This window comes from Schistocerca americana, chromosome 2, assembly GCF_021461395.2.
Source record: "Schistocerca americana isolate TAMUIC-IGC-003095 chromosome 2, iqSchAmer2.1, whole genome shotgun sequence".
Classification (NCBI taxonomy): domain Eukaryota; kingdom Metazoa; phylum Arthropoda; class Insecta; order Orthoptera; family Acrididae; genus Schistocerca; species Schistocerca americana.
In genome coordinates, this window is record NC_060120.1 from 506,253,731 (window position 1) to 506,375,626 (window position 121,896).

The 121,896-nt window shown below is 42.7% G+C and overlaps 1 protein-coding gene across 1 annotated transcript; it reads left to right on the plus strand.

The window, feature by feature from the left end:
• The first annotated feature begins 39,648 nt into the window (after nt 1-39,648).
• LOC124595627 (juvenile hormone esterase-like) lies at nt 39,649-120,943 on the plus strand. The gene is made up of 10 exons (XM_047134450.1): nt 39,649-39,806; nt 69,939-70,076; nt 76,463-76,622; nt 82,113-82,298; nt 82,979-83,175; nt 93,274-93,442; nt 101,518-101,690; nt 106,627-106,780; nt 115,153-115,288; nt 120,676-120,943. The coding sequence occupies exons 1-10, from the start codon at nt 39,657-39,659 to the stop codon at nt 120,902-120,904; spliced, it is 1,692 nt and encodes a 563-aa protein (XP_046990406.1). The 5' UTR covers nt 39,649-39,656; the 3' UTR covers nt 120,905-120,943.
• Nucleotides 120,944-121,896: the final 953 nt, after the last annotated feature.

Genomic DNA, 121,896 nt, shown 5'->3' on the forward strand with positions numbered 1-121,896 from the left:
GCGCCTCCTTCTCGACACGGTCACCAGGCGAAACGGGCTCTTGATGTGCGCCAGCTAATGCTTCCCGTCCGCGACACCGTGTCAGAAACTATCATAGCAAGTCGAGCGCAATTACATGCTGCCAAACCCCCGGGAGCGTCACACAACAAACCCACTCCACTCGCTACTCCTGGCAGACTCTCCCTCTGCCCGCGCTCCACGCGACCGAGTTAACACTACCAAAGGTCCTAACCACTTTGGTTCTCCACACGACCTATCGATGTATTCGTTCTATAGCATAGTTTTCACTAGGCCAGACCCAGAGTATAAATACAAATAATATTCTCAAAACAAACCAACATAAATGCATAAATAAATATATACAAACAGGAAAACAATTACAATATATAAAGACACAGAAATGTCATATCTTCGGGTAACAAAAAATGAAAAATCTATAGTGCAGCAGATGGAAATGGGAGGAAATGCATTTCCGGCGTTACAATGTGACGTCGCAAGCAGGAGACGAAGACAGAAAGAAAGTATATGAGGATATGGGAAGTGTAACACACTACGCAAAGGAATTTGATAATCTAGTAGTCATGGGGAACAGGAATTCAGTTGTAAGGGAAGGGGTGGAAGAAAACGTTACAGGCGAGTATGGGCTTGGGGCATGGAATAAGAGTGGAAAAAGATTAATTAAGTCCTGTAATAAATTTCAGCTAGTAATAGCGAATATTCTGTTCAAGAACGAATATGCTGTTCAATAATCACAAGTGGAGAAGGTATACTTGGAAAAGGCTGGATGATACGGGAAATTTTCTGTGGGGTCACCGCCAGACACCACACTTGCTAGGTGGTAGCCTTTAAATCGGCCGCGGTCCGTTAGTATACGTCGGACCCGCGTGTCGCCACTATCAGTGATTGCAGACCGAGCGCCGCCACACGGCAGGTCTAGAGAGACTTCCTAGCACTCGCCCCAGTTGTACAGCCGACTTTGCTAGCGATGGTTCACCGACAAAATACGCTATCATTTGCCGAGACGATAGTTAGCATAGCCTTCAGCTACGTCATTTGCTGCGACCTAGCAAGGCGCCATTATCAGTTACTATTGATGCTGTAAAACATGTACCGTCAAGAGCGATGTTCACTAATTATGGATTAAAGTTAAGTATTCCACAGATACGTCCTTTTTTTGCTAGTCTCACTTCCTCGTCCTGTTCCAGACCTCACGCCATTTGCGTGAGCTAAAACGCGTGCCTTTCGGCTTCCTCTCATAGTGGGTTGGCTCTCTTGCCAATCCACAACATTTGGCGACGAGGCCAATTCGCGTTCGTAACTATACTGCCCTGATTTACTTGTGTAATGGCTCCGCCACGATCTCCAGATGTACTGTCCGAATTTTATCGCTTACAGAACCAGCAGACGCAGGCCTTGCTGGATGAACTTGGACAGCTCGTCAAGGGTCAACGTGCAACGCAAAACGATGCGGCGGCCGCCGCTCCACCGCTCATGCAGCCACCACATGCAGTTGCACCAACTTTTCGTCCTTTTGATGCCGCACTGGAAAGCTGGACGGAGTGGTCACGCCAATTTGGATTCCATCTCGCTGCCTACAGAATTCAAGGTAATGAGCGACAGCCTTTTCTCCTTGCCTCCGTAGGCGTCCAAATGTACCACGTGATAGTGAAATTATTTCCCCGACGCGATGTAGCAACTCTGTCCTACGACGAAATTTTGTCTGCATTAGATGCATTTTTCAAAGAATCAGTCAATGTAGTTTCAAAAAGGTATACCTTCTTTCGTACAAAATGTACGGCCGGTCGAAGTAATCGGGAGTGGGTTGCAACCTTGCAAGGCCTTACTAGGGATTGTGCTTTTGAGTGTCAAAGTGAACTCCCTTATTCAGATACTATGGTATGTGATGCAATTGCACAGAACGTTTCTGATGTTCGTATAAGGGAACAGATTTTGAAACTAGTCAATCCCTCCCTTCAACAAGTGATGGACATTTTGGATCGACAGGACACACTTGACTTTGCTCAGGATTCATTTGAATCTTCACCAGCTGTGTGTCACATTAACCAGCCCACCGGGCGCGCTGCCGCTGCACGGAACAGTAAACAGCCCTTGCGCCCGTCCGCGCAGCTCCCACCAGGCTCTCAGCCACGTGTGCTGCGCAGGCAAGGAAATGCAGTGCTAAAATCATGCCCGCGGTGTGCTACTAGACATTCGCTTGAGAACTGCCCTTCACGCCAGGCTATTTGCTTTTTCTGTAATAAAAAAGGACATGTTCAGAGTGTTTGCCAGAAAAAGCTCAGATCGGACACTCACAACCATTCCAGGCCCTTTGCTTCACGCCGGAATCGGAATCGAACCAAGGATACTCCGGCTCGTGAAACTTTGCCCATGGAAATTCATGTAGTTCATTCCACTCCGCCCAGTGCCACTCTCTCTAGCAGTGACTGTGTTCGTCCCACAAATAGTGTGCATCGACATCGACGGAAATCCCGTCATGTCACAAGTGATTTTGTACCAGTGTCAGTTAACGTTGCACGAGACAGTCGCTCTTGTCGTCAGCAGGACAATAAACTTTTTGTAGACTTGGACATTAACGGCAAAATGATACCATTCCAGCTCGATACCGGAGCTGCAGTTTCACTGATCAATCAAGACACGTACAAACAGCTGGGTACACCTATGTTGCGTGCTGCAAATATTAAGTAGTTATTCAGGACAAGCGATCCCTGTGTTAGGACAGTGCAGACTTCTTGCAACATACAAGGGACAAACAAAACTTGTGTCATTGTACGTCCTTCGTTCTTCTTCTGCAGTGAACTTGTTTGGTTTCGATTTGTTTCAGTTGTTTAACTTGTCAATAGTCAATCAGGTCCTATCAGTGAACCAGACTGTGCCTTCAAGCAGTGTTTCTCGTCTATGTGAAGAGTTTGCAGACATTTTTGCACCGGGCCTCGGTTGCGCTAAGAACTATAAAGCACATTTGGAACTGAAAGTAAACGCGCAACCGAAATTTTTCAGAGCACGCAATGTTCCCCACCATTGCATGATGAGGTCGCAAAAACATTACACGATTTGGAATCACAAGGTGTAATTGAACGTGTGCAGGCTTCTCTCTGGGCATCACCCTTAGTAATATTGCAAAAACCTTCCGGAAAATTGAGACTTTGCGTGGACTTCAAGGCAACAGTGAATCCACAACTAGTGACTGCAACTTTTCCTTTACCCCGCCTGGAAGATCTTTTTGACAAACTGTGCCCAGGTAAATATTTTTCGAAGTTGGACCTAGCAGATGCGTACTTGCAAATACCAGTGGACGAAGAATCCCAGCGCGTTTTGGTGGTTAACACGCATCTTGGTTTGTATCGATTCAAACGTCTGCCATTTGGTTGTGCATCCACCCCTGCATTGTTTCAGCAATATCTACAAACTGTTTGTGCGTCGGTCCCTACTGCAACAAACTATCTGGACGATATTGTGATCTCCGGAAAGGCGGAAGAAGAACATTTAGCCAATCTCAGAACATTATTTCAGGTCTTGTGACAAAATGGTCTCCGCTTGCGGAAGGACAAATGTGTGTTTTTTGCTCGTGACTTACCCTACCTGGGACATGTACTCAATGCCCAAGGCATACATCCTAGTCCCGAGCACCCCGTGCCATACAAGACTTGCCTTCGCCGCAGAATTTGAAGCAGCTACAGAGTGTGCTGGGAAAAATTAATTATTATAACAAATATGTGCCGCATGCCTCTTCCATTTCAGCTCCTCTTCATCGCTTACGCCATAAAGGTGTTCCGTTCGTCTGGACGATGGAATGCGAATGCGCCTTTCGCCAGTTGAAATCGGCGTTGCTTTCCAATACTTGTCTTACGCCATTCGATCCCCGGAAGCCCCTTTTGTTGATGGCGGATGCATCGGATTTCGGGATCGGTGCTGCGCTTGTGCACTGCTTTTGCGTCCAAATTGCTCTCGTCTGTGCAAAGACATTATTCACAGATCGAGAAAGTAGCATTGGCTCTCGTATTTGGTGTTACAAAGTTTCATGATTTCTTGTATGGTCGTCACTTTACCATCATCACAGACCACAAACCTTTGACATCGCTTTTTCATCCGAACAAGCCTGTACCTCCACGTACAGCGCAGAAATTCATTCGCTGGTCTATTTTCCTCTCGCAGTACCGCTACGATATCATGTATCGGTCCACTGCTAAGCACGGCAACGCCGATGCGTTGTCCCGTTTGCCTGTTGCTGAGGACAGAGCATTCGATTCTTCCGAACTTGCTTGCATGTTCATTTATGCGGAAACCGATGACGTGGTCGAATCGTTTCCGATTGATTTTCGTCGTGTAGCTACAGCCACAGCTGCCGACCCTGTCCTTGCTACCGTTCTGCGTTTTGTTGCTACGCAATGGCCCTTGTCATAGTCACGTATCGGGGATCCGTTGGTTCGCCGAATTTTTGCTCACAAGGAGAGACTTTTTGTACGACGTGGTGTTTTGCTGTTGCGTTCTGATAATGGTCAGTCCAGGGTCGTGGTCCCACGTTCGTTACAGTCCTCTGTCTTACAGCATCTCCACCAAGCACATTGGGGTATAGTGAGAACGAAACAACTTGCTCGTCAGCACTGTACTTGGTTCGGAATCGATGCCGCGATTGCATGGTGTGTGCCGAACAACAATCAGCACCACCGCGGAAATTCTTTGCATGGCCAGAAGCCACTTCCCCTTGGCAACGCTTACACATCGATTTTGCCGGTCCATTCTGGAATGCTCGATGGTTGGTTGTGGTAGATTCATTCAGTAATTTTCCTTTCGTTGTCCGGATGTCTTCCACGACGTCATCTGCCACCATCCAAGCGTTATCCGCTATCTTTTGCTTTGAAGGTCTTCCGCAGGCTATTGTTTCCGACAATGGCCCACAATTCATGTCCGCAGAATTTCAGTCTTCAGCAAGGCCAATGGTATTCAACATCTGACGTCCGCGCCGTTTTCGCCACAGTCAAACGGTGCCACTGAACGATTGGTCAGGACTTTCAAGTCACAGATGTTGAAGTTGAAAGAGTCGCATTCTCGGGAGGACGCATTATTGCTCTTTTTGTCCTCGTATCGCTCTCAGCCCCGAGACGGTCGCTCGCCGGATGAGTTGCTCCACAGTCGCCCTCATCGAACCTTGATGTCTTTGCTACATCCGCCGCATCAGGTTCCTGTGCAGCGGCAGACACCTGCATTTGCTCCAGGCGACGTTGTCTACTATCGCAACCATCGAGGTTCACGGCGTTGACTCGAAGGGCGCATTCTTCGCTGCCTCGGCCGCGCTATGTATCTGGTTTTGGGGGCCTCTGGTGAGGTGCGTCGGCATCTCAATCAGCTGCGCCTCTGTCGTAGCACGGGATCTGCCGCTCCCCGTCTGCTTTCAGCGACGGTGCCGTCCGGTCAGCGCCCTGGGGACCCATCTACTGGCTGGCCTCAGCCCCAGGTGTTACCGACGCTGCCTTCCATTTTGCCCCATGGCGACGCGCCGCCACCGCCGCCTGTTCTCCCGCTAGCGACGCCCGCCGTGGACGCGTCGCTGCAACCGCCGGGCGCCTCCTTGGGTCACGCGCCGCCGATCGCTTCCCGTGACCAGTTGTCCTCCGTCACGGAACTCTTGCCCGCTCCGGACCATATGCCGTCTTCGCCCGTCGGGTGCCCCGGCCCGATGGAGGTCGACCCTTCGGCCCCTCCTGTCTCGCTACGAGCGCATACACCGCATGTTGGCGTGCACCCTGGAGCAAGTTTCCAGGCGTTTCCTAGCTGCCCTCGGTGCAAATGGCAGGGTGCGGGTGGCACAGCCTCGCCTGTTATTAGGCTCCCCACCTCGTCGCATACGTCAACATGGGGTCCTCCCCACGGCGGGCGGAAGCCTTATAACACAACCGTACGCCGATTTGCGGGGGAGGAATGTGGTGTCACCGCCAGACACCACATTTTCAGTTAGATTACACCGTCGTGAGACAGAGATTCCGAAATCAGGTAGTGGATTGTAAGGCGTACCCAGGAGCAGATCTAGACTTAGGTCACAATATAGTAGTGATGAAGAGTAGGCTGAAGTTTAAGGGATTGTCAGGAAGGAAGTGGGATACGGAAGCAGTAAGGAATGACGAGACACGCTTGAAGTTTTCTTTAAGCTGTAGATCGACAAAGAATAGTCCACTAGGCAGTATGGTTGAAGAGGAAAGGACATCTCTAAGAAGGGCAATCGCAGAAGCTGGAAACACAAACATAGGTACAAATAAGGTAACTACAAAGAAACCATAGGTAACAGAAGAAATACACCAGTTGGTCGATGAAAGAAGGAAGTAAAAAATCATTCAAAGAAGTTCAGAAATATAGAAACACAAGTGCCTGGGGGATGAAACAAAGAGGAAGTGCTGGGAAGCTAAGACGAAATGGTTGCATGAATAATGTGAAGCAAGCGGAAAAGCAATGATAGTCGGAAGGGCTGACTCAGCATATAGGAGAGACAAATTAACCGTCGGTAGTGGTAACATTAAGAGTGCAATGGGAGCTCCATTGTTAAATGGAGCGGAGAGAGAAGAAATTTGGAAAGAGTGCAATGAAGACTCTATGAGGGGGAAGATCTGTCTGATTTGATAGAACAAGAAACAAGGGTAGATTTAGAAGAAATATGGGATCCAGTATTAGAATCAGAATTTAAGAGAAATTTGCAGGACTTAAGATGAAATAAGGCAGAAGGGATAGATAACATTCCATCAGATTTTCTGAAGTCACTGGGGGAAGTGGCAACAGAATGACTAGTCACGTTGATGTGTAGAATGTATATGTCTGGCGACATACCATCCGATTTTCGTAAAAATATCATCTATACAATTCTAAGACTGCAAGAGCTCACAAGTGCGAGACTTATCGCAAAATTAGCTTAACAGCTCATGCATCCATGGTGCTGACACGACCAGTATACATAAAAATGGAAAAGAAAATTGAGGATTAGTTAGATGAAAATGAGTTCAATTTTAGGAAAGGTAAAGGCATGAGAGAGGCAATTCTGACGTTGCGGTTGATAATAGAAAAAAGATTTAAAATAATGTTCATAGGATTTGTCGACCTGGAGAAAGTGGCTGAAATTGTAACATGGTAAAAGATGTTCGAAATTCTGAGAAAAATAGGTGCACGCTATAGAGAGAGGGGGGGGGGGGGCGGGTAATATACAATACGTGTAAGTGCATGAGCCTAGTAGGTATAATAAGAGTGGGCGACGAAGTACGAAGTGCTCAGTTTAAAAAGTGTTGAAGACGCTGATGTAGTCTTTCAAACCTACTGCTCAATCTGTATATAGAAGAAGCAGTGATCGAAATAAAAGAAAGTTTTAAGAGTGGAATTAAAATTCAAGGTTAAAGGATATCATTGATACGATTCGCTGATGACATTGCTATCTTGAATGAAAGTGAAGATGAATCACATGATCCTTTGAATTCAAGAACTATCTAATATGGAATACGAATTGTGAGTAGATCGAAGAAAGACGAAAGTAATAAGAAGTAGCAGAAATGAGAACAGCGAGAACCGTAACGTCAGGATTGACTGACACGAAGTAGAAGTTGAGGAATATTACTACCTAGACAGCGAAATTACCCATGACGACCCGACCGAGCGAGGTGGCGCAGTGGTTAGACACTGGACTCGCATTCGGGAGGACGACGGTTTAATCCCGCGTCCGGCCATCCTGATTTAGGTTTTCCGTGATTTTCCTAAATCGCTCCAGGCATATGCCGGGATGGTTCCTTTGAAAGGGCACGGTCGACTTCCTTCCCCATCCTTCTCTAATCCGATGAGACCGATGACCTCGCTGTCTGGTCTCCTTCCCCAAAGCAACCCCCCCCCCCATGACGACCGGATCAAAGAGGGCACAAAAAGCAGTCTAGCACTTTCAAAAAGGGCCTTACTGGTCGAAAGAATCAACTCGTACCAAATGTAGGCCTTAATTTGAGGAAGGAGAATGTACGTTTGGAGCACAGGATTGTATGGTAGTAAAACATGGACCGTGGGAAAACCGGAACAGAAGGGAATCGAATCACTTGAGATGTGGTGCTACAGACGAGTGTTGAAAATTAGGTCGATTGAAAGGGTAAGGAATGAGGTGGTTCTGTGCAGAACTGGAGAGGAAAAGAAAATGTGGAAAACACTGACAAGGAGAGGGGACAGGATGCGACGACATCTGTTGAGTCATCAGGGAATAACTTCCATTGTACTAGAGGGAGCTGTAGAGGGCAAAAACTGTAGAGGAAGACAGAGACTGAAATATATTCAACAAATAGTTAATGGCGTAGATTACGAGCGCTTCTCTGAGACGAAGAGGTTGGCACCGGAGATTAATTCATGGCTGGCCGCATTCAACCAGTAGCCAGATGAGAGAAAAAAAGGAAAAAATTTAGTGGCTGCTGTTGCCTTCCACGTCATCATGCCGTTGATGAATGCTGATTTTTCCACCTTTTAGGCCCAGTTTCCCTTTGGAAGAATAGGAGAGTGCCGTGAACCTCTGTCCGCTTCTCCACCGTTTCTGACGAGTGTATTGGAAGAGTTATGGTAACTTCTTATAGCGAAAGCCACTCCTGATGATTTTTATTCAAAATTTAAGGAATTCCTGGAATAGGATTCGGGACACACTGCTTCAATTTTAAATGGATATCACTAGCAATGGCAGCCGAACGCTTCTGGCTTACGATATCACCTTCGTTCTGGCAACGGTCTTCATAATAGCTGCGAAGGAGCAGACAGAGATTCAGGGCACTCTCTTCCTTGGGTAGGGAAACTGCCCCTAAATCTGGAAGAATCAGCACTGAACAACGACATGAGGATTCAGAAGGGACTTAATGCGTATCCACAGGACACGTTACCTGTAATTCAGATAGTGTCATGACGATCTCTGCTTGGTAAAAGATTCTGGAGTAGTCCTCCTTTCGAATTTTCGGATGGGGCTTGCCAATGGGGAGGGAGGTGACTGAGAAACATCGAATAATCAGTGACGGGATAACATTATAAGAGTAGGAGATTGGAATATCAGAGGTTTAACGTAGTAGGAAAGCTAGAAAATGCAAAGGCTCAATATAAATGCTGCGTGCGTCATTGAAGTGAAATGGAACAAAGATGAGACATGAGGATTCCTGGTGAGACGAATGTAGGGTAATATTAACAGCAACAAAAAATAGTTTAACTGGAGTAGGATTCGTTATGAACAAGAAAAATGCGCAGAGCGTGAACCATTGTGAACAGTGGTAGGATTAAGTGGGACACTGAAGTATTGAGGAATGATGAGACGCGGTTGAAGTGCCCTAAGGATGTGGTTACTTCTATAAGGAATGCGAAGTATACATTTCAGTTCAAAAGGAATGGACATCTCTAAAAATAGTAATCACAGACGTCAGGAGGCCTGATTCAGCGTATAGAAAAGTCAAAACAATCGTCGGTGACACTATAAGCAATGAGAATTCCAATGGTAGTCGTGAGAATTCCAATGGTAATCGCAGAGGAGAGAGCCGATAGGTGGAAAGGGCAAATTGAAGGCCTCTATGAGGCGAGGAGCTATCTGATGACGTAGAAGACGAAGAAATTGTAACTGTTATGGAAGAGTTAGCGCGGTAAAAACATAATAATCAGAATAATTCGCGGATATGGCTTATGCTGCAAGAGTGGTTAGTGGATTAAAGAATACAGAGAAATATGAATACCAGTGAGATTGCCAGAGTGCACACGAGAACCAACTAGAAGGTGGTGAAACGTTAAAACGGTTCAGTTAGCTCCTGAACGGAGTTAACTTACATTGTTTCCCTACCGAATCGATGTATGCAGCGCTGGGCCATTCCTAACCACATCATGGAGGAAGTGGGCAGCAGTGACTCCTGGAGCATCTGAGTCCAGTTCGGCCTCTGCACTCAGTACTGAAACGGAGACAACCTTCTATTCGACACCAACTCTCATCTGGCAGCAAGTGTTTACACTTGACTCGTCGGATCGATCCCCTAGTAGCAACTGTTCTGTGTGTCAATGCCCTCAAACTTGGCTGTTTCTGCCAGAGTAGGAATCTAGCCAGCTAAGAGTAGCAGATAAACTCCAGTGGATTTTGCTATGATTAACCAGTAGGGGTGTGGCATGCGGAGGAAGCCATAAAACCCCTGCCACACCACGATACGCTTCTGAGAGTGAAATGTAGAAGGCTTGCAGGCAGACACCATGAGAAATTGACGGTCTAGAGAAACAACGAACCAATGAGAAGGACTGAACCAAAGTTCTTCCATGGCGTGGCTACAAGGCAAACTGTTTCTCATGTTCTACCATCTCTTTAAGTCTGCACTTGGCTTACATTTTTATCTTTTCTAGAAGTATTCGTCTCCATGTCTGTCTTTTTTGGCACGAAACTGGACTCCTGTACTGCCCGGAATGCTGAATTGGGCGAAGCGAATTCCATCTTCGACTGCCTGCGCTGAACTGTGAACACCTTTGTGACTTCTCCTGGTTCTTTAAGTAAGCTTGAATGTCGACCTGTCCAGCATGGAAGATTTCATCACTATAAAAACGTCAAATCCCTCACTGTAATAAAAGAAGTGAAAAGAAGAAGTAATTAGCTGGGCAGCTATAGATAGTACCGAATACTGTCTGCAGTTATGGTACCGCTTAAGAGATCGACTACTTACGGAGACGGGATGAGCATACAATACCACGAAATACGTTGCATGACGGTTTTGGAGAAAAGCTGCCACGTAACACAACCAAACGAATATACGTGTTGATTTGTAGAATCTACGAGGCTAGAGGCACACAATACGACCTTTGGAAAAATACCGTCTACACAGTTCCAAAGACAGTATAGGCCGATAAGTACGAGTACTGTCGCACAATGAGCTTAACAGCTGATCTGACGTTGCATCTGATAACTGATGGAAGAGAGAAGAAAAACAAAGACTTGTTCATGGGATTTGTCGGAATGTAAAATCATGCAAGATGTTACTATTTCTGAGAAAAATGGGAGTAAGCTACAGGGAAAGAAGGGGTGTTTGTTTCAACTTGAAGCAAGTAAATATCTCCAAAATGGTGCACTGTACGGAAGGAAAGTCCGAGGTTAAAAGTTAAAATCAGTAAAGGGGACATCTATCTGTGCTACAACTAACCGCCTCCTGACAACCCCACCTGCTTGGGGGTGGGGGTCAGATTCATATTATTTTCAAATGAGAACCCCGCCTTTTATTGCACACTCGGATTCTACGCAAAAAATACATTTAGTTTATTGAGACTATAGTTTTCCATTCGTGGTAGAGGGCGCTGCACACGCCAAATATCAAGTGCACCTATCTGTGCAATTAAGAACCGACGCACATGATTCTACAATTCACTTGCGAGCTAAATGTAAGCTATTGTGGTATAACGGTTGATACTGATGTTCAACATTACTTGAGTTTTGTAGGCATGAATGTACAGTACGAATAATACGGATGAGTATTGACATTTCTGGAAAATAAGCTACTTGTATGGTAATGTAGTTCTCTGTTTCTTAGGGACTGATTGTAGTGAGTCTGCACACCATCGGTGGTGGTCCTCGACCGCCGCCGTCAGGGTGACTCAATTCGGTGTGTGTTTCCGTACCAACCGCCGAAACTCCCGGGCAGAGTGCAGCGCGGCTACCGGCGGAATACAAACCACAAACATGTCGATTAAGTAATAGTAACAGGTGCACCTGCCGTGGATACAGAGCGAAATCAAGCTCCCCAATGGTGAGAGGCCAAGGGGACGCACCGAAATCAAGCATCCCGAAGGGAACAGAAATCTATTACATCCACATCGTTGTTCGTTGATCACGATAAATGTAGTTTCAAACCAGACATTGAAACGGCTCAACATATTGTACTGGACAGTCATACTTGTAACACTAAAGTAAATTTCGAGCACAAGTATTTTGATCGTAAATGAAATGTAAAATCAAATGCGTCGAGTCTTAATGGCGAAAATCGGTGCACTTGATATTTGTCGATTACAGGCAATATACCACAAAAGAAGAACAATTGTTTGAGTAAATTTTACGTATTTTTTGGCTTAGATTGGAATATGGAATAAAAATTGGGGCAGGCGAGCGGCTTGTCCTCACCCACGCAGCAACGGTGCTTTGGCGATGACTAGTTGTAGCACAGACACTGTCCTCTTTGCTACTATAAACTTTTCACCTAAAACATTTTCTTCGTACGATGCATCGTTTTCGAGATACTTAGTTGTTTCAAGTTAAAACACGATGTATAATATGTACAGGAACCAAGAGGGAACAATAGCACCAGAGTATAGAAGTTGTAAGACAGAGATCGAGTATTTCGATCCTATTGTTCAATATCTACGTCGAAGAAGTAATGATGGAATAAAAGAACGATTGAAGAGTAGGATTACAGTTCAGGGATAAAGAATATCAGTGGTGAGATATGCTGATAACATTGCTGTCTGCAGTGAAACTGAAGAGGAATTATATTATTTGTCGAATGGAATAAACAGTCTAATGAATGCAGTATATAGCCTGAGAGTATACTGGAAAAAATGACAAAAGTAATGAGATTTAGCATAAATGAGAATAGCAAGAACATCAAAACTGCTGATCAGGTAGTAGACGAAGTTAAGGAATTCTGATACCTTGGAAACAAAATCATCCATGTCGGAATAGGAAGGACATGAAAAACAGGTAAGCACAGGCAAAGCGGGCATTTCAGGCCCAGAGACGTTTACTGGTATCGCACACAGGCCTTAATTCGAGGATTAAATTTCTGAAAATGTACGTTTGAAGGACACATAGTGAAATATGGACCGTGGGAAAACCGGTACAGACGAGAGTCGAAACGTTTGAGATGTGGTGTTACAAAAGACTATTGAAAATCAGGTGGATTGATAAGGTAAAGAATGAGCAGGTTCTAAGCAGAATCGGCGAACGGAGGAACATGTGGAAAACACTGACAAGAAGAAGGGACAGGATGATGGGATATGTGGGCGCATGGTACTAGAGGAAACTGTAGAGGGTAATAACTGTAGTTGAAGGCTGAGATTTGGATACAACCAACAAATAGTTGAGGATGTAGGGTGTATGTACTACTTTGAGATGAAGATGTTAACGCAGGGGAGGTATTACTGGTTGGCTTTGTCAAACGATGGTATGAAATGTTGGTGAAGAAAGAGATTAAGATATATCAAATAAATAATTGAGAACATAGGATGTAAATGCTACGTTGAAAAAAAAAATCAAATGTGTGTGAAATCTTATGGGACTTAACCGCTAAGGTCATCAGTCCCTGTCCTTACACATTACTTAACTTAAATTATCCTAAGGACAAACACACCCACCCACGCCTGAGGGAGGACTCGAATCTCCACCGGGACCAGCCGCACAGTGCTACGTTGAGATGAAGAGGTTGACATAGAAGAGTAATTCATGGCAGAACGCATCAAACCAGTCAGACGACTGACGACTGAAAAAAAATTTTTTTATGGTATTCTAGAACCAAAGTTGAGAATGGGGAAATATGTTTCTTTGTTTTGTTGGTTTCATTGGATTAGTGTGCTTTCAAAGGCTTTGTGGAAGTGACATTCGTTAGTTGCGTGCAACAGAGAACAAAGTTTATCGAGCATTAGAACGATTTATGGGTATAAAATGATATCAAGTAAGCAGCACTTGTTCTCTAGAACTTTGAAAGGAGTGCGCCTTTAGTTCGTGAGGGGCATTTTCTTCATGTTCTCCATCCAACAATGCCCAAGCGTTAGCGTTCACCCAGCAGTGTGCGACTGGTGAGTCGTTGTTTAGGGTTTCGCGAGAGAAGATCGCACGTAGTTATGCAGTACGTATGTTGTGTCATAACTTATGAGTCTGAAAGTATTACGTCAGTTTTTAGGGTAGTAATGGTTCGGTTAATTCGCAGAAGGTCAGCCTAATTACATATGAAATCACCGGACGAATCTGTGTTGCCAATATTCGTCCTAAGGTTCCAATGGCAGAATATGTTATTTCAACAGTTTTAAAGAAGAACTACCGTGGACAAATATAAAGTGAAAGATTAATTTGACAAAGGAAAACAGCACTGGCAAACTTCAACGTGAAAGTACAATGAATGAAATTGTTAATGCTAGCATTGTTTGGCGTAGACATTGTTCGAGTGAATGTTACGATCAAAAAATCAATAAACGAAGTAAAATCATCTGTACTATCATTCTGTCAAAACAACATTTTTGTCTCTTACATTCTGAATACTTTGGAAAGCGGATAGATATGTTTTCTTATTGGGCAACTAAGTGTAAACTGTCTGTTAATCTCTCGTACCTTATGTCTGATTGCTGCAAAGTATAGGGGAAGAGAGGTTGCAGTGAGAAGGACTTAGTGGATTTTTATTTATTTATAGATCATCTGATCAAATGTATCCAGACACATCGGACTTTAACTCGGCTGGGGACATTTTCAGTAAGGTGTCTAAATGTCTGTGAAGGAATGGCAACCCTTACAAACCAGGGAAGTAGGACACAAGGCTCTGGAGTGAAGTCGAAGCTCTAACTCATCCTGAAGGTTTTCGATTGCGTTCAGGTCGGGACTATGTAAAGGTCAGTCAAGTTCGTTAACGGTAATGTACACAAATCAATACCTCACAGATGTTGCTTTACGACGGAGTGCATTGTCAAATTGATACGATCTTCGTTGATGAACTGTGAATCTACTGTACTGACTACATAATGCTTTATAAAGTACTCGTATACTTCCACAGTAAGGGGAGTGCATCCCCATACCGAAACACCACCTCCTCGGTACTTCACTGTTGGCACTACATGTGGTGGCAGGTATCTTTCCCCATGCATTCGACAAACACAAACCATTCAACTGGATTGCCACATGGCACAGTGTATTTCTCTACTCGAGTCACTCGTTTTCAGGGGTCTACTGTCCACTCGTGTCGATCTCTACACCACTCTAAGCGTGGCTTATCACTGACTGCAGAAATATGTGCTTTATGATGAGCTGGTCGACCATTGTACACCATTATTTGTAATTCCGTACGCGCGGTCATTGTGCTACATCGATTGCTTGTAGCACTTTGGTACTCAAGTGAAACCTTCCGCTGATTTCATGCGGAATTTTAAACAACCCTCCGCAATGCTCAACCGTGCCTGTCCGTCAGTACGTGTGTTCTGCGCTGTCTTGTTCTGGCTGCCGTTGGCCCTTCGCGTTTCCATTTCACAATCTCATCACCAGCAGTCCACTTCGGCAGCCTTGGAAGGGTGAGAATGCCCACGACGCATCTGCTACTCAGGCGCCATCCAATGACTACTCTACTTTGAATCCACTCAGCTCACCTGACGGACTCTTTCCGCTGTTACTGCTTCTCTACTGACAACATAGTACTCCCGGCCTCCTTTGTATTCTGTCGGGTCAGCCTCTCGTGAGGTCTAGTGGACGTTTCCGCATCACATGGAGTTGTCGGATATTCTTGATCAGATATGTATACAATGGTCGGCGAATAAGGTAGTGTTGTATTCTGAGGAAATTTTCGGATTCGTTAAAATGATGGTGTGTCATGGAATAGGGATCAAGCTGAGAGTTTTCTATCACGCAGGTATTCGTGCGATCTCTTTTAAATGTTGTTAGTGTGCTTACCCGATTTAGTAAGATGCAAATTCGTAATAGATAGTTGGTAGCGGTGGGTGCTTACATTCGTACGTTTATGGGCATATGATCCTTGCAGTAGGCAAATCGAAATTTAGCCCTAAGAGCAATGGTAAAAATCTTCTAGTAAATAAATTAAAATAAATGTTATGGCGTAGCTGGTAGCAGTGTACGGGTTGATACATGTTGGAGGGGCTTGAACCTGAAAATCGTTGGAATGATTTCCAGTAATGTTTGAAATTTATTCGTATTCTGATCAGTACAAGAAATGTGCAAGTCTCCGCATCTACAGATATTAATGTGCACGTTGGTAGAGAGGTTTCTTTTCGTATGAAAGAGTCCTGATTACAACTACAGTTTTAAGGATCTACACGAGTGGAGGCGAAGAATTTTTCGATAGCATGATGAGGGAGAATGGTGGTCACACTTATTGCGTCGAACAGAGAAGCATTGAGCGTTGAATGTCTTACCAATTAGTCCTCTACATTACCTAACGCATTTAAGATTTCTTACGCCGTCTGAGCTAACATTCGATCCGTTGCATTGTGCTGCGTAAACAGAAGTATCATTTGAGTGAAGGTGATTCCAAGCTAAGTCGTCAGATGGAGTACATGTTATCGATTACAGTTGCGCCATCTTTTGTGACAGCCTCGAACTACTTGCCAGAGTTACAAGTAAGATAACGTTTAATCGAATGATTAGATTTCGCAATAACGACAGTGATACGATTTTTCTTGAAACATGGTCGAAGAGTCGTGACTGGGATATTGTGATAGCCGGCTGACTGCCATTTTTGAAATATATTTCGTAGGAATCAACCATCGTAAGACTCATGTTTTTCTCTAAATGTTTTAAATCTATCCCTATATTTTTAAAACTCTTTTATCTGAATGGACGCGACAGCGACGAGAGACTACATCATTTCTACTTCACATTCAGTTACAAATGCAGTTTTGCTGCTGTCCTATTACCAATATATCTCACTAACCCGATTCAAATACAGCTTAAAAAATCCTCTCATAACGCAACTTCAGCAACCCCTACCTCCAGGAGAATGATACCTATCCTTACAATTAATTCTTATTATGAGATTTAATCCATTTCTCTCTATCATTTAACACATAGGGAATTCCTGATTCGTTCCCTTCCTATCATTTTCCTCCCTCCATGACCAACCTAGTGACAGCTGCTCCAAACCCCTTGTCTCCTGTCATCCACTCACCCTCGCTACACATCCCCACATCTCAACTAAGATCCAATTGCCTCAGAGTTATGCAGCTAAATGCTTCATTCCCGTTTTAACCACGTCAGTTAAAATTTGCTTGAGATTAAATGCATTTTAACATCACAAGGTACAACCTCCTACTTGAAAATTTTTAATTCATATTTGTAAATGGGAGTTGGAGATGATGGAATGTTTCATAAGCACTATGTACCGTTAAAGTGACATTTGTAAACCATACTTTAAGCAATAAAACATTCCTAAGGGCAGGGTTCCACTAAGACCGTAATTTATTTCAAAGAAGAAAACAGCAACCAGCCATTATTAATGATGCTATTTTATGACAAAAATGTCGTTCTTCCTGGTTTCGAAACGACAAGGTCATCCTCAAACGGCCGTTTACGTTTGGATCAGATTTGTTGTTGTTTACCTCAGTTGTCGACTGTTTATCCCCACTTGCAGCTAAAGTTCCTTGGGATGATGATGCCCTGTAGCAATAAACAATGTGAGAAATGGGCTATTTGCCTGATCTGTACCTAATAACAAATGAAAACAATGTAAACAAATATCTAAGGCAGAACTGTCACACTATTAGATTACACGATTTAACAGAAATACAGATCTCACCCTCAATTGGTCATTGTATTAAATTCAGTGGCCATAAGTGAAGATTTGAACCAGATTGGGAATCGTACCGGGCTTCCCCACTTTAAGCAAGCGGTTGCTTTCATCACATCGGCTATCCGGACTTGCTTTCCTTCCGAAACAAATTCTCACCTTGTCACTAACGTGTACCGTCCATTATCCCCACTGCCCGCAGCCGTATCTAATTTACACAAGAGTTCGGACATAGTGTCCATCCGCACTGAAGTTATCATTACTTTCAACGCACAAATATATTATTAAATTTGTGGTGCCTGTTGGGTCGGAACAGACACCATTTTTGAGGCAGCGACACACTGCACACGTGATGTTCACTGTGAATTATCCTCATTGCTCGCAACATTACCTGATTCCCACAGGAATTCGGATGCAGTTTGCATCTTCACTGAAGCTTTCATTACTGTCAAGACGCACATACATTATTATATGTGACACTATCTGTTCTGTTGGACATGTCTGTACACCATGTATGTGTCTGTCTCTTCGAGTAGATTCATGTCCGCCTGCTTAGCTGAGCGGTAATGTGGTTGCCTACCAAGCACCGGGCCCGGGTTCGATTCCCCGTCGGGTTGGGGATTTTCTCCGCTCGTGGACTGGGTGTTGTGTTGCCCTTATCCTCATAGACACGCAGCTTCGCCCAATGTGCTGTCACATGAAATAAGATTTGCAACATGGCGGGCAAACTTCCCCGGACGGGGCCTCCCGGCTAACAATGCCGTACTATCACTTCGTTTAATGTGACTATCATTCTCGGCATCGTCTAATATCTGGATATGACTTTCGATGCTTTTTTACGCCAAGTCTGTAAACAGTTATGTGCTTTTGTAATGTGGATTTTGATACGTTGTTCAAGCTTATGGCAGCTGCGTGCTCTTGGAACTGGTTTTCGAAACTTCTTCGAGTTCGAAACTTCCTGGCAGATTGAAACTGTGTGCTCGACCGAAATTCGAACTCAGAACATTTGCCTTTCGCAGGATGGTGCTCTACCAGTAGAACTACCCAAGCGCGAATCACGATCAGTCCTCGCATCTTCAATTTCGCCAGTACCTCCTCTCCCATCTTCGTTCTCTCAGCTTGACCCCAACAGTCGGAGGGCTACTGAGGTATCTCACATTGTATATATGCCTGACCTTTAGGAAGACGAGGTTATTTTTCCGTAAGTTATGAATACCTAGCTGCTGAAGTAAGTCATCAGTGAGGAGGATCACTTTTGAGCTGGTTTCGTAAAACTGACTGCTTATTTTGCAGGAAATGCTCTCTAAAAAGAGAGATGCAACTTTTTTTTCCTCTGCTTTCCACTTCCTTTGGAGTTAGCTGCATGGATATCAGGTACGAAGATTTATTCTCTGATGTTCTGACTTTTTGTCATAGTATATCTATCGTTCTTTGAAGCTAGGATTCCAAAAATATTGATATTTTTCGTTGTTCAACTAATTCAAGTAGAATTTTATGTTGGTGATTCCGCGTGGACCTGAAATATGCCACCTTGCGCTGGACTTAACGGCAAGAGTAAGCTGTAGATGGAGGCATTTTTGGCTACTGGTTTTCTGTAGATATGAAATCGAAGTTTACGGTTTTTGTTAGAGAAAATGTTTGTTCTAAGTGGTTCATAGAAACATCTGCTAGGTGAGTATTTACTATTCCCTTCACGATATTCCAAACTTACCCGTTACCAGAAAATAATGTCTTGAAATTACTGCATCCTTTAGATAGACAATTAAACAATTATAATGAGTGGAGGTTGGTTTCACGGAAACGTTATGACATTCAATCATGAAATGAGCGAGTAACTTATTGAAAATATAGTTTTTGTATTGTGTCTATACTACCAGAACGTTGCATTTCTGGCTGGAATAGTTAAGAAGGCAAGCTATTGCCTCATAAATATCAGTCACCTATATGATATATCACTGTCACGTCTCACTCTGCCCCTATTGCTTTTAAAACTTCAAGTAGCTTTAATAACAATATCACAAATTACACTACTTAAAAATGAAGGTGTTCTTTACTTCCACCCACATTCATTTAATACAAAAATTTTCTGTACTTCATTGATTCTGTGTAGGTCACTACATTTATACATCTTACCAATTTCTTCTAAGTTATATCAACAAGCCAAACATTAACGTATAATCATAAGTTTCAATTACCACCTTTATAAGCAGGCGTAAACTCAAACGTAATTGTAGCACAGGAAACTGTAGTGAGAAACCGCCTTTAGGCAATGTATTTGCATTTTTCACTGCTATTTTTGGCAGTGGTAACGTCTTTGATCAGTAATCAAAACGTCCTCCGTCCTTGGTTCAAAACGCTACCACTTAAATTTCGATTAATAATCAGCACTGACGACCGAAGACTTCCGGAATAAGAAGACACCCGCATTTTTCCAAAGGACTTGTCGAAGAGGGCGGAGGAACAGACAGAGGTTCAGTGCACTCTCTTGTCCTTGGTGTGGTATACTGACCCCAAAGGCGGCAGAATCAGCAGCGATCAACGCAAAGACACAGAATGCAATGTAAACCACTACATAAAAGACGCATAACGTGTATCCACAGGACATGTGGCCTGTAACTAAGAAAGTGTCAAGTCGATCTCTCCATTGGCGAAAGATTCAGGAATAGTCCCCCATCCGGATCTCCGGCGAGGGACTGGTAAGGTGGAGGTGACCATGAAAAAAAGATTGAATAACCATCGGAAGGATAATGTTCTGCGAGTCGGGGCGTGGAATGACAGAAGCTTGAACTTGGAGGGAAGCTAGAAAATCTGAAAAGGGAAATGCAACATGGCTACAGCAGGGGTCAGTGAAGTGAAATAGAAAGAATACAATGATTTCTGGTCAGATGAGTGTAGAGTCATATCAAAAGCAGCAGAAAATATTATAACCGAAGTAGGATTCATTATGAATAGGAAAGTAGGGCGGAGAGTGTGTTACTGTGCACAGTTCAGTGGTAGGGTTGTTCATATCAGAATCCACAGCAAACCAACAACAGCAGTAGTTAAGGTATGCATGCTTACGTCGCAAGCTGAAGATGAAGAGAAAGAGACAGTATATGAGGATGCTGAAAGGGTAACACAGACTGTAAAAGGAAACGAAAATTTGATAGTCACGGGCGGACTGGAATGCTGTTTGGGGAAAGGAGTAAAAGAAATAGTTACAAGTGAGTGTGAGCCTTGGACAAAGAATGAGAGAGGAGAAAGACTAATTACATTCGGTAACAAATTTCAGCTAGTAACAGCGAATACTCTGTTCAAAAATCACAAGCGGAGGAGGTATACTTGGATGAGGCCGGGTGATACGGGTATATTTCAGTTAGATTACACCATGGCAAGACAGAGCTTCCGAAGTCAAATACTGGATTGTAAGGCATACCCAGTAGCAGATACAGACTCAGATCACAATGTAGTACTGGTGAAGAGTAGGCTGAATATAAGAGATTTCTCAGGTAGAATCAATATTCAAAGAAGTGGGATACGGAAGTACGAAGGAATGGCAAGATACGCTTGAAGTTCTCTAAGGCTGTAGATACAGCAATGAGGAATAGCTCAGTAGCAAGTACAGCTGAAGAAAAATGAACATCTCTAAGAAGGGAAATCACAGAAGTTGGAAAGAAAAACGAAGGTACAAAGAAGGAAACTGCGAAAAAACCATAGATAATAGAAGAAAGACTTCTGGTCAGGGAAATTCAGGAATACAGAAATGCAAGTCACTGAGGAATAATATAAACAGGAAATGCAGGGAAGCTAAGACGAATGGGTGCAATAAAAATATGAAGAAATCGAAAAAAAGAAATGTTTATCAGAAGAATTGATGCAGCATAGAGGAAAATCAAAATAACCTTTGGCGAAATGAAAAGCAAGGGTGGTAACATTGAGAGTGCAACGGGAATTTGCTGTTAATCAGAAAGGAGAGAGCGGATAGGTGGAAAGAGTACAGACCTCCAAGCAGGGGAAGATTTGTCTGATGTGATAGAAGAAGAAACAGGATTCGATTCGGACGGGATAGGGTATCCAGTATTAGGATCATAATTGAAATGAGCTACCAGTTTCGATGCTTTAACGCGCCAGCTTTAGGCCGTAGTTGATGCTGAAGAGCCTGTCACCATCCATATAAATGCAACATCAGTGGCCAACATAACTGGATTACGCAGGTTAGCTGTAACAGTGATGCAACCCCTTCAGCAACAACCACGGCCCGAAGATGGCGCATTGAAGTATCGAAACTGGTAGCTACACGATAACGAAGTTCATAAGGGCGGCTATAAGCGTTTCATTTTCTGGCAATAGTGAACGGCCGTGGTCCCCAAGACCTCCAGTCAAAAGGATGGACATACAGAAACTTAACGTCATGATTGATGATCACAAAGTGGATGAACTTAAGGTAGTCTACTATCTTGGCAGCAAAAGAACCAATGATGGACGGAGCAAGGAAGCTTAGAGCAGCAGGTAATAGAGATTCTCATGAAAGTACAGTGAAAACCAATGTTAGTATGTTACAAGATTCTCATAAAAGCAAAAAATTCAGAAATTGAAGGTGGAATAGATGTACTACGTCACTCTGAACATCATATAGTCACAGATATGGATAATGTAAATGTAGGCAGATATAAAATATCAGCGCATGTAAGTAGACACGCTATGGAGAGAGAAGGAGTTGCTATACATGTCAAAATATTTTACAGTGAAAAAAATTTATAAACTAAAATATTTTGTGTAGAGCAACGTATAGACACATGTATGTGAGAGCTAAAAACTAAATAATGGTACTTTTATAATTGTATCTATTTCCAGATCCCAATTGAGAAATATTCAGCTGTTTTGAAAAACTTCGATTCTTTGTTGTGCTATCTGTCAGACAGAGGAATCAAATTATTGTTTCTGAGGATTTCAATGTAGATTTTCTGAAAGAGTTCGATAGGAAGTTTGATATTGAAATATTACTTGGTTCTTTCAATTTGACGTCAGTTACTGATTTTCCTACTCGGAGAGCAGCACATTGTTAGATAATGCTTTTATAGACCAAGATAAATTTAATCAAATAAAACCTTTTCATGTTAAGAATGGTCTGTCTGATAACGATGCACAGCTGGTTACAGCATATGGCATTGCTCCATACAGTAATGCAAAACAGTCCTCTAAAATAGTGAAGTTATGTTACTGAAAGTTTGTAAGTATGTGCATTGTGTCTGAGATTAGCACATCCGATAACAAAATTAAAACAATTAGGAATATTGTTAAAAGAGGAACAGGGCAACCGGGAGCACGTGGAGAATGTATTTCTATCACATCCAATGAAAAATCTGTTAACAAAAAGTCAGAAGCAAAAAAAAATTAATAAAGATTTTTTTAAGTGTTGTAGATAAAATAGGATCCAGCCATTCATTAGAAAAGCAAGGTAGTCTATGGAAGAGGCAACACCTATACAATTTAATAAAACTGCAATTCAATCCACTTGTCCTACTGAAATAAGAAAAAAATCATACAAAAGTAAAAGCCCACAAGGAATTTATGGCATTTACAGCAGAGTACTAAAAGCTTGTTCCTAACAGATAAGTAGGATTCTCAGTCACATATGTTATAGCTCACTGAAAAAGGGCTTTCTTCCACATATATTTAAATATACTGTTGTTAAACCATTGCATAAAAAAAGGGATAGCTCTGATGATAACAATTACTGTTCAATCTCACTTCTGATAACTTCATCCAAAATTCTTGATAAAATAATGTATTCAAGAGTAGCGTCACGTATTTGTAAAAATGAAGTACTAACAAAATGTCAGTTTGGTTTTCAAAAACGCTTTTAAGCAGTAAATCCTATATATGCTTTAACTTATCAAATATTAAATGCTTTTAATAACCGAAAATCACCCACTGGGATATTTTGTGATCTCTCAAACGCTTTTTACTGTGTGAATCATGAAATTGTTTTAGATAAGCTTAAGTACTGTGGTATGAGTGGGACAATGTACTAAAGAACTAATTCATATTTAACTAGACGAATGCAGAAGGTTGAATTTAACAGTATAATTCTCTGCAAAAATCAGCAGAGTCCTCCAACTGGGGAAGTATCAAGAATGATGTCCCACAGGTTTCAGTCTTGGGTCCATTATTGTTCTTAATATATACTAATGACTTGCCACTCTATATTCATGAAGATGCAAATCTAGTTCTTCTTGCCGATGAGTATAGTAATAACACAAAACAAACAAGAATCAGCTGAAATAATTGTAAATAATGTCTTTCAGAAAATTATTAAGTGGTTCTCTGCTAATGGACTCTCACTAATGTTTGAGAAAATACAGTATATATAATTCTGTACAGCAAATGGCGTAACACCATTGATAAAATACACTTAGAACAAAATTGTGTTGTAGAGGCAGAATATTCAAAATTTCTGCATGTGAGCACTGATGTGAAACTGAATTGGAAGAGCCGCATTGATGATCTGTTGAAATGGTTAGGTTCAGCTACTTATGCTATTAGGGTTATTGCGAATTTTGGTGATAAACATCTCAGTAAATTAGCCTACTTGGCCTATTTTGATTCACTGCTTCCATATGGTGTAATATTTTGGGGTATTTCATCATTAAGAGAAAAAGTATTCATCGCACAAAAGCGTGTAATCAGAATAATACCTAGAGCCCACACAAAACCACCTTGCAGACATTTATTTAAGGAACTCGGGTTATTCGCATTACCATCGCAGTACATATATTCAGTTATGAAATTTGTTACTAATAACCCATCCAAATTAAAAAATGATAGCGATGTCCATTGCTGCAAGACTAGAAGAAAGGATGACCTCCACTATTCTGAGTTAAACCTGGGTCTGTCACAGAAAGCGGTGAATTACGCTGCCACAAAAATCTTTGGTCATTTGTCAAATAGCATAAAAAGTCTGGCAGATAGCCAACCAACATTTAAAAACACATTAAAAGAATTTCTGAATGACAGGTTCTTCTAGTCAATAGATGAATTTTTAGATATGAAGAATAAATACGAAGAAATAACTGTAAAAAATAATTATTTTGTGTATAGAAAACTTATGTTAAACTGAAACGTTTCACATTATTATGAAATATCGTATTCATGATCTATGCATCAAGTATTAAGGTAACATAACGTACAAGCAGGCTAGTAGCGGCAAAGGGCATTTCTGGCCAAGTCAGATCTACTAGCTTCAAAAGTAGGCCTTAATCTAAGAAATTTTTGAGAATGTACGTTTGGAGCACAGCATTGTACGGTAGTGAGACATGAACTGTTGGAAACCAGAACAGAAGAGAATCGATGCATTTGAGATGTAGTGCTACAGACGAATGTTGATAATTAGGTGGACTGATAAGGTAAGGAATGAGGAGGATCTGTGGAGGATCACAAGGAATGGAATATGTGGAAAACACTGGCTAGAAGACGGGACAGAATGATAGGACATATGTTACGGCATCAGAGAATGACTGCCGTTGTTTTACAGGGAGCTGTAGAGGGTAAAAACTGTAGAGGAAGACAGACATTGGAATACATCCAACGAATAACGACGTAAGTTGCAATTTCTACTCTGAGAAGGAAAGGCTAACACAGAAGACAAATTCATGGCGGGCAGCATCAAAATAGTCTGAAGACAAATGACTCAAAAAAAAATCGTTCTATCCCTACTTCAACACACGGTCTCACTCGCTAGTGTCAACAGTATGACTGGAAAGACATATGGGGAGTGACTGTGGTTCTCCGTTTCGAGGTCCAGCAAGCGTCAACTGACAGGGAAAGGTTCCGCTGCATGTTGCCTCATTGTGATGATATCACCTCCCCTCCCCTTACTGCCGTTATCCACTCCAGTCCCTCCTCTGTATCTATGTTTCTCAATTGTGGGCTAAGTTCACAAACCTCAGAATTTTGGCCTCAAATTGCTTTGCCCACACCCTGGTTCCTTTTACCGACTGTAGGTCCGTCACTGGCACCATATATAGCCTCATCGACGTTTTTCCTCAAATTTCTGCACTGTCCCGTTATGACTGACTGAATATTATAACTTCATGGTCTGAGACACATCTTTTACTTTGTCTCCAGACTTCTATTAGTACGTACAAGCAATTCTCCACCTTTTTCGGAGCTCTTGGATGCTCAGTCTTTGCTTCCTACCAATAACCCCACCAGTACGACCATCCAAAAACACAATGCTATTCTGACCTTCAGCGTGTCTCAGTTCAGAATGTAGCACAAGCATGACATACCATCATTTCTTCACATCAGTTTACTCTGTCGCTCTATGCTGCTCATTCTCTGTTTCCTTTGGCATACTGCAAAACATTTACAGCTTATTCCGTATTATCTGACACCAAATACTCGTCCCTTTAAAAAGAGAAAAAGAAAAAAAAAGCTCGTCTTCATCTGCATTTAGTAACGTTACGTCGGTTCCAAGTTACATTTCCTTAAAGTGAGACATCATTCAACTTCAGTAACTTAAACCGCACGAACAATATTCAAGCATTAATATCTGTGACCGTTGCCTGCAATATTCCGCTTCCGCTTTAAATCCCGAGCGTTGGTAGGGGTAGAGCGATTGGCTGAGTCTGAATTACATTAACTTTCTTAAAACATGTTATTGTGGACCAAATGTGCATAAAACTTCGGTCGCTGATGATCGCACTTTATGTCCTTTTAGACTGGCACACAATTATTATAACTGTATTACACATTAAAACTTTAAACAATTACTTTCAAAAGTGAATATTAGAAAACGATACTTTAGTTTTGAAATAAAACATTTGAAAGGAACCAATAACCTTTGCATTCAAAACTCTACAATTTAATAAAGCAACTTAAACTTTATCCTACAGTAAGTTTCAACGATTTTTGCTTTAAGCACACCGTAAAAGACTACCTGCGTCACATTAACTTACGAAGACCACAAAACATAGCAGGTGATACCAACACAAGTCTGTAATCAATGGACAGTTTCACACTTTAGAAAAGAACAATAGCACTAAATTTTAATGACCATTCAGGAGTACATAATCTGAGATAGAACATAGCTCCTTTTTTAATTAAACAGTCTTGATTGCAACTTGTTCTTTTATTTATTAACATCGCATTTCGCCTTTCTGTGGCATCTTCAGGATATCTTCAAAATTTCCGTTTACAAACTGCTAAAAAACAATAAAACGAATGAGTTCCCGACTGAAGTACACGTCAAATCAGATGGACTTCCCGAGACGTTCCCTTATCTAACACTTAAAAAATCAAATATGGCTCGTGCTGTATTCAACCTTTTGGCTCATCTGATTTGATACGCACTTCAATCTAGCATAGACCCGTTTTATAGTTTTGTTAAATGTTGGAGAAAGGAAGTTTTGAGATAACCTGAAAATTTCCCGCGAATGGGAAACGTGTTGTTAATAAAAGAACAAGTTGCAACCAAGATTTTAATTCAAATATTCTTCATACACTTGGTGTGCCAGACTTCGTAATGGAATGGAACAAACTGTACAAACGTAACTTCCTTTTTTTTTATAAACAGCTGGTGGTGTCCTGGTCTCTGCTTCATCGTTACCAAGTCCACTGGAATTTGCGTCAGTCTATGTAAGCCCACAGAAATACGTTAGGATATTGGTTCTTCCGCCCTAAGCAGCTCAGTATTAGACATTTGCATAAAGAGTCTCCTTGATCCGACAACCACAGTTATTGTTTCAACTTCATTCATTCTATCCACTGCCGTGGTCTAAGACAAGCGTATTAATAACTCTTTCAACAAATGGACCTGAACTACTTGCTTATATCGTACGATCCTCATTACACAATAGGCTCTGGCTCTGAGCACTATGGGACTTAATATCTGAGGTCATCAGGCCCCTAGACTTAGAGCTACTTAAACCTAACTAACCTAAGGACGACACACACATCCATGCCCGAGGCAGGATTCGAACCTGCGACCATAGCAGCAGCGCGGTTCCCGACTGAAGCGCCTAGAACCGCTCGGCTGCAAAGGCCGGCATTACACAATAGCACTTAGCAATAATGTTCTCTCTCAAAAATAACGTCGAACGACAGTAATATTGTCGAAAGACAGTACCTACAGCAATTACTCCATCAACACAACAGCTACATTTTACTACACCTGTCTGTCCTCCAGAAACAAGTTACGTGAAGGCTGCGTGTTGGAAGCCACTATCTCTCTCACGCACACCGTGCGAGCCGTAACCGCTCTGTCCAGGGTAGGCTTTAGATAACAAGCAACTGCGCTGGAAACCTGCATTGTGCTTACGGCAACCAACGTACGTCCCGCAGTGCCCGTCGGCATAACTTTTACATACCCTGCCACGCCAGCCGGAGTGACCGAGCGGTTCTAGGCGCTACAGTCTGGTACCACGTGACTGCTATGGTCCCATGGTGCTCAGAGCCATTTGAGCCACTATGGGACTTAACATCTGAGGTCATCAGTTCCCTAGAACTTCGAACTACTTAAACCTAACTAACCGAAGGACATCACACACATCCATGCCCGAGGCAGGATTCGAACCTGCGACCGTAGAGGTTGTGCGGTTCTAGACTGAAGCGCCTAGAACCGCTCGGCCACACCGTATGTCCCATAGTGCTCAGAGCCATTTGAACCATCTTACAGAGAAGGTGATGCTGAGCTTTGTGTAGGTCACTTCGTTGTAGAGACAGCAGTCTCTGGACTCTCACATCTCTAATGGCTGACTCATTTGTGAAAGCTATGACTTGCAGCTGTTAGTTGTCAAACATCAGCATGACCGCTGTGCGCCCACAGGAGTGATACAGCGTTATTCTCCCTGATGTCACACCTTTTCACCGTAAGGGAGCTACTGTCACTTCTCGCAAGATACTCAAGTCAGCTGTACTTGGTGGTCCACCTGAAAAAAATTGTGGTGGCAGCAATGTGACGTGAGCCACAATGTGTGCTGTTGCTGTCTCCGATTCTCTAAATAAAAATTTTGAATGCTTCCCTTATGCTCCAGCTCACACACAAGATTCTATTACTTAAAACATTAACGATGAACCAGGAGCGATACGTGACCCAACTCGCGTTGGCTCCTGTGGCCTGCATGCCAAAGGCATGGTGCATGAGGTACTATGACCTTCAGTCAGCATCAGATTCTTAAATAAAGAGTCCCTCCCTCCATGTAGCCTACTAATAACAAGACAGCGGTAATTGTTTGAACATCATAATCGTTAAACAGGTTCAAGTCACGCACAAATGATAGGACCGAGTGACGAGGTAGCTACACTCCTGGAAATTGAAATAAGAACACCGTGAATTCATTGTCCCAGGAAGAGGAAACTTTATTGACACATTCCTGGGGTCAGATACATCACATGATCACACTGACAGAACCACAGGCACATAGACACAGGCAAAGGAGCATGCACAATGTCGGCACTAGTACAGCGTATATCCACCTCTCGCAGCAATGCAGGCTGCTATTCTCCCATGGAGACGATCGTAGAGATGCTGGATGTAGTCCTGTGGAACGGATTGCCATGCCATTTCCACCTGGCGCCTCAGTTGGACCAGCGTTCGTGCTGGACGTGCAGACCGCGTGAGACGACGCTTCATCCAGTCCCAAACATGCTCAATGGGGGACAGATCCGGAGATCTTGCTGGCCAGGGTAGTTGACTTACACCTTCTAGAGCACGTTGGGTGGCACGGGATACATGCGGACGTGCATTGTCCTGTTGGAACAGCAAGTTCCCTTGCCGGTCTAGGAATGGTAGAACGATGGGTTCGATGACGGTTTGGATGTACCGTGCACTATTCAGTGTCCCCTCGACGATCACCAGTGGTGTACGGCCAGTGTAGGAGATCGCTCCCCACACCATGATGCCGGGTGTTGGCCCTGTGTGCCTCGGTCGTATGCAGTCCTGATTGTAGCGCTCACCTGCACGGCGCCAAACACGCATACGACCATCATTGGCACCAAGGCAGAAGCGACTCTCATCGCTGAAGACGACACGTCTCCATTCGTCCCTCCATTCACGCCTGTCGCGACACCACTGGAGGCGGGCTGCACGATGTTGGGGCGTGAGCGGAAGACGGCCTAACGGTGTGCGGGACCGTAGCCCAGCTTCATTTAGACGGTTGCGAATGGTCCTCGCCGATACCCCAGGAGCAACAGTGTCCCTAATTTGCTGGGAAGTGGCGGTGCGGTCCCCTACGGCACTGCGTAGGATCCTACGGTCTTGGCGTGCATCCGTGCGTCGCTGCGGTCCGGTCCCAGGTCGACGGGCACGTGCACCTTCCGCCGACCACTGGCGACAACATCGATGTACTGTGGAGACCTCACGCCCCACGTGTTGAGCAATTCGGCGGTACGTCCACCCGGCCTCCCGCATGCCCACTATACGCCCTCGCTTAAAGTCCGTCAACTGCACATACGGTTCACGTCCACTCTGTCGCGGCATGCTACCAGTGTTAAAGACTGCGTTGGAGCTCCTTATGCCACGGCAAACTGGCTGACACTGACGGCGGCGGTGCACAAATGCTGCGCAGCTAGCGCCATTCGACGGCCAACACCGCGGTTCCTGGTGTGTCCGCTGTGCCGTGCGTGTGATCATTGCTTGTACAGCCCTCTCGCAGTGTCCGGAGCAAGTATGGTGGGTCTGACACACCGGTGTCAATGTGTTCTTTTTTCCATTTCCAGGAGTGTATTTAAACATTCAGCATTGTATATCAATTAAACAATAAACATGTGATACATTTTTCAACATAGCACGTGTACATTAATTCCACCGTTTCGGGTTATGGTGTCAGATTAGTGGATGAACACGGTGGAAGTCTTCCCTGAGGCAGGCAACCAGAAACTGCCCATGCGAAGAATGGGAATTCCCCTCTAACTCTTGTTGACAGAAGCACATATTAGTACAATGATGACCTATGAAACTGATAGTAGGAAGGGAAGCAGTTAACGGTATCTTTATCGTTGTGCATATACAGAATAACAGAAAGTAAATGTGATTGTTTGTAGATAATATGAGGATATGAAGGTTGCGAAATATGGTACAAAGCGGTATCACCTCTGGCAGTAACAGTGGCTTTTTCTCGACTGAACAACTAGAGAAACTCAATTCGGAGGTCGTCATTCCATTGTGCTTCAACTCTGAGCCGTAGTTTATCAATCGGAATGTCTTGCTACTCGTGGCGTATCTCTCTCTTGGCAATGCAGGACGAGGTACAAACAGTGAATGAGAAGAACGGAGAACATGCTGATCAGGTCAACTATTGAATGTCCCCTGTATTGAGACGCGTCAGTACAGCAAGGGCACATTCTGACACAATATTATTGAAAGGTAGTATCATGGAGACTTGGATTATAGGGCACAGTCAAAAATGTAACTGCTGCTTTCCTAATTACTGGCCGTAGGTACTAGATGGATCTTGTTGTATACCCAATGTCACCCCACATCATTGTACTAGATGGTGGGTCCGTCTGACAATGCAGAATGCGATCAGCTGATGTTCTTTCTTCTCATATCCTTTACATGTGGTATGCCTAACCTGGGGACGAGGAGAACCTAGTGGTGACATGAAGTAGTGGCTGCGTCGGTTGTGTTTATCCGGTAGCTGTATTATCTAGGCTAGGAGGTCACTACTGTTCCTTCGGTGGTAGCGTGCTTTATGGGCTAACGAAGGGGTTTCCTTTGATGGTTGTACAATACCAAAACTATAAATGATTCTAACAGAATACCTGAATACTCTGCGGTGTTGGCCTTCAGAACCACCTCATTCTAAGGCGACGGCGAGATTCTAGAAAGATAAGCGAAGACAGACAAAAAAGCTAACCAGTGGATCTACCTCATCGTTCAGAACTGTTTCAGTGACATCCTTGCAGATAAGATGAGATGTGGGGAGATGCAAGTAAAAACCGCTCTACCTTATGGCGGCGGTTTCAGATATCTTCCTATAAAATGATGCTGGACAACTGGTGTTATTGACAAAGAATGATGATTCCATAAAGTGTTGCATTCTTCAAAGACATTCATAAATCGGAGAAAAATTGTAATGCTGGCTGCTTCCTTGTAGACAACCAAAGACTCTCCTGGAAGGAGCGAAGAACGCTTTCCTAGAACTCATGCATCAAAACAGCCTGTGGCTTTGATGTAGATGGCAACAGACTCTCCCTGGCCGGGTGCAGTATGCCGAGAAAGGCACTCCTGGAACTCTTGTCTACCTCGTTGTCAGACTCCTTCTATGAAGAGTCTAAAAGTCTGCAGTGACAATCTGTGTGGTAACTCGCTGTGAAACACAACAATTTATGTCGAAGAAGATGTATGCTCACAAAACGTCACCTATTAGAAGTCGGCGGGACTCTGTCTGTCAAGGACAAAGGGGAACGACAGCAAGTTCCTGCCTGCAGGACAAAGACCTACAATGTGTCTGTGGTCCAGTATTCATCCGCAGACTTGCTCCAACTTGTTGATCGCCGTTCATGCATTCTTACTGGCTTCCATTAAAATAAACGACGGTGCTTGGTTCTATAGCTGGTCTTGACACAGCAAGCCTCATTCCGCCTTAGTATGAAATTGCATTTTGGAAGCGTTATCATTATTATTATTATAATCTTGTCTGTGACTTGAGCTTTCACTTATTGGAATTTATTTGTGATGCAGGGAATTTGTTAAGACTGCTTGGGCTCTGGCATCAGTGCTGCTTACCAATCGTTGTTAGAACCATTCATTCTGGAGACAGTTGGCTTCCACAGCTGCCTGTTTGTATGATTATCTGCGCAAGCATTACAGTCCTATTTCTACGAAGCGCAGCCGTGGCCTCTAATATGTTGATCCGTCATGGACTGGGGACATCGGCTGGTTATGTAATTGTCAATATCAATGAAATTCTAACAGCCGTGTAACTGAGATGATATTTTACTTTATTTTGGCGTCTAATAGTTTCGGCATTCCACAGTGCCATCATCATGACCCATATGCATCTCTCCAAATAAACGACAGTGTCACATAGAGCCATATATCTCTCGATGTTGTGATTTGAACCGTTTCACTAGTGCTTCATTCGAAGACCTGATAGCAACTCAGCACATCTGCAGTCCAAGAACTTGGTCATTTTTTTTTTTTTCCTGTACAGATTTTACCCTCTCCGCCTTCCTCTAGAAGCATGTAAGTCATTCCCTGATGTCTTAAAAGATGTCCTATCATTCTGCCTCTTCTCCTTCTCAGAATGTTTCACACACTCCTTTCCACTCCGATTCTATGCAGAAATTTTTCAGTTCTTACCTTATCAGTGCACCTAATTTTCAAATTTCGTTATAGCACGTCTCAAATGTTTCGATTCCCTTCTGCCCCGGTTTTCCCACAGTCGGTGTTTCACTGCCGTACAATGATGTGCTCCATACTTACATTTTCATAAGTCTCTTCCTCATATTAAGGCCTATGTTTGATACTAGCAGCATTCTCTTTGGCAGCAATGCCGTGTTGGCCACTGCTATTCTGCTTTTCACGTCCTAATTTCTTCATCCGTCACGGGTTATTTTGTTGCCTAAGTAGAAGAATTCCTTAAATTCTTCTACTTTGTGACCATCAATCCCGTCGATAAGTTTCTCACTGTTCTCATTTCTCTACTTCTCATTACTTCTGTCTTTCTTAGATTTACTCTCAATTCATATTCTATACTCATTAGACTTTGCATTCTATTCAGTAGATCACGTAATTCTCCTTAACTTTCACTCAGGATAGCAATGGCATCAACAAATCGTATCATTGATACACTTTCACCTTGTATTTTCATTCCATTGCTGAAACTTTCCTTTATTTCTACCAGTGCTTCGTCGATGTACAGATAGAACAGTAGGAGCGAAAGACTATACCTCTGTCTTACACCCTTTCTGATCTGAGCACTCCGTTATTGGTCGACCACTAAGATTATTCCCTCTTGGCACATGGACATATTGCACATTACCCGTCTCTTCTTACAGCTTACCCCAATTTTTGTCAGGATTTAGAACGTCTTGCAACATTTTATATTGTCGAACGCTTTTTCGAGGTTGACAAAATCTATGAGTGTGTCTTGATTTTTCTTGAGTTTGGCCTTCATCAATAACCGCAAAGTCCGAATTGCCGCGCTGGTGCTTCTATCCAGGGTTTTTCACATAATCATCTTCCCTTTGTCAGTCTCTTCTCGGAGTCAGAATGGAAGTTATTCCAGAATCTTTCGTCAATGGAGAGATCATTATAACATGTTTTCAATTACAGGTCACATGTCCTATGGATACAAGTTATGCGTCTTTAATGTAGTGGTTTCCTGTGCCTTCTGCATTCTTGGCAAAGATTGAGGCTGACTTCTTATGCCGGAAGTCTTCGGCCGCCAATGATGATTATTAGTCAAAATTTATACGGTGGCGGGTTTCGAATCCGTGACCGAGAGCTTTTGATTATTAATCAGTTTTCTTAATCTCATTTGGTTCACTTTTGTTCGTTGCATATGCTCTGGTATGGACGTTCGCAAGACACGTCGTTGACCCTTTAAGTGTGTTTCTTTTCTTTTATTACAGCCCCTAGACGACAGGTGCATTTGGAGAGTAAGTATCCACCGCTCATTGTCTCTGCTTATTGTCGTGTGAGTCAAATGCCATCTTTGTGCAGGTATTATCGCTTGTTGTTCTTCAATGGATGTGACGTCCTCAAACCTGTCAAGGTGTACTGCAGCGACGTGACCCAACCCATCAGGACTCGCAGCAGTGGCAGCGCCCTGGCATCCAGACGCGCTCCTGGTCAGCTTATTGGAGCAGGACAGTGAGATCTTATTGTCGGCTGAAAACATCCAATTTTATGAGTTACGAAAATAACAGCAAATAGTTAGCTCTCTACTCACACACAGATTTTCATCACAGGGATTATATTACAAATTGGCAATATAACTAGGTGGAAAAATCCGACATGACTTACGATGAATTGTGTGCGAGGTCAGCTTTCAGTTTACGACTCACTGTGCAGTGTAGAGCGAATATTTCAGTCTGTAAGTCTATGAATGGAGAAACTTTGCCACCATTTTACTTCTAAAATTACAAGTAAAAACTAAACACTTGTTCTCATGTGCCATTGAATCATACTTTAGTCAATTTCCACCTCCAAACACTTCACGCAGACCTTCCTGGAACACTCCAAACAAATCGGAACACCACGCAGTTGACATGGATACTTGTTTTACTCTTCAGACGAGGAGGGCAAAAGGTGCACGTTTGTCGATTTTCGAATTCTTCTTTCGGTGTCTGAGGCTCATCTCGCAAGTGAAGACATCTGTCTCACGTAACACACGTTGTACAGAAGGCCCATCTTTCCCCGCCACGGAGAAACAGTAGCATGCAGTAAAAACGCGGCACGCAAACACATTGGTACGTCTGCGAGATCTCTTAGGGCTAATAGTAACGAAACAAAGAGCAGCAACAATGCAAAAACGCTGGCACGTGTCGCTTGACACCCAAAAGGAAGGTGCATGGAAGAGTCCATTTGGCTTTGCAGGGGTGTGAGAAATATCTCGACACAAAAATTAGTAGCGGTCTGAGAGGCGGTCGATAGTAGTTAAAGGTTAAGTAAAAAACTAACTCCAAAACCATATTGATTTTTAACTTTCAGAAAGCAAAAATAGAACTTACGTGCTTCTCACACACTTGGTACAATACATTTCCCTCTGTTCTTAGAGTAGGATTGCCATCAATCCACTGTCGTAGTAAATAAGCTTTACTGTTCTTCTCCTTCGGCACTGTGGTAATATGGTCTCCTCCTGCGCACACTTCAGAAATCACGAAGAACTGTACACTAGTTACTGAATTATAGGTAGCTGACAATGGAACTTTTTCATTCTTGGAAATGTCATTGTTGCCGCCAGCGGCTTCGTTTGTTACACAATGCAAACCGTACAGACTTTTATGACGTGATGGTCGACCGCATGATTGTTGATCGTTATTTAGTTTTTCTTAAGCTGCCGAGAGAAATATTTTTATAGTACACGAACCGCTCATTGCTGATTGCTATATTCGCCTCATTTTTAGGCGCCCTTTTATGGATTTGTAAATAAGACCGAAAAGTAATTTCTACACAAACAGAGCAATAAAAGAGAAATTTGATCAGGTCTTACTCTTCTTCTTAAACTATTGTGGTGAAATACTCGTATTTCAAGAATCATTGCTGCAAAAGTAAAATATATCCATAAATTCGCAAAAGTTATTTATAAATGCAATAACCCCTTAAACATTCATTTATATGCACTATCATGTTAATATGCAAAAATCCTAGCTCTAACGATGATTCTGCTCTCTGTGTGAAATCTGGTGACCCATCCATTCATCTACAGCACTCCACCATTATAAACTTGTTCGCTGTACAGATGGCGCTATCCACTGTGTTGGACAGACTGAACAGATGGCTGTCTTGTGTTACAGCTGTCTATAGGGACATTGCAGGGTATCTCCATAAGAAAAATGTACACGTAGACGATTCCGAACTATGGATCAGTATGGTGACAACGGAAACTAATCTACTGCCAATAAGTTTGAGAGAAATACATGCTGAATACTATGCTTACAGGAAGGCTTTATTTTCTAAATTTTGTACTGGTTTAACATAAAGGAAAAACCTGTCATGTGCATCCTGTGTATGATTACTGAATAAAAGTAAACCAGAATGTGTTTAATTTCATACCTTTCATTATATTGCATGTCCTAAATCTACTGTTACCAGTATTTTCCCTGCAACCATACAACAGCAAATAATTAAGTCGTTTAACTAAATGATCTGTAGATGCCCCATTGCACGCCAGTTCAAAATGATCCAAATGGCTCTGAGCACTCTGGGACTTAACATCTGTAGTCGTCCCCTAGAACTTAGAACTACTTAAACCTAACTAATCTAAGGACATCACACACATCCATGCCCAAGGCAGGATTCGAACCTGCGACCGTAGCGGTCACGCGGTTCCAGATTGAAGCGCCTAGAACCGCACGGCCCCACCGGCCGGCTGCATGCCAGTACCTGACATAGCATCATGGCAGGGGCATATTTTTCACTACATTCTTTAAAAACCCATTGCACGCCAATACCTGACTTAGTAGGTATCATGTCAAGGTGGATGAAGCCTCTAGTCTTTGTTTTAAGTGACTGGTGGCTGGCTCTGAGCACTATGCGACTTAACTTCTGAGGTCATTAGTCGCCTAGAACTTAGAACTAATTAAACCTAACTAACCTAAGGACATCACACACATCCATGCCCGAGGCAGGATTCGAACCTGTGACCGTAGTGGTCGCTCGGCTCCAGACTGTAGCGCCTAGAACCGCACGGCCACTCCGGCCGGCAGTGGCTGGTGCTGTGACACCATGCAAGAAGACTGGAAGGACAGTGACATGATCCTTCGCGACAACATACGTGCAATAATTGTAGATCTATCCAACTGCAGCAAGGAAAATGATCTCAGGTCGCTTCTAACACATCCAGATGGAGTCCGCTTTGAGCATATACACCACGTGATCAAAAGTATCCTGACACCAGACTGTAAATGACTTACAAGTTCGTGGCGCCTCCATCGGTAATGCTGGAATTCAATATGGTGTTGGCCCACCCTTTGCCTTGATGACAGTTTCCACTCTCTCAGGCATACGTTCAGTTAGATGCTGGAAGGTTTCTTTGGGAATGGGAGCCCATTCTTCACGGAGTGCTGCACTGAGGAGAGGTATCGGTGTCGGTCGGTGGAGCCTGGCACGAAGTCGTCGTTCCAAAATATCCCAGAGGTGTTCTATAGGATTCAGGTCAAGGACTCTGTGCAGGCCAGTTCATTACAGGAACATTATTGTCGTCTAACTACTCCGCCACAGGCCTTGTATTATGAACTGCTGTCCATCGTGTTGAAAGATGGAGTCGCCATCCCCGGATTGCTCTTCAACGGTGGGAAGCAAGAAGGTGCTTAAAGCATCAGTGTAGGCCCGTGCTGTGATAGTGCCACGCAAAACAACAAGGAGTGCAAGCCCCCTCCATGAAACATGACTACTGAGGTCGCTGGTATGGAGTACCTGGCAGTAGATGCCAGCACAATTCACCTAATATGAAATACGTATTTTTTTTGGAGGTGTCCGGATAATTTTGATCACATAGTGTATGTGTATTTTCAAAACACTCTTTCAGCCCAAATACCAGCTGTTACAGCCCACGTTTCAGGATTATATGTTTTGACATACACGACATTCAGTGAGAGCAGTGATATCCCTCCACCAGAAAAATAATGCCAAACAATGCGTTCATATCTGACGACGTTGCTGTGGAAAACCAAGATCAAATTCGACGATATTTCTGTTTTGGTAGCCATATGGTTGTTGAGTCGAGGGACATGAAAGGGAAGCAGTGGTTGGGAAGGGAGTAAGACAGGGTTGTAGCCTCTCCCCGATGTTGTTCAATCTGTATATTGAGCAAGCAGTAAAGGAAACAAAAGAAAAATTTGGAGTAGGTATTAAAATTCATGGAGAAGAAATAAAAACTTTGAGGTTCACCGATGACATTGTAATTCTGTCAGAGACAGCAAAGGACTTGGACGAGCAGTTGAATGGAATGGACAGTGTCTTGAAAGGAGGATATAAGATGAACATCAACAAAAGCAAAACAAGGATAATGGAATGTAATCTAATTAAATCGGGTGATGCTGAGGGAATTAGATTAGGAAATGAGACACTTAAAGTAGTAAAGGAGTTTTGCTATTTGGGGAGCAAAATAACTGATGATGGTCGAAGTAGAGAGGATATAAAATGTAGACTGGCAATGGCAAGGAAAGCGTTTCTGAAGAAGAGAAATTTGTTAACATCGAGTATAGATTTAAGTGTCAGGAACTCATTTCTGAAAGTATTTGTATGGAGTGTAGCCATGTATGGAAGTGAAACATGGACGATAAATAGTTTGGACAAGAAGAAAATAGAAGCTTTCGAAATGTGGTGCTACAGAAGAATGCTGAAGATTAGATGGGTAGATCACATAACTAATGAGGAAGTATTGAATAGGATTGGGGAGAAGAGAAGTTTGTGGCACAACTTGACCAGAAGAAGGGATCGGTTGGTAGGACATGTTCTGAGGCATCAAGGGATCACCAATTTAGTATTGGAGGGCAGCGTGGAGGGCAAAAATCGTAGAGGGAGACCAAGAGATGAATACACTAAGCAGATTCAGAAGGATGTAGGTTGCAGTAGGTACTGGGAGATGAAAAAGCTTGCACAGGATAGAGTAGCATGGAGAGCTGCATCAAACCAGTCACAGGACTGAAGACCACAACAACAACAATGGCTGTTGATGTAATTTACCTGAGTCAGACTATTCTACACTCCCTAACTAGCTGGTGAGGGATAATGCAAACCTAATTATAGGATTCAAAACAGGACAGTCTGATACTTTTACCATGCTCATGTAGGAAACGATATGTCGTTCAATCCTCGGATATTTCATACCCCGACTCCGAGCACATTATCTTGTAATTACAGTAGATGTCTCCAGAAATGTCGTATGTTATGTTAGGTGTTTGATTATTACTAGACTATAAATATAAAGTAAAATCACACTGCACAACTACAAGGGACAGTCCTTCACTCACGACAGAACTGGAATCCAGCAATGACATATGTCAAATATCGTGACATCACCGCAGAAGAACCTTCTAAGACGCTCCCTATGAATCATCGTCACCAGGAAAGGGAGGAATGTCCTGATTTCATTGGCTCAGTAATCTGACAGTCACATCACCCGTAATTTATTCTAGTAACTCGAAACATCACTTGTAACAACCGAAAAGCGGATCTGGATTATATCTCCACCTATTATTCCATGGAACGTGAACATTAACGTGCACCTTTCTGATCGTGATCACAGTTTACCTTGATGTTAACTAGTAGCTGCGATGTTCTAACCCTTTATTCAAATGTACAAGTGTACTTCAACTTCAGTGATGTACATGCTGCATAGGGCCGATGTGCGCAAAGGCGACACACAAGGGCAACGAGTATACCACATCCAGTTCGGTTTGTTATCAGCAGTCTCGTACAACCCGCCAGCAGGTAGCCACTATCAGCCGCTCGGCGCGACGCCGCTAGCTCTGCCAGTCTCCTGCGCGACACGGAGCGACATGGCGACACCAGCAAACGGAGCCATCACCATCAGCTTCCCTCAGGGGGCGCTGAGGGGGCGCAAGCTGAGGACACCTTCCGGCCGCCCCTACTGCAGCTTCCAGGGCATTCCCTACGCCAAGCCACCTGTTGGCCCTCTGAGGTTTATGGTAAGGTGAAACTACATTTATATCTGCATGACTACTGTGCAATTCACACTTAACTGCCTGGCAGTGCCATCTTCGACACACGTTCAGACTATTCCTCCACCGTTCCTCTCCCTAACAGTTCATGGGAAGAGTGAACACTTAAATCTTTGTACACAAGCTTTGATTTCTCTTATTTTGTCATGATGATCTTTCTCCTTCTGCAGGCGGGCGGCAGCAAAATGTTTTCGCATTCGGAGTAGAAAGTTGGACACTGAAATTTCGTGAAAAGAAAACTTACACCAACGAAGAGCGCCTTGGTTCTAACGATTGCCACCCCGACTCGTGTATCGTACGTGCGGTAGTCTTCTCCCTATGTAGCAGTAATACAAAACGAGCCGCCCTCCTTTGAACTTTTTCGATGTCCTCCGTCAAGCCTATCTATTAAGAGACCCAAACAGAAAATCCGTACTCAAGCAGAGGACGAACAAGCGTAGTGTAGGAAATCTCTGTAGTAATAACGTGGCATCTTCTAAGTATTCTGCCAATAGAATGTGGTCTTTGGGTTGCCTTCCGCACCATCAATGTGACCGTTCCAACCTACGTTTTAATTGCAATTCTCAGGTGTTTAGTTGAACTGACAGCCATTAAATTGGTATGATTTATTGTGTAATTGAAATTTAACGGATATCTTTTGGTACTCGTGTGGATGACCTCACACTTTTCCTTACTGAGGAACTATTGCCACTTTTCGCACCATGCAGATACCATGTCCAAATCATTTTGCAATTGGTTCCGACGTTCGGATGACTCTGTTAGGCTGTTAGTGACACCCTTACCCGCCGTGTCGGAGTGGTTCTAGGTGCTTTATTCCGGAACCGCGCTGCTGCTAAGGTCGCAGGTTCGAATCCTGCCTCGGTCATGGATGTGTGTGATGTCTTTAGGTTAGTTAGGTTCAAGTAGTTCTAAGTCTAAGGGACTGATGGCCTCAGATGTTAAGTCCCATAGTGTTTGGAGCCATTTGAATTCGACCACCCTCATCTTTAAACAATCTAAGAAGGCTGCTGACATTGTCTCGTAATCCGATTGTGTACATTAGGCACAGCAGAGGGCTTATAACACTTCCCTGGGGGACGCCGGATGTCACTTCTGTTTTACTCGATGATAACGGCTCCGTTATGTACAGGGTGCCACTTAATTACCGTTACGGACTTCGAGGATGGGTTTCTTACATCAAAAGGAGAAAAGGTTTCCAGTCAACATGGGCTCTAAAAAGCATCCCGTAAGAGCCATAAACATCAGTTCATCTTCGACACAGTCAACTACATCTCTTCAACGGCAAGCTCTTTGCTTTCCATATTTTTGGAGGTGACCAAAACAAGAAAAAGTGGCCAGTAAGCATGAATTCTAAAATGCACATCTTAAGAAATATGAGAGTCCATGTAGCAGAGATGTGTATCACAGCAGTGATGATGAGCAGAGCTCTTATAGAACGTATGTTCGTCTGACAGTTTTTCTTGTTTTGGTCTACCGAGCACCTCCCAAAACATGGAAAGCTAGTAATTTGCAGTAGAATAGATGTGCATCTCAGCAATGGAGGTGGACAATCGCTAGTAGCTCTTAAGGTATGCCCTTTATAGTCCACGTTGAAAGGGATTTCTTTTCTTGTTCTGATATAAGGAAACTGCCCATACAGTCTATAAAGGGAATTTAGTTACTGCCCATATAGAAAGCTTTTCGCAACTGAACAACAGTTTAAATTGACTGTGCTAAGAATTCAATTTATCGTAGTCCTCAGCTTAAGTGGCAGCATTAAGGCTTATATTACTCAACAATGCGTCGCTTATAGCGGGAACATATTTTCAATGTCTCATTACTATCTCGCAATGTGGTTATGAAAAGTGATCGCGTAAAATGTATTTTTGTAGAGATGTAACTGATTCTTAATAACGACGTAAAATTGATTAACGCTCAAAAACAATAGAGTTATACGGAAAAACTGAGAGTCCAGCAAAGAGTACTAAAAAAGTAAATTAAACAAAGGTTGGGTGGCGGTCAAGCTTCGGAATGAGGGGGACGTTACCCACGGGAGCGGAATTCGAATAGAAGTAGGCGAAGTGTACTCGTAGTAATTACACCGCCAGCGTTCGTCATAAATGAACCATTAGGCAACGATTTCCACACCAATAAAAAGAATAATAATAATTCGGTGTGGTTCAACGGCCTGCTGCAAGTCTTTTAGTTGAACGACGCCTCGGTGGCTTGCGAGGCTCTAGCCCGTCCTTTGCACCGTACCCGCTGAAAGGAGCGCTGCTCCACAACGTAAAATTCGAGCCACGTGTCCATAACTGAGACGTGAAGGTTAAGTTAAATACAGGCAGAAAATTCTGGGATGCGATGGGAATTCTATTTCGCGACCTTGTTTTTTCAAGGCACTCCGTTTAATAGACCATTAGGCTCGGGTTACAGGGAATAAAACGATATACTTCCTCTGCAAAAACATAGCAGCGTGTTTTGGACACAGTAGATCCCAAAGTCAGCAACGCGTCGCCAATAATGTGTATCCTATATAGGAAATTCAGTTTTAAAAGATGCCACAGTACACGATGGAGATGTTTGAAAAACCAAACAAGAAGAGAAGGTCAACTATGGTGATTCAAACGACCTACGGATTAAACAGAAGAGACGTTGATTCCAAATTTTAACTAAGAATACCTGCAGGCTAAATGATAGTGTGCGATAGATATTTTTGCATGCAATTATTTGACCTCTAGCTTGCATAATGTTTAGGCCCCACAGCTTAAGGTCGTGTACTAACACAGTATTTTAAAATTTCTTCTCCGTGATACATGCAATACAGAAGCGCACTAAGCGCATATTAACGTAGCCTGAAATTCTGTGTGAAGCAAAAGAACAGCTGGAAATAATATTACAGTTGGGAGTGCTACATAAGATATTCGAGAAGATAAGTTACTTACCGAGAGTAGGAATTTAAACAGAGACTAAGGAAAGTAGTTTCGCGACGTTTTCAGACTTAAATGTCATTTACCAGAAATTTCAACATATTTAAAATAATTCTTCTACATTAGTAGCGAAGAACTAAACTGGTAAAAATTTAACAAAGATGCTTATTTTACTCATTCGTGCGCACTTATTTTTGAATATTGTTCGTACTGTACCCCATTCAAAACCAATTTCCTGTCTTCTTTTCCACAATCGTAACAGTCAGAAGATGCTATTTATAGAATAATTTCATTACAAAGGTTGTTTCAAAGTCATTGTTCTTCCTCTCTAAACATATGTATTGTTTCCACCTAAAGCGTCCATGTTTTTAAATAACAATCATTGCGTAAGTGATTTTAATAGTGAAAAACATTTTGCAAATAATTTATATATTTTTCATATATCACAAACTCTTCAAACTATATAGAAATACTCATGTACAACTACTTATTAGTAATCAGATTATACTACTTTATTGAATACGTTTCTACAAATTCTTTGTTAAGAGTAAGGAAGTGAGATGAAGCGCAACGAAAGTATGGTAGAAAAAGTTGGCCTCGAGTTGTTAGTAACAAATATTCGATCTCCCTTCAGAACTAGCCACGAAATCGTCACCGACCTCTGTGACCGAGCGGTTCTAGGCGCTTCAGTCTGGAACCTCGCTGCTCCTACGGTCGCAGGTTCGAATCCTTTCTCGGGCGTGGATGTGTGTGATGTCCTTAGGCTGTTAGGTTTACGTAGTTCTAAGTCTAGGGGACTTTGAACCTCAGATGTTAAGTCCCATGGTGCTCAGAGCCACTTAAACCATTTAAACGAAATCGTCGGCAAGTGACGCAATTAGAATTCTCGCTTCACAGCATTGTTAGAACTCAACTCAGTTGTCAGTTTACCACTCAGACATCCTCGATCGATTTATGAGTAAGTTAACCAATAAGCTGTTCTATCCCACTTTGACTCCACATACGTAACAGCCTCCATTAAAGAAACGAAATTAAAAGTGCTGGAGCGTTTTTGGCAATAATACCACAGTGACACCTGTCTACAATTTAGCCTCTTCATTAGCTTTGATCGAATGGTTCAATAACGACTTCTCGTAACACCTGCGTGAAGGACGGGGAACGATTCGTAAATCTTTGACAGATGATTGATAGTCGAAATAAGTTACGTAATGATACATCCGTTTTGTTCAAACAGCTCTAAAGGCACACAGCGTGAGATGGCGAGTTGGTTAAGACATTGGACTCGCACACGAAAGGGCCGGGTTTCAAATCTCCGTCCGGCCACACACATTTAGTTATTCTATGGGTCGCTACATCCCTTAGGGAAAATTTATGAAAGGCTCTTTGGAAAAATTGCGACGGGTTTATCTCACTTGTATGCTTGAATCCTACACCTTTAAGCCTATCTTCTAACAAATGAATGGATAAAATGTGTGGGGTTATACTGTGTCTGTATCTTCACGTTACAGTGTCCTTCCAGCATGTAACCACGCCTCGATGGGCTAAAATGGCGATAAAATATCCGTCTCTGCCTGTGCAGGAGTCACGAAATGTGCGTGCCACTGGTTGTGGACTCCGTGACATATCGACGCTTGGATCTGTTCTGGCGGCCAAAGCGGCTAACAACCGCTCGCGACAAGTGAGAAATTCGAGTTTTACTTCCGATCTGGCACAAATTTTCATGTGTCACAAATAGCTCACGCCAGTCTGGAATAGCGATATGCGAATCCATTTCGTACTACCTTGACACAACATACATGTGAGCGGTCACTGTGATCCTATCTGCGTCATCCAACGCATTCTCATATGCGACGAAGCTTAGTTCACGGAGTGCGTTTCCGGACCCCTTATAATATATGTTACTCGTTATAAAACGGTTTAGGGACTGTTCTAAGCCATAATGAAATCAGTCTGTGTTGACTTCTACCTTACCCACTCTACCTAACCACTTGAAAGTGATAATTTGAAAACGAATATTCATGGGTGAACTACATCAGTGAAGCCCGGTTTCTGTGTAGTGTGGAAGTCTGAGATGACAGATTTAGCAGTGCAGTACTTGATCGAAAACTTTTGGAATTTGAAACACTACTGGACACCAGACTACATTCTATTATCTAGTCTCACCGTAAATCCTTTGGTTTTTGTTTACCTATTTTGTTGCAATAGTTGTTTTACTGTTGCACATTTATCGCATCCCTTTCTACGACACTACATTATTATCAAATGCAAGGTCTAGTGCCATCTTCAGTGTTTCACATTTCAAGTATTTCAAGAGTAAAAGTGTGAACCTGGGAAGCCAAGCATGACGGAAGCGGTGGCTCAGTATGCGATCATCACCGAAAGGAGATCTTTCACACGTGCAGCAATATGGGGTGGAGTGCCATCCTGTATAAAAATAGTACCTTCCAGCAGGTGTTATAGAACTTCCTGATCATTTTCTTAACAACAAATTTTTCATAAGACCTTCACTCGTTTTAATTCTTTTCTTATGGCGATAGGACCGTATAGGTACCGTGACGGATTCTCCATTCTGATAGCGAAGATTCACTAACAATGACAAAGTTGACAAGACGCGATTGCTGGCGCATCTAATTCCCTTTCTCACTACAGCTCATTTTATAAATGATGCTCATGCGGCGTTACTGACATGTTGCTGTCCAGCGCCATCTGTCAGTCGGTTTTCGTACTCATTTTTTGTTTCAATAAAACTCAATGTCATTTCTCTTCCTACAGTATTCCGTGAATTATTACGTTTTCAGTTTGGGTCATTATGCATACAAGGCTCAACCGTTGGTTACCTTCAGGCACCGGTCAACCTTAATGGCTGAAAGCCCTATAGATTAAGGAATTTTGTAGTGCGGTTTGTAGCTCGCAAAATCGATGGTCCTTCCTGCCCTCGTGGGCCTTAGTATTCTCGAACCCTTTGGGACGAAGACGGTGGTTGGGAGAACTCAAGCAAGATTGTAAGTGCGAAAGAGCGAGATAATTCCAAGTACCTTCCCGGGCTCGGACATGGAATTCTACTCAGGCACATTCCTGTTTTTCGCGACCAGTTTTCTGGACTACTGAACGTGGAATAGCTCGTCAAAGGGCGAGACTGGAGAGTAGAGGACGGATCCATTAGCTGGCTAGAGATGGTGTTTTAATTAAGGAGAAGGACATGGCGAGGTTTAACAAAAACATACAATTTCCATTCGTTTTCTTGGAAACTTGAGTGTTCTGGTTTTGTGAGACCCTGTCCTTTATTTTATTTATTTCACCTGATGTCATTATGGCTATCTGCCCCTCTCTTACATCGGACAAGGGTTTCAAAGAAACAGTACCACTTTTACTTCACAGTTACCTAATGAATAACAGTTATAATTTGCAAGTAGTATTAAAATTGTTTGAGTCTCTGTAGTAACAATATAAGTATACAAAATTGGAAGTACTTCTGCTACTGCTGCTGCAGCTATCATTAATATTGATAGTAGTAATAGTAGTAATAATGACAATAATAATAATAATAACAAAATAACAGTAATGACAGCGCAGATATAAAAAGAATCTATGGTGTAAAAACGGTTGTTTTATGTTATAGTGAGTTCTAAGGAAAATAAAGGTGACTGCGCAAGCTAAGAATACTGGGAAACGAGGAAGATCGTGCTGGAAAGAAGGGTGTTCAAGGATAACGAGAGCGTACAGGGAAGTGGTAATCATTACTACTGATTTGCTAGATATATCATTAACTGTTATCTGAAGCTGGGGATGTTATTCAGTTCTGTAACATAATGAGGGAGATTATTCCACAGTCGGGTTTCCGCTACTAAGAATGACTTCCAGGAAGTGGCTGAAGGGTGGAGTGGAACAGAAAGGATCTTGCTCTGGTGGGAACGGATGTGTCTGCCATATTGTTCAGATAAAAACGTTAAGGTAGAGGAGAAATGTCAGGGTACTGTTCGTTGATGAGACAGTAGGGAAGCCAGAGGGCATGGAAATGTCTGCGATTGTCTGCACGCAGCCAAGGTACCTCTGCATATGATGGTCAAATATGATTAAAAAATGTCGAACGTCACACATATAATGAACACACGCATTCTTAACCAGTTCCACGCTCCATGAGCTTTCCTGAGAAAGGCCTTGCAGAATAACATCGCTGTGGTTAATAATTGGAAGTATAAGCATTTGTACAAGTTTCTGTTTTAGGTAAAATGCGGAGAGTTTTTCTATTTTAGGAGGGCATGGGCAGATGGTCATGTCTTCTTGCACATTGAAGTTACGTACCCAGTCCGATTCAGACTTTCATCTATTATTACTCCTATATACTTTGCTAAAGGAGAAAAGTTGATATTTGTCCCATTTAGGTTTAAAGATGGTTCGGATTAAGTAAATTTTATCCATAGTGGATGCTGTCGAACTCCGTGACTGTTCCTTTATAGGGTGTAGAAAAATATCCGCTACCAGTCACAATAAAGGTTATTTATATAAATAGCCGGCTGATGTGGCCGTGCGGTTCTAGGCTTCAGTCTGGAACCGCGTGACCGCTACGGTGGCAAGTTCGAATCCTGCCTCGGGCATGGATGTGTGTGATGTCCTTAGGTTAGTTAGGTTTAAGTAGTTCTATGTTCTAGGGGACTGACGACCATAGATGTTAAGTCCCATAGTGCTCAGAGCCATTTGAACCATTTATATAAATAACCTTTATTGTGAGTGGTAGCGGATATTTTTCTACTACCCTATGGTTGGGATTTCCAATAATTACCATTAATGAGGCTAGAATGATCAACCAGAATCGCTTTGGTTTTGTATGGGTTTACCTTTGATGTTATATCTTGCTCCCATTTTAGTAGTGCACACAGATCGGAACTGAGATTCCCGATTGCTGTCTTCACGTTTATTGATTTTGTACTTAATACAACTTTACGTAATCAGAGTACTACTGGTATTTGCAGTAGGATAAAACTGATAACGCATGATTGACGTATAGTGAAAACAGTACAGGACCTAATATCGAACCCTGGGAGACGCTTGATACTACTTGCCTTCATTGTGGCATTATGTTGCTGACGAAACGCCAGGAATGAGCGAAACCAGTGCACTGAACTTAGCGAGAAAATTTGGCTGCTATGTTTGGCAAGTAAAATATTAAAGTAGACAGTTTCAGAAGCTTTTCTGAAGTCTAAGAAGCACATGGTAGTCGCCTGTTGTGCGTCCATGCCAAAGTTTAGGTCATCTGTTACCTTCCATTAGGCAATTGTGCTGCGATACTTATGGAAACCTGATTGGTATTCATCTAGTAGGTTGTTTGTGGCTAGGTAATTTGTTGGCTGGTAGTGTTAGTGTAAATAGGTCGGTTACCAAAGGACGCTGTCGCAATGTCCTTTAGTTGTAGTGGATTGGGTAGCTCCTATCTCTAGGTCTCAGGGAAAGCACCTGTGATTAAGGAGTTGTTGGAGGTATCTGTAATAGTGGGCAGCACAGGGTGAATAACAAGCGTCACCATTTTGTCTATCATGCGATCGTGTCCAGTAGATGCTGATCTGATACGCATTATGGCTTTTTTGACAGTTCAATTTTTCTTGGCTACAATCGTTTATCTCCATGAAATAATCAGTGAATCTCTGTTTCATTTGCGGTTTAGTTGTTGTTGTAGGTAATGTGAAGTACCGGTTCAGTTCTTCACCAGGGATAATGTATGGACACTGAATTGTCTTATTATTTTGTTGTGTGGAGATCATTGACTGGAGGTATCACGAGGCACCTGGAGGCACTGTATGACCTGCAAGCGATAAAAACGTTCCAGTCCAGTCGCCTTACCCCGTAATATTTACAGAAAGGTCTTTTGGTAATTGACACTGATGTGAAAAGTTTAATTCTATCTCGCGGGTCAAAGCCAGATTGGTGATTAGTTAAATTCATTTCAGATAGTTGGAAGTGCAGAGAAGTAATCCAAGTCCGCTAATAAAAGTTTCTGATTAAATCTGTGGCGCACTGCGTCACTTAATTGCTCTTGCATGTGGCACGTTAATCAGGGTGCATGGATTCAGGCGACGAGCGCGACGCCATGGAAGCTCCGAGAAACGGAAGGAAGGGCCGTCTCACCTTGTCTGTCTTGCACTGCACCTTCTGAAGGCAAAGAAGTGTTAAAAGTTGTAGCTACAATCTGTAGGGGCAGAGAGGTTAACATCTCTGCACTCTACCACCTCTACCTATGTTTCAGCCACCCGTTGTCACCGAGCGAGGTGGCGCAGTGGTTAGCACACTGGACTCGCATTCGGGAGGACGACGGTTCAATCCCGTCTCCGGCCATCCTGATTTAGGTTTTCCGTGATTTCCCTAATTCGTTTCAGGCAAATGCCGGGATGGTTCCTTTGAAAGGTCACGGCCGATTTCCTTCCCAATCCTTCCATAACCCGAGCTTGCGCTCCGTCTCTAATGACCTCGTTGTCGACGGGACGTTAAACACTAACCACCACCACCACCACCCGTTGTCTAGCAACAGTCCTTCCCGTACTCCATCCAGTAAACGAAGCATCTCAGAAAGTCAATTAATTTGACGCTATGTGAAACTCAATGTTTTTGACATGCAGAGCTCCTACGCGGCTGTGGCTGTCGAGCTAAAGTTTCGGATATCCGGGAGGTTGTGACATGTGTCTGGAAGAAGTGGAACAAGTTTCACATCGTTTCTGCCTGAACTACAGGTGCCTGCACGTTTACAAAATTCAGACTGAAGGTTTCGTGTGTTAATGTGGTTGATATAGTCTCATCTAAAACTTCCTGGCAGATTAAAACTGTGTGCCCGACCGAGACTCGAACTCGGGACCTTTGCCTTTCGCGGGCAAGTGCTCTACCATCTGAGCTACCGAAGCACGACTCACGCCCGGTACTCACAGCTTTACTTCTGCCAGTATCTCGTCTCCTACCTTCCAAACTTTACAGAAGCTCTCCTGCGAACCTTGCAGAACCAGCACTCCTGAAAGAAAGGATATAGCGGAGACATGGCTTAGCCACAGCCTGGGGGATGTTTCCAGAATGAGATTTTCACTCTGCAGCGGAGTGTGCGCTGATATGAAACTTCCTGGCAGATTAAAACTGTGTGCCCGACCGAGACTCGAACTCGGGACCTTTGCCTTTCGCGGGCAAGTGCTCTACCATCTGAGCTACCGAAGCACGACTCACGCCCGGTACTCACAGCTTTACTTCTGCCAGTATCTCGTCTCCTACCTTCCAAACTTTACAGAAGCTCTCCTGCGAACCTTGCAGAACGCAGGAGAGCTTCTGTAAAGTTTGGAAGGTAGGAGACGAGATACTGGCAGAAGTAAAGCTGTGAGTACCGGGCGTGAGTCGTGCTTCGGTAGCTCAGATGGTAGAGCACTTGCCCGCGAAAGGCAAAGGTCCCGAGTTCGAGTCTCGGTCGGGCACACAGTTTTAATCTGCCAGGAAGTTTCATATCAGCGCACACTCCGCTGCAGAGTGAAAATCTCATAGTCTCATCTAACTTCACTGTATTCAGTGTTCTGAGAAATCAGGTAAGCTGGTAGTTCATCTCAACAATATCAGCTACAAAATGTGACTTTTGGCAATTTCAGTTGGTTTTTCATTTGGGGTTACAGGCCGTTTTTATGAACAATTAGAAGTTAGGTGCCCAACCATGTTCCAGTAGTCTCTTTTTATTCTACGACATTTAGATGAAGTGCCATCATTTAGTACTAGGAGGCTACGTGTATCGCCGAAGCAAAACAAAACGTTCCAGAAAAATGCACAAAACGAATAGCCAACCGCCAAAGAAAGGGGAGGCAAATGAGGCGGGAGAATGAGTCGCCTGACAGTGAAAACTATTTGATTGAAGGTGACATCACATACGCTCAACGTAAGCACAGCAACCAGCCTTTCGGGGTTCGTCACTTGTATGATGATATCAATGACATAAATGTTGAAGATAACAGATTTTCTTGCGTTGTTTATCCCATCCACCAATCATTGCATCTGAACCAGCTACTACAAACAATGGCGGGTGTGAAATACCTGATGCCACGCAAGAGAATTGTCTCTAAGTAGTTCTGACATACTGTGGAAAACTTTGCCATGGGCTCATGCTTTGCGCTCCCGACGGGACAGGGGGAGGTACCTGTGTCAGCCACAACAAAGCAAGGAAATTCTGGACGTGGTCCAGTCCTCCTTAGTCACACCAGGTGTATTTGTTGCCTACCTGAAGCAGTGAGTTTCCATGTTCAGTTCCCCTTCTATGCGTGTGCGAGGGGGGGGGGTTCTATCTTTACAAAAAGAGTTTTATTTGTTTATACGTTTTATATCCAAAAATTTAGTTTGAAATGTTGAGGGTTAAAACTGACAATTTGTAGCAAGTATAATGTGTGGATGCCAATTAAGTTACTACAACAATAAAATAAGTCCATTATGATGAGTTTTCTATGTAAAATGAGGAGTGTCACATAACTGGGCAACTTGCGCCCCCAACAATGTGTCACACAAAAGAAATTCCCCATACCCTCCTGTACGAGACAGATTTTTTAAAAAGACGGAATCGAAAAGTCAGTTGCGTTGCTATGTCTAGTATAATCCTCAGGCTTCCAGATGAAATACTAAGGCAGTTCGTTTGAAAAAACCTGAAAAATTGTACAAAGTTAGGGAGTTCTGCGGTATTTACTTGACGTGTATACGTGCCACAAATAGAGCGCATTGATTCTTTTTTGTAACACAGCTCTAGAAATAATGAACTTTTCATATTAATTCCTGTATATTTTCTGAAGGTACTGTAGCTTAGTAATGATTTTCGCTATGTAACGCTACAAAATTTCTGTCTATGGAATGGTGCTACTTTAGCCTACACTGGAACGGCAAAGTGTCACGATCCCTATGCAAAGTATGGAGGACCGAACATGCAGTGCAGACATGTGTCTAGGGTGCGTGATCTAATGTGAGCCTATGTCATTTGTTAACGAAATATCAGGAACGAATGTACATAGTGAACAGTAGCATTTTGACGTAGGCAGGTTGCTCAGGTCTGTATAATCGCAGCTCGTTGCTATGGGTAATGAAATTTTCTGTTCGTTGCTAGTGCTTAAGAGACAAATATTGAATGATAACGAGTAGCCACTCCAGTTGCTATAATATTCTGGCGTTTTCAAGTGTTTCTGGAAATGGGGTGGATGTATACTTAAATGCAGAACATAATAACAACTGGAGTCACCATTCATTAATTGAGTACACAACCAACAGCGGACCAAAAACACAGGCTGAACTGGAAAGAATTTATATAGGAGGTGCGGCTAGAAAAAAACCGGACTGATGCTGGAAAAAACATTTATTTACAATAATTTACAATTTCATGTTATCTCCTTCAATGTACTCTCCTCCTCGGTCTCTACACCGCTCCATACGAATTTTCCACTGTTCATAGCAATGCTGCAGATCATTTTCGGTAAGTCCATACATTACTTCCGTCGCTTTTTCTTTTACTGCTTCAACAGTCTCAAATCTAGTTCCTTTCAAAGCTGACTTGACTTTAGGGAAAAGAAAAAAGTCACAGGGGGCCAAATCAGGTGAGTAGGGTGGATGATCTAAGATGGGAATGTTGTGATTTGCCAAAAACGTCTTCACTAACAACGCACTGTGAGCTGGGGCATTGTCTTGGTGAAGGATCCATGACTTTTTTCTCCACAAATCGTTCCGTTTTCTCCGTACTCGCTCACGTAGGGTAGCCAGGACGCTAATGTAGTAATACTGATTCACTGTTTGTCCCTCTGGTACCCAATCAATGTGTACAGTCCCTTTGATGTCAAAAAAACAATCATCATTGCCTCGAATTTCGATTTTGACATTCGTGCTTTTTTTGTCGTGGAGGACCAGGAGTTTTCCAATGCATCGATTGGCGTTTAGTTTCGGGATCGTAAGTAAAAAACCACGATTCATCGCAAGTAATAACATTTTGTAAGAAGGTGGGATCACTTTCAGTGTTTTCGAGGATGTCAGAACAAATCATTCTTCGGCGTTCCTTCTGTTCAATTGTGAGACACTTTGGAACCATTTTTGAACACACTTCCTTCATGTTGAAACTTTCATGAAGAATCTGCCTAACACTTTCCTTGTCAACTCCAGTCAACTCAGACACTGCTCTGATTGTTAAACGGCGATCTTGTCGAACAAGTTTACCGATTTTTTCAATGTTTGCATCAGTTTTTGCTGACAATGGTCTGCCAGTGCGAGTGTCATCACTGGTGTCTTCGCGGCCATCTTTAAATCGTTTAAGCCACTCAAACACTTGTGTTCGCGTTAAACAATCATCGCCGTACACTTGTTGTAACATTACAAACGTTTCACTTGCAGATTTTCCTAGTTTGAAACAAAATTTGATGTTAACACGCTGTTCTTTCTGTACACTCAACATTTTCCGACGCACAGACAAAACGTCAACTACTTAAAACAGACGCCACGGGCAGGCTGAGTGCAGGAGGCAGATGAATCTCGAGCAGTAGGCGGAGCGAGAGTCACGTGACAGGCCACGCGACTTTCAGCCTTATTGCATTCGTTTTATTGTTTCACCAGTACTAGTCCGGTTTTTTTCTAGCCACACCTCGTATACTGAATAGTATCAGCCAAGTATAGTAAAGTTGTTGACGCACTCATCATACAGAGCTCTCTTAATATGCCTGTCTAATAGGCATTACCTGTTAGCTGTTTTCATAATCCTCTAACGTAGATTGATAGAATCTTAATATGCCTGTCTAATAGGAATTATCTGCTAGCTGTCTTCATAATCCTCTAATGTAGATTGATAGCTTGATGATGACATAACTGCTACGAACAATACCTTCATCCGCAAGTTAATAACGTCGTTAACGTCAAAAATGAATGATTAGCTCTTATTAATATTATAATACAATTTGTCAATGAGATAACGGATGCAGCGCTATTCCTCTAATAGTAAGTTCTAAAACGTGCATCTCCACCAATGCTTCATTTTCCTTCTAATTTGAGGAAGATTACTGTTGAACGTCCCGTAAACGAGGCTGATACGGAGCGCAGTCTCTCACTGAATGAAGATGGGAAAATAATTGAGCTATGTTCTTATAATAGGAGGCGTTTTGGCTTTCGGCGTTACAGATTTAGGGAAACTATGAAAATTTTAAATCTGAAGATCTGGATCCCGGGAACTGAGTTTGAACCACGCTCCTAAATATGGTTTAAAAAGTGATATTCTACATCTCAGTTAACACGCCTCTATAGTAAAATGTTTCTGTGCTGTCCATCTGTCAACTTTGAGACTACCTATCACTTTCCATTTTTGTAACATTAATTTATTTTATTTTATTTAACTCATTTATCTGGTCCGTGGGACAATGCGAGCCAGAGGTACTTGGTGATGCAACGGGTCAGTACACAGTTTACAAAATGTTGATTAAAAAGTTAATATACAAAAGAAGCTAAAAGATTAAGAAAGCATTTAAAGGAAATGAAAGAGTGTAGGAATGAATAGCACATTAGAGAGGAAAGTTATTAAGTGCTAACAAGGGAACCGCACTTACTAGTCACCACACGTTTCTTCCAAATTGATGGTATACGCAGGCCTTGGCAGAAATCAAAGTGAAAGGAGTGGGAGCTCTAGGTGGGCAAGCGTTTAGAAAATTTATATTTTCAGTCGGCTGGCCACGCAGAGCATGAGCCATTTATGTTAGCAGAATTTTCTGGCAGCTGTTAGTGCACCGATAGCACTACAGAAAGTGATTCAAAGGTCGTGGGGTCAAGTTACTCTTTCTTTATTTTCTACTTTTACGTTACTTACACATCACATAAACCTAAGTAATGTTCAAAATGATAAACTTATTAATTGTTTAATAATTGAAGGCATTGAAAGAAAAAGCAAAGGGAAATTAGGGATTGCAAATAAATTACCTAGAAAAATTTCCACCGCCCACGAGGGATAACTTCCGAAGAAGAGATTCTAACTGAATCGTATTACGTTAGTTTAGTTTTGACAGTCGTATCATCTTTGGCAGCTACTCGAGAACAATTGGTTGCCGGTGAAGATGGGAAGGAAATTACTCAAAAATGGTTCAAATGGCTCTGAGCACTATGGGACTTAACTTCTAAGATCATCAGTCCCCTAGAACTTAGAACTACTTAAACCTAACTAACCTAACGACATCACACACATCCATGCCCGAGGCAGGATTCGAACCTGCGACCGTAGCGGTCGCGCGGTTCCAGACTGTAGCGCCTAGAACCGCTCGGCCACACCAGCCGGCAGGGAAATTACTGCTCCCCCTGTTTTTACGGTGAATGTTACCCACCAGAAAGTGAAAATAATCAACTCTGAAATAATAAAAGTAAGTAATTTTATACACGAAGTTCTCGGGTACGCCTTACAAACCCTTCCTGGAAAGGTATTTGCAATCCCATATTTTCCTTTCCATGCCTGATACGAAAATATTAATAAACACAATATGTTGAGCATTATTTCGATTTATTTGCAGTATAAATAAAATTAGAGTTGAAAATAAAAAGATTTTCCTCGTAGGGACTCGACCGCATTGGCCCTCGGATAGCCGTCCTCTATGCCTTCCGCTGCGATAACCGCTGCCAAACTGTACCGCAACAAACGGCCCCCTCGCTCACCCGACTCACATCTAAATGCCTTTTTTCTAAACATTCGGCCATCTGGAACTCCTACTTCTGTCACTTTCATTTCTGGCCATTCCTGCACCATCCTTGTACCCAAGAATAATGTGCTTCAAGGAAACCTTTCAACCTAGATTTGAGGAGTTGTGGTTTATCACTCTATTATTTTTATTTTCTGTCCTGCTGGAACAAAATTAAAAGTGAAACCCGGTGAATATCCTGTACGATGCGTAAGGGAGCGTAACCCATGTGCAAATTATCTACTTTTCACTAGATGAATGTTGCAGTTCCTTCTGACTGAATCGCTAATGTCAAGAACAAATCCCGTGATCGAGCATATACCATGTGATCAAGTATCCGGACACCTGGCTAAAAATGATTTACAAGTTCATGGCGCCCTCCATCATTAATGCTGTAATTCAATGTGGTGTTGGCCCACCCTTAGCGTTCATGACAGCTTCAACTCTCGCAGGCATTCGTACAATCAGGTGCTGAAAGGTTTCTTGGGGAATGGCAGCCCATTCTTCACGGAGTGCTACATTGAGGAGAGGTATCGATGTCGGTCGGTGAGACCTGTCACGAAATCGGCGTTCCAAAACATCACAGAGGTGTTCTGTAAGATTCAGGTCAGGACTCTGTGCAGGCCAGTCCATTACAGGGATGCTACTGTCGTGTAACCACTCTGCTACATGCCGTGCTTTATGAACATGTGCTCGATCGTGTTGAAAGATGGAATCTCCATGCCCGGATTGCTCTTCAATATCGTTAAGCAAGAAGGCGCTTAAAACATCAATGTATACCTGTGCTGTGATAGTGCCACGTAAAACAAAAAGGGGTGTAAGCCCCCTCCATGAAAAACACGACCACACCATAACAAAACCACCTCCGAATTTTGCTGTTGGCACTACACACGCTGGCAGACGACGTTCACCGGGAATTCGCCATACCCACACCATACCATCGTACCGCCACATTGTGTTCCGTGATTCGTCACTCCACACAACGTTTTTCCACTTTTCAAACGTCCAATGTTTGCGCTCCTTACACCAAACGAGGCGTCGTTTGGCATTAACAGGCGTGATGTGTGGCTTATGAGAAGCTGCTCGACCATGAAATCCAAGTTTTGTCACCTCCCCTAACTGTCATAGTAACTGCAGTGGATCCTGATGCAGTCTGGAATACCTGTATGATAGTCTGGATAGACTCTCTTCACCTTTCGGCGGTCTCTGTCAGTCAACAGACGAGATCGGCCTGTACGCTTTTGTTCTGTAGGTGTCCCTTCTTCACGTTTCCACTTCACCATCACATCGGAAATAGCAGACCTAAGGGATGTTTCGGAGTGTGGAAATCTCACGTACAGAGGTATGACACAAGTGACATGCATTCACCTGACTACGTTCGATGTCCGTGGGTTCAAAGGAACGCACTATTCTGCTCTGTCAGGATGTTGCTGATATGTAGTACCTGGCAGTAGGTGGCAACACAATGCACCTAATATGAAAAACCTACCTTTTTGGGGTGTCCAGATACTTTTGATCACACAGTGTATGTACAGGGATGGCAGAGCTGGACTTCGGAGATATCTAAACAATGGTCTACACCAGGGGTAACCAACCTTTCTTCATCTACCGCCCACTTTTTTATCTCTGTTAGTAAAATTTTATGACTGACCACCAGTTTAACAGTAATGGTGATTTATGAAGTATAGAAGTATCTTTACTTTAGAAAATTTATAAAATGGAGTTACAGCAAATTAAAGCATGTAACCATAAGTACGTACGAAATGCTTTGCCGAAAGTTTATCAAAAAGTAATGAAACTGTTCTTACAACCCATACGGCCTGTCGGCCACCATGAATGCTACAAAGCTCACTAGTGGGAGGCAGTGACGTCATTGACTTCCACAGGTCAGCACAACATCTACGAACGGACACCACAGATTCTATGGCCCGTCTCACTAATTTCCACTTTGGGTGAGCCTTTTTCGTCACTCTCTTTGTACAGTCATACAATATTGCATGATTTGTAAGTGATCAGAAGGTCTGACTTCTATAGGAGAACGTGCGCTCGATTCCCAGTACTGACAGGTATTTTCCTTAGGGGGGGGGGGAGAGGGGGGGGGGGGGGAGATCGAACTGGAATTGGGTCCGTTCTGCCTCGTGACGCCAAATGAGTTGCTACACGACTGAAAATTTGCATTTCCGAGTTCTGAGAAACTGAAAACTGTCGGGAGAGCTGTGAGCTGTGCTCTTGCCACTCCCTACTGGGTGAGCGACGGGCCGCTTGTGGCGGTAGAGTTTGGGCAGCAGTTGGCACAGCGGCAGAGATGTACAAAACTGTATTTTCACGATATTACAAGTCGTTTTCAGTGTGAAACATTTTAAACCAAGGTGCTATAAACAAGGAAACTTCGCACTCTGCGCACCAGTATGAAGTCTCTTTGCGAAGGCCTTTTCTCGTGCACACTGCACAAATCCTTGTAGGCCTTTTCGTCGTTGTGGGCGGCAGAACGTCTGGAAAATGCCTGGCTGCAAGACGAGTTGCTTTCGGTGATCGAGGTGGGCGTCCTACTGATGTCCCTTTTTGTGATGAAGATATGGCCAACTGTTCGCCAAGACTAATCATGAAGCCCATTCTACTTTGTTCGCCACCATGCTTCTTGTACAGAACGTAGGCATTGAAACATTCAGTATCCTACAAGTGGCGGAAACGCTTCTGATAATACTTTTTCAGCCTGCTTCTGGCCATCTGGTAGCTTTGTAACTGAGATTCGCTCCAATTCACGCCCCACATATGATTGTTGTAGTCAACGGCAACATGTAACTTTTGAAAGATTCCCTTCTTCGAGTTTACATTTAAAAATGTATCGTCATGGAAGGTGCTGACCATAACAACGTCTCTTTTATCCTTCTATTTCATTACCATCTGCTTGCCTATGTGCCTTGTTATTTACTTCCCTTTCTACAGTTTTTCCTTTTTCATGAAGTCAGTGAACCCCTTCCTGTCTTGCCTCATCGTGCCGACAACGTCGGTGGTATTAATGGTTAAAAAATGGTTCAAATGGCTCTGAGCGCTATGGGACTTAACTTCTGAGGTCATCAGTCCCCCTAATAACCTAAGGACATCACACACATCCATGCCCGAGGCAGGATTCGAACCGGCGACCTTAGCAGGCACGCGGTTCCGGACTGAAGCACCTAGAACCGCTCGGCCACTCCGGCCGGCTATTAATGGTTAGTTTGTCCACCAAATCTGGACTGTTGTACCAGTTGTCAAGATAAATGCAGTGGTCTTTCCCGAGTATATCGCGTGCAAGCTCCAAAACAATTGGAGAGGTTATGTTTTCGTCTGGATAGTGACTACCATTGTTAGTGTTCTTTACAGGATAAGCAGTAAACTCCCATACATACCCGGAGCTGCTTTGACAGAGTTCGTACAATTTGATACAAAATCTGCTACGCTTTGATGGAATATATTGCCTCCAATCAAGCCGTCATTTCCGGAACAACAACGATTCGTCAACGGTGATGTTCCTTTCTGGCACGTATACCGATCTGAATTTATGCCGCAGACGCTCCATAATGGGGTTATTTTGAATAGTTTTCTGCTGATAGCGCCTAGTTGGTCATACGAAGTGTCAGCAAAGTGAAGGAATTTCAATTAATGATGAAACCGCTTTTCACTCATCAGTTTCCTGAAGAAAGGTGTGCCAACTGATTCTCTCTTTGAAAAGTGCATCTTGTGTTCTGGTTTGCGAAGAATTCCTTGAAGTATTAGCATTCCAATAAGTGTTTTTACCTCGTCACGTGTAGTATCCTGCCAATTGTGAACACTGGAGCGTGATGCTAAACTGGGATAAGAAGCTATTAACTGTTCTGCATATAAGTTCGTCTGTTTAGCTATTATTATTCACAAAGCATCATCCACAAAACGCATGAAACAACTCATCACATCACATTGTTTTAGAGGCACAACTGTACCACTACGACCACGGAACAAATATTGATTACGAACTGAACTAGCACGCACAAATGCACTAGATACCATCTGCTGCAGCAGTGTCTCGTCGTCAGATGTTTCTGAATCGAAGTCACTTTCACTAGCCTCGGCATACATATCGTGAAAACTTTCCGAACTGTCACTGAAATTACTGTCACTTTTAAAATCTGATAAACAACTTCTTTTCGCAATTGCCAACGATCACTCACTAACGCGGCGGTAACACAGACGAAAAAGGCGCGCTTTTGCGGCAGCTTCACTGGGCGCATACTGTCAACGCGCGCTCGAGTGGACAATGTTATAACTATCCTAGAACACGCTGTGTTACCTCACGAGAGCTGTTATCTAGTGGAGGAAGCTGAGCTAATACCACAGTGTCAACGGCAGGCCGATAACTCGTCATTCCCACTAGCTACTAGCCACAGAACGCGGTGGACGGATATATCCGTGGAGCCCACTGTGAATTAGCAAAGCGTGGGCGGACATAACCGTCATGCCCACTTAAAGGGTTAATGACGCCATCGGCTGAGGATAAAACGGCGACCGCTCGATACTGAATGGAGCAACAGGGCCCGCGGACGCGCCTTTAGCTTTTTATAACTTTACGTGAATTCCGTGGTGTTAACATTGGCACATGCGAGGTTCGTCGGCTGCGGAGTCCCATCATTAAGAGTGTTCGGCGCACTGTGTGCTCAGACACCTTTGCACTCTGCCCAGCACTAAAATCTGACGTTAGTTACGCCACAACTCGCCACCTGTCCTGTTCTAAACGTCTGTTCAGCAACTACGTTCATGAATATACACTGATCAGCTACAACATTATGACCACCTACCTAATTGCCGGTGCGTCCAGCTTTGGCATGGATAACAGCAATGACGACTTGGTAGGTTGCTGTAGAGAGTTAGCACCAGAAATGCACACACAGGTCACCTAATTGCTGGAAATTCCAGGGCACATGGCGATGAGCTCTAGCGTCACGTACAGCCACATCCTACATGTCTTCGATAGAGTGCAGATCTGGTGAGCTGGGGTGCCAATACATCCGTTGGAATTCACCACTGTGAACCTCTAATCATTCCATCACTCTTCTGGCCTTGCGACATGGCCCATAATGTTGTTAAAAAATACCATTGCCGTCGGAAAACTTGATAGAAATGCACACACAGGTCACCTAATTGCTGGAAATTCCAGGGCACATGGCGATGAGCTCTAGCGTCACGTACAGCCACATCCTACATGTCTTCGATAGAGTGCAGATATGGTGAGCTGGGGTGCCAATACATCCGTTGGAATTCACCACTGTGAACCTCTAATCATTCCATCACTCTTCTGGCCTTGCGACATGGCCCATAATGTTGTTAAAAAATACCATTGCCGTCGGAAAACTTGATAGAAATGAAGGGGTGTACATGATCGGCAACCAGTGTACGATACTGGTTGCAGTATCGCCTTGCACGAGCTCCACTGGACCCATAGATGCCCACCGCATGTTCCCCAGAGCATAATGGAGCTGCCGACAGCTGCTCTCCGTCCCGCAGTAAAAGTGTCAAGAAACTGTTCCCCTGGAAGATGACGGATTCGCTTCCTCCCATCGGCATGATGCAGAAGTATCCCGATTCTTCAGACCTTTCAACGCTTTGCCACTGCACCAACGTGCAGTGCCTGTGGCCCCGTGCCCATTGCAGTCGTAGTTGCCGATGTAGTGGTGTTAACATTGGCACATGCGCGGTTCGTCGGCTGCGGAGTCCCATCATTAAGAATGTTCGGCGCACTGTGTGCTCAGACACACTTGCACTCTACCCAGCTCTAAAATCTGACGTTAGTTACGCCACAACTCGCCACCTGTCCTCTTTTAAACGTCTGGCCATCCTACGACATCCGATATCTGCAATGAAGAGTGGCCGCCCGACACTACAACGTCTGGGAGTGAATGCCGCATTGGTTGCACCACGTGTTGAAGACAACCACCACAGCACTCCTCGAAACCCAAACAAGATGTGCAGTTTCCGAAATGCTCGCGTCGAGTATCTGGACGATCACAATCTACCCTCGATCAAGTTCAGATAAATCGTGTGCTTTCCCCATTCCACACACGGACAGCACGCTCACTGATACTACAGGCATCGTACATGCGTTGACTAGCAGTCATTCCTCGCCAGATGGCGCACTATCGCCTAGACGGGTTAATATCGATAGTAGGTCGGTGATCATAATGTTCTTATTGATCAGTGTAAATCACTTGTGTGGTGTTTATTTATGGCTCTATATCAACTCCTGTGAGACAATCCAAGCTTAACAGCAGTTTATGACCAAGTACTTCTATACCAGATGAAATGTTGATCTACGGCAGTACTCGTGGTCTAGCGGCGCCGACATGGTAGCTCAGCGTGTTCGGTCACAGAGTTATCTGCCCTCTGTAATAAAAAACTGAGTGAATGAATCGACCATTAACTCGAGTAAATTTCATGGGTCGTCCGTCCGAACAAATGCAACGAACAATAACGAGGAAAATGAGATCAACCAAAAGGAAAAAAGAAAAGGGGAAAGTCTTCGACAAGTAATAAAAATGTCCTCAGTCCTGGGTTCAAAACCCGAGACCGTTTAAATTTTGATTAATAATCAGTATTGGCGGTCGGAAGCTTCCGGCGAAACCGCCTTGTAGAAGAGGGCGGAAGAGCGGGCAGAGGTTCAGGGCACTCTCTTGTCCGTAGGGTGGGAGATTACACGTAAAAGTGGAAGAATCAGCAATGATCAACGGCATGAGGATGCAGAAGGCAATGGAAACCGATACATTAAAGACAAGTAATGTGTATCAACAGGACATAAGGCCTATAACTAAAAAAAGTGTCATGATTATCTCTCTACTGGCAAAAATTGCTGGAATAGTGGTGGAGAAGCTAGAAAATCTGAGAAGGAAAAGGTAAAGATTCAACCTAGATATAGTAGGTGTCACTGAAGTGAAACGGAAAAAGGACAATATCTCTGCTCAGATTAGGGTAACTTCCACAGCAGCAGAAAATGATATAAGGAGAGTAGGATTCGTTATGAATAGGAAAGTAGGGAAAAGAGTGTCTTACTGTGAACAGCAAACCAACACCAACAGCGATAGCTCAGGAATGCATACCAACACCACAAGCTAAAGATGAAGAGACAGAGGAAATATATGAGGATATTGAAAGGGTAATACGGTGCATAAAGTGAGATGAAAGTCTAATAGGCATGGGAAAACTAGAATTCAGTTGTAAGGGAAAGAGTAGAACAAAAGGAGAGCAGGAATCGATTTAGAAGAAATAGGGGATCAGTACTAGAAACTGAATTTAAAAGAGCTTTGGAAGACTTAAGATCAAATAAGGCAGAAGAGGTAGATACCATACCATCAGAATTTCTAAAATCGTTGGGGGGAGTGGCAACAAATCGAGTATTCACTATGGTGTGTAGAATGTATCAGTCGGGCGACATACGTTCTGACTTTTAGAAGAATATCATCCACACAATTCCGAAGAATGCAAGAACTGACAAGCGCGAGAATTATCGTACAATCAGCTGAACAGCTCATGCATCCAATTTGCTGACAAGAATAATTTACTGAAGAATGAAAATGATAACTGAGGACGTGTTAGATGACTATCAATTTAGCTTTAGGAAAGGTAAAGGCACCAGAGAAGCAATTCTGACGTTGCGGTTGACAATATCAGGAAGACTAAAAAAAATCAAGACTCGTTCATAGGATTTGTCGACCTGGAAAAAGCGTCGGCAATGTGAAATGGTGCGAGACGTTCGAAACACTGAGAAAAATAGGAGTAAGTTATAGGAAGAGACGGGTACTATACAATGTGTACTAGAGCCAAGAGGGAATAATAAGAGTGGACGACCAACAACAAAGTGCTCCGATTACAAAGGGTGTAAGACAAGGATGTGTTTCGCCCCCACTGTTCAATCTGTACATCGAAGAAGCACATAACTGAAATAAAAGAAAGATTCAGGAGTGGAACAAAATTGAAGGTGAAAGGATATCAATGATACGACTCGGTGATGACATTGCTATCCTCAGTGAATGTGAAGAAGAATAACGCGATCTGCTGAATGGAATGAACAGTCTAATGAGTACAAAATATGGACTGAGAGTAAATCTAAGAAAGACGAAAGTAATGAGAAATAGCAGAAATGAAAACAACGAGAAATTTAATGTTGGTCAAGAAGGAGATACAGTTCAGGAATTCTGCAACGTAGGCAGAAAGTAACCAATGACGGATCATCAAAAGCAGGCTAACACTGGCCAAAAGGGCGATCCCGGTGAAGAGAAGTCTACAGGTATCAAACATAGGGCTTAATTTGAGAAAGTAATTTCTGGGAATGTAAGTATGGAGCACAGCATTGTATGGCAGCGGAACATGGACTGTGGGAAAAACGGAACAGAAGAGAATCGAAGCAGATTAATGTTGAAAATTAGTTGGACTGGTAAGGAATGAGGAGGTTCTGCGCAGAATCGGAGTGGAAGGGAATATGTGGAAAACATGACAAGGAGAAGGGATAAAATTAACAGACAGCTGTTAAAACATCGGGGAATGACTTCAATGAAACTAGAGGGAGCTGTAAGGGCAAAAACTGTAGTGGACGACAGAGTCTGGAATACATCCAGCAAGTAATTGGGGACGTCGGTTGCAAGTGCTACTCTGAGATGAAGAGGTTGTCACAAGAGAGGAATTCGTGGAGGGCTGCAACAAGCCAGTCCCCAGGGATGTAGCGCTCTGAGCAGTATATAGTCAGGTTAAGGATTGTCTTCATCAAGCGACATTAAGAGCATATCTATAATAACTGTGACGGTAACTAATTTATCTTAGATTTCAAAAATAAATAAAGTAAGAATTCAATGAAATGTCAAATTTATGCTATTTACAATAAATTGTCTGCAACAATTTCGATGAAAAGCTCTGCACACAGTCATCGGTGTAGTGTAGCAAGTGTCTGTCAAGTCTTGAAGTTTCCCACCAAAATTTTAGTCATCGTCGTTCTCTCTGCATACAATCATCGGTGTAATGTAACAAGTGTCTGTCAAGTCTTGAGGTTTCCCACCAAACTTTTAGTCAGCGTCGTTCTGGAAAATACATTTTGGTAACTGTGCTCTTCCCTTATGAGTTACTTTAATGTATACTATAGGAAACTAGATGGAAGGGAGTGAAACTGTGCCAAAACGTGGCAACGGCATTTTGATTGACGCTGTTCTTGTTTAAATAAAAAAAATTGAAGCTATAATAAATTTACATACACACATCAAAAAACATTTTGCATCACCCCGTTTCCCAGAACTCCGATGATAGACGTTGACTGTGGACATTGTATCACAGACACAGCCCCTTTGACTGTTCAGAAATGTCACTAAACCCACCCAAAGATGTAAACAACCATGCATGAGCAGCGCCTATTAGACGTAGGGGGTCTGACAGCCGATCAATTCCAGTCATTCCACCACGAAGGAGGTACACGGCTCGTCTTGTCTGTAGTTCAGTCATGCCTAGACGGTCAATACCGCTGTTCGATCGCGACCGCATTGTTACTTTGTGCCAGGAAGGGCTTTCAACAAGGGAAGTGTCCGGACGTCTCGGAGTGAACCAAAGCGATGTTGTTCGTACATGGAGGAGATACAGAGAGACAGGAATTGTCGATGACAAGCCTCGCTCAGGCCGCCCAAGGTGTACTACTGCAATGGATGACCCTACCTAAGGATCACGGCTAGGAGCAACCCTGACAGCAAACCTACCATGTTGAATAATGCTCTTTGTGCAGCCACAACACGTCGTGTTACGACTCAGACTGTGCTCAGTACGCTGCATGATGCGCAACTTAATTCCCGACGTCCACGGCGAGGCCCATCTTTGCCGCCACGACGCCATGCAGCGCGGTACAGATGGGCCCATCAACGTGCCAAATGGACCGCTCAGGACTGGCATCACGTTCTCTTCATCGATAAGTGTCGCATATGACTTCAACCAGACAATCGTCGGAAACGTGTTTGGAGGAACCCGGTCAGGCTGAATACCTTAGACACACTGTCCAGCGGATGCATTAAGGTGGAGGTTCTCTGCTGTTTTGGGGTGGCGTTATGTGGGGCCGACGTTCGCCGATGGTAGTGATGGAAGGCGCCGTAACGGCTGTAAAATACGTGAATGCCATCCTCCAACAGCTAGTGCAACCATATCGGCAGCATGTTTGCGAGGCATTTGTCTTCATGGACCACAGTTCGCGTCCCCATCGTGAACATCTTGTTAATGACTTCCTTCAGGGTAACGACATCGCTCGACTAGAGTGACCAGCATGTTCTCCAAACATGAAACCTATCGAACATGCCTGGGGCAGATTGAAAAGGGATGTTTGTTGACGACGTGGCCCGCCAACCACTCTGAGGGGTCTACACGCAATTGCTGTTGAGGAGTGGTAAATCTGGACCACCTGTGCTTTGATCAACTCGTGGATAATATGCCACGATGAATACAGGCATGCATCTATGCAAGAGGACGTGCTGCTTGGTATTAGAAGGTACCGGTGTATACAGCAATCTAGACCACCCCCTCTGAAGGTCTCGCTGTATGGTAGTACAATATGCAATGTGTTGTTTCCATGACAAATAAAATAGGGTGGAAATGATGTTTATGTTATTCTTTATTTCAATTTTCCGTACAGGTTCGTAAACTCTTGGAACCGAGGTGATACAGAACTTTTTTTGATGTGTGTACATTCTAACAACTTACAGGAATCTAGCCGCATGTATTTTGAGCATCGCAAATCCAGTAATTTCCAAGGCAGAAACGCTGAGAATTATGAGGCCGAATAGCTGAAATATCTATGAGAAAACGAGCAGGTTTCAATGCAGCCGACACCAGGGCAACTACATCTGTCTGTCCATAAAACTGGTCATTCAGTGGCAGTGAACACATGCTGATGCAGATACGTTAATTCAGCACCAACATTAATTAACCGTAAGGAATCAGACAAAGAAAGGCCAGTCAAGACAGAGGCCACTTCAAAACTTATTAAAATATCAACTATTCAAAAGTAATCCCTCTATCGACGTAAGAAATCCACTAAGTTGTGAATGTGCTCCACACACAGCTTTATCACTGTGCTCTACAGAGTAGCGAGGTGTTTCGCTACACAGTATGTCGGAGCACTAATGTTACTGATAGTGACCCCAAGTGGTACTCCCTCTTTGTGGACCTTCGAGCGGCCATATAATCTACGTTTACAAATAAGAATGAAGGCTCCTGATTGTGTATTGTGACGAGGAGCTTTTCATCAGAAGACTGAAAATATTCCACTCAATACTTTGCGTCGGGTGAGCACTGTACGCCGGATCAGATATACGATAATGGAGATCCACAACCTGCTGTTGGATTAGTATTATTAACGGCGCGATTGAGATTAAATTGTCCACTGAACCTGCAGATAGAAATGGTTCTTTTTTGTGAAGTTCTGCTTGGTATCCTGCTCTCCCTCACTATACAACAGAAAGACTGACCAATGCTACCTCACCTGTTGACAGTTAACTCTCATTATCGATGACGCTGACGTTGATCGTTTATTTTTTCTGTGATGGTCCTAGTGTTTACTGTGTGTGTGCATTGTCTTTCAGCCTGTGCATTGCATATCGAGGTTTGAAGTTCCATTGCACCGCACTCTGTTGTTGCATTTATGCCTCGAGAATTACAGTGTGTCCACCAGTCGAAATATCGCCTGCATTCCCGTAAGTTATTTGTACGTCTTATACACCACCGGAAGAAACTCAAGTTTCAGTCTGTGTATAATTTTCACCTCAATTGTTTTAAAGAAGTTACTGCTATAATATTAAATTTGATACTATTTGTGGCTAGTAAGATGGAATGACTTGGGGAAAAAATGTAGTGATTACTCAGTGAGCATCGTACAGGAAAACAATTTGTACTGTAATAAACGTTGAATAACCATAATACAGGAAGTTGTGAATTGATTTCTGGGTTCCATTTGCAGCCAACACGCTGTCAGCTGAAATGTACAACGAGAATTGTCAGTCCTAGCGTTCCAACTCTATAGCTTATTCATTTCATTCTGTATAACATAAAAAGAATACAGAAAGAGAGTCAGTCTGCGTCTGGGTCAACATTCATCAATGACCGTCTTGTCTAGTACTTGACATTAGTTTAAATGTATATTAATATCGTTTGGCAGGAGAGAAATTTCCGTGATGTTCGAATACAGAATTGATAGTATGGAGCTTGACTCAATCACGTCCACTAAAACGCTGGGTGCAGCAATGCGAAACAACATAAAATGAAATGAGCGCATAAGGTCTGTTTTAATCAAGGACACTGCCCAACCTCGGGTTACTAAGAGACTTCTGGAAAGATACAGCTGAGTTTTGGAGCAGACAGCGAACAAAACGATGGTGTAACTGTTTATTGAATCAAGTTTGATTCCAGTGGGAAGTAGCTGTGCCCAGCAACTGTATTTATTTCAAGTAGTAAAGAATAGAGCTTTCAGTATGATAATGTTCACTGCATACCTAAATTTCGGTGACTGTGTAGCCGTCTTCAATGCAGTAACCGTAAGTAGAAACATTAAACCCACATACACGCACATAGACCCAACTAGGCTGCTCCTGTGGAATGCTGAATTTACACTCTGTTGCAAACGCTGTTCCTCCAAACTTCTTCAAAAGTGTTTCGTAAAAATACTGCCTTCTTAGTTCCAAAGTTTTCCGTATGAGTTCAACATTTGATGCTAGTAGCCACATTGGGAATATGTGCATATATATGGTTTTAATGTTTTAACGTACATTTACTACATTGAAGATGGCTACAGAGTGACCCAAATCAAGATATCTAATAAATATTATTTGCGACTGAATATTGTACCCTTTACTACTTGAGATTGTTGAATACGGCCGTGTGGAGTGTCTGGGATTTTCTCACATCTATCGCCCCTCCCAGCGATTGGATTTAACACGTACACGCCTGCGCCGAAAACTTTGTCTCTCGCTGTGGGGCGACGAGCGTATTCTTGTTTACTTTCATGTTTACTTTCCTGCTTTTCGAGGTGGGATAGCGGTCGCAGTGAAACGCTCTGAGCTACTCTTTCAGTGTATTTCCCTTCTATTTTTAAAATCCATTCTCTTAAAATAAGGACAGTATTTATAAAATAATTATACATTACATTGATCATGAATATGTGAGACTAATTTGTTCAGAAAGATCTCTTGTTGAAAGGTCATTCAAAATTGTATTCACAGTTTTTTTATGTTTAAAATATATCTGTTTGAAATAAGTTTGACTCCTTTCTGGTCTTCTTTTCTCCGGCAATGAATTGTCACAGACATGTCAGATACATTATATCATTTCAAAATGTACTTAACACTGGTTATAAAGCCAAAATCGTGATAGTGTAAAACAAACGATCTTTTTTCAGTCAAATGGTGGTAATTTCTTTCAAAACATTCTATATGACTGCCGTCCTCCGCGAAGCAAAACCGTATTCGCAGCTGTTAGTTGCGCCTGGATTATAGGTAATACGCTATGCGTTAGTGTATTGCTGGTACCATAATTCGCAGAGTCGGGCCTGAATGGGTTAAGAAGGTTCAAATGGCTCTGAGCACTATGGGACTTAGCAGCTGTGGTCATCAGTCCCCTAGAACTTAGAACTACTTAAACCTAACTAACCTAAGGACATCACACACATCCATGCCCGAGGCAGGATTCGAACTTGCGACCGTAGCAGTCGCACGGTTCCGGACTGCGCGCCTAGAACCGCGAGACCATTGCGCCCGGCGGTTAAGAAGACATCCAAGCCATTCAGAGGCATGTTATCGAATTTCGGAGCGAGAACGTAAGGAAACCGCTCCATGACTTCAGATAGAAAACTGTGGAGTTCAGAAGACAGTATTTTTGCGAAACGCTGTTGAGGAAGAATGGAGAAACAGTCTTTGCGACAGACTGCAAAACAAGCCTACTGTCACCTACATTCATCTCGCACAAGGACAATAACGGTAAAATAAGAAAAATTAGGGCTCATACAAAAGTATACATTCAATTAATATATCTTTATTACATTTCTTAGTGGAACAGGAAAAGACACAAATGGTACGAAGTACTCGCCGACCTTCACTGCTCAGTGTCTCGCGGAGTACGTATTTCGGTGTATAATTACATTTTTGTGTTATTCGGTTTCCGCTGCTATGTGTCCATTTCCTCTGTATTTAAATCGCTGGAACTGCTTACAGCCGTTAATGCACATTATTCCATAGCAATTTTTTTCTTTCATACGGGCACAAGAACTCATCTTTTTGAGTGCCCTATGTTATGTTGTGAGGCTGTTGGTGCTAATAACAGTCGTATCTTTCTCTAGTCTCTTTACCACAAAACGGAGCTGCCAAACGGAGAATTGTTTAGGAACTACTCACCTGACATACTTATCAAAATGGAGCTACGAAACTTAGAGTTGTGCGTCACCCAGTCATCAGCTTTTCAATTGTACTATTTTTTTCATTGGTATTGAGCCTGTCCTTTTTTTTCAGGCTCCAGAACCAGCAGAGCAATGGTCTGGCATTCTTAATGCAATGAAAGAAGGTCACATAGCTCCGCAACGTGACTTCATCACGAAGCAGTATGCGGGAGATGAAGATTGTTTATATGTAAATGTATACACCCCAAAGGTAAGTCTTGTGTTTCTCACACGCCAATGTTCTAAATTAGACTATGCTAGGCAGAACTGTACGTTGTGTGATGTTACCAATTTCTTTTCCCTTAAATGAGAGAATCTACGTTGATTAAAAGTACATTTGGGACATAGATGCATCCAAATCACTATAGTGAATAGAGAAACTGGAAGTGATCAGGACGTTATTACCGAGAATAAGTCGCCAGAAGGTGTATTCTGATATGTCGTCTCGGATTCTCTGATCGTACTCGTAAGATGTTAACTCAGTTTCAGCTGGAGACAACTAACGCCATAAGTCACTCGTAGAACTTTTCTTCAAAGCTTACATCCCCGTTCGGCAATGTAGATTTCAGGTTTCCGCTTTTTACGGAAATCGCTAAAATGTTCTTGTAAAATCAAGGCCAATTCCCTTCCCCATTTTCCCGCAGTTCGAAATTGTGTTCCGTCTGTAGCGACTGTGTCGTAAGTAGGACGCCAAATCGTTTTCCATCTTTTCCCTCTCCCTCCAGTAGTGGAGCATTGCTATCATGGAATTTTCCTCAATCATGTGCTGTTAGATGGAAGCTAACTGCTTGACTATATTCTGAATGTAGCGGTTACCTCTGAACAGCTACTTCAGTTCCACTGGAGGTTTAGAACTTTGCCTCGCAAATACATCGGAAAAGTCCCATTGATACAGGGATCTAGTACCGGTTTTGATGATACCTGAGGTCCGTGGTTAGGTAGACCTGCGTCACACTCGAGTGGTTCTGTCGATCTGCGTCACACTCGAAAAAACTATCATTTTGTATCAGCTGAAGTCTTCATGTATCGGAACACTCTTTCTCATGTCACTCACATTCCAGTTAAAATGTTTGTCCATTCAAAGGACGCACTGGTTCCTGGGGTAACAGAATTTTCTAAGTTCGACTATCTCTTGTCTTACTGGCACACAGTTAACTTGAAAACTTTGAGCAACACGACAGCCATAATGTGCGCGTGAAATTAATACATCTTTATGCGAACTGGAAAGCTCTCTCTTTGCTCTCTATGTCAGTTATGTGACACTGAGGAGAATGCCGATGAGTGGACCGTTGTGTTTTTCGTTTATAATGCCACAAAAATGTAAACTTCCTCAAGCGTATCTGTCTAATATCTTCTACTGCATCTGACTAAGACTGAATATTGTATCTCAGACTGAATATTGTAATTAAGAATGAAATGTTTCAAAGCGACGGAAAAAATGTAGCCATCAAAATATATATCAATGAGGCACCCTAAAATGCACAAAAATCAATAACATGAATCGCTACCGAAATACCTTACTATTCCTTAATCAAAAGCGTAAACCCTATAAATGATTCTGTCTGCATAGAAACAACACATACAATCAGTCCCAATATTTTGGATCTAGCTTCAATTGAAAGTTCTATAAGCAGTACGGGTAATAAGAGGGCAATTTGCTGGTTACCATTAATCTTGCTCCTAGGCTGAAGGAATACAAATGCTGTGATGTAGCCTGAAACAAGTGATCGTGAGATGGACTAGCTTGAACCTAGCCCCGTGGATTCAAAGATTCAGCCCGAAGATTCTCTGTATTATGAACTTCCAGCGCGAGCATCTAAATACAATTTCGGATTTTCCTGTGGAAATAGTGACTTAATTTTGAAGCAGTGTGCCCGCACTGGTACAGCATGTGATAAACAATTGCTTGACATATTGAATTTACTAGTGATTACTAGATCGAAGAAACGTAACAACGACGGTTTTGTTTTTACAGTCCAGGCTAAAATCAAATTACGCTTAGATCAGTGGACACATTTTTGTCACACATCGCATGTACTGCACATCAGCGTAAAATCATTTGTGAAAAAAGGTCATTTCTTACGAAACAAAACTCATAAAGTCTATTTTCGTTTCATGAAGTATATACATTAAAAAATTATTTAACTGACGTAAAATGCAAGTAACGATTTAATCAGAGAACTCTTTCTATTAAACAAGTGAGAAAAGATTTCACTTTCTTAGCGTTAATCAACTGAAATCATATGAAACTCCCTCAAGGAATTAGAAATTCGTATGCAGTATGAAAGAGCAACCCTTTCCCTAAATACTAGACCTCATTAACTACAACTCGGTGAAACGGACTACTTAGTGATTACTATGTGCCACACGGCACGTAAAACATCAGATTTACAGTGATAAATTACTCTAAAAAATGTTCGAGTACATCAAATATTTCAGTGATACGATCTTTTAATCATTTGCGAGCTATATGGTCGTGTTACGGCCAACTGATGGCACTGGAAATCACATTAAGATAACAATGTAAGTAGGTCCAGTCGTTTGGTTGAAACGCTAGTTCACTAAATGTGACGAAATCACCAGTAATGAAATAATGCAGTGCAAAGCATTTATATAATGAATAAGAAAGGTAACAAAATAATTAACTAGATAGCTGATGGCTACATGGCTGAGAACTTGAAGACTCTAGTTATTAATTTTATGAATCGGTTAACATAACGTGATTTAAATAACTTTTCTGAGAAGAGGTCTGTAATGGTAAAAGTAGTGAGAAGTTAATTCACCTCTGTCGCGCAGATTTAGCTGAGCGTAGCGAATATCATCTAGTTACTGCGGAATAGTGACAGTGCGGACATCCAAGGCCGCGGGTCCTTCAGAAGTGTCCGAACTGAAAACTCCTTTGTTCGCTACTAACGATTAGAATTTCTGTGCCTGAGGAGGCAAAGATAACTTACTTATCCTGTAGTAGCAGACTTTGTTCAGTTCGACGATTTCTCTTTTTTTATGACATAGAGTTAATGTAACATCTTCGACCAACACAACAACCGTAATGCTGATACTGAACTGGAGAGTACTCCGCTCGTGATGTCGTTTAGCCATGTGATATTGTATACAATTATGAAAATAGACGGAGTTAATAACTATAAAAAATTCTGATTATATGCTGTTATTGATTCAGTCCCTCAAGGCAGAAAACTTTCAAAACGGCAGATTTGCACAAAACAAACAAGTGTCAAGCTGAAAGATATAATAACGTCCTTTCTATTTACGAACATCCGAAAAGATGCAAGGACGACATGATTATTTGGATGTTTTTATCAACTGGTGATTCATCCGTGGAAACTGCAAATCAGTAAGTTTATTTATCTAATTTCTCTCTTTGACTTTGATCAACCAGATCCTTATTTTGCATCAGGCTAACTATGAACCATATCAAGGTAGCTATTTATTTCCCTTTTCTTTCATCCTCCTCCTAAAATCTTACATTTTCTCACAACTAGCTTACTCTCTCCAGATCATTTGACTCTGCCAGTTTTTGTGTTAGTTTTATCTTCCCCAAAACCCTTACATTTCTTGACTCGCAGTCTGAATATGCCTCTATTGAGTACGTTTTCCTGTCCAATCTTCATTTCTTCTAAGTCTTCTTTTGTCCTTTTTTGTCTGTTGTCCTACTTGGGAGTGTGAGTTGATAAAAAATTTCGTGGCAGTTTAAATCTGTGTGCCAGACCAGCAATCGAAAATGGACCTTCACCATTCGCGGACAGTTGTTCCAATTGAACCACCCAAGCTCGACTTACGATCCATTCAAGCCTTTTTAGTTCTTCCCGTACATCAACTCCTAAATTATAAACTTCGTAGATGTCTTACGGGACTGGCACTGCTGGAAGAACGGATACTGTGGAGACATGAGTAAACCGCAGTCTAAAGGTCTCTTTCTAGAACGAATTTTCACTCTGCCGCGGGGTGTTCGTTGATTAAAACGGTGGCAGATCAAACCCGTGTGCAGGTCAGGAATCGAACCTGTGATCCTGGCCTTTCGCAGGCAAACGCTTTGCCAAGTGAGCTACTCAAGCACGACCCATGCCCCTTCATCACAGCTCTACTTCCATCTAGTTCTGTCGGCTGCCTACTTGCCAGCAAAAGGCAAACGTCCACAGTACTGTTCCTCGCCCACCACAAAGGTTTAATTTGCCACGAAGTTTCATATGTAAGTGTTCTTTGTTAATTTGTCGTCCTTCCTTCTCCATAGATGTTCAAAGAATATAACACAGCCATTTCTTGATCTCAGCAGTTTAGCAGGAGCAGAATGTGTACATTTCAATATTTGGTGTCAAAACCCAAATGCCCTCTACGTTCTTGATTGGACCTAACCTTTATTCACGGTTCATTTTCTTTTTAGTATCTCGTAACGCCATTTGTATCTAGATGGTAGTAGTGCTTCCGACCCATAGACGACTTCAGATTTTACAATTATGTTACAGTGGTTACATTTAACAAATTTAGAAAAACATTTTCATTGTAACGATTTCTCACGTTCGTGTATGCTCTTTTCATTTTTTCACTTCTGGTTTTAACAGTGGTTTTTTTTCATTTTTTTTACCTATGTTTATACCTAGATACTTAAAGTTTTATACTTCATTGTTGTTACCATACAACGTTTTTAAAATTCTTGGTGTTACTTTCATTGGTCAGATGCCCAGTCTTTTCAAAAGATATTTGTATACCTGCCGTTTCACCTCCCTTCTTCAAGAGTTCTAGCCTTTTGTTTGCACTCTGTAAGTTTCCATCTATTATTAAGAGATCGGTTGCGAAGTCAAAAGCATTTTTTGCTTCTTGCGATCCATCCAGTTTTACGTTGATATTAATTTTTCATTTTTCTTCATGTTTTCCATTCTCTTAAGACATTCAATTGAAAAAAGGTTTCGGAGACCGTCTTCTCGTCTAACGCCTGACACAATCTGAAAGGCACTAGAAGTTGCGCCCCCATCTCGTGGTCGTGCGGTAGCGTTCTCGCTTCCCACGCCCGGGTTCCCGGGTTCGATTCCCGGCGGGGTCAGGGATTTTCTCTGCCTCCTGATGGCTGGGTGTTGTGTGATGTCCTTAGGTTAGATAGGTTTAAGTAGTTCTAAGTTCTAGGGGACTGATGACCATAGATGTTAAGTCCCATAGTGCTCAGAGCCATTTGAACCATTTGAACTAGAAGTTGCCCCAAGAAATTTAGCTACGGTTTCTGTAAAAGATCTTTCGTAGCTTTAAAAATGGAGGCCGTCTATCGATTCGCAAACCTTTTTAAAAATCAACAGATGTTTAGCACTGTCTTCTATTTGAAAATTAAGGTGTAGGATTTACTCCGAAGGGAATCTGACACTACTAAATCCAGGATTATGCACTTCAATTTGTTTAACTAATTTAGAATTAATTTTATGACAGAACAGTTTACCATGAGATTTTGAATTCTAAATGTAGTAATGAAATACCACGTTAATTATCTCCACTGGCTTCTACATTTCTGCTATGAGATCATCTTCATCTGGGGCTATGTTGTCCTTTAATTGTTTAATGTCATATTAATCATGTAGCTGTTGCTTGGTGGTTTCTGTTTATCTTAACAGTTCTGAGACATCCACTGACTGTTGTTTTAAAAGTCTGAAGAACTTCTTTCTCTTTCTCTCTCTCTCTCTCTCTCTCTCTCTCTCTCTCTCTCTCTCTCTCTCTCTCTCTCTCTCTCTCTCTTCAGCGGTATGTATATTATTATGGCAGTTTATCTGGCAGACTAACCCATATTTCTTGATAGATCATTAGAGATAACTAAAACTATAAAATGGAATATTTTTCGTTAAGGAACAAACTAAAATTATATTGCAAGAGAAAAGTAACACCTATTCGTATTCGTAAGATAAGTGCAGTGATCTAGTAACTGGGGAAGAATGGCTCCAAATGTTCAAAATACTATTAACAACACGGAGTGTCGTTTGGAAAAAATAAACGTTCGCTGACTTACTGTAGCGCTCGGAATTTATTACTCGAAGTTAATTATAATATCACATAAATTTTTATTAAAGTCACGAGGGTATAGCTGCCGAGATTTTTCCTTCCCTTTCGTAAAATTTCAAACAGTCTAAGATATCACAGAGGACTGAAGTTGTGAAAAAAGGGCTGTTACAGATTAACGATGTCCTCAGAGTAAGAGCATACACGCTAATTCGGGAGGGAAGGACACAGTTCCCCTTAAGCGATTAGGAAAAGTCAGAAAACGAAAATCATTTTGGCAAACAGCTGTCATTCCGAATGAGGGCCCATTGACTTAACACGGTGCCATGATGCTCGGTATGAGGCTACGAGGAGAAGCCAGTGTACATATTCTTTTTTATATGCCTATGTGGTAAACTATCTTCTTGTTTTCAGGAAATTGTATTTGCAGCCAATTTCACTCATTAAAATTTAAATTAATGTATTATTCACGGGAATGATTTTGGAATACATAGCGTCCGCTAGAACAAGAAACGTTTATAGGTCGTGTTCTTTGGGAATAATTCGCAGTTTCAGTATTCTTGTGTCTGATATAAAAAGGTACTATATTCTGGCGCTTTCTTTCAGATTCCTACAAATGTCGATAAACAACTGGTTCCTGTTATGGTGTGGATTCACGGGGGAGGATATTCTGTGGGCAGTGGAAACTCTGATCTCCACGGACCTGAGCACTTGCTTGAGAATGATGTCGTAATTGTCACTTTCAATTACCGCCTTGGTGTCCTAGGTAAGTGGTACAGTGCCGAGGACATGTACAACGTACCATTCGATTCATGCGTTCAGCTGAAAATTACTTTAGCGGAATATTTATTTACAGTAACATTGACGATAACATAGAGCTTTTTTGATAAAATCTATTTTATTTATTTCTCAACTAAATATTTCTGTTGGTGTTGCACTGACACTCAGTAAGTCACAAAACATAGGTCTTACCGAACGAAAGCGACACACAATAACGAAACGTGGAACAATTACATGTTAGAATGATATGTAGCTCCCAAGCAGTATTAACAATGACAAGAATAGTGCACACGAATTTTACAAATGTCGATAATGGTAAAGTGTTGCCCATGGTTGGTAGTTTGGAAAAGTTATATCATTAGCTTACAATTATATAAGAAACCGAGGAAATCGCAATTCTGGCTGACAATTTTTTTAATTTATCTTTCTTTACTTCAGTCACATTTAACTTACGTTTCCACTGCCGTGACATTTACAATGACACATCTTAGTGATTGTAATACGTCAGACAAATAACATAAGGAGTATGGCACCTAAAACGGACAAATGAGGCAATTATAAGAAAATCAGACGTAGCAGGAGATTGGCTTGTGTATCTAGACTGCACTTTAAATATGATGACTAAACAATATAAGGGAGAATGACTAGTATGAGCACGAGCCAGTTCTTATATTTAACGAATACACGATACAGGGAGATGAGCCTCGAAGTTTTAAGTTCTGAGGCTCCCCACCCGCCTAAGGTACTGGTTACAGAAAACGTTATTCACCGAAATATACAAAGTTACAATACACATACATCACACACAACTGTGTCAAGATATAGCAACACAAATAGTGCAAGGGATTTTCCCTACGTAAGTTCGTACAAGATGTAATAATTAGTACCATTTCATAGACAGTAGAATTAAAAACACACAGACTCACTCATGATGTATGCTGTTCAGCCGGAATATTATGACCACCGACCTACTATCGCTATAAGCCCGTCCAGGCGACAGCAGCGTCATCTGGCGAAGAATGACTGCTAGCCAGACACACGCACGGTGCAGTGGGAGTGCTGCCCGCATATAGAACGAGGAATGCGTGAGATCTGAGTTTCACCGAGGCTCGGCAAGAGCGTTTCATAAACTGCACCATTTGTCGGGTGTTCGACGAGTGCTGTGGTGAGCGTTTTAAACATGTGGTGAAACCACGTCCAGACGTCATGGGGTTGGGCGGCCGCCTTGGACACAGCAGTCGGAGACTGGTAAAACAGGGCAGGTGGCGAACTTTAACGGAACTAAGAAGATCAGACTGTAATGATGGGCAGACTATAAGCGTGTCTGGACACACGTTAGGCGGAGCACATCTAGCGATGTGCCTACGCAGCCGACGAGCTTTGCGTGTGCCAATATTATCACCACGCCATTGGCAACTACGACTGAAATGGGCACGTGACAATCATCACTGTACGTTGGCTCAGTGACAGAGCGTTGTATGGTGTAATGAATCCCGATACCTTCTTCATCATACCAGCGGGAGGGCGCCAATCCGTCTTCTTCCAGAGGAACAGCTCCTTGACACCTCTATTGCGGGACAAGGACAAGCTGGCTGCATTTTGCTCCGGAGAACATTCTCGTACGTACCCATGAGCCCAGCGGAGCTCATGCAAGTGTCCGCGACGGCCAAGGAGAATCGTACACTGGTTGCAGACCACATACACCATATCATGACGATGATGTTTCCAGACGGTAGTGGGTTGGGGTTGTTTGGGGGAGAAGACCAGACAGCGAGGTCATCGGTCTCATCGGATTAGGAAACGACGGGGAAGGAAGTCGGCCATCCCCTTTCAAAGGAACCATCCCGGCATTTGCCTGGAGCGTTTTAGGGAAATCACGGAAAATCTAAATCAGGATGGCTGGACGCAGGATTGAACCTTCGTCCTCCCGACGGTAGTGGCATTTTTCAAAAAGATAATGAGCGATCAGTGTGATGGAGTGGTTCGAGGAACATAGTGGTGAGATCCAATTGATGTGGTGGCCACCCAACCAGCCAGATCTGAACCGATCGAACACACTGGGATGTGACTGAAAGCGGCGACGGAGCTCATAGTCCCCCCGTTCCCCCTCCCCTCCCTCACCACGACCAACACTCCATGGAATCTACGGGAATGACGTGACTTCTGCGTGCTTATGTGTTGACAAACCTCCAACGACCTACCAAGGCCTCATTGATTCCATGCTAGGACGCGTCACCGCTTTTATACCTGCGAAAGGCTATTAGGTTGGTGATCATAAAGTTCTGGCTGATGAGTGTATTTCCTTTAGTAGTACAAGAACACAGAATTTTGTGTGCTACTTCAGGTAATACAGGCTCGATTTTCCTACCGAGCTCCTCGCACCTGGAGAATCGACAATATGAACCATAATTTATATTTTATACTTTGTTTTAACAGTAGAAGAAAGTTTGTATAAGGTCTCTAGATAATACTTTTTATTTTTTTTCTATATTACTAACATATAGTATTTTATGGCCATTTTCTGCACATAATTTCATTTTCTTTGTCATTCGTAATTATTACCCATGTTTTAGACCTCAAAAGAAATTTTGTTGGTTATGTGGACTATAACTTCATCACAAATGTTTATTCGGGTAAATACAACGGATAACACCAAAGTCTATTGATTCGTCATCTCGTTCAGGGAGTACTGCTGTCAGTACAAACTGTGGAGGGGCTTCACGTTCTGCAACTTACGCTGTGTGTATTTTGAAGAAGCAGTGAATCATGGACGTCACAAAGAAATTTGGCAAAACGAAAGCTCACCATGCTTTGGAAATATACAAAAGTGTCTGATTACTATATAATATTCGATTATGTAATCACAATCTTGAAATTTTAAATGAAATATTTCACGTCTACTTTGGTAGGTAACACCCAATGAGATAGGTCGAAACCAACGGTAGGATTGCCATTACCTATGTCTATTTATAATACTGAAGAACTAGTACATTCTGTGATAAATATTTACCGAGAACCTTTTTAATAGTCATCTATAACTGGAAAAGAATGCCAATTACTCTCGATGATAGAAATGGTAATAGACGGCTGCATACAGTTCCAAAATGAATTTCAGACATTTTCTTCAAGGATCGTACCGCGTACCCCAAGGTCTTTCATTATGACATTCTTTGAAGATCTTAAGAGTGTCTCATAGATCCAAAAGTTTCAAAAAACGCTACCCATGTGAAACACAGCTTGCTTTTTCATAGAAGGCTACCGATTATAAGTTCCAGCTTGGATGTGGAAGTGATTTGGTCCATACCTCTTCCTAGATATTTGAAAGGCATTTAACAATTTACCATGCTACGGGTTTGCAAACGAGCTACAAAACTACAAAAATGTTTCAAATGGTTGTGAGCACTATGGGACTTAACATCTTAGGTCAGCAGTCTCCTAGAAATTAGAACTAATTAAACCTAACTAACCTAAGGACATCACACACATCCATGCCCGAGGTAGGATTCGAACCTGCGACCGTAACAGTCCCGCGGTTCTGGACTGCAGCGCCTAGAACCGCACGACCACCGCGGCCGGCCAAAACTACAAAATGTAGTTTAAATACCTAATACATTAGAATAATTTTTTATTCATAGAACGCTGTAAGCCGTACTGCAGAGTAAATGTTAAAGGGAAACGGCGTTACAGTCGTGTGGATCCAAATGAGACGGAGTAGGTTCTTTACGTAAACAAACAGGTTATCAGACTGCTTGAGGGATAATAACAGGTCTAATGAACCTGATGGGAATACCGAATGATTAAACGAGCTGTTATGGTGGTACGAGGGCACTACTCCGTACACAGAGATTTGTCCGAGGTGCACTAGCAACTTAAACAAACATGGAAGAAAGACTGTTTTATCCCGCGAAACACTGCTGTAACAATTTGAACACTCGACGTCCGAGAGATACATTCATCAACAAATCTACTACCTCCACCGTAAGTCTCGCGCTGAAAACCTAAAAATAAGATAAGAGAGACTAGCTTCTCAATTTCGAGTTTTCTGGTTTTGATTTCCGACCCATATTTTCTAGGGAAAGCTCTGTCGTCAGTGTTTCCAAGATTCCGATCAGGCTTTCCGTCATTAACTAGTGTAGCAATCGTACCTGAGGGGACATTGTTATATAATCATAAATATTATGATCGTTAATAGAAACAAATTACAGCGCTATAAGATACCTTCATATTTCGAGAATATGTTTCACTTTTTGTCCATGACGAAATTCCTTTAAGTTATTTTTGTTTTCATTACATTTACCGCCAAATAGCATTATTATGAAATCGCTGAAAATAAAAATCATGTATGGGCAAATACGAGTACATTCGCTTAAGGTAGTTCCACTTCATAGATAGGATACATTGGGAAAAAACTAGACTGTTGTTAAGGTCTATAACTTTCTTACTGCTACGAGAAATAAGCCAGAATATAAAAAGTACGGAGTAGTTGTACAAACTTTTTGTGACGAGTTGAGTCTTGAAGGAAGACATGAAGATTGTATGAAACAAGAGCAATGAGTGCGATACTTTTAAGGCGAAGTTTTTTCAAAATATTGAGATCTCCGGTGTACTCGTTATCCTTCGGTTACGCTATGTGTGTAATTTTGTTGCGTAATACTGAGAATGAAAATTTCTAAATATTCTAGGACATACATTTTTCAGCTTAGCTTTTAGTGTCTTTAAGTCGTTTTCAAAACTGTAGAAAGTGTGTACAGTTTCGAAGAAATGAGCAGCTACTGCTGGTTTATTTCGTTGTTGGAGACGAAATGCCGCAATACGTTCGTTAAAAGTCGCTCTCGACTTGTTATCATTTGATGTTGGTGGCAGTTCTGCAATTCATCAGGTGTGGCTGCATCACCATGCTTGAAATGGAAAGCCTCTAGTGAACTTTGGAAACACTGACCATAAAGCTTTCACTCCGAAATAAAAGCATGAAAAAACCAGACATAGCAAGTTGACGGACAGTTATTCGTAAAATGTCTCTCTAGGTGAGAGTCACGGGGCCGTTAGAGCGCCATACTTGAATGGAATTTTCCCCCATGAATTGTTCAGTGGCTTGCAAGTATTTCTGATTTATTTTATTCATCAACTGCAATAAAATATTTCAATAATGCACCTGGTGACAGAACGTGTCGAAGGACGTAACACCTATAGAATTTAGGAATGAAGATTTTTGGGAGGTTCCCCCGTGCCGTGAACAGACCAAAATTAAAAGATCTTACATATGCAATAGAATCTGTGAACAGCGTTATGAATATTCTTTACACTCATAGGAAAATGATGGTTTACATACATCGTTCTGCTTGTCCCTTAACAATCTAAGTGTAGAGGAAATTTGGAGCAAGCTGTTTTTTCATTTCTTACAAATAACTCTAGACACTAGACGTGTATGAGGAGAATTTACTGAAATAAGTATGTTTACGAATAAATTGTGCCACAGGCTTCTTGTCGACTGGAGACGAGGTGATTCCCGGAAACGCAGGCCTTAAGGACCAAGTGATGGCGCTTAGGTGGGTCAGGAGCAACATATCCCACTTCGGAGGCGATCCTGAGAATGTGACGATATTTGGTGAGAGTGCCGGTGCTTTTTCTTGCCACCTGCTCATCTTGTCTCCAGCAACCAAAGGTAAGAAACTGTTTACCTATATCAACTCACCTAAACGCTTTACGACCATACGAAAGATGACCCCGCCTTTTCAAGTGATTGTGAAATACACAGCTCAGCGCAGTTGTGTATATGGGCCTTGAGTCGCACATTGATTGCACAAAGTCTCTCAATTATCAGCGAATGGGAAAGGTACAGGTAAGAATTAGAGTCCGGTGCCCACTTTCACGTGCCAGAAAGTTGCATAAAAGCGCATGCTGCACTGCAGGGTCGAAGATTCATAATGAAAAAAATGACCCTCAAGCTTTGGTTAAGCTATTTCTCTGCTATATCTCAGCTTCCACTAATGATTTATGGGAGTCCGAATCCCAGACAGTGAAGAGACAAAATTTCGCTCGAGAAGGGTGATATTACAAGCAATAGGAATCAGAATTAACGAGGACCCACCTGCACGCCCGAGAACTAATGAAACTGTCAATGGACCGAAGAATTATAAGATTCTGATTGAGGTGTTCCCTGAGATTTGGTACTAATTAGAGCATGTCACGAACCCTTGAGTTGGTTTTTAACGAATATTGTATGAGAAATGTTTCAACAGTTCATGACACGTGTCTCTTCGGGCCTGTAAGCATAGTGTTAGGTTTTAGTGTGGTCAGTTTTGGGTGACAGTTGCGACACTAATGACGGATTCCTTTCCACAGGTCTGTTCCACAGGGCCATCCTGCAGAGCGGAGCTACGTCTCGAGAGTCTGTGTGTTCGTCGCTGAGAGACAGGACCTTCCGGCTCGCCAAGTTCCTTGGCTTTACTGGAGACAGTTCTGAGGATCTCCTAGCATTCATGAGGGATCAGCCACCCAAGAAGCTTGTAGAGAACATGGAGGAGGCTTTTACACAACAGGTAAGGAGAAGGAGGAAACGTGACGAATCATACAGAGGTATGGGAATGTAGAAGCAGTATACTGCGTGTTAACGTAAAGGAGGAAAGTATTTCTGTGACATTCTGATGCTACTCTCGTCTAACAGTATGAACAAAAGGTTGATTATTGCAAGTCCACGAATACACGAAAAACAAACCGTCTCCGAACCGTCCGTTGGAAAGTTGGGGCTATTGTCATGTTTCTCATTGAAAACATCTGTATTTCCGTATCCTTTAGGAATGGGATTTTAAGTCTATGTCCAGGTATTCTTCGGCGCTCCCAATAGCTCCTATCACAAATAACCACACAGCAGCACATGAGGATAAAGTGTAACATTGAAAGTGGTACTGCTGCGTTGAAATACCATTCCTCGCAGCTAAATGGTACTTAATTTTCAAAAGCCCGTTTTCATTTCTGACGGCTGTTACAAAAATTCAGAACAATTTCACAAACACTTGGAGGAAGAACACGACCAATGCTAAGAGCAGTGACTTGCAATCACCAGGACGAACTACGAGTTGAGACACACACCCCCAACCCATAAACGATCGGCAAGCAAATACACGTCGTCCGGAAAGACGAGCACCAACGATCAACCAAAACCTTCCCCACTCAAGCCGTATGTACCGGCAATGGTGGGGCGTCCGCCCCAGTAGCTGAGTGGTCAGCGTGACGGATTGCCGTCCTCTGGGCCCGGGTTCGATTCCCGGCTGGGTCGGAGATTTTCTCCGCTCAGGGACTGGGTGTTGTGTTGTGTTCATCATCATTTCATCCCCATCCGGCGTGCAGGTCGCCCAATGTGGCGCCGAATGTGATAAGACCTGCGATATGGCGGCCGGACCTGCCCCGCGAGGGGCCTCCCGGCCATTGACGCCAAACGCTCATTTCCATTTCCATGGTGGGGCGAGTCACAGCTGTCCGAACCTCACCGCCGCTCCAACGCGACCGAACTTCTTCCACCTTGCAACTGTCCGACTGCCAGGTCCGAACTCCACTGCTGGCACGTTCCAACTCATTGCACGACCGGGAAGTAACAGCAGTGCATCAAAGATGATACGGGAGGGCCTATATCGATGAGCGCTGCTGCTGCCGCTCACGGACAGGCAAGGCAGCAACTGAGTGACACCAGTAGTTGAAGTTGGCATAACGAGGTGACAGTACGGTAAAAAGAGAATGTTAAATAAGAGATGGCACGAACACGAGCCAGGCAAGTCTCACAGGGAATGGCACGAAAACATTCCACAGGCCACAACATTACCCCCCCCCCCCCCCAATTCCTCCGGCCTGGAACTTACCAGAAGGTGTAAATACACAAATACGTTCGACCTCCTGTGGGAATCTCGAAGTAGCGAAGTGGAGTATAACTGACAGTGACTGCGGATAGGTGGCGGTCGATGGGAGTGTGGATCCGCCGTGAGGCGTACCGAAATAGTCTGTGCAGCTGCGATAACGTTTTGTCGCGAATGACGCAGCGGTTACCACACTTGCTAGTAAGCACACGATCTCGGGTTCGAATCCCAGTCCGGTACACATTTTCGCTCGTCGGCGCTAATCCCGCTTAATGTCCCGCTGCAATGGACAGCAGTGACCCTCCTTCAATTTACATGCACTTGCCACGATTGTTGCACAGTGTTTGCACGTTTCACGCCACCGAGCGTAAAACGTGATTGACAACGCCACCTGTCGCCGCTCAGTGGACGTCCAGTGGCCGTACTGGCGTGCAAATTGCAGCCTCCGGTAGCCATGCACAGCACTCAGTGTGGGTGCAAGAACCTGGTGCCTTCTGTAGAGGCCCATACGCAGCAAAGTTCACTGAACGGTCGTTGCAGAGATACTGTTGGTAGCACCTTGATTCATCCGGGCGATCAGTTGGTCAGCAGTTGCACGTTAACTCGCACGTACTCACCTACGCAGCCGTCGTCCAACCCTGTCATCCATGGCACACGATGCACCACAACTGCCTCGGCGCCGGTTTTGTATAGCGTCATTCTGCCTTGTATACTTCAACCACGGCTGCTTGTGAACATTTTACAAACTTTGCCTTTTCGGAAATGATCCAACCCTTGGCCCGAAATCCCATGATCATGCCTTTTTAGACGTCAGACAAATCTCTCCGTTTCCGCATTACGACAGCGACCACACGGTTTCCAGCCTCCTCCGACAAACTTTCTATATCCTCCACTGCTAGTGCTGCCACCTGCTATTTGTGAGTGGTTATTGCACGTTAACCGTGCTGAAAAGTCCGACATTTCTGTTTTAACTCTCTTTCCCCCCCTCGCCAAAATTACTGTGGCGTTTACAATTTTGTATTGGCTTCCTGTTTTTTGACTAGCCTCATGGTTTTTTATTTCACGGATTCCACACCATAAGCTACATTCCTCTACTGCCGGAATCGAAACGTTAGTGAATTGTTTTATCCATAAATCGCCGTTTGTCACTTCGGCAGAAAAAAAATCCAGCTGAGAAAGACTAAGTTATCTTCAATATTCGTCTTGATCTTCTTAAGCTTAAGATGTTTCATACATCTTTAATTAACGGTCGTCTAAAATGTTCTCAGTTTTGCCGTCTTAAGTTGCAGTTTTGTGCTGTCTTCTTGTGGATGACCTTCAAGAAAAATGCATACAGATTTGCAATTAGCGTCTCATTTCTTAAAGATAGAATATAGAAGAGCAGGTGCCTTATAAACGTTCGCTACCCTTTTACGAATTTGTAGTGGTGATGAAGCATAACAAAGATTCTTTTTGATGGCGCTGTCTAAATACGAACGAACCAAATAAAACATTTTGAGAATGGTAGATACATAAAACTTCCGCACGCCAAATGGGCACGTTTTGTACGTTACTGTATATAAAATCAAATTTACTGAAGTTAAAGTTTTATAGCTGCCAGCCCGAGACTTTTTATCTGATTCTTATAACGTAATAGCCGTCTTACTGGACTTGCATGGGTTAATTAATACAGTTTTCTGCCGTATTTTTCGAAATTAGGTGTTACCATCATCATGATCATGAATGGACCAGTTGCGATTTCATAACTCCACACTGTAACTTTCTTTCGTTCTTTCTTGGGGCCTGGGTCCGGCTTCAATGCGGGGTCGGCCGTGTTATTATGGATTTGGCAGTGTTAGCTGCAGAGGGTGGCTGGATGCCCTTCCTGCCAACACCTCGAACCCCCTGGGACGGAATTAGTGTACCCCAGCTGTCTGCGTGTAGTGTAAGCTACGGAATACTGCGAACGTTTTCAAATGTCTGCGAGTTGTGCAACTGAGGCAGAACGCGGGGACGGTATTCACCAAGCGGGATGTGGTAAACCGCCTAAAAACCACATCCAAGCTGGCCGGCTTACCGGCCCTTCGTCCGCAGAGCGGATTCGAACCAGTGCCGGCGCGCCTACCCGAGTCCAGGGAGCAGCGCACTAGCGCTCGCGGCTACCCTAGCGGGTCACACTGCAACTTTCTAAAAGGAATACAATGTAAGTTGATGTAAGTGTATGACTTTCTACAGTTACCTACTCTTATTTAATTTCAATATTTCTCTCCCAAGGAGCGGATAACATACTTTATTATTGGTCAGTTTTGGAACAGTTTGTATCTGTATGTATCATGTTTTTCTCTTCTGTAGTCTTTCCGTATATTGTACAACACTTACATGTGAAACTACATCGGAGAAATCTGATTTTCGATCGAATGAATTCCTACCTTCGGAATGTGTTTTTGTTGCAATTATATCTTCAATAAAATTTGTTTAGTGGTTAAAAGGACATACTAAAGGGAGCTTTAAAGGGAAAAAACTGTAGAGGAAGACAGAGACAGATACACCCAGCAAACTGAGATGAATAGGTTGGCAGGGTAGAGGAATTTTTGGTGGGCTGCATCAAACCAGTCAGAAGACTGACGACTCAAATAAAAAAAAGTTGGTTACCGCCAGTTCATTACCTGCTTGCCCGTGCATGAAGTTATTCCCTGATGGCCTGTCGACAATCGGTCTGACGCACTTGTAGATCACAGTATTTGCTATCTTAGAGCCTTGAAGTGACTACTGCTGGGACTGGTTGTGTGTCGGCTAGTCACTTTACTTGACTTATCACGGAACGGAAATGGGAACCCCTGGAGGGAAGGCGACGTTCTTTACGACGATCACTATAAGGAAATTTTAGAGAACTGGCTATTCTACAGCCGCAAACACACATTTTGCCAAAGAACCACGAAGAAAAGGTTCGAGAAATTAGGACTCATCCTGAGGCATATAGATAGTCGTTTTTCTTCCGCTCCGTTTCCGAGTGGAGCAAATAAGAGCAAACACCATGCACCCTACGTTGGCGTGCGGATTATGTACGTAGATGTAGATGTAGCTATTCTGTAGGACGCACCTACGAGTACACCGTAAACGAATTTGCGAACTTTGTTGGCATATCAGTGCATCAGTGCAGTGTATGTAATGTGTCTAGCAAGATGGAGTACCACATGCAGCCATGTAACAGGGCTTAAGAACAGTAGAGGTAAAAAGATCTAACCAGCCGGCATTCTGAACCGAATGTCACGATTGTCAGTGGTAATCGGTTTCAAACTCAACAGGCACTGTTGCTGGCAGTCAAAACCAGTTTCTGAGCAAATATTTCAAAGACGACTACGTGGATCGACATCTAAAACTGGGTATTATCTCGCAAAAAGGCAACTTCTCACAGTGGCACATAAAGCTATAGTTCAGTCCGCCTATTTGTGAATATGTCACTTTCCAAATGGTCCAAGGCGCCGTGAGCACTGAAGATCCAATGAAGTGCTCACACTGTATTTTGTTGAAGGTGTAGTTGAGACTGCAGGTGGTTCAGTGATGTTTTCTGACCCATGACTTGGTTCCATTCATTGCAGTTACATGAACCAGGGCGGTAATTCCATCATTTTTGTACTCAAGTGTTGCCTTTCTATGTAATGAATATAGTACCGTAACTGCCTCGTTCACGGGACTCCCGGATTGTTGAACACTCGAACACTCTATCGCTTCTCGACCATCCCATTTTAATAACGTAGCAAGAGGTTGGCACTAGCTAGAACAGCGACTGAAATATGACAATCAATATGAGTGAAGTGAGTGGCATATGGCGTCGGGGATCCTCAACTATCTGACGCTGTTACCAAGGTCAGAAGCGGTGTTACACGGTATTACAGTTATGCTCGCAAGGGTAGTTTTTTGTGAAGTAGGATTAGATACCTGTTATAAAGAGACTTTACTCATGAAGATGTAAACCATTTATACAGGATGAAAAGTATTTAAACCGACAAACTCTGGGAGGTTGTAGGGGACATCAAAACAAATATTTCTCCCTAATGTCATTTTTTCCTATGAGGACTATTGATACCGGTGGAGGCCGTATTACGCTCTTCAGTTGTAGGCAACTGCTGTCCACCAGTGTAGTAGTGCATTGTCTCTGTTTACTAATGTAGCGATACATCTGGAGTGAGTACACTGATATGGTTGGTGCGTACTACGTAGCGCACCACAACGGACGAGCTGCAAAGCGAGTTTATCAACAACAATATCCTAATTGCCGAATCCCGCATCTTACGACCTTTGCTGCTGTGCTGTGTACCAATGTCTGCGTGAGACCGAGTCATTTAGCAGATTGCCTGGACAAGGACACGGTAAGAACGGTGCAATTTGAGGAAGCTGTCTTGCAGCATGTGGAGGAGGATCCTTCAATCAGCACTCGTGCAATTGCATGTGACATGGGGATCAATCAGATGAATTTAAGAACAGTCCTTCGAGAGCAGTTGTTACGTCCGTTTCACTTACAGCGTGTCCGCAACCTGGAACCAGTTGATTATCCACCCTGATCACAGTTTTGGTTCAAATGGCCCTAAGCACTAAGGGACTTAACATCTGTGGTCATCAGTCCCCTGGGCTTAGAACTACTTAAACCTAACTAACCTAAGGACATCACACACATCCATGCCCGAGGAAGGATTCGAACCTGCGACCGCAGCAGCCGCGTGGTTCCGGACTGAAGCTTCTAGAACCGCTCGGCCACCGCGGCCCGCCATCGCAATTTTCGCAGTGGTATCTGGAACAGTGTGAAATGCATCCTACATTTCCATCCTCTGTGTTTTTTACCGATGACGCAACGTTCGGGCGTGATGGAGTCTTCAACATGCACAATTCGTATGTTTGGAGTGAGGATAACCCACATGCCACAGTTACTAGCGCTCATCAAGTGCGGATCTTCGTTAATGTGTGGGACGGTGTTGTTGGGGACTGTTTAATTGGGCCGTATCTGCTACCTAGGCCATTAAATGGTAGGCGCTATTACAAATTTCTCGCCAGAGCATTTCCAGTATTGCTGGAAGACGTGCCGCTCCCTAGAAGACAACACATGTTTTTCCAATATGACGGGGCGACGGCACATTTCAGTCGTTGTGTGCGTCGATTTCTGGACCGACGGTTTCCAGAAACGTGGACTGGCAGAAGTGGTCCTGTACCATGGCCTGCTCGATCCTCAGATATGTACCCTCTGGACTTTTTTGTGTGGGGAGAGATGCGCAACCTTGTTTACACAACTCTTGTTGCATCAGAAGAGGATCTGGTTTCCCGAATAGTAGCAGCAGCAGGAACAATTCAGGATACTCCTGGGGTTTCTGCCCGTGTCAGACAGAACATGATCCGACGGTGTAACCTTTGTTTACGTGTCAATGGAGGCATTTTTGAGAATCTACTGTAACTGAAATTGGGTTATGTTAATGTGATGTGTCTTGGTCATAAAAAAATGGAAAAGTGTTTGTTGGTTTAATTAATTTGCCGCAAGAGAAATCTTCCTCTACCGGTTTAAATACTCCTCATAGGGAAAAATGACATTAGGGAAAAATATTTGTTTTCATGTCCCCTACAACCTCCCAGAGTTTGTCGGTTTAAATACTTTTCACCCTGTATGAGCCTTCGTCGATAGGGAAAATTTGGGTGTATCAGGACAATGGTGAAGACACATACCTTGTTCAATTCTTTTTTGTTAGAGAGATACAGGATATATGAATGCTTCGTAGTACCGCACACGTAGTTATTGTACGTTGTCTTTGCGGCTTATGTTTTTTATAGTAGAATAATAACTGAAACAATTTTTGATGTTGCTGAGCAATAGTCATAGAGTAATTTTTGAATGAACACACCTCCCTTTGTTTATTTACCTCTGTGTTATTTACCCTTCGCTTATGGGTCACACGGTGGATCACTTCACAAATGCTGTTAACAGGTAACGCAGAGCGAAGTTGGAAGCGGACGATGCGAAGTATGAATTAAATGAACAAAAATAAACTCAAATGGCGGTGTGTTCATTTAAAAATAACTGAAATAGCTGTATAAGAAACAGTATTCTCTCTATCTCAGTAAGACGGCCGAAAAATAATTTCCTTCCGATCCTTTAAGTCATTTTACTCTTCATGAAGTCTGTTAAGTTAGTGTAGTTTTGTGTATTTCTGTAATATCTTGTAATTCGTTTTTCTTTTAATTCCCTTACTCCTCTCATTATTAACAGAGACAGTTTTCTAGCTTTGTCAATTTTACATTGTGTAGCATACTACCTGTTTGTATCCTGTGTTGTTGTTTTGTCTTATCTACTCGTTTCAATACACTGTGATTATAGAACTTGTTTTATTTCAGCCACAGTCCGTTGTTATGCGTACGTAACTTCGACCACCATAATAGTTAAACTAATGTCTACAATCTATCGACGTCACAAAGTGGAATCTGTAATCTGTAACCTACAGTCCTATGAAAATTACTTGCTAGTTGACGTCTGTCACTTGCCCCTAGAGTGTTGCCACATCGGACGCAGGTTACCGCTCGGTTACAGGTCACACGGCGTGTCACTTCATAAATGCTGTTAATGTGCTACGCAAAGCAGTGTTGTGAGCGGACGCCGAGAAGTATGCGAGATGCTCTGTTCACAGGTGATTTTAAGTGAAAAATGACTTAATTGTAGCCCTAAATTTAAACTCATGCCATAACCTAACCACTGTCCCCTCAATCATGATCGCTTTGTTCACAGCGATTAAAGGTGACCTCTAAGAGCTATCATTGGTTACCAGAAACTGTCCTCACAATGGCTACACAGAACTGCCGCTTTGTCAACTGCTGAGTAGTCCCGGTTGGTACCTGGTTGTAGATTATAGGCCATACTGACAGATTCAAAACGAAAAAAAAAGAATGATAGGAACAAAAATAATGGGCAAATAAAAAAGTCAATACAATACTGAAAATGACATGGTAAAGAACTAAAAATTAAAAAAAAAATTGAATAAATTAATCGAAACTCAATGACAATAATAACGAAAGTCTTTTGATAAGATTTAAAAATTAAAAGCACTGTGCTCTCCATCACGAGTTTCGAAACTGCAATCTTCTACACGAGAGGTTAATGCGCTACGTCACTGCAATACATACGGTTCTTATGACTATGACTCTGGTATTCCATGTAGCAAAGAAGAATTGCAGCTTTCAAAAATTTCACTTCACGTAATGTCGCGTGAAACTTTTCTAATGTAATCCGACCTCTCTGATTACAATAGATGTGCATGTGACCCTGATTCGCGTCTAGTGCGGAAGGACGGAGCAGTGTCTGATTAGTGCTGCGGAAGAAACGCGTGTATATCGTTAGCATCGTGTGTGTGTGTGTGTGTGTGTGTGTGTGTGTGTGTGTTTAGTGGTTATCATGCGCCGATGAAACACGAAATTAAAATGCCGGATTCAGGAGTCGAGATCCAAACACAACAAGAAAGAGGGCGAGACATGGTGAACACCAATGGTGTTGGCAGTTTGGCAATGGTGAAAGGTTCGGGCGTGACGATGAGCGCTCTGATTGGAGGAAACGGGTTCCAGCGAATTATAACGTTTCCAGTGTTGAGACAGCTATATGGGCACCTTCCGGAAGTCAATAAATTAAAACAATATTCCATCTACAGCTATCTAACAAATATGTGACCAGGAGAACTGAGGAACATATTAATAGACTAAACATTCTCTTCACTTCCCAGAAATTTCTTTTTTAAGACACGACAAGTTTCGAAGCCTACAGCTTCTTTTTCAGTTGCCATCAAATAATTATGGAAGCATAAAGTCAGGCGCTCAGTCCGGAACCGCGCGACTACTACGGTCGCCGGTTCGAATCCTGCCTCGGGCATGGATGTGTGTGATGTCCTTAGGTTAGTTAGGTTTAAGTAGTTCTAAGTTCTAGGGGACTGATGACCACAGATGTTAAGTCCCATAGTGCTCAGAGCCATTTGAACCATTTTGAAGCATAGAGCTGTGGCAGTCACTCCAGTTAGCCTTCCGGGGTCACACAGGCCTCAAACAAACGCATCGGAGCGTTGGACCGGCAACCGCGGCGCCCACCTGTGCAGCTGACATGGAAGGGAATTACTTTTCACTCTTTATGTGAACGTTAGGTTTTTAAATTAAATTAAGTAGTATAAGCGGTAGCGCAAGAACAGACAATATTAATTTTTTTACACATTATGACTTTCTGCACAGTCAGCTATATTTCTGGAGCATCATACCTTTTGTGACCATTATGTCATACACACTGTAAAGAATCTAGCCACACCAGAAGAAAAATTGCTGGAAAGATGACAATAAAATTTTAAGAAAAAAGTGCTACCTATCCTTCTACATCAAATTCTCTGAAAAACTTATGAATAACAACCTATTTTATTCATTCTGAACAAGGTATTAAACCATTTGTGCCAACATTTGGCTCCGAATTTATAAAGTTATTTTTTTCATACATCGGCTAGTGTAGCTGAAACTCAATATATTGGATGTGACAGTTCTTCCCATCAGGCATCCCTAGCGATTTTTTAAATCTGAAGTAGTTATATAAAATTAGAATAAAAGCAAATTTGGAAAGGTGGACAAAACTATGTGATGAAAGTGAAAGAAGGACGAAGTCAGCTTCTCTGACATAGAGATTTTCTTTTAAATGCTTTGTACATTATTCGCAGCAAAAACCTAGTTTTCGCACAAAACTAATCAGTGAAATGGCTTGTAGAATTTTTTTGTAAATGCTAGCTGTATTAATCTGATTCCTTAAAATCACAGGACAAGCTGAAACTGGACCTCTTCGCGTTCTTGCCCACCATCGAGCCGGAGAGTACACCAGGCGCTGTCCTTACTGAGGATCCACTGGAGCTTCTCAAGAGCGGGAAGTTCCACAGAATTCCGATAATTTTTGGTATCAACTCACGCGAGGGAATCTTGTTTCTGCTAGGTATGTATAGGAAACCGCTACTGGTCTGTAAACTGTAGTGCCAAAGTTAATAACGAAATATAAGTCCCATTAGAAGAGTAACCAATAGCGAGAGGATAAATCATTTCCTTGCTTGTCCTTAAGTTTTTTTCTCTGCAACAAATTGTGATGGTCTCCCTGGGGAGCAAACACACATGGATCTACTGTAAAAATTGGACAGATAGCTCAACAACTAACACAGAAGGAAAGAAAAAAGAAATCATTCTAGAAATTACCACTGTGTTAATATACTTGATTCAAATTATAAGAAATACAGCAAGGTAAGAAAGCGATTCCAAGAGAAAAGAAACGTCTCTGGAGATACAAGCGCTTATAGGAAATGACGGGAAAGGACACTGTAGCTTATCATATCGTTAATCTTGAGAAAATGAGAAAGGAACACAGAGATTTCAGTAGAAAGACCTTTGTAGATTAAAGAAGAAATTAGGACTGTTAACACCAATTCCTACCGAATGCTTTGAAGATTGTCAGTTAATCTCATGATCTCATCAGAGCAGAACATACTCCGAACAGCACCACAGTTATGAGAGTAAACATCTACTCATATGAACTTCTTTTCCTGTCTACTGATAAAAAGATCGAGAAGCTGCTCCAACAACTGCCGTCAAGTAAAGACGTATTATAACCCATTATTCTCCACTGAAAAGATGATCAACCACAACTATAAAACTGGACTGACTAAGTGATGTATATATTACATGAATTGTAATGCAAATACGTACTGATAGAATATAGAAGAAAATCTTGACTGTCAATGGGAAAGAACTAGTTTCACATAAAAACAGAAGAAGCGACCACATACTTCTTCGTAAATATCACGAATGTGATATCAGTTATCAAGGTGAAAATGCATTAAGGCTCAAATTTAATATGTCCAGCACAACTCATAATTATATGAAAAAAGCACTCTAAGAGACTAGCATTAAACTTTACAAGGAAATGTCATTGCCTGCTGTATGCAGCGGAATTGAGACCTGGACTTTCTCAGCAAACGATTAGTCCAGCATCCAATCCCAGATGTGATTTCTGAAAAATACTTTATGGGAGTCCAGAATGAAGACCTATCGGCGGAAATTAAATATATTTTTAATAAATGAGAAGTTCTCGATGTCTGGAGATTAATGGAAACACACATTCGCCCCAGTGGAGGATAAAAAAAGTGTTCTTAAAAGTGACCACGATAAGAAAGGTCAGAGATGTCCAAGGAAACGATGGAGTGATCAGTAACTGTTATACCAGATGGCGGCGGAGCTATCGTATGGCAAAGGGAGAATCAGCTGTCATTTACAGATAATATGCTAACGAACAAATTGTTACAGTTGTAGAGGTACATGTTTTTATTCCCTAAGACTTGTAGCTTATGGATGGCCACTAAAATTCTTGATGTCTCTGTTCCGTAATAGATTATACTGCTTGTAACATTACCTGCAATCGTATGTCTGACATCAGTTAAAATCTGAGTCACCATGAATTAAATTATCAGAAATCCATATAACGGATGAGTTATTTTTACTGTAGAACATTCCAGGTGATTGCAGTTCCTTTGATAAATGTCCTATGTTAGATGTATTAATAAACAAGTAGACACATTAGTTCAGAATACGTGGTTTATTCCCAGAAACAGTTAACAGAAATCACAATCACAGGAGCCACAATAACAAATATCAGCCATGTTATTCCAGTGTTGTCAACTTAATTTTGGCAGACAGTCACAAAACATACGCTAGCTGCTGATCACACAACCTGCTCCAATGTTCTCGATCGGGATAGCGCAGTGGTTACCACGCTGGAGTCGCGTTCGGGAAGATGACGGTTCAAATCCACATCAAGCTATCCTGATTTAGGTTTTCCGTGATTTCCCTAAATCGTTTAAGGCAAATGCTGAGATGGTACCTTCTAAAGGGCGAGACTGCTTTCCTTTTCCATTCTCCCCCAGTCCGAGTGCTCCGTCTCTGGCGACCCAGTGTCGATTGGACATTAAACTCTAATCTCCTCTTCCTCCTCCTGCCCTGAGGTCATCTCACCTTGAAGTGCCCGTAGGATCTCCTAAAAATCTACAATTTACCTTGTAATAGAACTAGGCTGCCTCATGGCAAGCAATATCTTAAGTTATAATACTTCTAATACAGAAAAGACTGCTCTTTTGCATATAAAATTAGACGAAAAGTATCAAAATGTGGTGGCAATAATATGTGAGTAACTTATTCCTTCCACAAATAGTTCTGCCATCTTAGCAAAATGAAATTAATTAATATTTACGAAATTTAAACCGCTGTCAAATGTGGTTTCCAGTGCGTTATTTTAAAGCATATGGTGTGTTGATCCAAAACTGGTTTAATACTTTGCGTGACTGCCACATTTCCAATTATGGATAATTTAATGTTGAGACAAATATGTCAAAATATTTTGTTAGTATTGATTCACATGATGTAGTTGGGATTCATTTATAGTTGAAAACATTATCTTACATCCCATAACATTAATTGAATGACCTATATGTTTGAAAACACATTTTAATTGGACTTCTGATGTAACGTAGCACACTTCTTTGTCCCCATCTGATACAATTTAATTTGCAAAAAAATAGTTCCCCTGCAAAAAATATTATCTGTTTGTGATCTTTACTTGTTATAGACCCTCAATGTGCGGTAGCATAGTATGAGGTAATGGAATTATCAGGTTTCAACATTCGAAATATGGATTACTATTAGAGACCTCAAAATAAAATTTCTGAATTTTTTCTTGGAATATACAGAATCAGCAATCAAACTGCAACTTCGTGTTGTTGTTAGAAACATCAGCAATAATATGTTGTTAAAACATGTATTACATACAACAAAAATTGAATTTACGAAATATCATGTTAGTTTAGGCTCAGAGAGTTCTCTCCAACGTGCTGTGATCGACTTTGCTTCGATAATCGATAAAAAGTTACTTAGATTATACGTCAGTACACCCAGAATTTTACCCACGTGTTAAAGTTAGGTGTAATATTCTATCACTTAGTAGTAATAATTTCTTTCAAACAACTATACATTTCTTTATGCAAATATCAACTGTCTTCCTAATAAGAAATGGCATAAAACACTTTGCAGAGAAACACGATTAAGAAAACTAAAGGTCATTCTAAATGAGCCAGGTTTCTCAGCAGACTGTTACACAATTTCGTCACGATTCTCTTGTTTCCTCTATAGCAAGGATCATCCAAGAATTCATTTCGAATTCTTGGTTACTTAGCCCTCAGACCATAACTTGTTAAGATAACGCTTTTCAGATTTAACATGAGTAATTTCCATCAAACTAATTTGGTTCCCCAGTGAAAGAGATTCAACGTATATCAGTCTTTTGCAGAACTAGATTTTCTGGTCATCTGATACGCCAGGAGAAAGGTTATCTCTAAAGTGCTGAATGAAATCTGCACGATGGTATTTTTCCCTCTCCTGAACAACATTTTATAGGTACGAGTATGTTTGCCCACAAGCTATTATTACCAAAACTACTTAAGTAATATGGCCCAACAGGTTAATGTAGAATATTCAATTATTTTGTAACATCAGCAAGTTCTTCAGTTGGCAAGACATTGCTATGAGTAACAGTTTTGTTAATCTTACCTACAGGGTGGTTATAATTCAAGTTAAACTTTGAAAACGCTGTAGAAACAACACCACTGGTCAAATGACACCTAGCTGCAACGAAATATTGTCACAGAAGGGGGAACACGTGTGGCAGAAGAAAAAAAAAATGTGTGAAAATTGATCAACAGATGACTCTGTATATGTCAGAATACATAAATCAAAACACCTGTCATGCACACAACCCACTAAGTTGGTAGAAACACTCCGGTTACAAGGCTTTTCCTCCTTTCGTGTCTGCGACATTCGCCATGACTGTCTCAATGCAGGTTCGCGCTCTGCTTGTAAAGCTGTATTGCGAGAACGATGACTGCACGCGTCGCTCTGCGAAGTTTCGGACGCTAAAGGATTTTAAGAAAAGGCGTTTGTCCAATGACTGCAGTGGGTTTGAGGAAATGAGTCGGAAATCAGAAAAGACGGGTTCTAGTGGTGTGAAACCTGGTAGAGGGAGGAAACTAATTAATTCGACGTCAGTGGAAGCAGTGGCCACAGCAATGCAGGAGGAGACGAATGGCTGTGTGTAAACGTCTAGTGCACGGAGAATTGCCCGAACATTGGACATACCCGGTAGTACGGTGCGTAAAATCCTACTAAACATGCTTCTTTGTTATCCATTCAAAATTACCCATGTGCATGAGTTGCTTCCTGTTGACCTGCGCCCGCATCTCGTGGTCGTGCGGCAGCGTTCTCGCTTCCCACGCCCGGGTTCCCGGGTTCGATTCCCGGCGGGGTCAGGAATTTTCTCTGCCTCGTGATGGCTGGGTGTTGTGTGCTGTCCTTAGGTTAGTTAGGTTTAAGTAGTTCTAGGGGACTGATGACCATAGCTGTCAAGTCCCATAGTGCTCAGAGCCATTTGAACCATTTGTTGACCTGCCAGCAAGAGAGACCTTTGCTTTAGAATATCTTGCTCGCATGGAAATGGACATTGATTGGCCGGAGAAGAATTTGTGGACAGACGAAGCCCACTTCCATCTGACAGGATATGTCAATACACAGAATTGTCGAATATGGGCATTATAAAATCCACATGTAAATCAACCACTACCAATTCATCCTGAAAAGGTCAGTGTGTAGTGCGGGTATATGGCATCATTATTGGGCCATATTTTTTGAAGAGACAGGTGCTTCCGGTCCTGTTACCTGTCCCGTCACTGGTATGTGCTATGAGTGTCTTTTGCGCAACCACGTCATTCCAGCTCTCCAACAGCGTGGATGTGTGTATGGGATCATTTTTATGCAAACTGGCGCACCTCCGAAAACTGCAAATCTAGTTAAGCAGCTGCTGAAGCGCCATTTCGGAAATGCTAGAATCATCAGTCGCCATTTCCCTACAGCCTGGCCGTCCTGGTCACCTGATCGTAATCCGTGTGACTTCTGACTGTGGGGTATCTGAAAGATGCTGTGTTCAGTGTTCCGATTGCAAACTTAGCTGCATTGAAGGCACGCATTGCGCAACACGTTCTGAACATGACCCCGGAAAAACTTCGATCATTTGTGGAGCATGCTATTTCTCGATTTCAACTTCTTGCAGAAAACTATGAACAGCATATTGAACATGTTTTGCGCCAGTCACTCGGAAATTAATAATCCGATTTGATTTGGTTGATTTGGACTGATGCTTTTTAAGCGTTTTTTGGCGTCAGGACAATTAAAAACCGATTTTTCCCATCCGATGTGATATGACCTTAACGTGGTTGATGGGATTACGGAACTAACAGTATCATACCTGTACATACATGCACACTGAGTAGTACAGTTTGTTTAACGTCAAATGTGCATCTTAGGCATTGTTGTATGATTCGTTTATCATTTGTTGTCGACCCCTATTAAGTAATGATGCTTACAGTGCCATCTGTTGCTACATTTCGTAACTATTTATTTTTCTTCAGCCATAAGTTTTCCCCCTTCTCCGATAACATTCCGTTGCAATTTGACGTCATTCTGACCAGTGGTGTTATTTCTACGGTGATTAGAAAGTTTAACCTTATTCATAGTCACCCTGTGCTTTACTGGACACTGCATCTATCTGGGTCTCTGTACTGTTACTGAGTGCTGTTAATTGTTTTTGAAACACCTCATTCAAGTACGTAATTTGTTTTTTATTTCCCTTTCCCCTGCTAATATCTTTCCATTTACATTTTTGAACCTTTTCTCATTTTCCTCTTTTTCATTGAAAAACTGTACCTTCTTAGTATCTGTTTCGGATCTCAACAATTTTTCTATGTAAGGTATTGTTTGTGACAAGTAATTCACTTTGATATTTAAACTGAATCATTCATTCTATAATTAATTTCTCTTGCCCATATTCTCCCCCTTGAGATCATATCTTAATTTCCTTTTATAATACTTTACTTCGTTTGATCTACTGAATTTATTAAAAGTCTAATTGAATCAAACATTTTTCTTTCATCTCCTTAAGACTTACCATTAAAATCCGACACAAAGTTTACCCCCTTCACGTTTGTCAGTTTGATGTTCTCTCGTCATTTCTGAGTTAGACATTATTTCATAAACGTACAAGTACTCAAGAAACAATAACATGCAGAAAACACTTCGGTGGTTAAAATAAAAAGCATAAATACTGTACTTATGGTCTTGTTACACCACACGGATTTTTAATTGTGGTAAGTTTTTGGTGCTGTTGTTGTTGACATCAAATTCAGGTTTCCCATCGACATAGAAATACTGGATTAACCTGTGGTGACCTGCTGCTGTAATTAATTTCAGATTCAAACAGAGGTGCTGCGCTTCTCATCCAAACGTAATTCTTCCTGGTTACACTTGTAAGGGTAGCATAACCCCTTTTAGATTTTGCGGTTTTTCGAGAAGTTCATTCGTGAAATACAGCACAAGGCTATCCCAGCAGTGAGATCCACAGCGTTAGCTATCACTGAATTGAGTGAATTTTCACAAGTTTCTTGTGGCTGAAATTTATGCACATGTACTTCACATGCTGTCAAAAAAATTAAGTAACAACAGCTATAGATAATTAATGTGAGATTCTGTTTATATTTTAACATGGATAATACTTTTATAGGAAACAGACACAATCCATTGCTTCAAAAGTGAATGCAGTTAATGTGCAAGAGGTAAATTATATAATAGAGCTCATTCCACACGTTTGTTACGTTTCACTCATATCGTTACGTATCTCTTGAAATTTGTTTTACTTGAGATACCATTTACGCCACTTTCATTTTATCACTGAGTTCATTACCCTTTATCTCGTCTACCTCCTCCAAACTAAGTATCACATTTTTGAAAGCGGAAATTCAGAAGAAAATAAATCAGATTTGCTTCTCATGCTCGGAGAACGAATTTCTGTTGTGGACTCCTTGTTTCACAAGACTGTAGGACACGATTCATTCACATTTATGTAACCATTGCCCACGTTCGATGTCAACGTGAAGTAACCATAGATGAACCAAGGGAATATTAACAGCACCTGCTCAACGACGTTCGGCGAACGTTACTGTGTATGGGCCTCTGTAGCAGGTACGTGGTTCATGCACCCTTACTAACTGCGGTTAATCGCCGACGAAGACAGGAATTTGCACGCAAATACCACAACTGGACTTCCGCTGAGTGACGAGTGGTGCGCTTTTCAGGTGAATCAGGTTTTGTGCGCCATCGGAAACAAGGCCGTTGGCGTTATGGCGTGCAAAGTCTGATAGAAAATACCCTGCAACAATGGTCTGAGGAATGTTATGGTGCCATTCCGTGGATGATCTCTTTATTCTGGAAGGCACAATGGACCAACACAAGTATGTACCTATTCTTGTGGACCATGTGCACGACTAAATGTAGCTTATTCATCCTTGGCACGACGGCATCTGCCAGCAAATCGCGTACCGGCGTCACATAGGATGAGTTTATCGTATTCCCCTGGAGACCAAACTCTCTGGGTATAAATCCAATCGAGAACCTACGGGACCACCTCTACTGGGCTGTTCGTGAGGTGGATCCTCAACCGAGAAAACTACCGCAGCTACCCTTGGTGCTGAGGACGGTATGGCTACAAATTCCTATCGATATCTTCCAGAACTCCATTCACTCTCTTCCTATGAGTCTGTCGGTGGTCTGGGCTGCAAAAGATAGTTTTTCAGGCTTTTAAAGGTGGTCACGTTAATGTAACAGTATATATTAGATACAAATAGTGTAGCATCTACCCGCCAGAGCCGTAATTTTGCTCCAGTACTTTCTCATAGTTACACATTCCAAGAGAGGGCACAGCGTTTACAATTAGTATTACCAACTGAAGCTGGCAACGTCAGCTTTTCCTTTAAAACACTCAAGGAAAGGAGTTGTCGCATCAAAATGAATTTTATATATACTACAGAAATATCAAGCTGAGTCTGCGTTTTCGAGAAAGGAAATAATTTTAATGTCCATTTTTGTCCGCAGCCATCAGCAACAACGAATCTGCGATGCGTGAAATCAACACAAACTTCCACAAAGCTCTCCCCTGCAACCTGCCTGTGAAGAAAGACGACCGTGTGACAACAGCTAGAGAAATCAGGCGCTTGTATTTCGGTGACAAGCGCCTAGATGGATCTACCATCGAGCTCTACGGAGACGTAAGTATTTATACAGAGTTACCGCTCTCCGTTTCGTGCAAGCGAAAACCGACACTGAACTTCTTACTTAGTGAGGCATAGCGTCCTTAAAAATCGAAGTCATAAAAATGCACAAGAAAATTGGAATCCGTAGAAACATCGTAGTTCAGACCAAATACATGAAGAAATGTGCATCACTTTGTATTGCGCACTTAGGTGACGTATTTTTTTCTTCTTTCACTTACCTTTGTGGCCAGCTTATCTGTAATTGTATTTTTAGCGGTCAGTTCACATGGCAGCTACAAGGAGCAAGGTAGCCGAACATGTGTGTGGACCCATTTAAGCAGACTTTTTTGTTATTTTCTTTCTTTCAGTTTCTGTAATTATTCTTGTGAGTAGCGTTTTCACATGAAATGTATTCGACATTATACAATTTTCATCGAGTAAGTGACTCAATGCAAATAGAAAGCCCAGTATATATATGATACCCGTGGCACAACCAAGTTTCCTCTGTATGTGGAATGATGAAAGTATAATTTGGAACTACTCGTACTATCTCAAGCAAATTTGGTGCATAATCTTTTGAATTCTTTTCCGCTGAGTCTTCGTTCTTGGCAGCTATTAATCTGGTATATCTGAACTTATGACTTGATGCTATTAAGATCATTCAGAATCTTCCAATACGTGGCCTGTAACTTCAGTTTTGTCCCTTATTGGTAAATATTTTATAGTAGCTGCGAGATACTTATACTTTTCACATACTCCTGGACATTCTTCGATAAGAAATGACCTCTACAACGGTTGAAACAAATGAAGTTTGCGTTCATTTTGTTCCAGAGTCATTCATATTTTAAACGTAGTTGAAATAAATAACGTCTGTAAACAGGAATAATTTCTTTTGCTACCACTGTTCATTTGATTTAAAATGAAAGTATGTTGTTGAACCTATGTGATGTTTCACAATCGCTGCTGTTGATAAATGATAGAATGTAGATATAATCACAATAGCAGCTACATGGAGGATATCGTCTTCACAAGACCAGATTAGATACGTTTGTCAACTCAGCTCAAAAGCTATTAACGACCTGGTACTTACTGTAACTGTTGTTCCCACAACCACAAGCTGTCACATATGAACTCAACAGGCAAAGTAGAACGGTTCGCTTCAGTTATACATGCCAAGGACATGAAACTCTTTTGAATTTGGGGCACTTGCTCAATTACAGAAGGCTGTAGAAGGCTATCAGTCGTGGCCATGTACAATGGAACCGCCTACAACTCTCCTGAAGTGACAGAGGGAAATCGAGGAGGATGTGAATCTGGCGGCCAGATAGAAATATATGGCTTCTACTGTACACTGGAGTTCACGGAGATCTCTGATAGGTATTGAAAACTGTGTATTAGGTAGGCAACAGTAAAAAAATGCTCATAAATAATCAAAACCTATTTAGTCCAAGGCCAGAAGGCAGACTGCACATATTCCTCTGGCAAAGTGTAGGTGCATTGCGCGAACATGGCATTCTAAATATGAATGTGTTGTCTATTATTGTCATAATTCATACCACTTTCACGTCATTTGACCATATCTTCGGCTGCTTTCCACTGACCAGTTCAGGAAATAGGCGTAACTTCGCATAAACACTACGATGATGTAATTGTGATGTGCTGTTTTACTCCTTCTACGCGCTTTCCGCAAAAGTCTCTAGTGTTTGGCTGTATAATTAAAAGTGGGTCTAAAAGTGGTGTGCCAAAAACAGTAGTTGGTTTCTGCTGTTGCGGTGTTATTCGACAACTCTCATATAGTGAAGTCACCACATATGCATCTCTTCATGTAAAGAAACAAGCCAACTCGAACATATCGAGTGACGCAGCGCAGTATTTAAGACGCTAATCTCGTAGGCAGTAGATCTGTGCATCAATTCTTCCTCATTCCGTTTTCAAGTAAGCACATCGGATTAAAATTATACTGTCCCTATCAGTTTACACGCAACTGCCCCTTTACGAAGCATAGGAGGTAAAACAGTTGTCACCCCTAGGAGACTCCACGCTAATACTGTGCATTATCACCCCTTGATAGCGGCCTTGATTCGGCGAGGAAGAAGATTCACAAGTTTCTGCAGGTCTGCTATTGAAAGCTGAATCGACTCGTTGATGATTAGATTCCACACAACAACCTAAATTCTGGAGATGCTGCTTTCTACGCTTCGCCCCACCTTACAAATAGTCCCAGGCATATTTTATGTCCCGTTCCATTGCTACCCCCAATGGCATGGTGTGGGTGATGACTGACAATGTCGTATTCCCAAAGAAGTGGTCTCGCCTAAAAACTCAATTAAATTAGCCCTGCCACTGATAGCCTACAACCGGAAACAACATGAGGATTCGTTCCCCAAGTTGTCACAATACTCCACCCTAACTTAATCAGGAACGGTAGTTGGAGTGTGAAATACTATGGAAAGCAGAACCACTTGGTGTTGATATTTAGTATAAAAACAACTCTCAAAGAAAATTATGCAGATTGAACCAGTATAGACATAGAACGTTAGCTCCTACGGGTTAATCTCAATGTGAGATGGGCATAGCATCGAAGGCTTCAGTCAAGGTCTTGGTCTGGTTTTCAGGACAAAAACACAATAGTCGCTAGAATTGAAGTTACGAAATCCTCCATCCCGACTGACACTGACAGTAGAGAGCCCTGCGGTCAAAGAAGTGGAACTTAACACATTTACAGTTAAATATTCCCTATCTGTCGAGCGATGGTGCGTATACCGACTTCAGTAGTGGGAAGAGCAATTCTGCGGAGTCGATTTGCTCGGTGTTTCCCGCGGTCATGCAGAAGAAGTGTGTTGCGTAGCTAAACATTCTGACTGCACAGAGGATGCGTCCACAGGCTCCTAGGTTAAGTAGAATGCCAGACACGAGTGAAGAATTACGCTTGCACATAAGCCAGGAGCAGAGATTTGATTCAAATGTGTGGTCGCTGTGAAGCACTTCGTAATGGCTGTCTTCACAAAGAAGCAAAGGTTCGTTTCTCTGTCCACGGAGCAACGAATGATGACGTTCCTAGTGGTGAAACTAGCACTTTCGTATCAAAACGTGAGTCAGTACACTAACGCCCTGCCAGCAGTTTCTCAAAACGCTGTATAGTTGGTATGTCCTATCGACACCTGCCAGAGTCTTTTTGCCGAATCAGTGCCCACTTTACAGCAAACATCACCTCATTAGCGTGAACTCTCCTTAGCCAGCTGCAGTGGACGAGCGGTTCTAGGCGCTTCAGTCCAGAACCGAGCAGCTGCTATGGTAGCAGGTTCGAATCCTGCCTCGAGCATGGATGTGTGTGATGTCCTTAGGTTAGTTAGGTTTAGGTAGTTCTAAGTCTAGGAAACTGATGGCCTCAGATGTTAAGTCCCATAGTGCTTAGAGCCATTTCAGCCATTTGAAATCTACTTGCGGCCAATCACTACGCCAATTAAAAACCGAATACCTCCCTCTCTGTGAGTCACGAAGCTGTCAGTCAGCCGCCTTTAGCTCATACTCAGTTCGATAGTATCTTCTAAAACAACGTGTGGCCCCTATTCTATCTACAATGCAGCCAACCAGATGCGTTGCTGTGTCTCGTGCCGGGAGTATACCTTGGCGACAGTCTCTGCAGCAGGCGACAGCCATTCCTCGTGCATTCCTCAGTGCTAAAAAGCACTGGTGGTGTTGCTTGTAAGATGATACCTCAACGATCTTATGCTACCAAGTATCAACTAATAAATGATTAATATTTCGGTAAGCCCATCTAAAATGCTATCCCATACTAAGAAAATCAGAATGATTCATGTGAGGTGGCAAAATCTCCGTCCTACACAATATAAGTGCGGTAGGGCGCCTAGGTTTTTTTGTAATACCAGGAACGTTTTCGTGCAGCCCTGTGAACACGGCCTGATGTCATCTTTGAAGACGAGAATCTCCACTGCACATTGATCATGAGGATGTAGAGGAGGCAACAACATTTGTTCACCGGGAATGTTGCAGTAAACATCGAGGTTCATGTTCGCACTATCCTCTAGAATCGACGTGCGAAAAAAGCCTCTTGGAGCAGTCAGTGCACTTGACGCTTTGAATCCATTGAAGAGGCCTGACCGAGACTCGTCCTACCACACAAAGTGAAACCAGTCGGAGACTGCCCAATTCCTGTTTTGTTTGGTCCACTGAAGACGCGCTGCTTCGTGTGCCTCTGCAAGCCTTTTGTGAGACGCCCTATTCATGTACACTGTATGGAGTTCTTTTCACAATGTTTGTTAGAAAATGGTTCAGTTGGACCTACAATCACTGGCAGCATCAGCTGCTGTCAGTCTGAAAGACATTATCAGTGAGCAGAATTGGTAATCGTCACTAAACCGGATCCGTTACGAACCTCATTACGCCAGCTGTCGTCACGCCACCCCTACTTAGATGCCAGTGGTAGACACGTTAGACAGTCCATGCTGATGAACCAACAAAGTATTACTTTGTGAAGTGTTACCATGGGCACGTCCGAACACGATAGCTCGTTTCTGCCATTCTGTCACTCCTCTACCCCATGCAAATAAACAGCACTTACACACCACATCAATAACGTGATGTTCGTAAGCTGTCACATGGCCACATGGTACGGTCTCCACACCATCTACAGCGTTCCAAACCGGGAAATATGCTCACTAACAATTCGACCTTTCAGCTTACGTTTCTACTGGTTTACTTTGATCTCTCCTATTGAATACCAATACTGTCCACTTCACAAGGTGCTGACTGTATTCCAAACAGCCTTTGTCCAAGCTAATCCCTCTTTTATAATGCCCTTGCTGCCGACGGCACACTATACTCTAGCCTATCTTCTTTCCTTCAAATATTGCAAAGTTTATTTGTTTCTAGAAAACTGATGGAATACGACAGTAGAAAACACCTACACGAGAAATTTCATTTTCTACAGCTTCGAGGAGATCTGATGTTTGGATACCCAGCATGGACAGCAGCCAGAATTCACTCGTCTGTACCTGCCGCTCAGCCCGTATACTTCTACCACTTCGATGTCGTAACAACACTCAACCGAGCCAGAAAAATGGTAGTTGCGGAAAACGTCACAGGTAAGTACTGTGTCACTCCTAAAACTTGCAATGATCTTAACTAACATACAGAATAAGTATAAATGCCATTTTATTTCCAAGACATTAAGAATTTGTTACTCAACAGTGGTCGTTTTAGCTACAACAGCAGTATCACAATCGGAAAATTTTTGAAACTTCTGAAAGATGTACGCTCGTGAGCAGTTGAACTAGCAGTACTTTCGGAGAAACAGAGTGAACACTCCTTTCGCCGTGGTTTATGGAACAGTCCCTTCTGTCACGTGACTGCAGTACCGGCCGCCCGTCCTAAGCGCCATTTTCGCATTTGTAGAGCGCAGAGTAAGCAAGACGCAAGATATCACTGAATTTTAGGACGAACATATCGTGCCTGCCGCATGACACACCACTATTTTATGCCTCGCGCAGCCATCCTGCTTTTCACGTGCTACCTGACTACGTCGATGCGGCGCCAGATTGATTACCATGGGCAACTACTTGTTGTTGTTACACGATAAGTCATACAAATCTAAAGGCTGTAAATTCAATTAAATATGCAGGAAATATAATTACGAATAACTTCAAGGGGAACCCTCTCATAGACAATACTGTCGGTAGTGTGAACCTAAACACCGATTTATTGGCAGAAATCTTGCAAGGAATAAGGCAACTTCTCGCTAGCATCGTTACAGAACACACTAGTAACGTAAATTTGTTATTGAAACACAAGTACCAGAAGTTTGGTACGGAGTTTAGGAAAGAATACGTCGGTCGACTACGAGAACCATATTCATTGTTTTTACTTTACCATATAGCTGTGGGGAAAGGATGCTCTAGATGTGAATGAACCAATACAAAGGAGCGCACACGTACATTCCAGAGAGACCCTAGTTAAGGCCCATTGTTTTACCGCAGCTGGTCACTCACTTCAAGAAAGGCATAATCCCAGTTGAGCGTTTCGCCCTTTTTTAAACGTCTGCGGATTTCGTCGCAGAACTACCGCCCTTACCGTAACTTTACCGTTTGCTCATATAGATGTGCTATCAATGTCGCTCTTCATATGACGATAGTATAAGTGGAGGACGGTTTTGTTGGGTGACTAGCTGCTCTGGCAGTTTGAAATTAATATATTTGACTGAACGATTACTTTTGATATTGAAACTATGATTTTTCAAAGAGAGGACGGGACATGTTCTTGCGTGTCCGTTTCACGAACGAAGTGCTATACTGTCATCTCTCGCAGTGACCCCAGAGCTAAAACTAGAGAAAGTTAGGCTCACAAAGACGGCCATCTTCCATCCCCCGTGGCTTCTGCTAAAGGAATGGAGAAAAGCTATTTCAGTAGACTACGTAGACACGCACCGAATGGCGCAGTATATACGTAGATGTCGAAAACATTTTACAGCCAACCTGACATGACCGCTCTTCGGGTAACCGCAACATGGGGGTCAGTCAGAGCTGGACGCAATGTTATCATAATATAATTCGTGCCATTTATGATGGACGTTACTCAAATAATTAAAAGCATAGAACAAAAATTTGATGCGTAAGATATAGCACTGTTGCCGTCTAACACTGCCTCTAGCTTTATCAGTGGTGGTGGTAAGTTCCCATATGTCCAAACTGCTGAGGTCATCGTTCCCTAGGTTTACACACTACTTAATCTAACTTAAACTAAAGACAACACACACACGCATACCTGAGAGAGGACTGGAACCTCTGACGGAGGGACCCGTGCGACCCGTGGTAAGGCGCCTCTGGCCTCGTTTCTCAGAGACATAGAGTCCAAAAGTTTCTTCGAGTATGCCATATCCAAATAGAGCCACACATTTATTATTAAATCCCGTAGATGTACAAAATTACTGAGTTATTTACTTTTGCGTGATGTAGCGTGCGAGTCGAGATGCCATACGGTGGCTGACAAGGGACCCACCAGAAATGCCTGTCATGAGCTTTCATGACCCTCATATATGTGTGTCTTGTAAAGATGCCATACGGTGGCTGACAAGGAAAGCACAAGAAATGCCAGTCGTGAACTTTCACGAGCCTTATGTTTGTGTCTCCTGTACCTGTAACGATAGTCGTGTTTCGACCAGTCGATCGTAGCGCAGAGGGTAAGATTCACGGCTACCATTCTGGCGGCACGGATTCATATCCTGCCTGTGAACCTTTATTCAGTTTCATCGTACGGAATATAACTAAATGGTATACGTCATCCTAATTATTCAAAAAAAAGTCATTTCCCTAAAAAATTAGTCATTATAGTAAACTTTATTCAAATATGTTTTCCATTTGTTGCAGAATAGACTCAAGAATCGTCTTGCTGGTCATCTCTTGCATAGCTTGCTCTGCTAGAACATAATTCCCGATGCTGTTTTTCGCTGAAATAACCGATACACAAATTCGTAGAACGTCAAGCACAATTAATAAGAGCTACTGCCCTGCCGACACACTGGTTTTTCAGAAGCGATATCGGTAAGATAGTTCGCCTGAATTCGAGAACGATTGTTCTATATTAGATCAAATTCGATACGAACCACGGGTATTTGATCAGTCCTGTGAAATCGGATACACAAAATTGATGCAGAATTAAAGTATGTATTTTTTATGGACTCCTCCCCCGGAGCTATTTTTCTATTAGTCTTTGGCAATTTTGAATACTTCTCGTGAAAATTTAAAATTGCCTACAAAATTCGCATATTTGACCATGTGGAATACATTTGGATAGGATAATTTTTACAGTGGGAGTGTACGATTTTCTGTCGTGTACAAAGATGTCACCCTAATGTATCTGTCCTTCCACGAATCACCACAGTGAGGAAACTTTTGTTTTCTCACGTACAGTGGAATGATAGACTTCAAAAAATCTTCGTACAGCACTTTCGTGAAGTTCCCTGAATCCGTGCAGGTGACAGTTACATTCTTTCAATTTATGAGTCAACTCGCAAACTCTGTTTGAACAATGAGACAAATTTTTTGGATGGTTCTAGCTTAAGTGGAAGAACGTCAGGCAGTGTCATTCCTGATGCAGCTACAGTAAGCTCTGCTATGAGCGAATAGCTAAATTTGTTAAAATCCTTTTTCTGCGCAGGGACGGTTTTCGCTCCTTGTTCTGCAAGAGATCTAATGTGCATCGGTTGCTACTGGCAGCCGGTTTCATCGGTATCAGTTACATAACGAAGTCAAAATTAGGTATCAGTTCTTTCATCCATATCTGGAATCGCCAGCGCAGCTGCTAATATCTCGTACATCGTTGTGAACTCTTTAGAGCTGTACAAATATTTGGAAAGGAAAACCCATTTGAAGAAAGTGATCGGTAATGATTGATTTATTAAAGAAATTACTCAAAATGTTCAAACGTGTGTGAAATCTTATGGGACTTAACTGCTAAGGTCATCAGTCCCTAAACTTACACAATACTTAAACTAATTAGCCTAAGGACAAACACACACACCCATGCCCGAGGGAGGACTCGAACCTCCGCCGGGACCAGCCGCACAGTCCATGTCTGTAGCGCCCCTGAGCGCACGGCTAATCCCGCGCAGCTAATGAAATTACTACGCTGAAAATAATTATTAGAATAACTCGGCGTAACATATACTATTTAATGATTTTCTTTACGATTAGTCTGCAGAAATAGTGCATAGATAGAATTTGTACGTATACTGCAAGCTGCCGCTGCGATAGGCTTGCTTTGTTGAAATGTTACTAACATTATAGTTGTAGGAGATACGCATAAAAATTCAAAACAAATGTTCTCGGAAGCCACTGAGTCCAACTTTACCAGGAATAATGGTGGCGATAGGTCATATTATGGAAGCAATGAGACCTTGGTAGATAGCTGGAGGGAGCTGGAACTAAATCCGCACTCACAAGTCACCTGATTCCCGTAAATTCCGGGGAGCGTTCAGCGACGTTTAGTGTTCCATCGGGTTCAAAACTGGCGAGCTGCGGGGCCAGCACATCAACGGAGCACCGTCACACTCTTGGCCCTGTAACATGGCACATTATCCTGTTGGAAAGACCGGCTGCTGTCGGGAAACATGATCTTCATGAAGGAGTGTACGTTGTCTGAAACCAGTATAAGATACTCCTAGGCCGTCATGGTATCTTGCACGAGCTCCACTGGACCCATGGATATCTGACCGAGAGTTCTGCAGGGCGTAGCGGAGAAGCCGCCAGCTTGTCTCCGTCCCGTAGTAGAGCTTTCAAGCAGCTCCCTTAGAAGACGACGAATTCGCGCCCTCCCGTCGGCGTGATGAAGAAGGTATCGGAATTCATCAGACCATGCAACGGTCTGCCACAGTGCCAAGGTCCAACGTTGATAGTCAGGTAGCCTTTCCAGTCGCAGTTGCCGATACCGTGGTATTAGCAATGGCACATGGGCATAACTTTGGCTGCAGAGGGCCATCGTTAGGAGTTTTCGGTGCACTGTGTGTTCAGACACACTTGTGTTCTGCCCAGCATTAAAGCCGGGTATTAGTTCCGCCACAGTTCGCTGCCGATCTTGTTTTACCCTCCTGACCAGCCTCCAACGTCCGACATCTGTAGCCAGGAGTAGCCATTGAATCTCAATATGTCAGGACGTGGTTTCACCTTGGTTCCGCCACATGTTTAAGGCACTCACCGCAGCACTTACCGAACACCCGATAAGTCGTGCAGCTTCAGAAATGCTCGTGACGAGCCACCAGGCCATCACAATTTGCCATGGTCAAAGTCAGATAGATTGCACGCCTTCCCCTATCTACACACGGGCAGCATGCTCACCGATGTCAGAAGCACCGTGTGTGTCTGACCAGCAGTCATTCCTCTTCAGGTAATGCTGCCATCGCCTGGACGGGTTTATATCAGTAGTATGTCGGAGGTCATAATGTTCTAGCTGATCAGTGTACATCTCGATTTATGTTCAAGACAGCCCGAATGAATGGATACACCGGCCGTGGTGGACGAGCGGTTCTAGGAGCTTCAGTCCGGAACCACGCTGCTGCTACGGTCGCAGGTTCGAATCCTGCCTCGGGCATGGATGTGTGTGATGTCCTTAGGTTAGTTAGGTTTAAGTAGTTCTAAGTCTAGGCGACTGATGACCTCAGATGTTAAGTTCCATAGTGCTTAGGGCCATTTGAACCATTTGCGTGGATCCAAATCATGGCATGAAAAATAAACCCTTAGAACCGCAGAGTCACCTCCGGCTTGAACTACAGTTTGCACACACTGCGTGTTACGCGACACATTAGGCCACTGGTGCACTTGGCTTATGTATCGATTGATAACAGGCTAAATCGCTAATCGTCGGACCACATTACACTCCTCCATTCAGTTGCTATGTAGTTTTGTATTTTGGCCCGCTGAATTCGTGCAACTATTTATGCCGCTGCAATCAATGGCCCTTTCGCGATGTACCAGACTCATTATATCTATTGCCTACATTTAAGTTCGCAACGTTCACTCGGAAGTTGATTGAACTGACCTACGCTCATCAACAGCTCCAATTCCTATCCGATTTTAAAATGACTGTCATAGAAAAGGCGTTGCAGTCTTCCGCAGTCTTTGTCAGTTAGGATATTTTTCAGTATCATAGTTTACGCTGTGTGACACGGCAGTAAATGAAAACTAATTTCTATAATTCGTTGGATAGTATGCTTTTATATATCAATGAATGAGGCAATATGGTTGACGCTGTGGTCAGGGGCACATTCAAACACGATAGCTCCTTTTTGTTATTTAGGGATTCGTAGACGTCGACTGTCTTCATTAACGGAATGCTCCACACTGCGTGTTATGGGTACAAGCCTAGCTATTTCTGTTGATGACTGAGGACAGCGTACTGAACAACATTGAGTCAGTAGTTACTTCATAAGCAGAAAAATAGTTACAGCTGTTATGAGTAGCCTGTTTCTAGGTTGGTTAGTACCTCCAAGTACATATAGCTCAAGCAAGCCATTAATGTTTACTTTCCGTTGGGTAGAAGGTTAGGTACTGAAGTGTGGATGCATGGAGCAAAACGGTGTATCTATACTGACAGGTGAAGTCACTTTGCAACTTTGCAATGCAGTTAGGACAGTGCAGAAAACATAAGGCAGTGATGTTTTTGTAGGAAGATCGTTAGATGCCACTTCACTAAGATGACTTACGTCAGCAATGGTGGGTCACACATGAGCCTCGTACCAGTTCGACAATACCCACAGCGATCCAGGCAACCAGTGTGCTCTTTTCAGGGGTTGACTGACATTTTCACTGGTGAGCTAGTATCAGAGATCAGCAAGTAAGGGACGTTTCATTGACTTGTTACGTCATGTGAGACCATTCATATGTGGAGTCTGCTGACTGAGGAACGGATGTATGTATGCTGAGAATCACTAGGGTTCAAATGGCTCTGAGCACTATGGGACTTAACATGTGAGGTCATCAGTCCCCTAGAACTTAGAACTACTTAAACCTAACTAACCTAAGGACATCACACACATCCATGCCCGAGGCAGGATTCGAGCTTGCGACCGTAGCGGTCGCGCCGTTCCAGACAGAAACGAACCACTGGGGGAGAGCATAAGAAGTACATGGGACTAAGAGAGTTAATTAAGGTCGTAATGATAATGAAAAGGCGTTAAATTGGACATTAAACAATTTGACTGGATGCTAGGTCCATCAGAGGAGTCCTCTGATGTATTCCAAGAAAGAAGAAAAATCAGGGGTGAGCTAAATGATGTAGAGCCGGCCGGTGTGGCCGTGCGGTTAAAGGCGCTTCAGTCTGGAACCGTGTGACCGCTACGGTCGCAGGTTCGAATCCTGCCTCGGGCATGGATGTGTGTGATGTCCTTAGGTTAGTTAGGTTTAATTAGTTCTAAGATCTAGGCGACTGATGACCTCAGAAGTTAAGTCGCATGGTGCTCAGAGCCATTTGAACCATTTTTGTAAATGAAGTAGAGAAATGACATTAAGAGGCATGCAGAGTCAATAAGAACAACTACGGCTGCAAACTAAAAAGCGCGTAAAACTCTACAGGAGGTGCATATCCGATGCTGCATGTCGGCTACCTGATGGGGGTTCAAGTTTACACAACTGAATGAAAAGGTTGCACGGAAATGGAGAAGCTTGAGAAACTATGCTTAAGGAGGGTCTCGGGTGTAGTTCTTGGTTGAATTAACGTCTTAAACATACCACGCTGAAGGGCGTTCTGAAAATTAATACCTCTGAATTTATGTTGTGAAAACTCTCAGATCTTTTTAAATAAAAGAAATAGTATTTCCCTTCTGCACCTTTATTCCTCACGTCTATATATTTATTTCTCAGTATAGTCACCCTGCCGACGAACACATATCTCCCAACGAGAGACCAGTTTGTTGATAGCGTCACTGTAAAATGTTTTACTTTGTTGATGGAGCCAAAACCTCTCCTCGCACCGTTTCATCACTATCAAAGTGAAGTCCTCGATGGTGTACTTTAAGTTTCGGAAACAGATGAAGATCTGATTGGGCCAAGTCACGTGTGTGTTTGATAGCGTCGGATTGTTGCAGATGTCGCAGCGTTCGTGTGTAGTCTGCCATTGTAACGCTGAAGGAGATGGTGCTCCATGTGTGGACGGCCTTTTCAAACTCAAAACTCAATTACAGATCGCTGTTTGTCACACAGAGGCACAGCGCCTTGTTACACTTTACCATTAGGAGTTCTCTAGCGGCAGAGTGCTCCAATGGTTCAAAATGGCTCTGAGCACTATCGGACTTAACATCTGAGGTCATCAGTCCCCTAGAACGTAGAACTACTTAAACCTAACTAACCTAAGGACATCACACACATCCATGCCCGAGGCAGGATTCGAACCTGCGACCACAGCGGTCGCGCGGTTCCAGGCTGAAGCGCCTAGAACCGCTCGGCCACACCGGCTGGCAGAGTGTTCCAAATATGTAAGCATGGAGAATAAACATCAGGAATGATAATACCGTTTTTTTTTATTTAAAGAGTTTTGATAGTTTTCACGTTAAAAATTCAGCAGCATTACTTTTCAACACTCCCTTGTAAGTACGTACTGTACCTTATTGTTGAAAAACCAATTTAAATGAGATTATTTACTCATAGAAGCTGAAAGTCGACATTGACTATTTTATGATAAATGAACCATAATCCAACAAACTGTTTCGAAATTTGTAATTTGAGCATACCAAACAAAAAATTTCTATGGTAGGTTTCCGACAATTATGTTCTGTAACACTGGAGACACAACGAGATGCAATTTTAAAATCGGGGCAGCTTTGTACAGTGATCAGTTGCACGCAGGATGATTGTGTTCAGTTACAGTCTCCATTTAATCATGAATGGCTATTTTGTAACACTGAAATGGAAAATTTTACTTATTGGTACTATTCACTAATTTATCGAGGTAACATGTTCACTGTCTGACGCAGGCGTTGCCCACGCAGATGAGTTACCGTACCTGTTCACTTCTGAGGCCGGTAAGGAAGACGAGATAACATCAGATTCTGTCGAGGCGAAGACCATCGCACGGCTGACCCGATTATGGACAAACTTCGCTAAAACAGGGTAAGTACGCGGATATATCCACCACAAGTTAATAAACGCTTGCGCGAACAAATGGCGGGAAGATCAGTAGATGCCACTTTATTAATAGATTCATACAACTCTTCGTGAATCTTTTTTGTGTCTTCAGAAATGTCAAGCCTTATGTGTAATTATTTACAAATATCATGCTGTGCTGCAGTAAGTAATAAGCTACTATCCACTTCCGAACAAAAGAGTTGTATCTCACATTCCTGTAAACAATATAAACAGTTGAAATGTAGCAACAAAACTGGAACTTAAGTGCTGAGAGCTACTTGCGCACTAAACGAGGTGTCTCAGCAATTGATTGCACAACGGAAAAATGATGAACACAGATAATGCTATGAACCCAATGACGTCTCTCACGACGCGATATGAGGGCCGTGTATAGTGAGGCAACGAAACAAATGTGTGTGTTTCAGATTCCTCCCTTGCGACAAATGTTCTAAAATATGGTTCTTCTTCAAAATATCCACGGGTATGCTGCCGGTCTATAGTGTCCAACGGGCACAATATTTCGGCGATCAAACATGTCGCCATCATCAGGTGAACTGACGGACTGAGCTCCTGTGAACGTGCCGGCACGGAGATCCGTACGCTATGGCTGCTCAGAGGGAACTGGGTTCGGTCGCGGCGGCGGCCGATTTAAATACCCTCCGCCCGCGGCGCGCTCCCTCCGCCGTCCGCGCCCAGCGCCACGGTCGTGCGGTGGAACAGATTGCGACGGCGTCTGAGATGACGTCGGTGTGATGGCTCTGTCCGCTGTGGTCGTCACAACTATACGTCTGCTCGATTTACTCTTGATTAACCCGATCGCTGGTTCCCAAGCCTTGCTAAGATTATAGCCACAGTCGCGGTTTATGAGGTCGTCATTGGTGCGAATTTCGATGGCCTCTCTAACAACGCTGTCCCAGTATCTCGACGTCTGTACCAGAATCCTCGTGCGGTCATACTCCATGGCGTGATTTTCCGACAAACAATGTTCAGCGACCGCCGACTTGCTCGGATACATCAGTCGAGTGTGCCTCTGGTGTTCACGGCATCGATCCTCGACGGTACGCATCGTCTGACCAATATACGACTTGCCACATTGACACGGAATCTGGTACACGCCGGCCTTCCTCAAACCGAGGTCATCTCAGATACAGGTATAGTACGGTAAGCCAAAATTTCACGAGTTTCAAAGGACTCCAAACCAGCTCTCCCTGCATTGTTACATGCAACAAAAGCAACAGTAATCCAACCATTACCAAGGCTGGAAGAAGTGGTACTTTTCATTAGAGAAAAATTAAATCTCGCGCCACAAAACAAGGTAGGCCCATTTAAAAGTAGAAATTGAGCAGTTTTACCTACTCCACGAACAACATTCTTCCCCTTACCTGTAGATGCAGCAGCACCAAGAGTGCCGTCCACATTTACAAGTGTTTTGTATACGAGCAATCGTCGTCGACGACGATAACAACGTCTACGTTGTTATCGTCGTCGACGACGATTGCTCGTATACAAAACACTTGTAAATGTGGACGGCACTCTTGGTGCTGCTGCATCTACAGGTAAGGGGAAGAATGTTGTTCGTGGAGTAGGTAAAACTGCTCAATTTCTACTTTTAAATGGGCCTACCTTGTTTTGTGGCGCGAGATTTAATTTTTCTCTAATGAAAAGTACCACTTCTTCCAGCCTTGGTAATGGTTGGCCACATGGTATGGATAAACTCCTTGACTTCCTTACACATCTAAACTCCATACACCCCAACATCAAATTCACTATGGAGACTGAAACGGAGGGTAAATTACCTTTCCTTGACGTCTTGGTCAAGAGAAGGGCTGACGGCACCCTAGGTCATGGGGTGTATCGGAAGGCTACGCACACTGATCCGTATTTGCATGCAGACAGCTGCCACCACCCTTCACAGAGGAATGGGGTACTTAAAACTCTAGTACATAGGGCGCGCACTATCTCTGACGCAGAGAGTCTACCCCAGGAATTGGAACATCTGAGAACTGTGTTTCGAAAAAATGGGTACTCAGAGTGACAGATTCAACGTGCTCTCCGCCCTACCACTGCAGCACAACCTGTTGAGATGGATGAAGTCACAAGGGAGGAGGTAGGCACTGCATTTATTACATACACAGGCGCACTCTCGGGAAAAATCGCCCGCATTCTGAAGAAACACCGAGTCGGAACTGTGTTTTGTCCTCCAAATAAAACTCGTGCACTGGTGGGGAGCGCCAAAGATGACCTCGGTTTGAGGAAGGCCGGCGTGTACCAGATTCCGTGTCAATGTGGCAAGTCGTATATTGGTCAGACGATGCGTACCGTCGAGGATCGATGCCGTGAACACCAGAGGCACACTCGACTGATGTATCCGAGCAAGTCGGCGGTCGCTGAACATTGTTTGTCGGAAAATCACGCCATGGAGTATGACCGCACGAGGATTCTGGTACAGACATCGAGATACTGGGACAGCGTTGTTAGAGAGGCCATCGAAATTCGCACCAATGACGACCTCATAAACCGCGACTGTGGCTATAATCTTAGCAAGGCTTGGGAACCAGCGATCGGGTTAATCAAGAGTAAATCGAGCAGACGTATAGTTGTGACGACCACAGCGGACAGAGCCATCACACCGACGTCATCTCAGACGCCGTCGCAATCTGTTCCACCGCACGACCGTGGCGCTGGGCGCGGACGGCGGAGGGAGCGCGCCGCGGGCGGAGGGTATTTAAATCGGCCGCCGCCGCGACCGAACCCAGTTCCCTCTGAGCAGCCATAGCGTACGGATCTCCGTGCCGGCACGTTCACAGGAGCTCAGTCCGTCAGTTCACCTGATGATGGCGACATGTTTGATCGCCGAAATATTGTGCCCGTTGGACACTATAGACCGGCAGCATACCCGTGGATATTTTGATTATCAAATACGTCGGGAGAAACTCAAGAATCACATGGTTCTTCTTGTTTTAAGCTTGCCTGTAATCTAAATTTTTAATGTACTGTGGTAATGCAATATTTAAAATCTTTCTAATTGTTTCGTTTCAGTAGTAATAATTTAAATACTACCTATTTCTATGAATAACGGTGTTATTAAGTGACTTTGTATGTAATTCCGAATCAATTTATGACTCCAAAAAGAATGATTCATCTGCAGAATTCTTCTTCTGTATGTGTTTCCGTACCTCCTCCTCTTGCGGAATGTTGCAATGTGAACAGCACAAATTTCCATTCCGCGTTTCCCTTCTTTAATATCACTGTCCCATTACTATTCTTGAGCAAGTGGTCGTTATTTCCATACTATTGTAAATTTTCTTTCATTTTTGCTGTATCTTTCATGCAAAGTCAGTTGCGTTACATTCAACGAAGCGTGTAAATGACGCAGATGAAGTAAAATAAATATGAGAGAAAACCGGTCGGAAATGCTGAATCGACAATGTAATGAAAGTTGGGGCCAGCCTATGACACAAAAGTAGAATTTCTGTCCTTCGTGTTGCTTCGCCTTTAACCATTACACGGTCTGAGCACGTCTCCAGACATGACTCAAACTTTCACTGTCGCTGCTATTTTGGCCTATTGCTACTACTTCCGAATCTCATGTTCTAACAACAGTACAGCCAGAGGAACGGATAACAAGGTGAATGTCACATTATTCTGCCTTAGGGATATGCGTTAATTTAATTACAACCACTGAAATGAAAGTCATTGCATTTACTCGTAATTGATTTAAACCTCATTGATACTAGCGGATTTAATTCGTTTGATGTATATCCACTGGCTGGGATGTTCTATGGCCCTACATCACATCTGTTCCTTCTGGCGGTCCTAATGCGTAATGAAGAACCTACGTTTGTTTGTTACGAAGTAATGAGCTAGAATATCACTGGCAATCAAAGTTTTTCAGGTCTGGAGCATTCTCTGAAAGTCTAATCGTTAAAAGTGAATCATATAAAGCCTGTATATCAGGAGTGGAGATCCAGTCTGACATTACTTTTCCCCAGTCAGAGGTATTAATTTCGTACAATGACTTTATTTAAATCGTCAACTCACAGATTCAAAAATTTATTCTTAAATAATCATTTAATATTTTTGAGCCACAGTAATGTAGTAACGTTTGAATGATATTTTCGCCATTTGACTGTACAAACGTTTTTGTTTTATATTAATATCAAGATTTCGACATTGAACCATTATCAGGTACAGCAATGCTGGCTATAATTCTGTGATACGTGAAGTCATCGTTCAGTTCTATTTAACCGGGTGTCTCCGCGTGATTTTGCACTTATCTACAAGCTGGGCACGCAGTTCAGTAGAACTAGACGATGACTTCACTTCTTGAAGAATTATACCCAACGCTATCGTACTTGATATTGGCTCAAGGGAGCCAACGGGCTGGCCGCAGCGGTGAAACCGGTTCCCCACAGATCACCCAAGTTAATCGCTGTCTCGCTGGGCTAGCACTTGGATGGGTGACCATCCTGTCTGCCGGGCGCTGTTGGCAAGCAGGTAGTGCACTCAGCCCTTGTGGCGCAAACTGAGAGGCTACATGACTGAGAAGTAGCGGCTCCGGTCTCGTAAACTGACATACAGTCGGGATAGCGGTATGCTGACCACATGCCCCTCCATATCCGGATCCAGTGTGGGCTGAGGATGATACGGTGGCCGGTCGGCACGGTTGGGCCTTCCAAGGCCTGTTTGGACAGAGTTTAGTTAAGTTTTTTAATGGCTCAAGGCCGATATCATGATAGTTATATGAAATTAAAAAGTTTGCACAATCAAATGGCGGAAACATCATTCAATTATTATTGTTAAATGGTCACATCCTTACGAAATACAGCGCTTATTATTGAGGTTTCTTCGCAATAAATTGCATCACGTTCTTTTAATGGATAGCTATGCTGATTATAATCTGACAGTTGCTACGAAGCAATATTTTCTTTTCAAAATCTCGATAAAAACGTTTCTGTGCCAGCTATGTTGTTATTTTGTTGCATCATTGTTGGGTACAGAGACTCGATGTAATTTCTCTATCGTAAAACAATTCTAAATATCACCTTGGGTGTCAAATTCGTCACACAAGGTGAACTTTAGTGCATCATGCAATACATTAAGTTATAGCCAGTTTCGGCCTGGTGCCACTTGAAATTTTTAAACACAATTCACACCTTACCGACACAATTACACTGTACATTGCCCACTGTCCGAAACTGACCTGTAATATACTATGTTACATGATGTAGTAACGGTCGTGTTGAATAAATAATTTAGCAACCTACGGTGGATCGAAACGTCAAATGATGAAAACTGTCTTTGTAACCCAGAAATTCGTCGAGACTGGACAAACGCTTAAGTCCCAAACTGATTGTGTAATTTTTCTGCAGGAATCCCACACCCGACCATCACGATCCGCTCTTCGCCGTGACGTGGCCTCCCTTCAGCAGTGAGGAGTGCAGTTACTTGGACATCGCCAATGACGGCCTGAGAGTGAAGAAGGACCTAATGAAGGACCGTATGCTTTTCTGGGATAAGATATACGGATCCTCAGTCACCACTTCGCCAGTCTTACACCAAGAGCTGTACACGAAAATTAAAAACGCCACAATATTTTAAGAGTAGGCCTGATAATTTAGAGCGGGTATCACCATTGTAGTACTGTATTTTCTTCATGTAGCCGAAGTTTACTCATGTTCACAAACTTTATAAGCTCATAACATTTTTTCCTGTGCACATTCTCATGAAAACTTGTCCTAATGGTGAAAGGACGAAAATAGAACGGAAAGCACAATCTTCGGATGTTTCTATAGCTCCAATCCATCCTAAGTGCCTTATATCGTTAATCCAATACATAAGTGACATAACATTTGCTCTCTTCAGACACTGTGAAGGTGATTTAAAATTAAGATTTGTGTCTTGGTATGTTTTCCGCAAGGGTCGCAGAGGTATGACAAGCACTCACTGTTTCTCATTCACTCACAGAATGGTGGAAAAAGGAAGAATTTTCTCTGTAAACAGTGAAATTTAAGAACTTATATACAATTTTAGGAATGAGTTTACGCTATTGAAATCTTTTATGGGTGCATTGGTGAGTAACTACTAGCATAATACATATGAGACTAAAGAAGGTCCTGGACAAATGGACACAGCATTTATCGTTGAATTTCTGGATTCCATTTCTTTACTTATCCACTTCTTAGGGCTGGAAACAAATATATTCACACATTCTCTTACATCTAATTACACCTTACGGCTTACAATGCAAAGCTTGGTATTTTATGTGCCAATTAAAGAAAATATGTGGGGCTGAGTAACCTGTTTACACTGCAATTGCAACCTAAAGGGTAATATTTATTTTATAAAACTGGAAAAATAGCAAAACTTACAAAGAAGACAAGAAGGAAGAGAAACAGAAAAAAGGACAAGGAAAAACAGGAGGAAAGAAGGTAAGAAACTAAGACTTCGGACAACGAGGTTGAAAGTACACGTTATTGTGTGCTTAAGAAGTCAGTTAAGAGTAATGTGAACGCCACCATTATTTCAAGAAATAAGTCATTCCTTCTTTTATCAAAACTGAATAAAAGTATAACTTATCTACTCCCAAAATC

What these genes read in the sequence shown, in the direction of transcription:
- LOC124595627 (XM_047134450.1), top strand. Translation starts at nt 39,657, where the DNA reads ATGGCGACACCAGCAAACGGAGCCATCACCATCAGCTTCCCTCAGGGG. An exon ending in TTGGCCCTCTGAGGTTTATG is followed by an intron (nt 39,807 to 69,938) that starts GTAAGGTGAAAC and finishes CTTTTTTTTCAG; the next exon opens with GCTCCAGAACCAGCAGAGCA. An exon ending in TAAATGTATACACCCCAAAG is followed by an intron (nt 70,077 to 76,462) that starts GTAAGTCTTGTG and finishes GCTTTCTTTCAG; the next exon opens with ATTCCTACAAATGTCGATAA.